This window comes from Xiphias gladius, chromosome 10 (assembly GCF_016859285.1).
Source record: "Xiphias gladius isolate SHS-SW01 ecotype Sanya breed wild chromosome 10, ASM1685928v1, whole genome shotgun sequence".
In the NCBI taxonomy this organism is placed as follows: Eukaryota; Metazoa; Chordata; class Actinopteri; order Istiophoriformes; family Xiphiidae; genus Xiphias; species Xiphias gladius.
The window spans coordinates 18,156,566-18,265,759 of NC_053409.1; the positions used below are offsets into that span (position 1 = coordinate 18,156,566).

Genomic DNA, 109,194 nt, shown 5'->3' on the forward strand with positions numbered 1-109,194 from the left:
TGAAACGGAATTTTATTTCAAAAAGAAGGCATTAGGGTTTTGTTTCAAAGTCAGTCCTGCAAGTGACTTTAAAGATAAATGACTGTAAATTCATTCTAATGGCTGGCTCTCTTCCAGGTATGGTGAGGTCAAAACACTGCAGTTTGATGAGGAGAACTTAATCCGGTTTATCAGTTTATTGCCGAGCTCTCTGGTGCAGAATGTGAAAGAAATAATAAAGGCGGGCAACAGGAATAGCCCAGAATTACAGTCTCCTTTACACGTTACAGTACACAATTCTTTGTGACAAGTAAGGCTTTTAAACAGGCTGGTGATTTTCTTTAATTACAGTGACTGAAACATGTCATAAAAATAAATGATCTTATGAATTTTTCTTGACAATCACCATTTCTCCATAGCACATCACTTCAGTAATACTTTCCTTCATGACAATTCTTTGATAATACATCCAACTGCACAGACTAATTCCAGCCCTCGAACCTCTTCCTGTTAGTAACTATTACCACTTATTGTATCAACGTCTCGCTTTTGGTAGCAGTGTTAAAGTTTAAAGGACGTATAGTAGAAAAACACATAGTCCTTTATGTGTTCCTATGAGGATAAAAACAGAAGCAGGGGAGACAGAGAAGGTTATAGAGAGCATGTTTTGGGAATTCGGGGTGAGGCAAAAGTGGTCACAGATGAGAAAATTATCAAAGCTTTTAAAAAAGACTCACTCAGGGGTCACTGGAAGCAACCCGAGCCCTAGTCCCCTTTCACCTAACTGCATAGTGTAACAATACACTGTGAGCTGGCCAAGTGCGGTCCACCATACCAGACGTGAGAAATCAGTGATCCAAAGTCGAAAGCTATACAAGCCATGGGAAAGCGGCAATCCTATCAACACACACACCAACACACATAAACGTACAGACACGTACACACACTTTCTCTCACTCACACACCAACAGTATAATATGCCAGGCAGCCATTAAGGTCAATAAGGGCTGTGGGAAACAGTATATACTCACACAAACACACACACACACACACACACACACACACACACACACACACACACACACACACACAGACACACACATAGACACACACACACACACACATACATACAGTGACTGATTCTTCTAAGTTAATAGCACCCTGTTGTTCAGTGCCAGAGACAGACCCTGTGAGAGGAGGGTGGGAGGTTGGTACTGAAGCTTAGACTTATGCAAAAAGGGGAGAAGAACACAATTTCCCCTCAAACGTACAGAGTAGGAACGGTCATCAGGATTTTTTTTTTTTCTTACATTTAATTCAATTTCGGCGACACTTTTCATGTTCATGGTGTGATCTTGCTAAAATCTTTATCAAAATCCTCGTTTTAAAACTGCTTTAAAAAGAGAAGAAGTCTGTCAATAACATAACAACTACAACAACTCATTAACCTGCACTTTCTTTTTTCTTTTCTGTTGTTTTCTAATTCTATCCTATTCTTTTCTTTTTCCTGTCCTCTCTTCCTAGTGTCCTTTTAATCATGCTCTATTTCGGGGATGTTTTCTGGAAGTTTATCTGAGCCGATTAGCCCCGCTTAGCGATGTCATAGCCTGCCAGTCAGCACATCAGAAGGCGTAGCAGGTTGAAGGAGGACGAGGATATAATAACGGATAATGGGTGGTGAAATGCAGGGAGAAAACAAACACAAAAAGCCGAGCACAAAAGAGGAGAGATAGAGGCGAGACAGAGCCTCTATCTTCCTGCAGATGGCAGGAAGGGAAAGCAAAACGGGAGGATGGAGACAGAGGGATAGGGTGGAAGTTGATGCACTGGATGTCTTCCTCCTGTTCCATCAGCAGAAGCCTGTTGAAGGGAAAATAATGCAATAATGAGAACAGCTGCAATGGACACACACACACACACACACACACACACACACACACACACACACACACACAAACACAGAGGAGAAACACTCCTCCAGCCACTTAGCTAACTGCTCTCCGTCAGCAGATCCACATAAACGCACACACACACACAGGCAAATAGACATGCACTTACCCTCACACTCGAAGGCTTGCAGCATGGTGGTGTAAGTGGGGCCCAGCCAAGACGTGTAGCTACCCAGAACCCTCTGCAGGTGGTGGGTAGCATCACCGAAGAGCAGATCGGATTCGCCATAGCCTGCCGAGCTGAACAAGCGGACACCCTCGGTGGCGTTGCCAAAGACATTCTGCAGGGGAGAGAAAGTGTGTGACAACACTTAATGCATGAGGGCATGCATGGATGTGCGTTGGCGTGCTCTGCGTACGTGTGTGGGTTTCTTTGGGACTGCGAGGATATGCGTGCCTGTGTGTTTGGTCATGTGTGGAGAGGGGATCAGCACGGGACGTATCAGTCATCCTGGTGTCTCCCGCACTCTCAGTAAGAAAGAAGGGTGACAGGACTCCACAGAGATATGAGATCGACATAAACACACATAACTGGGCTATAGTACACACACACACACACACACACACACACACACACACACACACACACACACACACACACACACACACACACAAAGACACACACACAGCTGAGGCAATTTATGTCTACACCCACCTGTAAACGTTCCAGGTACTTCCAGACGCGGCACTTGTCCTCCATACGCACCACCACAGCGTTAGCGGGGACGGCTGCCAGGTGGCATTGTTCATATTCGTCCAAGCCTGCCTCGGTCCCATCTGGGCACAGCAGCTTCAGGTCCTCCAGCTCCAGATCCAGGGCCCAGGACTCCTGGTTCTTACCTGGGCAGGGTTTAGTTTAATTAAAGGAGTTGGACATTTAGGAAATACGCATATTTGATTTTTAACTGAGAGTTACATGAGAAGATTGATTCCAGGCTGCAGCCAGCAGCAGTTCAGCATAAAGACTAGGAGCAGGTGAAAACAGTTAGCCTGGCTCTGTCCAAAGGTAACAAAATCCATCTACCAGCACCTTTAAAGCTCCTTAATTAGATGTTTTATCTTGTCTGTTCTATCTATACAAGAACTAAAGTGTAAAAATGACATTTTTTGGTTTCTTGGCCAGCCGCAGTGCAATCCTGGAGTCTTTGCTGGTTGCCTCGTAACCTCACGGTCACAGACTCCAGGAAGTCACTGCACCTAGCCAAGAAATAGCCCCGCACATGACCACCAATACAGTCACATCCTGGAAAGAGCCAGGCTAGCTGTTCCCCAAACTTTCCAGTCTCCGTGTTAAGCTATCTGTGTTGAATGGACAGACACGAGAGGGATATCAATCTTCTCATGGAACACAACTAACAACTGTATTCCTTTGAGCCAATTCAAAAGTTCCAGACAAGGGCGAAGCATTTTCACAGTCTTTGAATCTAAATCTAACTAAATACTTGGTAACATTATTCCCTGTAAGTATTCCTTATATGTAATTACATTTTGTGCTATTTATTGTTTATGCAGGATTGAAGTTGCCCAGCAGCTTGTAAGAACTGCTTTAGTTTGTTTTAATATTGTGCATCTATTCATTTGCTTATAATGACAAATTAATCAAACGGTGGATTTTCCATTTACTACTCAATCAGTAAATGTTAACTTCATATGCGGAATTTCACATTATGATTTGCTTGGCCACCTAAGACTTAAAAAAGCAAACAGAGCCCTATTTACCCAAATCAAATAATTAGAGGAAAAAATTTAGACCACTTTGAAGCCCCCCCCCCACCCACACACACACACACACACACACACACACACACACACACACACACACACACTCACCCCACCCACCCCCACCCAGACAACAGCACAGACCTTCTGTCTTTTCTTGACCTCCGTTAATTGGTCTGACTCCAGACATTTCTGGACCATATGAGAAAGCGCGCTTCGTTAAACAGCGACAGTGTTTGTGGAGCCGGCATTAAACTGCTCCTTCTCGGCTCGACCAGCAGAGTCTGTGTAGCGTGACCAGGATAATGATCACCATTAATTTGGGATGTTGCCCAAAGCGGAGGAGCAGATGCAGCAAAACAGAGAACTAGGGCATTTCATTTCTGGACAAAAATCTCTGTACCTCAGTCTGTCCCTTCCTGTCTTTCCCTTTATCAGTCATGTTTTCACTTAGGTTTTTCCTTCTTTTTTCTTATTATTTATCTCTTTCTCACTGTTTGTCTCTGTCTCACAAACACACACATCATATCATATATTATTTCAGCTTAATTTGTTCAACTTCATATGGATTCCACTGGATACCGTTACACTCATATGAGAAATATTGTGAAACACTGACATCCTGTGTCTTGACAGGGAGTAGCACTCTCTGCTGGCTCCAACTAACCCTCGTCATTAATCATTTAAATTATAAAATTATATCATTATACTGTACAGCCACTGGTGTATCCTCTAAAATGCATCATAATCTAAACACTGACCATCCAAATTGTCAAAGACTGTTGTGTGTTTGACAAAGGCCACGTCGCCGAGGTTTTCAGCCACACATCTGAAAATAAAAACATACAACACACGAATAATCAGACTCTTTTAATCTCTAAATAGACTTAAAAATATATAAACACGACTTACAGGGGAAATCAGCTTGCTTGGGAACGTGTTATTGTAACAGTATGACTCTGGAGAACATAAATAAACTCTCTCTGCCGCCCATTGTTGCACTTTAAGAAACTGTTTAATCAGCTCCTGTAGCTCTTTTATTCCGATCTCGGACACACTTACTATTATGCCAAAGGTAATTCTACTGAGCTCTACTGCACAGTAATAAATATGTGAACAAAGTCATGCCTTTGTCTTTAATTACAACATGAAGGCAATGATTGAGACTGACCCTTTCAAGTTGTTGGTGTTCTCTTATTTTGATCTGTGTGCAGTCTGTTTTAATGAATGGAGTTTTTGCCTGTTTCTACCAGTTAATGTAATATTGTATGCCTTCCACAGACCCTATAGGACTTATTATTCATGCTTATTCATCACTGTATTAATATCACTATCATAATTTTTCAGAGCAGGCAGCTCCAACTACTCACTATTTTTCCTTTATGGAGTCAGTAGGCTGAAAAGAACATAAAGTAAGGGAGACACACAGGCAGCGGTCGTAACAACAACACCTCCTTTAGGTGTCATTAGTGTATCATTTCCCATGTTAGTAATGCCAGTGTTGTACCTCAGCGCCCCTGCCTCTCCGTAGTGCCTCTCTCTGTGGTTGTTGGCACAGATGTGTCTGTCGTTCTCGTCTCCTATGCAGGCCTCGCACAGGTTCTTGGGGTTGTTGCCTCTGGGGTCGTGCTTGGGGTCCTTGACCCCCGGCACGCAGCTGTAACCAAAGAAGTTTCCGACTGCTGGTGAAAAAATAAGGAGAATGAGTGAGAGGATTGGAAGTGGGAGAGACTAAATGTCCAACGGGGCACTTAACTAACTTCTCTTGTACTCCCTTACATTATATTAACCTGTTACCAGACACCTCCATTTTTGTGTATAAGCCTGAAAATAACAGTTCTTCAACAGTCTCCTCTGAAAGCAAACTTACAACTTACAACTTACAACCAAAAAGTCAGAATGAGTGTAAGAGATACTGAATACTGATACTGACTCAGGGTTGTGTGAAGATTGAGCCAGGCACAAACCAAAACACACCTAAAGTAGCGCTACTAACACTTGAACGGACAATTGTGACAGACATTTTTCAACTTTTTCTGACAGTTTAATCTAACAATTAATCAATTAATAAAGAAAGTAACTGGCATATTGATTGATAATGAAAATAATCATTAGTTGCAGTCATGGTTAAGTGAAATGATCAGGGTCCAATTGTCAATAAAATCTGTACTTTTGCATCTTCAAGGGTAATTGCCAGTCTGATTTTTTAGATATTAATTGTTTATTCTGTTAGTAGTTACTTGAATTTTCTTCAGTTTCTACTGTTGTAGTATCTACATAGTGTTAACTGACATGTCGGTAATGTTTTTTTTTCAGCCTGTCTCCGTATAAAGACTGCACGTCCAAAACCTATTTGTTCCTACTGTAGATGGAAATCTTTTAAAACAGGTCACAAATACATAGTTTAATTTTTTAAGGCTCAGCTATTTCCTAGAACAGCTGGGCACCGTCATTTTTATCAAACATTACTCAAACAGGAGTAAATAATCCAATTATTGAGGACTATTTTCAGCTGCAGATTAACACAAATGTACGGCAGGAGAACCGTGTTTGGGGGATTGACTCAGAATAAATACTACAATGCCCATGTTCATCATATTAAAGGAACGTGTGTTTTGGATCGTTTTGGACAACAGTGAAGCTCTATGGTAAAGAAGATTAAGATATATTAGACTTTGGATACACAGACAATTAAAAACTTGTCAATTAGATCAGTTAATTGTTGGTTTTGGTCTATTTATGGGATTTTTTGATGTGTAGAAAAAATAAGACAAATATTACCAGCCTTATCCTTTAAAAGATATGCATCTTCACAATCCAGCTTCTTTCTATCTCTCATGAAGAAATAATGATCTACCAATGTATCCTACTGTTCATCATTACACCCCCACACTCACACATACTTCCATCAATCTCACATTTCCAGAGAAAGATGCTCTTTTCTGTAACTGACTCTTCTCCTCTTACCTCCAGCCTCCTCCATTCCTTCACCTCTTCGCTCCACATCACTGCTTCTCCCCTTCCCCCTCTGTACCACTCATGTACCATTCACACGAAGACTTGCAAACTTACATCCACACACCCTTTTTGCTCAATCTCCCTTCCCCTCTGTCCCGCTCCGTCTAACCTCTGGGGAAGTTGCACTGCTCCCCGACGCTGATCTGGGAGGTGTTGACCAGGTAGCCGATAGGGACGGTCCACCCCACCGTGGTACGAATGCCGGGGTGACAGGAGCTGCGCTCGTGCATCTCCAGCAGGGACAGGTCTGAGGAGGAGCGACGAGCCATCGCAACCACGTAGTACTTAATACCATCTGGAGGAAGGGTTTGGGAGAAAAAACAGATGAGGAGAAAGCAACTGGGGATCATTTAACAGATCAGGAGTAAGAAAATTAACATAACAACATAAAATACAATACATCCTGGGTATATGTGTGTACATGATATCTGTAAGTACTGCTGGATGGTTGGATGGATTAATTTTGACATGTGTGGGCGTCAACTAAGTAAAGTCCTTTTCTGGACTGACTCACATTAAGCAAGCTGACAAGGCTTCAGTGCCTTCCAGTATTTACTTACCTACTCTGTTGTGGGACTCTCCTGCAGCCAGCTCCAGGCCGTGGCAGAGGCCAGCAGCATAAATGTCATCTGCAGACATTGAGGCTGCGTCCGCAATCCCATTCTGAGGAAAACACATTCATTTTGTCAGTTTCAAATGGTTAAAGGATGCTGGGTTGTTCCAATCTGTGGTTTGGAATGGAAACAAAAATATACAAAAAAAAGGAGCTTGTTTCTTTTTCGACCTCTTCCATGGAGCTGAAAGTATTTCAAATGACATTTATCTGACAGTTCTTCTATCTCAAATACCATAGACAAACTACAGATATTTCTGGAAAAATTACCCAATGCTACCTACTAATGAAGATTGATTTTTACCTTGATTTTGTCCATACAGTCTCTGGTGTTCAGGCCACGGACACATTGCAACGTTCCTCTAATATTCCGAGCTGTGGCGTTCCCGGCCAAATGCAGACACTTTTGTTCTTCAGCGTCAGACAACACACACCAGGAAACTGATCGAAACAGTGGGGAGGAGTTGCAAATTAAGTCAAAATTAAATGCAAGAGCATATACCTGCAAAACTATAAATAGTTCCACCTCATACTCCATGAGAAAAGGGCATCCCCCACCTTGTAAAACATTTTAAACATTATTTTGAATATGCATATAGGTCATAGTTCCTCATAAGCCTATTTGACATAATCTACCTGTAGTTTTTTGATTGGAGACACAGCTGACAGACAGAAGAGGCAGAAGAAGGAGGAAAGCAATAGGCAGCCTTCTCTCTAGACGCTCCATGTCGGCTCTGGTAGGAAACCTGCTTGGGAAAATCTCTCTAATACAACTGAGATAAGGGGCCGGTGGATTTCATTGAAAAAAGTCACTCACCTGCCCCCTCCCTCTCTCAGAGAGACAGAAAGAGGCGGAGAGAGGGTAAAAAAGTGGGAGAATGAGGCAGGTATGCAAGAAGAAAACATCACATTATTCCTCTATCGCCGCCTCTTAAGTCAAAGTCCTCAGAAGGTAATCCTTCCTCCATCTCGTGATAGCAGTATAGCATTTCCCCTTCCAATTATCCAGTGAGACTTAACCCCAGTGGAGAGGGATAGTGGTAGGCACATGTAGGCTCGGAGCGGTTCGGGTCACCTGGCACAGAGCGTCAACCTGGGGACTTTAATTAAAAAAAGCGGCGGACAATGTATCTCTGTGCTGGAGCTGTGTTCGTGGAGAATAGATACGGGCTGGGGCTTGCTCCGACTCACTGGAGACTAAAGCCCAGGTAAGCAAGAACAAACAGCAATGGCTATTGTTCGCAGCCACGGGACCCAGTGGAGGGAAAACATATCAGCTACTTGATACACTTCTCCCTCTTCTCTCTCTTTGCTCAAACACACACACACACACACACACACACACACACACACACACACACACACACACACACACACACACACACACACACACACACACACACACACACACACACACACACACACACACACACACACTCTCAGTGACATTTTTCTCAACAGCTACTGGGCCAACCAGGAATTAAATATATCTTAACAGGTGAAAAATGAAATGAATTTGTCCCATTATCCACCTTTTAGTTGCGGTGTTATGCAATTTCAGATCTGCATGATTGCTCAGGAAATGAAGGGTCATATTGGTTTTCAGGCAGATTTTTAGAGAGAGGGAGACCTCTTTTTTGGGGGAGGGTGGGGTATGTGACCCTCAGCATGCATGGGTGGAGGGAGAGACAAGCACAGAGGGACTTTTAAATCAAGCACTCACTTGGTATTCTGAATGAAACATGTACTCTCCCGAGATTTCCAGGGAGTGTTTATCGGATTTCCCCCAGGGAAACAATTTAGCTGCAGTCGGTAAGCCTCCCAGAGCTTGATGCATCTCGTCTTGTAATCGGTTGTGTAGATGATGCTTTAACCAACAGCCGCACTCAATTAGAGCTGCAACAATTAGTCCAGTAATCAATTATTCGATCGACAGAAAATTAATCTCCAACTATTTTGATAGTTGAATGAGTGTTTTAGTTGCCTTCTAAGTAAAAATGCACAACATTTGCTGTTTCCAGCTTCTCAAATGTGAAGATATGATGCTTTCCTTTGTTCTACATGATAGTAGACTGAATATATTTGGGTTTTCGATCAAAAGGCATTTCTCACTATTTTCTGACATTGTATAAACAGAACGAATAATCGTTTAACCAAGAAAATAATCTCCACATTAATCAATATTGAAAATAATTTTATGTTGCTCAGCCCTATGTATGGCGTTTGCCGGGTGAAAAGCACCTCTCGTATTTTTCCTGCTCTTTTGTCTTTGATTTATTTTTTACAGGGACAATGCACATTGACCAGCATCACTGTAAACGTGCCAGTGTTAGCCAAAAGGCTACTTTTCAGCTGTAGTCCCGTGGCCAGATGTTAAATTGGCCATTGAAACAACATTAAAGCAAATGACGTGCAAAATCATAACAGAACAAAGCAGGCAAATATATCAAGGTACCGAACAGAACATAAAAAGCTAAAATGAGTGAGGCAAACAACATGTATATTCGGAAACTGTACAAATCAAGCAAATAATACAAAACGACAACATGAAAAGCAGACAACGGTAAATGGACTGCACTTACACACCGCTTTTCTATCTTCATGAATCAAGAGCATGACAACTTGCCTCTTATTCATCAGCTTCCCAGTCAGTGCAAGCACCTAAACTTTGACAACATAAAATCACATTACATAACAGAAGACAGAGGTAAAACCAGAAGGGACCCGATCTGTTAAACACTGACAATATGTTAATTCACAAACCTGGATCAATCTTTTATGATTTTATGTGTGTATATTATGTATACTCATGTAAGCCAGAATTTCATATATTTTATTTTACTTATTCACTGCTAAATATTGCTCCATACACAGAATATGGTTTGGGGTTACCATTTGTTCATACAGGACTGGAAGCATTTATCGGTCATGCAAAAAAAGTGTACCACAGCAAGAAATTGAAGCTGTCCCAAGTGTAGTCCGTCGCTCAGATTAAATAAGCAGTGGATCATATGACAAAACACTTTGATTCACAGAGAATTACCAAATAAAGTAATTAAGTAGGAATCAAGTCATGTGTCATGGCATTGCAACATCAAAAGCGCTCTCATGTTTAAGTAAGTAGGTGATGCAAAAAGACAAAAAACAAGACTGAAGATTACTGACTGAAGAGTGACCAGTATTATAAGTGTTATTACACTATCAGTCATCATTGGTTGTTCTTGGTTTATTGACTAACACTAAGAGGTTAAATATTTATTGAAATTTTTCCCCCCGCAAATGTCCTTGGATGCTCTGTGGAGCTGTATATGCGACATTAGATTACTAAGTAAATGTTCACCCACACACAGAGAACTCCAAGATAACTGCAAGATTTGTCAGAGTTAAAAATACAGGACACCCCATGACTTCCCTCTTGAACCTATTACAGGTGTATAAGTCATACAGTTTCTTTTTGGAGGGCATGTGCTCATACCCCACTCCCCCTCTATGTCTATATTTAGGCCACTCATTGAGAAACATATAAAGTCATTTAGTAATGCCCTTTTCCTGATAGTGGTATTTAAATCTTAGTAATGCAACAATGTAAAAATGTGTCAGTAATTATGCAAAATATGCCATGTGTAAATCCTAGACACTTAAAAAAAAAAGTCAGATATTCCAATTTATTTAAGTATAGAAGTATTATGCATGTGTACTCTTATGAAGAATGATCTCTTTTAACATTTTAAGTTACTGAGGCATTAATTCATAAGAGTTATTTAAATCTTGTAGTAGTCATACATCTTTGACGGTGTGAATATTATTTTATACCAGTTACGTATGGGTGATGAATATGCTCTTTTGGGAGGGTTTCATCTCCTTGCATAGTAATTTTCACTGCTATTCTTATCTGATTTTTAACTTAAACTTAACTCAAACTTAAGGATGTAAGTAACAACTTGCCAGACATCAGCAGCGGTGTAAAGATACTAAGTACATTAACTCAAGAGGTGTACTTAAATACAATTTTCAGGAACCTATACTTGTCTTGAATACTTTTTCAATACGTGTACTACGTGTTTAAGTGAAATATTGTACTTCTTTCTCCACTATATTTATTTGACAGCTATAGTTATTAGTTAGTGGTCTCATTGCAGAACAAGATTTTATATATAAAACATACAGCAGCGTTTTAATGTTGTATCTGGTTGAGGAGGAACAAATTTTACCTGCTTTATACACTTCTAGGCGGCTTGATTCCACAAATCTGCACCATATTTTATCAACTGAACACATGTTTTGTATTTAGAAATCTTGATCTGAAAAGTAACTACTTATTATATCTGTTAAATAAACGAAGTGTAGTAAAAAGTAAAAATATTTCCCCCTGAAATGTAGTGTAGGAGCAGTACAAGTAGCATAAAATGAAAATATTCAAGTAAAGTACCTCAGAATTGTAGTCACGAACTTGAGTAAATGTACATGGTTACTTACTTGAACTGTCGTGTACAGATTATTTAAGTTATTCCATTAATACCAGTGGTGTAATGGTTATTTTTGCCTACAGCCTACTGGCGGACTCTTCTGCCCCACAATGCATCTTGATGGTAATGTTTTGGTGACGTCATGTGTAGCTGGAGGGGAAAGCGGCCAGTGGGTGGGCTGGGCTGTGGTCCTGCGTTCGGCTTCTTACGCCGTAAATGACACTAATAACAATATTTAAACCTAAAACACGGATGCACAAACATCCCAGAATGAGTTAGAGGCTGCACTTCGTGTGTGCCAGGTAGGTGCTTTTTTTTTTTTTATTGCTTCTTTTTGTCAGCCCTCGCCCGGCTGCCCGGCTGCGCTTTGTTGCTGTAGCTTAGCTTGCAGGGCTAACGGGCAGCCGTATGTCTGACTGGCGCCTGCGAGGCGCCTGTGGCCGGTCAATAAATCCGCCTGTTGGTGGCCTGTTAGCCACAACAAACAATCAGGCCTGCACGCTGATAGCTGGGCTTGTTCGTAGACTTTACATCAAAACCAAAGGCTGTGACATTGACATTTATGCTGTTAACTTGCTAGCTGAATTTGTGTTATAAGTCGTTGTCAGTGCTACAGTAACTGTTAGCCTGCAGAGGAACAGTTACAGTAAAATAAATTTTACCTCTAAAGCTATTAGGAGTGATTAGCTTCTTAATCAATAACTTTACAACCGAAATGATTATATTAAGTCAAGTGAAAGACAGTCAACTCTTAAAACTGACAGTGTAAGTAGATTTCTGCTGGTTGTCTTTGAAATGTCTGCAGTTTATTCGATAATCAGTAATGTGTATCAAATGAGCCTTTGACTCAGAAAAACAGGACTCTGGATCCAGCAATTATAAGTTGTAGCTTCCTTTCTGTCTGAACCCTTGGCAGGGATCATTAGAAAACATAGAGGGGCTGAATGTAATTATCCTCTTTGCAAAAGTGTTCTCATTTGAACTCTCACTGGCTCCTCTTTCCTCCTTCCCTCCCTCTGTCAGTGCACTGAAACATGGGTCGGTGCAGTGTCCACGTCCTTCTGCTGCTCTTGCTGCAGGCCTGGCAGACATCAGCTGAGGGCTCAGGTACTGTGCTCCATTGTCGTTCCGCTCTATAGTTTAACGTTTGCAGACTACAATGCATTTTATCAGCTGTCAGTTGTTCACACCAGTAATGAGCAACATATGTGCAAAGGGGCAGCCGTTCATTTTTAGTGAGAACTGGCAAAAAAGATATAGTCATCCCCCATCTCAGTGGCAGCAGGGAGCATTTCCCTGCACAGCTTGTTGAAGTTGCACTGAGGTTTAAGGTGCATTCAGACGATCCAGTATCCGTCACCATCTACGTCACTGGCTCCTAACCTTTCAGGCTTGTGACCCCTTGAAATAAAACTGTCTACCTGTGACCTCAGTATAGGTCGTGTATGTCACTGAGCAGTGAGCAGTTAAACCAAAGAGACATTTTTCCCCCTCGGATTGGTTGATTTGAAAACTGTTTAGGGGCCTTAAGTTGTAAAATTATCCAGTATATGAGAAACAAAAGGCAAACAATAAAAAGAAAAAATCTACCTAACTTGAGTTGGTAAAGTGCATTTTTCATTGGCTGAATCCACAGTAACTGGCGCGTATTCCACAATTCAAGTTTTCTGAGTTATCTGGGTAACTTAACTGATTAAAAGCCAGTATAGATCAAATATATAGTGTACTATCAACAGGCAGAATCTATAGACAATGGAATGTTTAAACCACTATATAAGTGCCTTTATATTGTCAAACCCGACATATAGAATTTCCAAAAGCACAATGCCATTAGTAGTTGCAACAAAATATGCAATATTAATAAATTAAAATCTAGATAGTGTAAAACAACTTACCTGCAGTGCTCCATTCCCTTTTAAATAGTATGTTCTCTTTTGAGATGGTCAAATCAAGACGTATACTGCATTGCACTGTTTGGAAAAGCACTATCCAGTTTTCATATCTTGCTACAAACTCCATTTTGCAACATATTTTTGTTCCTTTTTGACAGTGGAGAAGAAAACGGATGTCTCTGTTTTACTGGAGCTTTATGATCAATTGTTCTTTTGCACTGCACACAAAAGCTAAAAGAAAAATACAGTTTATTAATGAGCGGCATTTGAATCATTAATGAAGTACATTTTGGCTGATTAATACAAAAATGGGGGGAAAGTGGAGGATTTGTTACTGTATAATGTTTGTTACCTCTTATGAGTACTACAGACTTAATTGCGGGCACAACGAGAGTCTCCCCCGTGGTGACAGCTGCTACAGGGTGAACGCCCATTGCCAGTTGAATGTCTTTTAGTGCAAGTGCACAGTTATGTTCTGCCAGATGGGCAGCTTGCTAGTTTGTGTGTGAGTGAGAAAGTTGGTGAGGCAGAAGTATTTCTGTTGGCTTGCTGCCTTATAAAAATCCACAGTGTGTGTGTGTTTGTGTGTACTGCAGAACAGCATGACTGTATGGTGAACTTGTATAATCTCCTCCACAGATGGACAGTTGATGTGTCTATGTGATAGCCCTACATGCCCCCAAGTCGCCCGCTGCCAAGGGACTCGGTGCTTCTCCTCTGTCAAGGTGGGCAGCAGCGGGGTGGTGTTTGAGCATGGCTGCCTGAATGGGCCGGAGAAAATTCTTTTACATTGCTCCACAGCTCCTTCCTTCCACCAGGCCATTTTGTGCTGTTCTGAGTACATGTGCAATGGCAACATCAGCAGGGACTCCCTGATGTCTCTGCTTCCAACAGGTAGGTGGATAGCAGCTCATAACATGTTTAGTTTCAGCACAGAAGTAAATTGTTAAATAGAATAATTGTGTTGTGTAGCTGTCCATAAGATATTCATACAAAAGACATGTCACTTTCTAATTTTTCCTTTTTCTCCACTCTGTCTACTTCCCCTCTTCCCTTTCCCTCAGAAGAAGAGCCAGCAGGAGAGCCCGTTCGGTATCGTGTTGAGACCTTAGCCCTCTTCGTACTGGGTCCGGTGGTGGTTCTGGCTCTGCTGTCTGTTGTGTCAGTGCTGGCCTGCAGGAGGCTCCACCGCGGCCGTCTGCAGAGGCTGCAGGAATTCGACACCGAGCAGGGAGCCATAGACGGCCTCATCTCCTCCAATGTGGGAGACAGCACTTTAGCGGTAAAATAAGAAGAGGTTCTTGTTAAACCCATGAAAAGAGATTCACAACAGAGGAAAGAGATTCCATTTCAATTGTTGTGTTCACTCCCTGTAAATCTGTATTAGCAAGGTATTTTTTGCCCTGAGAAAATATTGTCAGTCATATTGGTTTTGCCAACCTTAATTTACCTGCGTCATCCTTTAACTTTCAGTCAACATTTGTTAGGGTGTCTACAAGTTGTAGAGAAGATTTAAAATATCAAATTATATTCTCTAAATTCATTCCTCTTATTATGCTGAATACAGTTATTTATAGCTTTTTATATCTTAAATGCAGCTATAAAGTTTTCTGAACATTACATTTTGTCGGTGCACAGTTCTCCAATTAGAGAGTTAACAATCAATTTCAGAAAATTTCATTTTCTTTTATTTTCCAGTGTTAAAATCAATCACATTTTCCCATTCTAACTGATATTTACAACAAGCAGTAAACCTAAAATTTAACTGGTGTAATTTGCAAGCCGCTGATTTTCATTCCAAGATTTTAGTGTATCATTTACAGCCACTCACCAGTTTTATTTTCCACAGTTTTTGCATTTTTTTAGATCCCAAATTTCTGTAGTGCAGGAAAAGATTTTTGCATGAAAAGAGTAAAAAAATAGTACACGATGTTTTGATCCCAGTAGCCTTGCACTTTCATGTGATGTGTGTATAACTTTGTTCCTTGAACTGAAACCTGTCTCTGTCTCCAGGACCTGATGTCACACTCATGTACGTCAGGTAGTGGTTCAGGTCTTCCCTTCCTCGTCCAGAGAACTGTGGCCAGGCAGATCAGTCTGGTGGAGTGTGTAGGTAGGTAAAACAGGATTGGATTCAAGTCTCTCTGATTGAGAAACTGATTGACTTATTCATTGGGTGATTTAGTTAGAGCCCTGATGAGGAAACTTGTGTCGCAGGCAACAGAACATTTATACAACACACTAAACAAAATCATACAAACATAAATACAAAAGTAGCCTACAGCACAGAAAAACTTGGTTGCACAAAAATCAAATTGCCTTTGATAGTTTCCTAATAATCAGGAAAAAGGAAAGCACATTCAGAAATGTGTCTGCTTAACAGCAATGAGCACACCGTCAGTCAGTCTTGTGTCATTCACACGTGCAGGCTGTACTCCTTTAAGCTCCGATTCACTTTGCTGTTCATATCATTTTTTTTTTTTTTGAATGACTGTACTATTTTAGTTTATAACCCGTATTAAGATACAGATCTGACAGCAATGTCACACAGATGATGACGGCGTAACAAAAATATGGGGTCACATGACTTTAAGCAACTGTAGAACTAGTCATCTGATACTCTTACTTTCCATTATTGTGTGTTGTTGACCATGTTGTATTAAATTACAAAACTGTCTTAAGCTGGTGATACAAAGTTTACTCCCTATCATATGCAACTCGGTCAAATTTCAATTTGAGTGATCAAATAAAAGTAAGTAGGTCAGATGCCTTGGGATCCTGTTTTGTACGATGCAGTACAGTTTGTACCAGACTGGAATTGGAAAAATGTGGTTTCATGCTGCTTTGTGCCGTCGATGTGGAAACATCAGATCTGTGTTAGAAAAATAACACTCTGCTACTTCAACCGCAGCATGAACGTAGTCATAAAATAATATGAAAATACCCCAAAAGCACATCAAATGGTAAACTTTTAAAACACACACATCTGTATATTGTTTTTTCTGACTTTCTGTACTACCATGTCTCATTTTTCGTCATTCATCCCTCTTTCCCAGGCAAGGGAAGGTATGGAGAGGTGTGGCGGGGTCAGTGGCAGGGGGAGAACGTGGCTGTTAAAATCTTCTCCTCAAGAGATGAAAAGTCCTGGTTCAGAGAGACAGAGATCTACAACACAGTGCTGCTAAGACATGAAAACATACTGGGTAAGTCTGTTGCACACAAATGTGAGCTCTCGCTTCAGAGAAACTGTAATGATTTGGTTATGTGAGATTCATTAAACATGTGGTATGCTTGAATTACGTATTATGCTTGAATAAATATCTCTTTGAAAGCTAAATGCTTCTGTCAGGGTTGTTTTCCACTTAGTTTTCTTTTCAACCTCAGCCTCCTTTTAATGTCCTTGCAATCTTTCCACCTTTATGTTTCAAAGCATGGATACATAGAGGGTGAATGAAGTGAAAAAGCAACACGTGCAATGTATTATCATACAATTCAGAAAAACAATTAAATAATAATAATGATAATAATAATAATAATAATAATAATAAATGCTATCCATACAAGAGACACTCGACTGACACCGGTATAAATGATATAATTTGATGCTTCTTTTAAATTTTATTCTCATCTTTTCTCTTCTCTCTCCCAACTCTCCTCTCAGGCTTCATGGCATCTGACATGACATCTCGAAACTCCAGCACCCAGCTATGGCTCATCACCCATTACCATGAGAATGGTTCGCTTTATGACTACTTGCAGCGAGTTGCCGTGGAAACGTCAGAGGGCCTGGCAATGGCGGCATCGATAGCGTGTGGCCTCGTGCACCTGCACACAGAGATCTTTGGCACAGAGGGGAAACCAGCCATCGCACACCGGGACCTGAAGAGCAAAAACATCCTGGTCACAAAGGAGCTACGCTGCTGCATCGCAGACCTGGGTCAGTCATATTTCTACCGCTTTATGTCCTGTTTCTTCTCAGATTTTCAGAGGTTGAGGCCTTATTCCAATATTATATCCAGTGCTTCAATCAAACTTAGGTCATATGTTTTTATAAAGGTTTTTTTTTTTTTATTAATTACTAATCAAAAATAATATTTATTGTTTATGTTTAGTAATATAGATTTTTTTAATAGAGTGGGGTGTTTTTTTTCTAAATAAAATCACAAATGGATTGAATACTGTGTTTGTAAAGGTATCCTGCGGAGTTTTCATTGTAACAAACAATGTTCCTCACTAAAATGCATTGTGTGTATCCTTAAGGACTAACATTGTACTGAGGGCAAATACTACCCCAAAGCATATTTTTTAATGTGTTGAAACCTGCATTGTTTATATGGGATTGCAGTGTTGTATATGGGATTGATGCATGACAAAGTATCGTTGCATCTGTCAAACCTCTTTCACCTCGTGTGTATGTGCCACAATTTCTGTCTATTTCAGGACAGATCTTGTGGATGTCCTGCTACAGTACTGCGTATTTTTTGGTTGTTACAGGGCTGGCTGTGACCCACTTCCAGGCAGATAACCTGCTGGACGTGGGCAACAATCCAAAGGTTGGCACCAAGCGCTACATGGCACCTGAAGTGCTGGATGAGACCATTCAGACAGACTGCTTCGATGCTTACAAGAGAGTGGACATCTGGGCCTTTGGACTGGTGCTGTGGGAGATAGCGAGACGCACATACAGCAACGGTGAGCACATTTCAACTTGTAAAAGAGTCAGGATGACTATTGTATTTTTTGGAATCAACTTCAGGCCCTAACGTTAGATTGTGTTTGCTTAAATTCTGTCATCTCAATTTCTCTTTCCAGGTATTGTTGAGGAGTACAAGCCGCCGTTCTACGATCAGGTGCCAAACGACCCAAGCTTTGAGGATATGAGGAAGGTGGTGTGTGTGGAGCAGCAGAGGCCTTTCATTCCCAATCGTTGGTTTTCTGATCCTGTGAGTAGTAATCTCTTTTTACTACACTTTATTCACCCATGTTAATGAAATGATCATTCCTGTTCCTCCGTGATGTTATATCGTGGGTTCAGCTATAGAAAAAAAAACCACTTGTGGTTCAAAAATATCCTTAAAAATAAGTGATCAATAGGATTTCAGTGCCTTAAGATTAATGGCCAAATGTTTTTAGAAGTGTGAGCTCCTGTGTAACCCAGTGTTTACGAGCAGAGCGCTCTCTAAGACAGTGGTTTGCAACCTGGGGTTGCGTCCTTCCAAATGGGTGGGAAGACTAATCTGAGGCGTCACAGGATGATTAGAAGGACAGGCGAGAATCAGAAACATTTCTTCTACGCATTTTTTTTTTTTTTTTTAAACTTGAATAATTAATATTTTCTTATAAAATACCACATACAGTAGTTTTAAAAAGCATCTGAACAAAACAGGGGATGAGGAAAAAGAGAGGAAAATCATTTTTGGTTGAACGATTTGTCGTTTATTCAATTAGTTGATCCGGATAAAATTAATTGGCAACTATTTTGATAATTGATTGACCATTTCATTTTGACTTTTTTAAGGCAAAAATGTCAATCATTGGATTCCTCCAGATTCTCAAGTGTGAGAATATGCTGCTTTTCTTTGGACTGTTTGGACGAAACAAGACATTTGATTATGTCACCTTTTGCTATAGGATATTATGATTGACACTTAAAAGCTTAATAATCTGCAGATTAATTGGTAGAGAAAATAATTGTTAGTTGCAGCCCTACTCCTTACCTTCTCAAGCTTTTCAGGTTGTTCTAGAGGAAAGTTAAAACGTTAACAGGAAAGCCTCTTTCACTGAAGTATTTGGATGTTGTATTTTGTACTTTAATGAGCTTGTTATGACGTTAGCCTCGTGGATATGTAGAGCTGCGACTGCAAAATGATTAACGAGGCAAGAGATTGATACCAGTACTAGTGAGCTGGCTGTACCCTGCTAAGACCCAGAAAACCTTTTTACATCTAAAAGTACCTGCAGTCACACTATTACGGAGTTTCTGCTCACTGTGGGTAATCACTGCATGACTCCTTTTTATTTTCCATCCTCTTCACTGCCTGTTTCTTTTTCTTTTTCTGTCAGACTCTCTCTGCCCTGGTAAAACTGATGAAGGAGTGTTGGTACCAGAATCCCTCAGCCAGGCTTACGGCACTGCGCATCAAGAAGACCCTGGACAAGATTCACAGCTCTCTGGAGAAGGGTAAGGAGTCGTGAGAGGGAGCGGAGCTTCAGGGGCAGCTGTCTGATGTCAGGGATCGGCTTAGAGAAGAGCCATGTGTTTGTTAAAGGAGAAAGGGCGATAATGGGGACGGACAGAGGACCAGAGGAAAAGAGTTGTTCAAGTGTCATCCAGCCTCATCCTTCTCTTGCTCTCTCACTTTCTCTTCCTTTCTCTGTGGTTGCCTTCCCCCGACATCCCTCTCTCGACTTGAAGCCCACATAGACATTTGGCCTTGTCTGGTCTGAACAAGACAGCCTTTGCTACGGGACACAAACCTGTTGCCAATGTGTTCGCACTGACCTGAACTTTGGACTGTTCCTGAGTGTGAAGAACATGGATGGCATATTGTAGTACCCCATCCCAATGCTTTAACGGCCATCTATGACTGCCTTGGGTTTGGCCTACACTCTCTCTCACACACACACACACACACACACACACTCACACTCCCACTGAGTATCTTACAATTCAATCTCTGATCCTCAGTCAGTGGTTTTGATGTGGTTGTGGCATTCTGTTCAGAGACAATCGGAAATGTCCCTCATTTAGCTTTATCAGAACATGTTGACTATCGCCACAACCACGCACACAGTACAAACTACAAACCACACAAATACATTCACTTACAAAAGGAAAAGAGCCAATAGAAACAATTGTTTTTAAACTTTTTAAATATAGTATGATATTTATGTATTAAATCTCCACTGCTACCACACTGAGGATACATAGGACTGATATATGATGGCGTTTGAAACGGACTGTATACATATATAGGCATTGACTCTACTGGACTTTCTGTACCCTCATTGTCACTATCGGAGCTTGTAGGAAACGATGTGTTGAGAAATAGTGGAAAAGGTAGGAAAATGATTCCCGCTGAGTCTGTTTTGTCGTATGGAAAAGACAGGACAAAACACTACAGATATTACATGTTTATAATGGTGGTTCTTGGAGTACACACACGCAGAAAGCACCTGCCAATAGGAATTAGTCTGTATCGTATAATAAAAATACGAAATTAACTGATCCTCTCTGCCTGGCATACTTCACAAACTCACTGTGGATCTAAAAACATCTTCTGTGCAAGCAGAGAGGAGTCAAAGAAGACCAGTTTGTGGCAGAACTGACTTTTTGTCAGAATACTGGAGGTGAAGTCTTTTTCTGTGACAAGCTGGGCCTCCATTACTCCTCGTCTCCCATCATGCCACACTGTACAAGTTGCCTGAATAATGAAAAAACAAAAACACTTCATTTTCATTTGGAAACTGTTTTATTTAAGATTAATTTTAAAATCGATACAGTTGCCTAGTTGTGCGGTTACAAATCAGATTGTTCACAAATGCTGGGATTGTTTTGGGGGGGAAAAAAATGTTGCTTTGTCTTTTTTATATGTAATAAAACATTTATTGCATTCTTGCTTAACTATTAGCCGGCCTGTGTTGTAATTTTAGAAAACACATTTCCACAAGTAAAATGTTCAAGGATAGGTTCTTAAAACAATAGTCAGGTGACCTATTGAACAGTGAAAGAGCTTTTGCTTGCTGTAATCATTCCTGCTGTTGCTACTGGCCATTTAAAGATCCCTTCTAATATGCTTCCAATTTAAGTGATGGGGGACAAAATCCAGCCCCCCCCCCAATGCAAAAATGTATTCCAAAGTTCAAATTCTGAAGATAATGAGGCTTCAGCAGACTCTGCCTGCTGCGTCAGACAGCAGACAAGTCAAGTCATTTTAGTACATTATACACCGTTTTTCCCAAGACAGTCTTTCCTTGCTGAGCTGCAGTGGGGGGACAGTAGCTGAAAGTGAATTTTGTACTTAAAAGACTATAAACTTAAACTTCTGAAGGTATTTTAACTCATTACAGACAGATCTTTCGATGGCCTATATAGGAGGAGGAATGATTACAGCGAGCAAAACCTGTTTCAGTGTTGATGGGGGCACCTGACTAGACAGACTTGAAAAAATTGTGAACCATTCCTTTAAAGCTTCAACCAGCAGCTGCAGAGCAACACATTTCCTTGTGTAGTAAAGTCAGAATTGTTCATACTCTAATACCAGACACTACTACATGGGTTTCCATATAAATAGTAAAGTACCCTTAAATAATTACATGATTTTAAGATGCTCAAGACTTTACAATCACTCCAAACATAAATCATTCTATGTCTGCCCTCTAGCGGATACTAGTAGCCTCTAGTAGTCGTTCATCTATGATACAAAGTGTCCTAAATTTAACATCTAGAACCTGTTGCATATTCGGGGGCACAAGAACTGGATCAGACTAAGGCTACTCTAGCACAGAAGAGTGGCAGAGGTAGTGGATAATGTTTAGCATTAACTTCACCTCATAATTTAAGTCCAGAGACTACTACAAAGTCAGCGGCTTGATGACGTGGATGTCAATCTGATAGTAATGCTTCGTGCACATGAAAATCTAATTACTTTTGGAAGTTTTGGGAACATGTATAACAAACATCACGGGTTGCCTGGCAAATGCCGTTTCTTGTGCAAAACCTGCAGCTCTGCACTAAACGTGTGAAAAAGGTGTCACAGGAAAAAGCATGAGCCACGATAAAAACCATGTGGCAGTCAGGCTGTAGATGGAGCTCCTGCATGAGCTCTACATGCATTACCACCTACCCCACAGCAGTGAGACAGTTTGGGTCATTTCAGGTTGTCTGGCAAAGTCTTGTATGGGTTCAGAATGCCTTTGGGGTCCAGCATGGCCTTGATGCTACCCATCAGAGCTACAGCCTGGCTGGGTTTACTGTAGTAGATGTAGTTTCTTTTCTTCAGGCCCAGTCCGTGCTCAGCACTGATGCTGCCCTGATAGCTGGCCGTCCACTCGTAGACAAACGGCTCGATGGCGGCGAGGAGAGAGGGGTCTTTGGCAGGAGAGGTGATATTTAAGTGGAGGTTACCATCACCTGCAGGGGGAAGATTGTGAGAGATTGGGTGTGGGTATCGAAAGGATGCCAAGAAATCATTTATCATTCTTGCAGGCCACTATTCCCCTCCGGATATAGACTTAAAATCTCTTTCCATCTTCTGGTCTTACCTACGTGTCCATAACCCACCACACTCTTGGCCCGGTCCCCCAGGTGCTCCCTCATGTCTGTCACCAACTGGTAGATCTGCTCCACCGGAAGTGAGATGTCATATTTGTAGATGAAGCCATCGTGAGTCAGCGCCTCCGTGACACGTTCACGCATCGTCCACAGAGCCTAACCAGGTGGAAATGGAAAAGTTGACTGCATCATCATTATTCACTCCTGTTTTACACGTAGTTGAGGCTATAAATGAGTCCACACAGAACCATTAACAAAAAGCTTAAGTGAGTAAGGCTAGTGATATTACATATTTTTGCTATCGACAAAACAACAATGTGTTATTGTGTCTATTAATACTTTCCAACGTCCTTACTCTGTCTGAGCCCAAGAACTCATTTAAAGAAATGGTCAATTAGCAGTCATTTGCACCTTGCTGTCCTGAGTCTGCCTGTGCTGTGTACCTTCCCATCTTGCTATCACCAGTCTGTCTTCATGTGCCTGCATTTTATTGTGGCTTTGCTTTTATTGTCTCAGAGTGATTTATGCATTCCCTTTACTGTATGTGCTTTTTCTGTCCGTGCTTCTGCTTTGCATGTTTCAACCAGTGTCTAAAAATGCAGCACGTGCTGTATCAGGTCCATATTTCTATTACATCAATATTCCCCATTTTATTATGTGCCTCTTTCTTGCTTGTTTTAAAAATATACATGACAATGTAGTATGATGGTGTAGTGTATGATGATTTTTGACTAACATTAATATTCTCTTGATCTGATAATGAACCATATAGTTTTACATTTTGATTTTAGGGTGACTTTATAACATCTGTCAAGGCACTAAACCAAAGAAATAAAAAAAAAATTTGAGGACCATTTTCAGCTGTTTATTCAGTGCTGTAGTATGTTTTTACAGCAGCAGGGTGGTGTATGTGGGATTAAGTCAAAATATACAACAGTGCCCATGTTCATGGTGATGAAGGAACATATCCACCAGCTCAATAGTGTGGCTCATTGATGTGATTTAATCGTTTTTGGACAATAATTGAGCTGTATGGCAAAGAAAAATCTATTTTATCAGGCTTTGGCTACACAAACAATACTTGTTAGTAGGATGGATGGTTTACGTCTTCTCATGGGATTTGTTGATGATTATAAAAATATAGAATATCACCAGATTTATCCTTTAAAATAGAAGACACAATGAAGTCGAGTTACCTTTATTTTTGAGTCCTCAGTTGATACAGTTCCGTCAGTGACTAATGAAGATGTCATCGCCTCCTCTAGAAAGTTGTGGAGTTTCTCTCCGTCATGTTTCGGGTCAGATCCAGATGTTTCTATGACGACATAGAATGGGCATTCTGCGCGGGGGGGGGGGGGTGTTAGCATTTATAAGTAAAACGTGAGAAACTACACACTACAGTCAAGTTGTAAGCAAACATAAGGACATTTTTAGGTGTTTAACTATAACCCCTTTATGTGAAGCAACCGTAACTGATGTATAATGATTGACAATATATTGTAACACAGTTGTAATCAGACATGTTTTATATAAATACGACTTATTAAATTAACTGTCTTATATTATTACTTAATTATATTTATATAGTACATTGATTAATGAAGTACCTATTACCAGTATAACTGAAGCATTTATAAATAATTCTCAGGCTCTGTGAAGACTTAAGGTTTTAAACATTAGCTGACCCAAAAGATGTGGCTGACAGCTCTCGAAGAAATCTAGTAAGTTGACCTTGAGTGAAGACCTTTTTAATCACACTACTATTTTCAGGGTCAAGAATGCACCTTTAAACAAACTGATAAATAGTTTCAAACCTGCCACGAATGATCCAAACATGTGTATAAACAGTTAAATAAAAATGCTATATAATACATTGTCAGGATTTGTTAGTGTCTGTAAACATATCATTAAACATGATTACAGCCGAGTTGTCTCGTGTTATCAATCATTCATTATCTGTTTATACACCAGTTACAGATGCATCGTGGGAGGAGTTAAAGTTGTTAACATATACATAATGAATAATAAACACTTAAAGTCCTTATACTGTATGTGCCTACAGCTATATTAAAATTTGTTATAAACAAAATGCCGAGTGTTTATATACTGCTGTTAAATGCTAAATAATGGGTCTGTGTTTACATACCAGAAATGGGATTGGGTAGTTTGAGGTGCGTGTTCAGCAGCCTCATACATGCACTATCCAAGAACTCGAAGGCTGACAGGATCTCTCCCAGCATGCCTCTGCAGAGCTGAAATGTCTGCAGCAGCTGCTCGAAGGTCTCACAGCCTAACAACACAGACACAGAGGACTGAATGATCAACTAGCACAATTTAGCTGCTAATCTATAAGAACAAACTCATCTAGATCTTAAGGAGCTTCATTATGATGTTCAGTACACTGTTTATGCCCTCAGATCAGAGAAGCAAAGGGAAATAATCCTACCCAGGAAAACCACGTTGACAGATTTGGGCTTCCGTGGACAAAGGATAGACACTGCTGTAATGACCCCCAGTGTACCCTCCGACCCTATAAAGAGCTGTTTGAGGTCATATCCGGTATTATCTTTCCGCAGCGTCGCCAAGCAGTCCAGCACCCGCCCATCTGCCAACACCTGTACATGTCACATCCATAAACATACACATCTAATCAACGATTTATCATTAGAATCATGTCATCTCTTACTTTTCCTCCCTGATTTTAATACAATAATTGGTGTTGAAGATCATAGAAGTCCCTCAGTAATTTACTCTACTCACCACTTCCAGACCCAGGACAGTCCCGCGTAAGGAGCCGTATCGCAGCAGCCGCAGCCCACCTGCATTAGTTGCCACGTTGCCCCCAATTTGGCAACTGCCTTTTGCCCCAAGATCCAGTGGCATGATGTAGTCTCTCTCCTCCAGGTAGAGAGACAAGTTCTCCAGGACACAACCTGCCTGGCAGGTGAGAATACCTGAAAACACAGAAAGGGGATCCCTGACCGATTCAAATATGCTGTAATTAGTTTTTCAATATCCAAATAGCTCATTTTGGATTAAACTTCAGGATTTTTTGGACTTACCAGAGATGCTATCAAAGGTAAGGATGTTGTTCATAAGAGCAGTGGAGAGGATGATCTCATCATAGACTGGGACACTGCCCCCAACCAGCCCAGTGTTGCCTCCTTGAGGGTTCACTGCCAGGTTACGACTGTTACAATAACTACAGGAGAGGAAAGAAAACAAACACTTCATGAACAATGTGTGTTTCTATCTAGCCCTCATCCCATCATTTGTTCTTTACCTGAGAATTTGAGAAACTTCCTCTGTTGTCTGAGGTCTCAACAACACTTCACTGGAACCTGCAGAAGAAATCTGTAATATGTAAATTAATCAGTGTAATGAAATGAATCCCAATGTTGAATGAGCTGAATTCAATTCTCCTTATCACCTCTCACTGTTTTGAGCCAGTCCACGTTACTTGACTCCAGCAGGTCTGGGTCAGTGATGGTTCTGCCCGGTAGGATCTTCCTGAAGAAGGCCAAATCTTCCTGAGTTACTCTGGAGAAAGGGAGCCTCTCTGGGGCTGCAGCGGGAGACGGCTTGGGTCCATCTGCACCAGCACCAGCACCAGCACCAGCATGTAGCTTACGAGTGGAGGCCACAAACTTTGCTGAGCTGCAGGTGAGAAATGGACTGTGGAGGCCTACAGGTGACAGCCTGGTTGTGGCTGTAGATGGGAGGGTGCTATGATGTCGGAGATGTCTGAGAGCTGTCCTCAGCTTTGGTGTTCTTTGGAGAATCCCCGCCATGACTGAAGATATAGTTTGGTTGGAGGCTGCAGGAAAGAAGCGGGATGAAACAAAAGTCTGTTGCCAAGCTGGTTGACCTTTCAGTGCCCGAGATATTCTAACTCTTATTTTCATGTCTCTACTGATCTGTCAGCTTTGTATCTTATAATTGTTATTTAGCAAGCTACTGCTGTAACGAAGTAGTTTCCGAGTATTTTCCTGCTGTAACGTAAAATACTTATTTATTATCTGTGCGGATACTGAGATGTTCTGGTAAGACTTGGAAAATTACAGAGAAACCTAATGTTAATATATACATTGAGGATGTCACAAATTCCCATAGAAAATGTTCTTGGATAACATCACTTGATTCTTCATCTTTATTTTTGGTGTCTGAATTTCACCAATCCAAATTGTGCAACTAGATATTTTTTTTAACATATATTAGAGACTTTCAATTTCTTTGTAAAGCCTAAAACAATACTTAAAAATCAAGTTTTTTAGGGGAAAATTCAAAACACATAAAATCAGATCGTTGTTTTTCAAAGTATTTCAGTCCTGTAAATTCAGTGATACTGATTTGCGGCATTACATGTTCAGCAACATATCTAAAATGGCTATTCAGTTGCTTTTAAGATGCAAATCCGAATTGCCCTTTTTTGTTTTCATAAAGATGCCAATCTTGAGAATTTTTCTTACAGGTGTGGACAAAATAATCTCTGTAACCAAGTAAATAACTTCAAAAAACAAAAAAATGGATGTGGGATTTTACCTTTGTTACATTTTGGGATTGTTAGTTACAAACACAAACCTTCTTGTTTCATTTATCAACGTCAACTCTTATTTTTTAATTCATTATTATTATTCTTGTTGCAATAAACGGAGGAAAGACACGTTTGCAAGTTGCTTCCCCGAGGCATTGACCTTGCAAACTACTAGCAATGCAATACAATAAAATGTTAATTTGTAGAGAAACATGCCCTGCGCCAGATGAAGCAGTAAGTTCAGTTAGCTTAGCTCGATTAGCGCGCTGTTTGACGCGGAGTTGGCGAGTAAGATCCAGTTTTACTCACCATAAGCGTTCACTTAACAGCCTGCAGGTTTCTGTCCGTGTGTCTTCTTCGTGTCATATCTCAGCGCGAAATCGGTCTCAAAGTTCAAGGCCAGTTGGGTTACTTAAAGATTCAGTGTTGACAACTAGCACGACGGCAGGTCGCTGCCGAGGTTGACGGCGGTGAAAGGTCGCGGTAAGGAGAATGGGCCAATCAGAGAGCCTTCTTTCCCCTCACGCTGAACCAATAGGCGTGGACCTTTCGTGTCCACCGAACAGCCAATGACGACTGATCCAGCTAAAGAAAGTAGTTGTGACTCTGTTCATATCAGTCCCTTTTTACTTCACCGCCAGAGACAATCTCTCCAACCCTCACTGCCCCTGGCGTGAAAACCAGCTAATTTGTGCTTGTTTTTGCTTGGAACGGGTATAACTGAATTAGGACTTGGGTTTACAGGTGAACTGAAAATGCCTTTTGGTTGTTTTGTTTTTGAATAACTGTATTAATGAAAAAGATCTGGCAGACCTACTGTTTAATAAAAACATAATGACAGTGTTACCATCAGAACACAGTATACAATTTGTTGACTACAACAACTCCTTGACTGGAAAAAAAAAAAAGTCCAGAAAATTAAAACTTCTGACCTATTTTGAATCTTTTCTCACTTATACTTTTTAAGTTGGGGTTATTCATACTAAATGCACCGCTTGACATTTTTGGAATTTTGACAGACAACACACTGAATAACCTACTAAAAACTGATAGAACTTGAGATTAACCTTAACAGCCATATATATTTGACTTTTTAGGGTACCCACCCTTAATACAGCACTAGTTTATTTTCTAACTCTCCAAAGTTTTTATGAAGATAAAAATGAAGATTTGAGATTTTGGTGTAGACCACTGACTTACATCACCGATTAGACTGGATGCTAATGAGATTAACCCTCACAGACATGCTTGTAGCCTTTTTTTAGTGCACCTGCTCTAATATAGGGCACCAGTTACGAGTAGTTGTAACACTCGAAAACACTTTCAGTAGAAATCATATACCAAGTAAATATACAAGTTGTGCAATAGCACCCGAGCAGGCAGGTACTGTATATGATATACACCCCCCACCTATATAACACCTACTTACCTGTACATAATAGTTATAATATTTATGCTGGTTATCTCTGTTGTTGTTTTAGCGGTTTGTCTAATTTGTATCTTCCTGTATGTTTGTTCTTGGCATTGCATATAAGTACGCTGGGAGCTCCTGGACACTGGAAATCTGAGGGTCACCAACATGAATAAGAAATGAATTTATTTGAAAGTCAGTGAAAATCTGATTTACTCCTCATGCGTTCTGTAAAGTAAGCAGCATGCAACAAAAATCTTGTCATTTTTTATTTCTTTACTATCTCGGCTTAAAGTAGCAATAATGCCATAACTCTGCATACTCTAAATTAAAATTGGTTTTAATTATAATATTTACTGCAGCTCACACTGTAAATTCCCTGAATACAACTTCAAGTTCACATTATGTTCAACAGTCTTCTGTGTTCCAGGAAAATAACCGCCAGTGATAACACCAGTGGAATACTATGAATCTAGACCAGAATTAGTAACCATTAGAGGCACCAACAATATTTTCAGGAGTCATTACTGAGCAGATCAGGCCTGACCTGAGGAGAACTGATAACAACACTGATACATTTTCAAATCATCAAACTCAAAGAATACTTAAGGACAACTGTCTTCTCAGGATGTGCACATCCGCATCCCACCTACCATCTTTTCTCTGACACAGGGGAAAAAGAAACCTTCACCCGCCTTTCATATGAGCTGTCTAGGTATGTACAGTGTGCAGTTATCTCAGGCTTCCAGCATAAATGTGAACACTGACATGGCTAACAGAACACATAAGCAAATACCCAATTTGATGTTTACATTTCATTCACAAAAGAACTAAAATGTGTAATGTTTGTTTTTAGGCTTAGCACCTTCTCTCCACATGTAACTGTTTTCATTTTAAAGAGTAAGAGCTCAGTTTCAGCTTGGAGACCTTTAGTAAAACTATCGTTACTCCTCGTGTCCTCCAGTATCATGTCACTGTAATAGCAGCTCATCGGTCAAACCATTTTTCGATGAAGATTTCTCATCTTCTCAGAAAAGAACTCATATTAGAGGACTGCTCTCACCCAACGTCTACACAAATGACTCCCACCCTCACTGGCATCCTCAGCAATTCTCAAGATACTATATATAGCCGTGACCATCCAATCCAGCTCGAGGGCACTGGGCTCAGCAGCGTGAACCTCCCTTGCCTCAGGGTGTTTATTGTACTCTCTAAGTTCACTGGTGTCAGAGTCAGGCTCTTGAGTTGGGATGGGAATGGTCCAAAATGAGCTGCTTTTGGTCATACGCTGATATGAGCTTCTTGATGTGGGACAGTTTGTTGTGTAGATATTCACAGCGAATCTTGTCCTGGTTGTAGTTGGGGTTGGACTAAAGGGAAATTAAGAAAAAAAAATGCTTGATTGCATAATAGGGAAAGAGGGGAGTAAATGTCACATGCAGCAATCTTGGGATACATTTTGGCAAGTTTTCAGAAAGCTTTTACCTTTTTAATTTGGCGATACTCTTGAAGAATTTGATTATGAACCGTCTGCAAGAGAGAAATACAGAAATTACAATGAAGTAATACAGGTAGACCATGGCTGCATATATAATTTCAATCATGTTAGCTTGTTAGAGTACCATTATTTTTACAGTAAGGTTTTATGGCCAGTGAGCCACAATTTAAAATTTACATACAAAATAGTAACAATAATGATACTGCTACTGCTACTAATAAGATAAAACCACACCAGTCCGTGGCCCCAACTGACTGAACTATGCGGATCTCATGTACCATTATACCCAAACTCGGCATGTTCTAAACAGTCCCTATTTTGAAAAATATGGCTTAATGTGTTACCAGCTTCAGATGGGTAGGGTAATAGTGTGACACAGATGTCAGTGTATGTAGCCACACTTTAACAAAATGAATACAAATGTCATTACCTTGTATTTATGTGATTCCTGGTGAAGCTGTTTGAGCTGTGTGTCCAACTCCATGAACTGCCGGGTAACGCCATCGATGTGAGCATGTAAATCTCTGTACTCGTTGTACTCCTTGTTAAAGTCCTGTTTGTAACTCTGCCTCTGGTTATGGCTGCAAATCACTGTGTACATCCTGTGCAGAGACAGTAAAGAGACACTACTGTCAGATCACTAAAATACCCATCTGCATTATGCCGTATTACCAACCTGTAAGAGGTTTGTATTGAAAAAAAAAGGCTTGATTTGTTGAAATAAGGTCAAGGACAGAAATGCACATCCAAACCCAAATTTTTTTTTAGGAGGTTGTATTTTATCACTGTTACAGACAGTAGTCACTAAGAGACTTTTTGTGCAGACACTTTACATGCTTTTCCAACAAAAGTTCCAGGAACTCTAACTTCTCAAGAACTTTCCCGGGGGTAAGAGTTCCTCCAGTGCATTGTGATTTACATCTCAACAGCAGGGCCAAAGCCACTGGACGATTAAACAAATTTACATCCGCTGATGTATCAAAAGCGTGGTGGTCGCCTGCCACGTAATGTAATGTCATCCTCTTCAAAAATGGACAACAACGCAAAGGCCTTTGTCGTCAGTCCACCGGTTGTAAAATCTCTCAGGATGCTACATCTTGACTATTGTTGGCCACAAACTACAAGCAAAACAACGTAAAATAACTGCTGTCGAAAACAGCATCGTGCTTGACCGATCAGTGACGTTCAGCACTGCAAGCCCTGCCCCAAAAGTTCCTGAACCCTCAGAAAGTACTGCCCCCTGGGCAGGGGTGAAACTATCTCCCCGTAACTAAATTTAGACTGTTTCCTCCAGTGGAAATGCGGGTAGGGGAACTGAGTTCCTCAGAAGGTTCTTGTTCCCTGGGGAAAGTTCCTGCGCTTGAAGTGCACCTTTGGAAACATTTTGTTTCAAAGTACCAGTAAAAAGGTATACTTACGATAAATAATCTGCTGTGTCATTGTCCACTTGAAGCACATTAGAGTCGAACAAAATTTCACTTGGCTCTGAATGAAAGAAGGAAGCATGTTAAATAATTTAACAATACTGACACACTGATGCTTGAGGTCACATGATAACAGCTCACAGCACTCACCTGAGCAGCCCAGCAAGACTTTGCCTTTTGGATCCTCTGAACTGTGATCACTTCTCCTTGCTTTACCATCTCTCCGCCTATCCTTCTCCTTGACAAACAGAAGAAAAGAAAATTCCAATGACACACATTCTAACAACATTCTAAACGGCTAACTCTCAGTGGAAACCTCTCGGCCTGTTGTACCCACCTGGTCTCTGTGTTTGTGTTTGCTCTTCTTCCTTTTCGTTGTGTGTCTACTCAGCTCAGGCACTGTCAGAGGGGACGGACGGCGATCAGAGTCGGGCTGAGGATGGTCTTCTGGGCTTTCAGGCTCCTCATGAGCACAGGGAGTTGGCTCGAGCCGTTTAGCCACTTCTTCGCGCTGACAGACTGCTGACAGGGAGTCAAACAGCTTTCGAGGGTCAAGTGAGTTCCTTTGCCCGTCGTACGCTCTTGCTTCTGTGACATCTTTTTGAGCCGCTTGTTCAGATGGCCTCAATCTTGACTTGTCACTTGCCGTTTTGCTAGACAAGTGGGATATCCTGGGCTTCTTATTGGCAGTGTACTCCTCTGGCAGGGAATGTTTTGGACGGTGTGCTGGGGAGGAGTTGGGGGTGTCTCGCAGCGGGCTGACCTGGGCCTCTGGGACAGTCAGGAGGTTCTGTTGTGGCTGAAACAGTCTCCTGCACATAAAGGGATACTGCACATAAACCTCAACTGGAATTTCTCCAAAATGAATGTATTTCTGTATATACTGTACAGTATAGCTGCAATGGCAGTGCAGCCCTGCAGTTACATGACATGGTGAAAGGACAAGTTACAAGACATGCTGATGTACACAGTATGTAAGAAAGAAAAGTCACCTGCATTAGTGTCATAGGTGCAGTTAACAGGTGGTAAAAGTTACAAATGTAAAACTTCAAAAAATTCCACAAAGTGAGAAGCAGCAATAAACTCTGTCACTCTGAAAATGACCAGTATCGGTGCTATTGCAACAGTAACCCCATTACACATCTTCACGGACAAGACATCAGCTTTCTTGAGAAAGAAATCTAGCAATCTAGCCAGAGAAACTGGATTTCTTAAATCCTCTACACCAGTTACGAAAACCGGTTTCCTTGTTTACATGGTGTTTAAGAAACCAACTTACAGCAGACACCCATCTGTTACCTGGCTGCTGAAAAACATGCAAACACCCCCGGTGCCTGAAAAGCCCCTCTTTGTGAAGATTTAACAGTCCTATAAATGGAACTGAGTGTGTTAGAGGATGAATTTAATATACAAGCCAATTCCCACTAAAAGACCAGATATAAAGACTCAAATAAAAAGGCAAACCTTTGCCTATTAATCCAAATAATTTGCCTAATCTTTACATTTCTTGAGATGCTGTTGAAACACAAAGAAAACAAAGAATTTTAATACCCACATTACGTCCTGAATTTAACTCCCGTGGGCTCCATATTTCCTCAGACCATTTGGTCAGAAAAGCTCTTTTGATTGAATTCTATATTCTTCTCATCTACTGTAAGTGAATGGTAAACAGACATGTTCATGATATAAGCTGCCGGAGGGAGAGCACCAAGTTTGAAATGTTTGAAATGTTCTTCATAGTGTCTGCATTTGTGCACGTGTTTAGCATATACTGTTAATGTTTGAAAATGCACAAGAAACAGTGGGGGGAAAAAAAAGGTTTTCCAAAGTATGAACATGGTGGCACATCTATCCTCATCTGTATTACCTGACAAGGATTCTTTTTAGAAGCTGCTGGTCTCCTGAGGTATAGCCTGGCCAGTCCTTCTGCAGCTCCTTGTACAGACTGTCCTTCAGAACAAATGTGTTGTCTCTACTATTGAGCTGGCCAACCTGCAAACGGACACGTAGAAAAATTAACACAGGTGAGAAAAGACTTCTTTTCAGTGTTAAGAGTTACCTCAGTTTATACATCTAATCATTTTTGGGGTGACAGTGTTTCATCCTCACAATGTGTCTAAAATCCATGCATAATGAGTTTAGCATATAATGCTTTAGATTTGAGAATTATCTAAATGGGAAAAAAAATGCAAACTTAAACTGCAAAAATCTTAAGCCACCAACCGAGTATATGTGCAAAATGACCATTTTTACAGCTTCTGTGTTTCTCTCTTATGCCCCAAAATCTTTCTTCTTGTGTACTTTTAACGATACCTGTATTTATCTGGGTAAAACAGAGCTTAAAAAAATAAAAAAAACTTAAAAAATATAAATCACCTCCATCAGTACAGAGTCCAGCATATCTTTGTCTCCCGCTGACAGTCCATCTTTCTGCAGCCTCAGGATCAACTCAGGCCTCTTGTACGGCCTCAGAGCCAGCAGGTGTGTTAATCTCTCCGTGAGCGGCCTCTCCTGCACATCACCCACGCTGTTTGATGCACAAGCACCTTTCTTCAACTTGGACATTCCATCTCCCCTCTTAATTTTGCTGAGGAAGGATTGGGATGAGTGTTTGGGCTTGGTCAGGCTGGCCAGTGCAGGGGCCGGGGCTCGCACCGTTACCTTCTTGCCTGTGAGGGAGCAGGAAATCACACATCAAAAGACAGCAATCCCAGATAGAGCAAAAATATCTTCAAAAGAAATCTTGTGAAGTTCAAAGGGGCACGACTGAGGTTCCCATCATCAAAGGTGACCTTGTATTGTAGGCTTTGTTTTTTCTAGTACTACAAAAAGTTCAATAATTTAATTGTTTTTTGTCAAAATATTGCTTGAACCTGCCATTTGTGAATGTGTGGAACTACTGCTTTTTCAGGCTAGATGTTGCATGATCAGAGAAAAGGAGGAAGACAACTTGGCGGATCATCACATTTGTCCTGTGGCAGAACTGTGGATTCAAGACCTCTTTTCACCTCTTGAGAAACCAACATTCGGGTTAAAAAGATGCAAACACGTTTCAATAAGCAAAAGCTGCTGTCTAATTCAGGAAATAACCACAGAGTTGCACAAGCTTTTTTTTTTTCTTGAAGTACAGGCTTCCTCTGAACTGACAAAATCGTCAGAACTGGTGTGTATGTCTTTTTGCATTTGTGTTGTATGTGCTTTGATGTGAATCGCACTGCATACATAATCATACACATATTTCTTCTAAACATATCTTTGTAAAAGGAAGTGGTTTGTGGTGTGACACAAAAAAAAAAAAAAAAAAAAAAAAAAAAAAAAAAGCTAAATCACTGGTTTTATCGTGTGTATGTATATTTGGTGTTGTTTTGCAAGGATGTTTGTGGAGACTCAGTATCAGTAAAACCACTGTATTATATGCAGTAACAATATATGTAATACTGTATGTGAATGTGCATTTTTGTGCTGTATAGAAAGTTTACTTGTAGTAAAAAACAGACAAAAGGATAACACCCTGCAGAAGAAAAGACTGAAGACTGGCTGTTATTATGTCACTGCTTACCACGCATGTTGCTATGGTAACCAATGCAATATGGCTGACTGTGTTTTTTTGGATTTCACCAGCACAGTACAAATTTGTCTTCAGGCCAGTCTTATTCCTTAGCTGGAGTTAACTATTGTATAACCAGCTCTGTGCACATGCGGGTGTTTTTCTTTATTTCCTACCCTGGTAGCGCCCCCCATGTTTGATGACAATGGCCCCTCGGCTGCGTGTCTCCTCCTCAGCTTGGGCCATGCTCTGACGAGCCTTATCGTACGAGTCATCCGTAGCGTTGACTGTCATCTTCTTCTGAATCACCCCGAGACATGACAGCTCCTCGGCAGCACTGGGAGGAGGAGGAGGAGGGAGGACAATGAGGTAAGACAGTGATCTGACAGAGCTTTCAGGACTCCTTCTACACATTGTCTATTTCAAATAAAACAGTGTTTTTCAGTACATACTTGCTTGACCGATGTTTATGTTTTGATAGTGTTCAGTAACATGTAGCTCATATCAGATTTGATGAATTATTCCTACATTTTTCACAACCCCTGATATTTATCAAATTCACTTCTCTACATTTCCAGATTGCTAGACCTGTAAAGTCAGGAACCCTGTGTTTTCTCTAGCATTTAAAGAGACCTTACCAGCAGGGATTCACACAGAAGCAGGGGAGTGGAGACATTTTAAAAATATTGAAACTCATTCAGATGCCCAGTTAAATATATACATAGAATACAAAGTAAACATATATTCATGTAATCACTGCAGACAAAAAATGCCTACGGCCTTCATGAGTAGGTTTTGAATCCTACAAGTATCCCCATGTAACATAAAATGTTTAATTTCCCCTGGAATTTATCACGTGATTTCTTTGCTTGTTACTTCTAAATTGAATTTTGCAACTTTCCATCTACAAAGTCTTGAGTACCAAGTCTTCATAAGGGCGTGCATCTTATATTTTTCCTTAAAATCTAACCATCGCATCTTTAATCAGACAAATTTTACTTATATTCAAAGAGTGTTGGTTATTTGGATGTTTTATAGCATTTGTTTTTGGTTGTGTTTTACCCAGTGCTGAGCTGTTTGACGCAGTCAAAGCTTCCATGTGGATTGTCACGGGCGACGTTCGTCACACCAAAAGTGAATATCCTAACTTCATCTCTATTCTCAGAGCAAGGAATACTGATTCTCTGCAAGATGAAAAACAAAACAAAACAAAAAATAAATAATAATAATAATAATAATAATAATAAAAGATGCAGAGAATGATATCTAACAGCTTTAAAATGTATGAGATGAAATTAACGAATTACTGTGTATGTCAACAGGTAGACCAGTTGTTCTTACCCCTTGGTTTCCATTAAAGCAGATAGTGGGATGAGAGGACCAGCCCTGGAGAAAAAGAAACATCATTTGAATTTGACTGTCTCATAGCCACCCACAAGCAAACACACAAAACACACAACACACACACACACAGAGATCGAAGACACTTTTGGAGACATTAGATCATTTCCTGGAGACCTACCCTAACCATTACCACCTCTTGCCTCACCCTAACCCTAACGTTAACCTAACCCCAAAAAAAATCAGCTTTTGTCATCAATTGGACAAACTGTCCCCAATACAGTGGTCTTCAGTTTGAAATTTGTCACCAAAAGTAGCCTGACACACAGACACCTGATAACAGACTGGCAAAGATGTATGTAAAACCTACAACACAGAGGATGACTTGTGGTTTTTACCAGTTACAAGCACTCTGCTATTACTTACTCACCCGTTTGCTTTAATTTCTTTACGCTGTTCTTCAGGTTTGCGCATAGTGTATCGCAATGGTTTTCAACCTGTTATTGTGTGACAAACCCCCTCAGCCCACAGCTCAAGTGTCCCTTCACTGCTGCCACCGGTTGTATGTATTTTAAAGTGGTAATTGTTGATGTTCAGGGTTGGTCTCTCTTTTTCAGTAGTTTGTGTTTGTGCTACTAGCACTTGGAGTCAAGTGACAAATAGGGATGCATCGATTCAGCTGTATCTCTTCGAAACCTCCTGTGATACTTCAACTCAGGTTATAAGCTGAAACAGAGTACCGATAGCAGTGCTCTCTTTTTCCAAAAAATTTAAATCTGAATACGTCACTGATGGTCGGCCTTGACTGAATGAAAAGTAAAAGTGTGAACCTTAAAGGGGAACTCCAACGATTTTACACACTGAAGTCTGTTCACAGGTATTGGGGAGTACTACGGCATACGTGAAAATAGTCTTATTAATTGTTGTGATGTTGGCTGGGTCTGAAAACAGCAAGTTTAAAAATTGAAAAGTTGTCCGACAGAACTGGTCGTTGGTTGAGTTGCATTGCGGGTTATGTAGGCGCTAGGTATTTCACAAAGAGGAGTGCGTGGAAAAAAAAAGGCGATTTCTCTGGTTCTGCTGCATCGGCCTTTTATCCCTTTTTTAAAACTGTGTGCTCTTTTACAAACTGAGTCCTCTTTTAAAAAGGACAGATGTGTGGATATAAGTTTTTAACCAAATCAAAATGTATGTATATTATACCAAATTAAGTGAGCTACTCCAACAAAATTTCCTGGCATCCCCTGACAACTGCATGAGTACCCTCTAGAAAGACGCGTACCCCTGGCGTAACCAGTCACTTGCGCATGACAGGCCCTTTAAATAAATTCAATTTGATTTTTAAAAGGAGGGCACTGGCTAAGGTCATTGCGATCTGCTGTTCAAATACAGCAGCTTGTCACATGAGAATACGATGAAACGCGGTGAAATAGCAGCCTGTCATCAGGGGTGAATTAGCCTGTAGGAAACTGCAGAAACGACAGGCTAAAGTGACACGTTTTGCAGCGCGGACGGAAAGTATGTGATGACTAGAATCTAATTGACCTTTTCGTGGAGGGGATTTGTGAGTCCACCTGTTGATGAGTGCAGGGAGGGATGTGGCTGCCAGCACAGTCACATCCCAGAGTCTGGCCCGGCTACATTGTGGAGGTGGGTTTTATTTTTTTTATTTTTTTTTTGGTCTGTGTTCAGGCCAAGTGGGTTATGAATAGCCACACTTAAAGCTAAAAAAAGAAACTAGATGTGTAGAGCAATAGTATAGTGTGATAGTGTGTGTTTGACTCCGTTTTGTGTCAGGTGTTTTCCCCCCTTCCTGTCTCTCTCTTCATAGTCGTGTTTCACTAAAACCGGAGGACATGACAGGAGCAGTGCGGTTTTCACCTTTTATCAGAGGGTGAGGTGTCAGTGCATTTCTTCTCTGAGGAGTTTCCCATCTGTATTACTAGGAATTACTGAATTGAGGAAGTTTACGAGACTCTTCTCTTGCTCGGACTTCCTGCCGCGTCTGATTCATTTGTGATTAACTGGGTCAAATGTTGGGTTTTGAGTCTGTCCATCTGTCTCCCTCTAGCTATACTGTAGATAAAGAGTGGCCGCAACTCCGTATCCGTTTAGCAAAAAAAAAAAAAAAAATGACGAGTGCTCATCTCTCAAATGCAATCCAAATTAGCCTCCTACTACTTGACCACCCCCACCCCCCAGTCGTTCTTCCTGTCCTTTCCTTTTCTTCTCTCCTCGACTCCGACACCGAGTAGCATTCATAATACCTGCCAGCGGCTTGTACCGACTTGGCCAGCAGTTGTTGTTTTTTTTTTTTTTTGTTTTTTTTCTCTCTCTCCTTTTCTTTTTACAAGCATCATCACACAGGAAACCGTTTCCGCATTGTATTATGCAACAAGCATTTTCTATTCCATAGCTAAGAGGAGGATTGTATGAGACAACAAACCTGAAAACACACTGTTGAACTTCGTCTGAAATACAAAGCACAAACCCGCCTTCTTCGCCTTTTCGTTTCACTTCGGTTTGTCGAGCGAGGGTCCTCTCAACGAAATGGCGCGACACATTTACTTATTTGTGTATATGATGGCTACGGATTCGAGGATAAATTAGTTAAAAAAAAGAAAAAGAAGAAGAAAGAAAAAGACCTACCTTGCCGTTTTGAAAGGTGCCAATGGCTCTTGCCGCGCTGTCAGTGAGTTTGACATGAAAAACGGAGCTGTTGCCGCCGCGGCTCAGTTTACCGCTGGACAGTCCGTAGCACTGGTTCTCCCTCAGCGCCGACATCCCGCCGCAAATCCCCCGGCTTCCAGGCTTACTTCGTACCAAACGGAATCCGACATAAACAAACAGGCGGCGGCGAGGTGATCCCGGGGAAAGGGCTCAACGGCTCCGTGCGGCGGCTTCTGCTTCTGCTGCTGCTGCTGCTGCTGCTCCTCCGCCGCCGCCGCGCGCTATTCTGGAGTAGATCGCATTACGTCATGACGGCAGCACTCAGAGCGGATTTTATTGGCCCGCAGACATAAATAAACCATTGCGTAGGGCTTACGTAACCACTTCTGCTCTTCTCTCTCTGCGTCCCCTCTCGCTCGCTGTTAATTTCCCTTCTTTCACACGCAGGGAATTTCTCTCGTGAGTTGGCAGCTTATTCACACATTCCCTACGTTTTAGCGTTCGGTAAATTGCGGGGGTTAAGGAGCACCCATAACTTTTGTCGCGGAAACTTTAGATGTTTCGATTCTTATCCGTCACATAATACCATCGCGGAGGCATCTGATCAGTCCCGAATTCATTCTGCAGCGTCAGGCAATGGCCCGAAAGTTACGTGCAGAGTCGTAAAGACCTACCTTCAGGGACAAGAAGAACGAGGGGTCCTGCAACGGATGGTCGGGCCCCCTCAGAGCCCAGATCTCAACCTCATGGAGTCAGACAGAAGACAGTGTCTAAAGACAGTCTAAATCCTCAGGAGAACTAAACCAAATGTTGATTCTTCTGTTTACTACACTTTAAATGAAGTTCATTGTTGGATAAAAGGTTCATGGCATTATTTTTGAAAGCATCCCAATTGTACTTTTAGTGCCTGGAACGTTTGCACTGTACTATATATCCATGATTAAAGGACTTATGCAGTGGTGGAAGAAGTGAATGAATGAATACAACTACATGGGCTTACAAGACATTACTTACAGTATTTTCAGAGACAGGAGGTAGCAAAAACAAGCCAATACATGGTATTGAGACGTGTCAAACATATTATATTAGATATATAAACTTGGCAAATAAGACGTACAGCGCTCTCATATGCTGACAGTGGGCTTTTAACAAAAACAGAGCTATGTCAAATGTCTTGCATATAAACATGTAGTGCAAACTACATCCATCAGTCAGGAAAGGCTAAACTCGAAGATCAAGACAAACAGTGGAATTTAAAATGGATCTTACGCTCAACCTCATCCAAATCACACAGGTGATTCTTGGAATGGAAGCACCCAGTTTCCACAGCCAAAGGCGGAAGGGCAGATCTTAACTGAGCGCAAGTAAACCTCAGGTTAAGGGTGAAATATTGCTCAGGATGGCACATGTGGTTAATAACACAATACTGTGTTACAAGTAGAAGTCACGCACAAAGTAGAACGGTATAAACATCAAAGTATACTTGAAGCGCCAAAAGTAAACATTTGCAGAATGATGCAGAATGGAGCGTTTCAGAATAATATGCGAAAAAAGAAAAGAAAAGAAAAGAACCTGCATAGCTGCATTCGGAAATGTTGAATATATGTGATTTTTAGTAAATGGAGCTAAAATTTTTAAACACATTGGTATGGCCTTTAATGGTCACTGTAAAGTGGTATTTGGTGGGATCACGATTCCTCCGTTGTGCCCGGAACAAATTCTAATGCATTAAGTGTTCTGATAGCTTTCATTATATACCTTTTTAAAAATGTGGTCAATTTGAAATGGGGTTTGGGAAGTCCCTTTGGTAGCCTGTGAGTCTCTCTGGTTAGGTGCAGTTAGCCTCATTAAAGATTCATTTGATTCTGTTCTGCTTTAGGCTCTTTGGTTTGGAGACAGCCTTCAGAAGTAGATCTAACATTGCTCTAAAATTTCGGTGCCCGATTGTGGATGACTTATGAATGTATGTCTAATTCTGCCCCATACTTAGTTTGGTAGATGTTGTTATTTGGCTGCGGAAGATATTTCAGCTGAATTTGGCTTGAAAGGCTCAGATGGGGGTTTTTCTCATTTTAATGTTGTTATCTCTCAGCCTGTTTGTCAAATATTGATGTCATAAAAGCTCTTCAAAGTGTGACCCCTGGGTTAAACATTGTTCAAAATTCAGCAGAAGATGACTAGAATGTCATACACAAGAAAACAGAGTGCAACTTCCCTTATTTACGATGTATGAGTTTAAGTTACTGATTTTCTTTCCTGAAATATTTCCTTTAATTTGAAAAACTATATTTACAAAATAATTCACAACTGAGAGACCATAGTTCAAAAATGAAAAGGTCTCTGATGCTCATGGAGAGCTTATTCAAATACATACAGTAAAGTTGCCTATATCAGTAAACATATACTCTGCTGGAAAGTAAAATAACTGACTTTGAAAAATACCTACAAAAGTAAAAGTACTTCAGGAAGCTGCTTAGTTAAAAGGACTTGCATAACTTGAGGGGCCATTCTCATTGTTTCATGTCCATTCAGGACATGTTCACATGTAATGGATGTTGGAAAAATTTGATAAATATGCTTGATTGCTGCTTATACTGACTGCTTTTTATTTTTTTTTTAGCTCCAACTACTCATGTAATCAAGTGATTTTCTGATCCCAGACAGACACAGACTCGGAGCCAGTCTCCTTTTGTCTCCCTCCCTCTCTGCCATTTTGAAACCATTCAAGTCAAATTTATTTATTTAACAGAAGAGTGGCTCAGTGCTCTGCAGAGAACAAAAAACACAAAGACAGACAAATACAAAAGGGAGAACAAACGCACGGCACATTTTCAGATACAAATGAGCTGATGTGAGTTCATGTGTGTGTGTCTGTGTATTTGAGTTTCAGTGTGTGTGTGTGTGTGTGTGTGTGTGTGTCTCCTCTGTTCCTCTGCCAGCGATTGAACGCAGACGGTGGTCACAAGGCAGATGAGGTCTGTTCAAAGCTGACACATTTCAAAGGGCCTCTGGGTCTTTGTACTGCAGTGTCTGCAACAGGTGACATTTTGGGCTCAACACCGTTTATAACTTTGAACGTTCACTGCGGGCCCAACCTCCCCTCAGCCCCAGCAGGTGTGGAGGGGACAGATCAGGACAGAGAAGTTCCAGAGGGAAACCGAGCCGGAGGGAGCAGATAAAAAGTTGGTGTCCTCGCAGGCCAGCGACATGAGGATGCTTCACCTTATGGCCAAAGTAAACTTTTTCAAAGGGTGGAAGAAACAATGGAATAATTTCTCTTTGCAGCTCATCTGAATGACTCAAGATGGCTGCTTTCTTCTTGTTTGTAGAAGAGGAATAAGTCAGTAAACACTGCAAAAGGAGCGTCAAGGTGAGTTTTATGTTTACCTTGTGTTTTGTGGAGGTGTATCTATCCATATATTACCCTGTGGATACCCTATGTCATGTCTGTGTCAAATATTAAAGCATCTGTAAAAACATTAGCAGCCTTTAAATATTAATCTTTCACTTAAATTAAAATGATTCTAAACTGACACACAATAAATAATGTCTGTGTCCAGTTTTGTCTTATATTTTTGTTGTAGACAGACATAAACTTACAACTACTTAAACTTACTCTCTGTTGTTTTTGAGCAGATCGTGCTTTTATGTAATGTATTTTTGTGTTCTCAAGGAAAAATTTGTGAACAATAACCACAAAAGTGAAATCGCTTATTAAAAAGTATAAGCATAACCACTGAAAAAAGAATATTATTATGATGACATCATTATTATCTCAGCCCTTTAGACTAGATTTTCAGAAAGATAGCAGGCAAAAGATGTCCAGAGCAGGAAGTAAAGCTGTTTTGCCTTTGAAATTGGAATATAGTGAATGTTATGAAAGTGTAGTACGACTTTGCTTCACCCTCTCTTCAGGCAATGGGGGACCTCCTATCAGACTGCAGCCCCCTCATCAGCGCAGCAGCCTCAGGTAAGCTCCGTCTGGTCCGCCTGCTGGTGGAAGGCGGGGCTCAGGTCAATGGACGCAGCCCCAGAGGGGAGACGGCTCTGCTGGCTGCGTGTAAGGCCCCGAGGGGGGAGCCTGCTGGGCCTGATACGGTGAAGCTCCTCACATACCTGCTCCAGAACAAGGTCAGTCCGCAGTGACTAATATTTTCCCATTTCAACTCAGGATGCATGCGCTGCATACGAGTCTGAGTGCGAGCTCAACAGTGTATTGATTTAGGTGTATTTCTAATGCATAACAAATCTGTACCCGCAGTAAGAGAGGTATATTTCTAATGAATAGTCTACAGGTTCCTGATGTATCCAACTCTGCTTGTGTCCTCCGTCCACCCACCAAATTGTCCCTTATCATTTTGGCACTGCAGAACATAAGACAGTATACTCCGATGAATGATAATTAATGATCATATGGAGGACTGTGCATTAGAGACTAAATGTCTGAAAAAGTGTCCTCTCACTTGAGAGCCAGAACCAAAAAACCAACAATTCCAGATCAGATCTTGTGAAGATGGGAGATGAAAGTGTGATCTTTAGCAAAATGCATGTAATTCCAGTGTAGTCCTAATTCACACCGGGCCATCGCTAAGGCGTAGTAGGATACAAATATCTTGAGTCGTGATCTTACAACTATAAGATTAATGTTAATGTCATTATAAGAACCAGTTAATGGGGTTTTTTTTGTACCAATCAGGCGGATCCAAACGCACAGGACCATGCCGGCCGTACCGCTCTAATGTACGCCTGTATGGAGCGAGCAGGAGCTCAGGTGACATCCACCCTGCTGTCTGCAGGGGCAGATCCCAGCATGGAGGACTACTCTGGAGCCTCGGCTTTGGTGTACGCGATCAATGCACAGCACCAACCGACGCTGGAGGTCAGTCAAAATCCAAACTTTTACGGGACAAAAGAGGTGGGAGGGAAGAATTAAAGAAAGACTGGGCTGAGAGACTTGGAGTAAAGCACCTCAATATTTTTTTTTAATTATTGGTTATAATGATGTATAAAGATAGTGGAAGAAGTACTTGCATCTTTAAGATGCATCATGAAAACGGTCAAAATGTGAAGGTATTGAATATCACCCCCAAAAACTTCAGACCTTCACCTTCACCTTCAAAACCTCAGACTGGTTAAAGCCAATCAATACCTCGCCGGTGCTCATGTACTTCAGGTGCTGATGGATGCCTGTCGGGCCAGGGGTCGCGACATCATCATCATCGCCACGGAGAGGGGTGTGAATGGCGGCCCAGTGACCAGACGTTGCCTGAATGTTCCTCCGTCCCCTGACACCTCGCCGGTGTCCTGCATGTCCCCGTCTGACGTCGTCCTCATGACGGACTCTCCCAGAATCTTCAACTTCAGAGCAAGCGGTGACTCATGCTGATTGTGTTGAATGGCAGACTGAGGGAAATGCTATTGATTTGCATGGTTCACTTCCGTTACAGTTTACGTTACATCACCCTGCAGAGAAGTGAAACTTACCTGAGGTAGGTAATCCGTCAGTGAACATCATGTCATTGTTCCGTGGTAATTCTGTTGAAAGTGCACATCACCACACGTAACACCAGATAAATCTGAGAAAAAATAAAAGCAGATGTGATGCTCACTGCGGTTGATTACCTATTTCATGCAAGTTTCAAGACTATTCATTTGCTAATTGTCACACGTTACTTTATGAAATATAAAATAGTGGCTTGGCTGGTTAGAAAAAAAATCTTTAATGACTTACAACCCCCTGAAAATCTTGTTTTTGCTCAACTCGGGTGGCGCAACTCCCCACCTTGCTGCAGCGACGCATAGGTGTACTCCAGGACACAGTGACATCACTGTCGGGTGCGGTTACAGGTCCATCAAAGCCCACTTTTGACCACACCCAACCTCTGTGGTGAGAGATGACACATGCTTGAAACTTTCCTCCAGATAGGGCAGGGAACAGCAGTTTTCAGCCTTGTGTTAACTCCCTCTTCAAACTTTGAATGTTTAAAATGTTCGGTGGTGTGTGTAATTTGTAGTAACTGCGTGAAAACATGCAAGACAACAGAATAGTTGACAAAACAAAATAGTCCCACCACAAGGTCCATTTTATTAATTACTTCTTCAGGTCAGGGATGAACTTTCAATCTCAACTTTTTAGCAACCACGACACAGAAGTCCTCAAAGTGCTCAGAAAAATGGGCATCCACGTTTCCATGACGGGTGGGCAAAATTCATCTTCTGAGGAAAAGTGTGTGATACGGTCGAAAGGTCCTCAACAGCTACCGAGTGGACCTTGTTCTGACATGTCAACTACTGCTTCCAAGGTGAATAATGAACTGTCTTAAATGAAAGGTTCTTTAGAAGCACAGTAACCAAGGTACATGTGCGAGTAGTCAGAATTCAGCACTCCCTTGTGCAATCTCATCATTTTTATGTCACGTTAAAAGCTTTTTTTTTCTTTCTTTTTTTTTTTAATAAATATCCTCTGTCTTAACATCAGGTGTGCTGTGTTATATTACATATGGGCAGACAGATTCTCCATCTTGATGTTGGGATCAGTACCATCAACAGTAGTGTCTGTATGCAGACACCGGGCCCCTCCTGGATATCGCAATGCGGTGTTTAATAAAGGCAAGTCTAGGCAGACGAGAACAAATGCCTGCTGGCTGAAGTCACCGGGTGAGCTCTCGTTCCTCAGGACACAAGAGGAAGATGTGGTGCCAGGGTGAGGTGAAGCCCACCCTTGTGGTGCAGTACAGTAAAAGAGGCTACGTTTCTTGCACAGGAACTGACGCTCAATTCATACCATGGAAACTAAGAGTTGAACTAAGGAGAGTGCCAGTACATAAAGTAGTTAGGGTGCAATAAGCAGTAAGAGACATACAGTTTTTCTCAACCACTTCCATATGTGTGATAAACTGGGTCCTTTTCCTTTTCATCACGCACAGGGGGAAGCAGCAGCAGCAGCAGCAGCAGCAGCAGCAGCAGACATCCCTCCTGTGAGCTGAGTCCACTGAGCCAGTGTCACACTCCACCTCCTCGACAGAGGATGTTATCTGAACCATGGCTGGCCGTTCACAACCTGGCCTGTCTGGGCAGAGCTTACGAGGGCGGCATAAGGGAGAGGAGCCTGCAGGAGGAGGGAGACGGGGAGGATTTAAGAAGTGAGGGAGGAGGGAGTGAAGGTGAGAAAGGCGAGGGTGAGGAGTCACATTTCCACCGGTCCAGGATGGAGGAGAGGAGGGTTCAGAGGGGGGTTTCCAGATATGGAGGAGAGAATAACAGCTGCCATGACGAGTTCCTTCCGAGGGTGTCTCAGTCAGTCCTCTCCCTCAAAGAGATGAGTTCGTCTCAGGGAGCTTGGAGCAGACTGGTCCCCAACAGGTGTCTGACGCCTCGAGCGCCAACGTTGGACAACATGACCCAAGAGAGCTCTGTCGATAAGCTTCCTGCCTGCCCGTCAACGTGTTCCCGACTCCGCAGGAATACCCTGCCCTCCGTCATGGTAGTCCCGCCTCTGCTTCACCTCCCTCCCTTGGTCAACCAATCAGACTCTCGCCTACAGGTGCCAACCCAGGTTTCCCTCTCCAAAAGCAGGAGCATGGTGTCTCTGCCTCATCAGCCCCGTTCCTCTACACCCTCCTCTTCATCCAGATCACCTCTGAGACCAGCACTGCTCCCTCCGCTCCCCCCTGCCTTCTCTGCCACCTCGCTGGTTGCTCCTCCTGCCTCCTGCTGCAGCAAGAGGAGCAGGTCGTCACCACGTCGTCACTCAGTGCAGCTTGAACAGATCAGAGTTGGAGTGCAGATGAAGCACTTGGGCATCTGAGACTGAGATTTATTTCTGTTGGAAGCAACGTCATCCCTCGCTCATAAAAATCTTGGACATGAGAACCCATAAAGTTTAACCTCAAATTACACAGCAGCCAGAATACAAGGGCAGAGTGGCATCTTGTTGAATCCTCACTCTGTCTTAAACTATACATTGTTTGAAAGCACAAAGCCTCATGAATCTGTCTAAATCCAACAAATGGAATGTTTTGTAGGAGGAGTGCATGTGAAACATAGTAAATCTTAAAAAATAAAATAAGAAACAAATTTAAAATAAAAAAGATCAATGCAGAATAAGTCTACATTTTTGATGATCAAAAAATATGAAGGAAAAGAAAATCATTTGGCAAAAATGTCATAAACTCAGTTTGAGTATTTGCTGGTTTTCTATGATGGTAAACTGTCAATTGTTGGGATTGTTCGTAATTTAAATATATTAATTTGGCATCTCTGAACTTGTGATGGCTGTTTTTTTAGACCAAATCAATTAAACGATTTATCAAGAAAATAACCAGTGAACTTATTTACGAATTAAAATAATTGGCTACAGCCTTTATTATGCTTGTACAAAAGGCTGTGCTTGCCAAGGAGTTCACTTGCTTTAATATTGTTGAATGTTATAGAATTAGTTTTGTACAATAAATTTAATACAAATGTCATTTTAATACAGCAGATTTGTATGTAGAAGAGTTTTTTTTCTCATAATGTGACTAATGTAACACCTTTTAGGGTGTCTGAAATGGTAAAACTCTCCAGTATGTCACAAGAAATAAATATTCAGAAAAAAAATCATCAAAATAATGTTTTCCTCTTCCCCACCTTGTTATCTTTTGACCCCTCACATTTGTGTTGTGACCACCAGGTTGGGAACCACTGGGTTAATCTATTTTTCTGGGATACATAGAAATAAAGTTCATGGAATTTGTATTCTAAAATCTATACACTTCCGGCACTAGGATGTTAACTCCAGGAGAAGCCAAGACACACAACAGAGGAACTGGATGTAACATTTTGTGGAGAATAAACCTATAAATCTATGGGGAAAAAAAAGCTCATGTTCATGGCAAAAGGAGTGAAGTCATTTTATTTGTTTTTAATATGTATCTACAACAAGGGGGACACAGGCAAAAACGACTGACAACTTGATGAAAATTAAAACAAAACCAAAAAAAAAAAAAAAAAAAAACCAAAAAAAACCCAAACATTTATTATCAATGCAGTTTTCCCACCTTTTTTTCCAAATAAGCAACATTTTTTATCTAAAGAAACTTTACAATATAAAGAAACATACGAAGAAGGAACCTCTTATTTTACTACACGAGACATTTAGGATCTGAAACTACCCTAACATGAGATACAAAGCAACTCCCAAAGGACAGACTGCCTCATATTCAATACTGCTTTGTCATCAAGAGGAAAAATGAGGAACTGAACAGAAAAATCTTTACTCCCTCCCCCAAAAATTCCTCTCTTAACCCTCCCTACCCCTGAATGTTACAGTATTATACATCAGCACAATAGAAATACAGAAATGCTCAACGTTGTGACGGCTTTACTTACAGGACAGAAAGATAGAGAGAAGTTTGACTGCATTTTATACAACAGTATTTCAAAGTACAGGGGAGGAAACGCCTGTTCCCCCACTCTCTCTACCTCTTCTTAGCAACAAATCTGTCCATTATGGTTTTTTTTCGCTCTTAACTTTCACAAACATTTCTCCCACCCCATTTTAAATAGATAAAAAAAAAATCCTTCATAGTAAAGTCTGTACTCTGGTCCCTGGTGTGTTGGATTGAGAGCCAGTGTCCTGTGTGCCCTGCTTTCGTTTTCAGTTGTGTCAAGGGGGGTAAAAGCTGAAATGCAGTGCGTTGGAGGCAGACAAAGAAAGGACAAGTTTTATTATGAAAAATTGACCTCTCACGCTGTTCTTGCAAATTCCCTGTTAAAAATGGCAAAAAAAAAAAAAAAAAAAAACCCATAAAAACAAAAATTGTTTTGTGGCTTTTCTTTGCCACCTCAAACAAACAGTTTCCAAGAACAGAGGCAGAGGACAGAGCATTTTAGACAGGAATCATATTCAATTTTAAGAGTTTACAAGGAAATGTGTGTGACAGTGAGTTTGCTAAAGGCGTTCACACACACACACACACACACACTCAACTACAAAATCTTCCTCTCTAGTTCTCTTAGACCCCTTGACGCTACAGCTCTGATGCACAGTAAAACCCCAAGTTTTGTCTATGATGAGGTGAGATAGCATAATAGTCTATAGCAGCTCCAGTTTCTGTTTCTCATCATTCATATTATTTCTGAGTAAAAGACAAACCATCTCTGATCAAATACACACAGTTGTCCGATTCAGCATGTTTCTGATCAACTGCTAAGTTGTGATCTGAAATATCAAAACATGTCAATGATATCAAAATGCATTTTACAGTATTTACAAAAAAAAAAAAAAAAAAAAAAAAAATCAAATGATGGAGAGTTGTACAAAAAAAAAAAAAATCAGAGAGGATTGATGTGTGACTGGGTGTACTGATGCTAGCCCGTTGGAAAGGTGAGAAAAGGGAAAAGGACGGAGGTTTTTTCCTTCAAGATGAGCAAAGGGAGGGAGGCCACTCGTTACAGTCAACGGAGCAACATCTTGCCGCTTTCTGAAATGCTTTTCTCCGACATAAAAACACCAAGGATCTGTTCAGCAGAGAGCCAGAAGTCCTTTTACCAGAAGCGACCGTAAAGAGGGAGAAATGCATGTATGAGAACAAAGTGTCTGCAAGCTAGACTGACTGGTGTTTTAAAGCAAGTTTCCATAAAGCACCGACATACATCACAGTGTGTTGAGAACTTATCAGCAAACAAAAAACAATTCGAGTGTTCACTACAGGTCAGCAGAGAGACGATAAATGCAACCTACGTACACGCTGGAGTGATCAGTGACCTAAGTGAAGCAGCATGAGGGGGTCAACATGGTCGAGACTTTTGATAACTTCAGCACCTTTAGGGCTCGGGTAGGGGGGGGTCGAATGATGTCAGACGGAGATGCTGCTGGGTGGATCTGCATATTTACACAGTTGCTACTAGTTCTGCAGTTAACAAGAAACCAAGGATAACACTTAAAAAAAAAAACAAACAAAAAAAAAAACAATGATTCATAGACAAATTAGAAGTACATAAATAAATAGAGCTGTGCATTTCACTGCATTGAAGCTACTAAAATGGGCGCCACTTTTTTTTCTGTTGTGGGTTATTGAAAAAGAGAAATTTAGATCTTTTAAAGAGAGTTGCTAAACTTCTGCGACAGATTAAAAAAAAAAAAAAAAAAAAAGGGCCAATCAGTACCATGATGGATAAAATCTTACCTGCAGGGGGCAGTGTGCTCACATAGAGCCATGTGTTGCACAGCAAATAATTTCTGATTTGTGTGCACATATACTGTCTTCATCACAATCATGTGCCCTTAGAAACAACACAAATTAGAACCTAATCTTAAGATGATCATACCAATATCATTAATAACAATAATACAATAATAAAAATAGCAATGATACAATACATACACAAAAAAAAAAAAAATCAGAGAGGATTGATGTGTGACTGGGTGTACTGATGCTAGCCCGTTGGAAAGTTGAGAAAAGGGAAAAGGACGGAGGTTTTTTCCTTCAAGATGAAAAAAAGGGAGGGAGGCCACTCGTTACAGTCAACGGAGCAACGTCTTGCCGCTTTCTGAAATGCTTTTCTCCGACATAAAAACACCAAGGATCTGTTCAGCAGAGAGCCAGAAGTCCTTTTACCAGAAGCGACCGTAAAGAGGGAGAAATGCATGTATGAGAACAAAGTGTCTGCAAGCTAGACTGACTGGTGTTTTAAAGCAAGTTTCCATAAAGCACCGACATACATCACAGTGTGTTGAGAACTTATCAGCAAACAAAAAACAATTCGAGTGTTCACTACAGGTCAGCAGAGAGACGATAAATGCAACCTACGTACACGCTGGAGTGATCAGTGACCTAAGTGAAGCAGCATGAGGGGGGTCAACATGGTCGAGACTTTTGATAACTTCAGCACCTTTAGGGCTCGGGTAGGGGGGGGTCGAATGATGTCAGACGGAGATGCTGCTGGGTGGATCTGCATATTTACACAGTTGCTACTAGTTCTGCAGTTAACAAGAAACCAAGGATAACACTTAAAAAAAAAACAAAAAAAACAATGATTCATAGACAAATTAGAAGTACATAAATAAATAGAGCTGTGCATTTCACTGCATTGAAGCTACTAAAATGGGCGCCACTTTTTTTTCTGTTGTGGGTTATTGAAAAAGAGAAATTTAGATCTTTTAAAGAGAGTTGCTAAACTTCTGCGACAGATTTAAAAAAAAAAAAAAAAAAAAAGGGCCAATCAGTACCATGATGGATAAAATCTTACCTGCAGGGGGCAGTGTGCTCACATAGAGCCATGTGTTGCACAGCAAATAATTTCTGATTTGTGTGCACATATACTGTCTTCATCACAATCATGTGCCCTTAGAAACAACACAAATTAGAACCTAATCTTAAGATGATCATACCAATATCATTAATAACAATAATACAATAATAAAAATAGCAATGATACAATACATACACAAAAAAAAAAAAAAAAAATGGAGAAAAAAAGTTCACTGATCATCACAACACCTCTGTTAAAAATGTACACACAGAGAGAACAATGTGTGGGGCAAAGGGGTGTTTTGTCCGACCTTCCACTGAATCCGTCTGGAACAGCAACAAAAAAATGACGATAAAAATTTTAAAAAAAGTCCAAAGTCGTGGTTGAGAAGCTTCCAGGCAGCTGCTAAGAGACCTAACACTGTGTCCTCAGGGGAGGGCTGTGTTATCCAGTCTCCTCTCTCCCTCTTTCTCTCTGTTTTCTCCTCCTTCCCTCGCTCATTGTCTAGAACCTGACAGGAAGCCAGGGAGGCCGGGGCCGGAGTCAGAGAGAAGGCCCTTCCTGTGGCTCTGTGACTGCTTCCTATTCAGACCACCGGCCATCTTGCATGCTCCAGGAGGGCCCGTCTTAATTAGAGTCCCAGCATGCTCAAGGGCTGTCCCGGAAGGCTGCATGGCCGTAGAGTTCCCGAGTGAGAAGGGGGAAAAGGGGGGAAGATAGGAGATCCCATATTGGGGGGAGGGGGCAGAGGGTGTGTGTGTGAGGAGGGGAGGTGGTCCAGTCCGAGGTTAAGTAAGGATTGAATTGAAGAAAAAAAAAAAAAAAATTCAGGTGCAGGGGTACAAAAATGGGGGGTTGGGGGGGGGTAAACGAAAATACAAAAAAAAGGAAAAAATAAAATCACACACTCATCGTCATGTTGGGTGAATACTGAAAAGAGAGAGAGGGAAGGGGGAGGAGGGCACAGATGAGTGGATATGTCACTGACAAAATTTAAACACCAGAGGGCGCTCTAACCGAGCCCTGCAAAGCTATGGGGAAGCACAGACTTAGGTTCCAGCCGTCCTCTAATACACCGGACTCAAGTGATCAATACAGCCATAATTCAGTCCTTTTTCTGATGATTAAGGGCTGGGTATCGAACCTCTGTACTTTTCTGGTGCAAACCAGAGTTTATCAGTCTGTCAAAAAAGTACTAAAACTTGGCACTGCAAAGTTGGATTCATAGTGTTGTTTACTTTTATTAACCCAATATTTACTGACTTAAATCACAATTTTTTTCCAAATGTATACTGTGTTTTACTTCAGCAAAGAGCCTTTGTGGAAGACACAATACTTCTTTAGTTTCTCACTTTGAGGAATAACGTGTATTACACACACACACACACACACACACACACACACACACACACACACACACACACACAAAAACATGACATTCATGACATTCCTTAAAGTAAGAAACTGAAGAAGTATTGCTTTGTTATTGCTACAAAGACTCACTGACATTAGCTCTAATTAGCAGTAATATCGAATATTTTCAAGAGATGCCCAGCCCTACTGATTTCTGGTTGAATCGGGGTATCAGTGCTCGGCTATAATTTCAATCTGCGCACCCCATGGCTCTCCAGGCTGAGGGTAAGAGACGGTCACGAGTTTACACAATGCAAGGGAACAGTACCCCCCTCCACCTGTTGTGTTTCTGACAGAAAACTAGACTGATATCATCACATTAGTTTTTACTTTGGTGTATTTAAAATAAAAGAAATCCACAAGTGCCTTCTTATTTACCCTTACATATAACGAGTAAATGAAATAGACAAGGCCTTTATACTAAAAAGTATATCAACTATAACCACATCACTGTTACAGAGGGTATTGAATGATTTCTAAGTGATTAGTAAGCGGCTACAATGCAAGCAGAACATCAGATATTCTTTACAAGCCCTGTTTTTATTACTATTGAACGGGCTGTTACGTGCATTATAAAATTTACAGTGCTGTGTCCCAAGTAATAGAGTATAAAGACTGTGTTTAAGAAAGAGTGCTGCACTTAAAACTAGAGGTCTTCACAGGTCTGCCTTGTGCCTTTTAACAGAGACCCGACGCTGAAATTGAGTTGGGTTGGGTCGAAAAGATATCCGTCTTAACTGGGTCCTACTGGGTCCCGTTGTGTTGCCATGGGTTTCCTGTTCTGTGTGCCAGTATATTTAATATCGAAGTGAATCTGAGTAGACTTGCAATCAGCTCTGATCATGTGGTGTGTCATAATCTTCACAGTAAAAAAATGTCTTTTTGGATGCATGACGGAGAGTGTGAACTGTGAGTTGCTTGTTGATTGCTGGTGTATCATGCTGCTGCTGATGTTGGTGTACTGTCTCTATTTGGGCCTGCGGGGACCATATTTGGGATTGGGGTCTTCTTATTCACGGGTCTATTTGTGTCTGGTTGTCCTCGGATTAGGTCTTAAAGTCGCCTTGTTGGGTAGGTTTTTTCATGAGTCAGTGACAATTCCTGTGCGAAATTTCGGTGAAAACCTCCACTTCAAACAGTTTTCTGACTGTTGCACTTCTTTTAAGCAGTGTTAGATGATTATCGGGTCTACGACAAAGATGTGTCAATTGAGAAGAAACACTACTACCTCTCTGCTCAAACAATATGATGTGTGACACTAACCAGTGCAAAAGAGGGACAAGACACAAACTTTACCAGAAAATGATCAATACTGTAAAAAAAAAAAAAAAAAAAACTAAACCCTCTGCTTGCATTCTTCCACTGGTTTATGTCAGGACGTCAAGGATAATTGTTAAGGGTCGTGAGATGCCATTCACTCGCTCTACTTACACTTTCGCTTTGGAATGGGTTCAAGAAGTTGCCGCCCATTTCGCCGTCATCTCTCGGCGTTCCGGGAGGGTTGTTCATGCCCCCCATGTTATTAGGAGAGCTCTGGAGGGAGAGAAGGTAAAATACTTTAATGTACACATTAAAGGGTAGAAAAGACAAAGGTTCTAAATAAATGGTTTAATTTACAAGAACACTCAAACCAGAAAAGCTTAGAAAAAGTCTGATTTTTACTCACCTTTGGCAACCCATCCATATCCCCAGACCCTAAGGAAGTGAATGGGAGAAATTGTTCAATTGTTTTTGTTTTTTTTAAAGTAACCTTGATCCAAAATAAAGTACCGTTTCATTTATACACCTATCAACCAAATTGTATCAGTGATTATTAGAGCCGTGCTGTGTTTATAAACCCACCTAGTGATCCGTTCATGTGGTGTGGCTCCATGGCTCCCATAGCTCCCATTGGCCCATCAGGCCCAGGTCCCATAGGGAACTGCCCAACGGATGTAAAACAATATGTAAATGATTGTGATCTTTTCAGCTCAGGATGAAGCAGAGATTATTTAATTTATTCTTCTTGGTTCATTTCCAGTCGATTCTTACTGAGCTCAGTGTGGCAGCATTATGTTTCTCTAATGCTGAATTGTATTGGTGCCCAGTGATTTGATTACAAGCCCTATCTGAGCTGGATTAATTTTTGTGGGCAAGGTTGTGTAATTTTTATCATTACATTAATATCCATTATTTTAACCCAGAATCAATCTGCAGTGTCTGAAACTGTTACAAGCCTTGAAAGTTGAAACCATTAAATAACATTAAAGAGCTTATTGTGGAATAACTAATTGAACTTCAATCATGTGGGAGACTCACATTGGGTCTGTTGCCTCCCGGTCCGATAGGATTCATCATTGTATAGATGTTTTCACTGGAGTTGGTTGAATCTACAAAAAAAAAAAAAAAAAAAAAAAAAAAACAGAGCAAAAACTTACATGACATTGGAGAGATGACATCAAATAGACGTGAAAAATGAAAAGTGAAAACTGCTGATAGTGACTTGCTGGAGAGGGGACACATTCATGCTTGTTTAGTGAGGGGAAAAATGGGAGAGACATCTGTTTTTTAAGACAAGTGTTAGTGCTGGGGAAATAGTTAGGTGACGCACCACCTGGGCTGGGCATGATGGGAGTTCCAGGTGGACCACCTCCGCCGGGAGGACCCTGGGGGGCAACGCATGATAGAGGTTAAAATGACACTCAGGACATTTTCATCAGTACAACAAAATCATAATTTCATCCTGGAAAGCTGCAGTGGTTTTGATAAGATTCTAACTCACCACATAGTTTCCTGGAGATGAGGAGGAGTACGCTATCTGCAGGGACAAAGAGGAAACAGATAATCAGATCTGAGGGTCAGAGGATACAAAACATGGAAAAAAATAATAATAAAAATAAGAGAATCATTTTATAATCTAATAAAATCCAACACAACAGTCTTGCAATACATATTACTTTTGTGAAGTTTATAAATGTCCTGTAAGGAAACTGCCCTGGAAAATATAAACAATTGGCACAATGACCCCTCGCCAAAACTGACCCTTTTTCCAATATATCTGTAACAACCCAACAATTAATCTTCAAAATCAAAAACCTCTCTGACTTGGTTTCGACCAAAGCTGTGAATTTTTAACATGAAATTTGATTTTCACTGGTCTATTGTACAGGATTGCATGACACTGAAGGTTGTTGCCTCTTTATTTGCCCATCATCTATAGCCTATGTGGTCATGTGTAAAGGTCAAGAGTCGAGGGTTTCTGACTCACAGAGTTAGCATTAGGTCCTGGCCAAGGCCCTCTTCCTCCGGGACCCCTGAGAGAAAAAAAAACAAAAAAACAAGAAGGAAGAGAAGAATGAATGAAAGAGAGAAAATGACAAACAGGGAAAGATGAAAATAGTGTGAAGATAAATTAAATTTAAAATGACTCCTTAACTTGTAGTCTTAACTTGCTTTAAGACTACACTGGGTGTAAGAGGTGTTTTAACTTACATGTTCATCCCTGGCATGGGACCGCCCATGGAGTTGGGAGGAGGCCTCATGCCTCCATAATTCTGTAAAACAAGCCATTAAAGACACTGTAAGAACAAACCAGAGGAAGTTTTTATTTTATTTTATTTTCTCAAAAAGATTCCTTGTTTTCCTTGATTTTGGTGATTTCTTTGGTTTAATAACCAAAGAAATGTAGAAGCTGTAGCTTCTACTGTAGAAGCTACAGCTCAAGAAAAACACAGTTGTAACTGTGTAAGAGCCAACACATCTACTCAAACAGTAATTTATAATCCATAAGAATATATCAATGTGGTTAATGTCGTGAGAGTTTAGTTACATTAATAGGACTTATGTAGTAGAATCACCAGATTAAACAGTAACAGCAATTTGTTTAATAATCACCAGATTTTAATGGACATTCAATTATAAATTCAAGTGGGTGTGTGTGCGCGCGCACGTGTGTGTGTGTGTGCGCACGTGTGTGTGTGTGTGTGTGTGTGTGTGTGTGTGTACACGCTAGGTTTCGGGTTCGTCATACCTGTGGGCCCATGGCCATTCCCCGAGGAGGGTTCATTCTGATCGGCCCACCCATGTTAGGATGTCCTAAAATAACATATGTAAAGAAGAGTCACACACTGACTACGACACACAACACATTCATGTGCTCATGTTAATCCACATATGGCTCGTCTCTTAAAATCAGGAATTAAGACATGCCACAGACAATACTCCATCCTAATCCCATTAGTTGTAACCCTCGGGCCCCCGAAGGTGTAATCTGCAGCTAAAATCACAACAGACCCCTCCGTGAGCCAGACACACTCCCCAGTATTCAGCCCACACAGGAAAAGAGAAATAACCACTGAAATTTAAAAAAAATCTAACAGAACAGTCTAGTGCTTAAGTTACTTGTTTATTAATTGATTAGTCAGACGGGAAACACATTTTAAAAATTAGTAACTGAATATTTACTCAAAGTAGTTTGTCAAACTAAAATTCCAAATATTTGTAGGCCTAGAAATATTTGCCAAGTGCATGAATTTAATCTGTATTTAAAATTCCTTTTTTTGGTCAGTACTTCCCAACTGACAATAACTATTAATAATATCATTAATTTATCATAAAACACAATCTGGACCTGGATTAACAGCAGAAAATGAATGGATGAACGTATTACTCAATTAAAAAATAACGTAATTTACTTAAGGTCCACACATGATTTTTACGTACGGTCAGATTGCTGGAACAACAGCACTATAGCTTTTTCAGCCAGTTTTTGCTAAAATCACAAACAAAAACATTTTATAGGTAACGTTACTACTACTACTACTGCCTTTTTCCGACAACTGTTTAGTTGAAAATTACACAATAGAATAATCAATAATGAAAATAATTACTAGTTACAGCCCTAATATAGTCATCATCTATTACCAACATTTTATGTGCTATGCAAAATAAACATATGTCATTATTAGGCGCCCAAACTCAGGCCTGTGACTACAACATCTCTCCCAGCCGTACCTTGCGGTCTTGTCGGGTCCAAACTGTTTGGCAGAAGAGGCTGAGATCCAGGGATTCCCCCAGGAGGCTGAGAAAAGACCAGAAATGGAAACTGATTAACGCACAGATACTCTGAGTTGTCAAAAACAGCATAAAAGTGAGTAAACAATGTCAAAATCCAGTACCTGATTTGGCATTCGGAGTGAGGGGCGTGGCCCACCTGGATACCGCGGTGACATGAAAGGCTGCAAAGAGAAACGAAGGAAGGAGAACAGAAAGGGTGGTTGAGGGTGGGAAATGTGGGGAAAAGAGGGACACAGAGAAAATGATATTTCCATTATTGATAAATCCAAGAGCACTCAAACAGGGGTAGCACCGAGGACACACAGATGGACACAGTGTGGTTGGAGAATGGAGGATGACACTGAAAGATCGCAAAAGCCTGAAAATGTAAAAAGCAAAAGCCTGCGTTTTATACTTTTTAACACTGTCTTCTTATACACACAATAAGCACCCAAAGTGTGGATTTGTGCGTGTAGAGACAGCGCTCACACAGGTCCCTGCCTGCTGACACTGTAGTGTAAGCTGATTCGGCTTGTGGTCTGCCCGGCATGGTTAGAGACACCTCAGGCCAACAACTCCATTCAAAACCCTTAGAGGAAGCATGTCCACACTCTCTCGCACACAAGACGGAAACCAGAAACCACAAGACTGGGGAGCCGGGCTACCGCAGTTAATGAGCAAAGGCTAGCTTTACCTCTGCAGTGGCTGTAGTATCTGTAGTTACTGTTCTGAATGAGTGTTGAAACAGATGCTGACTGAGGATGAAAGTTTTTTTAAGGATGAATACACTGAATATGCTTCTTTCTAGTTGGCAGCTAGAGAAACTCTGAATACTTTGTCCTATATATGTTTTATTTGTGTTTACATACGTGTGCCCATGTGTTTTTGTACGTATACGTGACGTGTCCATAGTGCCTGTCCCCTGTTTTATTTATAAGGTGCTGGAACAAGTAAGCAGAGGGGAGGGGAGTGTGCTTTGTGCGTTTGTGTGTGCGTTAAGAGTCGAGGAGCAGATAAGTGTGCAACCCCCCACAAGCTGCTCCGGGGGAGGGGCAAGGAGTGAATTATTCATCCCACCAAGGGACAGCCAATTCTGGGCCTTGAAGAGGAGCAGGCCCTGCTGCCTCTGGATGCTCCGCTTTTATAACGGAGCTGGCAACTGGAGGGGCCGACATCTACGGGGAATTAGCCAGAACAAAACTAGATCTAACGAGGCTCGAGGGCAGCAGAAGAAGAAGAACAAGAGTGGTGAATGGAAAGAAAAAGAGCCTGTGTGCGGGCGAGGGGAGGGGGGAAAAGAAAGAGATAGGGGTGTTTGAGAGAAAGTGTTTGCGTCTTACCTGGCCATGGGGTCCCATCATGGGGTTGCTGGGGTTGTGTGGGGGGGGCTGTGCGTGGGGGGACTGCTGAGAGCCGGGTGGTCCCTTTAAGAAAGAAGAGCGATATCAGAGAGGGGAGGGGCCAAAAGGGGGATTTACACCTGAAGGAATTACCCAATCAAAATTAAAAGAAAAAGGAGGACCGGGCGGAGTATTTAGACTGAGGAGGAAGAGGAGGAGCAGGAGGGCGGAAAAAGTTGAACATTTTGGGCAAATTCTTTAAAATCTGTAGTTAAATAATGCATTCCTTCACAAAAAAAAAAAAACACACCAAAAAACAGATTTAAAAGCCGTAGCCCAACAGGAGAAGTCCAAACAAGCTGCAGAACAAAAATCAGTGTTAAGCATAATTACTTTGCTGGATGGCCTTAACAAATGTGTCTACACCGGAAGGGATGATCCTTGCGACCCTCAGGTCAGAGGTTTAAATATAATTTTCCTCTTGGCCACATGGGGGCAGTGTTGCCAAAGGCTCACTGCAACAGGAAAGGCAGAAGCTGGACAGGCACTAGTGGCAACTTCAAACCAGAACGATGATACTGACAAAAAAAAAGTAAAAGTTGGAACTTTTTCCTGCTTATTGTAAGCCTACTTCAGTATGACATTGTATCCCTTTCCACAAAGAGAGCAACCCCCAGCCTCTCCACACGCTGCTGTGTTATTGCCGACATTTCACCCCAAAACAAGAGGTTAACGACCCCTAATAAATAACTCATTATGCCACAGTCTCTCTTCCGCACTATCACAGTCAGTGTCTTCATCTGTCCAATTTTTACTCCCTTTTCCAGTAGTCTGAAGAAAACAAAAGCTGGCCGATTTACAAACAGCAAGTGGAATTTTCGATGTATCCCTCCCCGGTCTCGCAAACGCACGAACACACACATAAACACAACACATATGGATTACCTCAGTTAGTCTGGGGGGTATAGTTAGCCAGTGAAAACATGTCTTTAGGTCCTTGGGTACAAACTATAGCGAGAATTGTCCTTTTACCTCGACAGGCTTCAATAAATAACACCTGTGTGGTGCCATTACGGGCGTAAAGTCCAAGCACCTGTATCTTGTCAGAATTCTGAAATGGGAAAAGTCAGAAATGTATAAACACTAACAATGTAAGTGGGGGTGGGTATTGAAATCATGTGCTTCTGTAGCATTGACTATTGAAACTTTCCTCTACTGACACTTAGAATTGAATTTCTAGTCAGACTTGTAACTTTTTTTCATTATTGATTAATCTGCCGATTATTTTCTCCATTAATCGTTTTGTTTATAAAATGTCTTAAAATAGTGAAAAACAGTCTAAGGTGATATCTTTTAGATAGCTTGTTTTATCCAACCAACAGCTCAAAACCTAAAGATGTTCGGTTTACTATCATATATGACAAAGAATAGCTTCAAATCCAGATATTTGAGAAACTGGAACTAGCAAAATTTTGCTAGTTTCAGACTTGTTTATTCTGTGTCTTTTAATTTATTTAAGTGTCTTTTACAGCAGCTTGTGTTTGTGACAACATTTGAGCACATGGGCTTCTTTTATTAAATCAAAGAGTTTTGCATATTTCTGAAAGTAGAATATTGTAAAAAGGCATTGTTCAGATGTCAGGACTGAAACTCAATATCATAACACCACTATCACAAGAATTTCTAACGTTACTCAGCCCTAACTATGAGCAGGAACCCTATCTGCAGAAAACAACCAAACATTTCCATTACAATAAGGCACCTTGAACACAACATGTACACAAACACTCATGCGCGCTTACACACAAACACTCGCCCAGTCTCACTCCCCCACCAATGTTATAAATAGCACTTCCATGCGTCTCTCCTCACCCTTTCTCCCCTCACCCATCCCCTTGCTTATTCACAGTCGTATTCTCACTAGTACCCTGACCACCCCCCCCAGCACACTGCCTCACTCCCATCAAGCAAACAATGGAGTGGTAGGTAGCCACAGAAACAAACACACAGGGCCACAATCCTTGTGGTACTGATCTTTCACATTTTCCCTCTCTTCTTCTCCTCCCTCCTCTCACCCTTCTTCACCTCTCTCCAGCCTTCCCTCTCTCTATCGTGTCACTTGCTTTTTCTCTGCTAGTCTTCTCTACCACCTTATCGTGCCTCCTGCCAAATGCCAGTGCTGTCCATCACACCACTGCCTCACGGAGAATGTGTGTGTGTTTTTGTTAGTGATCGTGTGCATGTGTATGTATGTATGCCTGCATGTTTTTTGTGTATGTATTTGTGTGCGCCTGTGTGTCTGCGTTTCATTCTCTTCACTCTTCAGACAGCCATTTCCCACACTAAAACCTTTCCTTCACAGAGCCGGGACAGGTCAGAGACAGAGACAGGGATGGAGATGGAGGAGTGGAGAGAGGATGAATACAGGATGGTTGAATCACGAATCGGTTGAACGGCAGCCCAGAGGGAGCACAGCCACAGATGATGTGAACGATGTGAGCTTCAGACGCTGTGGTGGGTGTAAATATCAAGAGTGGAATAAACGGTGAAAATGCGGGAAAAACGAGCGGGAGAGTTGGAGACCCAAACTGTAACTTTGGTGTCATCTAATCAAACTCCCTTATTGATTTTAGACTGAAGGACTTAATTAGTAGAGCCCGACTAACACTGGATTTTTGAGACTAATTTTTATATTTGAGAATAATTAAAGTCCAGTAACATAAACATATATTTTAGTTAGTGAGAAAAATCTATCATAAAATGTTTTACAGTTGAAAAATAAACTTGTTTTATCAGGATTATAATTTATATCTGTTATATAATATAGTGATGTTCTCCTGTCAAAACCAAGCATCTCCAAATTTGGTGATTTGAATTTTCAGATAAACTTATAGGTTTATTCATTGAACCAGATGAAACCCACTAGATAAGCTAAAACATGCATCATCACAGACCTGTAAAGGAGGCGATTTTTCATGAAAGGCTGACATTTTGGAGATGCGTGGTTTTCACCGGACCGTGGCAACAGGATAAAGGTAATATTAGATAACAGTAAAGCTTGGTAATAATAGTAATAACGAGATATACGAACTAAAACACAAACAAAACTCTTACAAACTTGAACTGAGAATCCTTACAGTCAAATGAACATAAATATGCTGCCAATAATACATTTAGTGTTGCCGTTTATTGCTAAGCATATATTTTGTGTATCTGCCAACTTACAGAATGATACCGACATATGCATACCTGGTATGGGTCAGTCATATTGGCCTGCTCATATGAGCCCAGATCTATTTATTAGTCTGAAATGCTCCGCCTGGGCTTTTCATACAACATCAAAGGGATGTAACATGTCTGACATGTGTTAACCTGTAAAAGATGTGGATATACTGTAGATGTTAGCCATACAGTCAAGTGGAGCTGAATTTGCAGTTATGGCACCAAGAACAAAAGAGCCGTTTCTGCAGGTAAAAGAAAAAGATTAATCTAATTTAGGTGATTTCTGTGTTTCAGTTGAAGAATTAAGTGGTTATCAGTGGGTGGGCAAATTCTAAATGCCTTGGTCTTCTCTAAAATTGCGTTTAAAACATGAACCCCCCCCCCCCAAAAAAAAACAACAGTATTTTGAGATGCAAGATACCATTTTCCTAGAGCTGGAGATGAAAATCAAAGAATACGCAAATGTTGGCCGAAATACAGATCATCTGTTCTTTCGAGTCAAGGATGGGTGAATGGTATGGAGACAGAAATAAGACACAAAAAAAGGAGAGATGGAGGAGTGAACAGGACAATGACAGAGGGGATGGGTCATACCTGGAAGAAGCCTGGGGGCATGGGACCACCTGGCATGGCGTCGTTGGGGGGCATGTTGCCCATCACTGGGCTGGGCGCTGCTGCTGCGCTCTGAAACACACAAACACAGTCATTAAGCGTGGTGTTTATTGTTTTTTGTGCCTGTCACTGCTCGACACTAATATTTACATAAATGATGCACTGGCCACCAAATTACTAGAGGGGGCAGTGTCTGCACCTGCAATCACAGCTAACTCCCACCCCCTCCCATCTAAAGTTTAATGGTTAATTCACAAAAGTTTCTTCGATTACAACCTTTAAACAGTTCCCTCGTCTCTCTGGTACAGAGAGAGAGGAGACGAGAATGGCATTAACCACCACATCTCTTTCTGTGGACAAGCATAGAAGTGGAGAAATGCCTCCAAAATTTTATTCCTATGTTCGTTTCTCTCAAAGCTGCAAAGAGAGCAGACTGCACCCATCCTGTGATGTGTGCTCTCACACAGATGAATGTGTATCAAGGAGTAGTGTTTTACCCTCCTATACCGAGCTGTTCCTTTTAGGTAACAGCTAGTTAGTCCACACTGGGCAAGGTATGGTATGATATAATTATTATCTGTATGCATTTTTCCAATTTGGTTTACTTCACAAAGACCACAGTGTGGTGCTCTGTTTGATTATTTGATAACATCTGACAGGGAAAAAAAGCTTAACCGTTTAGATATCTATATTCCCAATGTCACCCCCATATACATATCAATGTAGCAGTGACACCTTGCATTGACCGTGGCAGTATGGTAACATATAACTCAATCATTGGCTGATTGGGAAGATACCATAAATACTGGAGTTGCCAGTATATTAGGTACAGCTGTGTACATCCAAAGACAACAGATATGCAAATATGAAGCTTCTAATTTTTTGTTCACAGTGTCAGAAGCGTTTTATGTTTGTTTTTTTCCACTCTATAGTAAGTCTGGACGTGATGTTGGATTGAACTGCAATATATTTAAAGGTGCCTAGGAGAAACTGGCTACTCACTGAAGTAAAAAAAAACAAGTTACAGTGAAAGCTTAGCATATTTGTGCAGTAATTTTACACAGATAACATTTTTGTAAGATATTTCCCCATTTTTTTAAAGGCATGTTTTAAAAAGGTATATTTTTATGAAAGCTTTTTGGCTATATTTGAATGAAATTTGCTGTATTAAAAGAAGTTAGCATTCAACATTGATATAACATATACTTTACTGATAGAATCTCATCCATTACAATTAAGTGTCTTTAAGTATTTAATAAATATTTACAGTATATATAAATAGTAATAAGTCATCAGCGAATAAGTTGAGTTTCACTGTTTCTTAATCATTGGGCGCTGTTTTAAGAAAGCTAGGGAGCAAATATTTGACACATAACTCTTAATCTTTTTGACTGTAACAAGGCCTGTTCAGAGCTGATGCTTATTTCTTCACTTTCGCTCAACTATAACTAACCAATTACTGTCTAATTCATTTAACTGTCAAAGTAAACAGAACAAAATGTTGTATATGTCTTAAAAAGAACATCCTAAATCCTGTGAGAAAAATATCTTGCTATGAATTCATAATACACAACAGTACCATTATTAGATCATAAAATACTATATTTACAAAAAGTATTTGCAATTTCTGAAAATTAGGGAGTATTAGATTTTTGTTAAAGTCTGGAGAGCTAAAGATGTTTAAAAGCAACAAAAAAAATTAGAGTAACACTTAAATTCAATGAGAGCGGCTGCCTAACTACACTAATCATATTACCAGTTGCAACAACAACATGACCATTTCCAATCTCCTTTACGTCAGTCAAACAATATAAAAGAACAAAACTAGAATCTAGGATAGAAGAGGGGAGAGAATGATTCAGCCCGGGAGTTAAATATGATATAACTGTATTCTTGTCAACACACATAGACGGAGACACATGTTCAGAGTGCTTACATAAGCACGCCGGAACAAACACACACATGCACACAAGCACATGAACGCGCAAACACACACACACACACACACACACACACACACACACACACACACACATGCAGACACACAGACACACAGACACACACACCCCACAAAGAGTTGCATCACAGGCTCATAAAGTGCAGCCCTTCAGTACAGAGAGGCAGACAGGGGAGAACCACAGCCTACAGGACCAGAACAAGGAGGGGTTTAAGACCCAGGGGAGGGAGTAGCTCTCACAAACACACACACTCACACACACACAAACACACACACACACACACACACACACACAGGATCCATGTGACACATACTGTATGCTTGGAAAACAACGCATTCTACCAATTACATGCATGTACACAAATACATTCGGTGCTCTTCTTCTCCTGACTATCTTAAACCCACACACATAAAAACTAAAAAAAAAATTTAAAAAAAAAAAAAAAAATCACGCTTACGCGATGACACACACACACCTCCCCCCATCTTTATGCTAATTCTGCTAGTGAACATGAGCAGGCCACTAAGTCCCTGGGGAAGAAGCAGGGTCGGCTGCCTCTTTCTCTCCTTCTCCATCCTCCCTCCCTCTCATCATCTCCCTCACTCTCTTCTTCTGCACACACTTTTCTCTCCATCTTTCTCCTCTCTGTGACCCCCCTCACTTATTTTCCCAGCACCGGTGCACACACAAACACATATACATATCTATACAAACACACACACGCAAACACACACACACACACACACACACACACACACACACCTTCCCTGTGCCCCAACCCCTGTACTATTCCTCCCCATCGCCACCTCTCCTCCCTTCAGCCTCCCCCCAGTAGGGTGTCAGCAGCTTGCAGAAGCTGTTGCTATGGAGACAGGTCCTATCTGCACTCTGTCCCCCTGGCATCCCCCGCTCCAGGAGCGCAGAGAGAGAGAGTTGAGAGAGAGAGAGAGAGAGAGAGAAAAAGAGTGTTTTGAGAGAGAAAAAGAGAGAGAGCGAGAGAGAGAGAATATAAGAAGATGCAGGAGAGAGAGAAGGAAGGCACAAGAGCGAGAGACAGAGGAGAGAGTGAGTTAGAAGACACAAGAGTGAGGCAGAAGAAGAAAAAAAGATGATAGGAGAGAAAAAACAAAGAAGATTATGTTACAAGGAGAGAGATTCTGTTCATAATCAATCACTTGGTCACATTATTGTTCGAGACTATTAATGACCAACAATATGCTTGTGAATTCTCCGGTCTGCTGATTGAAACTGAATGCAAACTAAAAGCACACAGAGAGTGCAGTTGCCACCAGCAAAGCATAAGGTAGATTTAGTATGCAGTCGGTCTTTATTAAAACCATCTGGCCTGGGGAAATACAAAAGGATCCAACAGTGCTTTTTTAGGTTTTTGTAGTGGCACCCACAGTACTGCCTATATCCACCTTTCAATTTCAACCCCAGGCTCAGAAATAGGAGACTGTCACAAAACCTTGTGACAAGACTGCCTCCTTGAATCAGAATAACTTGATTCACCAAGGGACTAAATCTACAGGAATTTGTTTTGTTGACATTGGTGCACGTAAAGAATGACTGCTAATGCAGGCAAAACATACGGGCAGCGGAACAACAGGAGTGTACCTCTATACAAAGAAAGACATTCGAGAAGACAGCACAATCCAGAGACATTAATACTGCACTAATTAGTTGATATGATGAACATGGAGTTTTGAGGTTGAGTTGAATTATTCATTTTAAGGCTGAAGGTATGGAAAAGCCTGTAAATGAAGGCGTTTGAAAAGGAAGCGCTGGGTGGCGGCACAACTTGAAAGGGTTTTAATGCCTGACATGCAGCAGAAAGGAGAAGAATAAGTTTCTTTCATTGAGGCTGGCTGAAAGTTCAACAAAACCCACGGGACACATTTTCAAATGACTGGGAATATTTACCCTCTTTAAACTGTAAACTATATTTTAATGGCCTTCCTCGGCAGCAGTGCACAAACACGGCGTCAAAGCATCCCAGAGGCACGTCTGCACAAAAATAATATCAAGTAAGTTTTTATGTTACCTGGCTATCAATAATACATTATCTGAACTACAGGCCTGAGCTGTAGCTCATCGCTGTGGCTTTGGTAGTTCTGGAATGAGAACTGTTAACCTTAGCCTTTTTTACAGCGTAATATTGTCAGTCTCCCATATTCAAGGATCTAGACACTGTGTCACTATATTAACAAAAACTCAAACTGCTGAAAAAAAAAAACAACAACAACAACAAAAAACAAATCAATACCAACAACCAAAGTGTGTCTCTGGGAAGCAGGTTTAGATCTCACTTCAGGCTGAAAAGCAGCAGAGATGCAACATAAAGCTACAACCTTTGATTCCTATGGTAAACATTCACTCAGCCTCAATCGCGACAACCCCAGGTACCATGTAATAAACCTTATCCATCCCTCTGTGGCATCTTTGAGGCAAAATATTTTAAACTTGCTGACGTCTTTAATCCACAGTTGTGAGGACACCCTGTTGGACTTGCTTTTCCTCAGTACAAGCCCTCAATGTTGATGAATAATCTATCAGAGAACAAAAGACTAATGATCTGATTGGCTGGTACAGTACAGTATGTATATGGGCTATACAGAAAAACATTGATCCCTCCCTCTCCGTTACCCTCTTCCTCCCTCTCGCCCATAGGACCTACCGGACAGATCAATAGCGCTCAACACATTATTGACCTCTGCCTGATACCTTTCACAGGGATAAAGACAGAGACATAAACCCTGGATGGAGAGAGGGGAGAGGTATGAAGATCTGTATGTGTGTCCGGATGTATGTGTGTCCCTGCCTGGAGAGGGTACTAATCTACATTCTGGTTCACACTGATATGTACCTCATCACTGTCTCCTTGACCTGCTGTCCTTAGCGCAGAGAGAGAGGGAGGGGAAAGAGGGAGAAAAGGGGGGGGGTGAAGGAGTGAGGATGGAAAAGAGTGAGAGTGTGGAGACGAAAGGAAAAATAGCTGACTGTGGTGATCTGGCTAATTTATCAGCCCAGTCAAAACAGCGTGTTTCGCTCTGAAGCAACAGGATACGGCTGCTACTCTCACCGTCACGTCTGACAAACAAATGCATGCACACAAACATATAGACAAACACATAAACACAAACACACACACACACACACACACACACAAACACACACACACTTACTTGCAAAATCTCTGAAAGCCCAGCTGGTCCTCAAAACTGGCACGACAAGCACACCAAACACACACACATGCTCCCCCAAAAGCTGCTGCCAAGGTAGCGCTACTGAACCAGACAGGCGGACTCGTGCGCACACACACACCGGATGACAGCACTAATACATGCTGCAGACACAACATCCACTTAGCCAACACTCCAGAGAGAAGGCAGAGAGGCCGAAAGACAAGAATATTACTGGAACGAGAACTTTGAACCTGAATATAGCTTCGACTCAAGAAGGTAAACGTTTCATGTATTCTCCTTATCATAAATGACAATATAATCATTTATTGTCCACACATATAAAATTCGCTCTGTTTTAAATGTTTAATGAATATTTAAGGCAACAAGAAAAACACCATTGCCATCCTCCAGGGCATCAGGAAGTACTGAAAACCCCCAAAAATGTACACTAACAAATAGTGTTTCCAGGGTCTTATACTACTGCTTGTACTTGGAAAATGTGAATTTAGAAAAGCAGATGATGTTTAAATACACAAAAAGACAACATGTTGTATATGACATTTGCCTCAATCTAACAAAACTAACCTAGGATAATTTTAGAAGAAATATGAAGTTTGAATAAATGCAAGAACCATTATTTTACTTAAATAATAGTTCCTAAAAAAATTGTTTCCTAAAATAACCAGCCGATTTTAATTTCACATAAAGCTGTCTTAAGTGGTATGGCTTTACACACACATAGATCTCCTACAGTCACTTGATTTAAAATAAAAAAAAGCACTAGGCTTATCTTCCGTCTCCCTGTCCCTCTCTGTTTTGACATTTGCCCACTCAGCTCCATTTTCATACCTCAACTGTCCCTTGGCTGTGTCTTCTTGTTGTCTAAACTGCCCTCTCCTCCTCAGCACTACTAAGCATTGTGGGTAAACAGCTAGATTAGCCAATCAATCTTCTCTCAGGAATAGAGGTAGTAGTGGTGGTGAGGGAGGGAGGGAGGAGGGTGTCAGGGAAGAGATAGGGAAAGAGAGTGAGAGGAAAAGAGGAGGAGAGTTGGAGAGAGGGAGCGAGCGATAAGGTGAGTGAGTCGAGAGGGTTTGGGGGGCGGACTTGTGTGTCGGATGAAGGAGAGAGTAAACGATATAGTAAAGCAAGGTGGGAGGGAAAAAGGTGGTGAATGGAGGAGAAGGAACAGACAGAAAGAGGGGGAGGGAGGAAAGATGCAGATTAGGGTTGTCGCAGAGAAACCACAAGCTGCATGAACATGAAAACATGATGTGAACCGGCTGGAGTTGCACAAAATGCAGCAGAGAGAGAGAAAGAAAGAAGAGTGGGGTAGGAGTGTAAGAGAAACGTAGGCAGACGTGTAAAGAACGACTGAACAGCAAGGTAAAAGGTAAAAGACAGAGGACGAGTGTGATGAATGAATCAAGAGGAGCCTACACAATAAAACTCCAGGTTAACGGCGCTGTTGGCAGCAGATTTAACACCGCACATGCATACACACAATTTATATGTTTATGTATTTATTGGTTGCACCATTTTTGGCTTGAGTCTTCAGAGCCAAGCAATGCATATCCATGACCCTCACCTGAGTGGAAAAGACAGAAAATCTACAAGAAGCTGAAACGTGGCAAAAAAGTTTTTATGCTCGGCCAAGGTGGAAAAGTTGGTTTATTGATACAATCAAAACACGACAAAGTGCAATGGAAACAGACAAAGTAAATGTCATTGTGACGTAACATGATGCATGTGACTTAAATGTCACCTGTCACACAAGAGACAAATAACAGCAGCAGACGAAAACATCAGCTCTGTGTGCACCAATGAGCAGCCTGGAACGTTCTTCAAATCAATACATGAAATAAACACAAAGCACGATATTTTCAACAATTTTCTCCACACGGTTTTCCGTTGTTTGAGATGTGATTGGAATCCTCATCTTATTAAATGCTTTAATTTGCCTTTTGCTATGCCAATTTTCTAAATTTTTAATTTTGGATGGAAACTGGATGGGAAAAAAAAAAAACCAACAACATAAATTTGTGTAGCTGAAATGTTTATTCTTCTTTTTTCCCAGTCTTTTAACGATCTTGTGAACCTTCAGATTTGTCTCATCGACCCTTGGACAGTCCCGATCTCCAAGTTGGAAACCACTGTATTAAAGCTTCTGAACTGAACCTTGCATGAAGTGTGTAATGCAAATCGGTCAGAGCAATGCAGAAGAGCCTTTTCCCAAAACCTTTATGGTGTTTTAACACTTCTAATCAAACCAGCAAATTAATTGTTGTCTGACATGATTTTTGAATAATGTTTGGAATGTTGTATTATTCTCTATTACTGCGGGAGATAACATGCATGCCAGTTAAAATTAACTGGAAGACATGCAAGCTCTGTAACACAACACGAGAAAACAAAATTAACTCCTGGTCGTAATTACATCTGTTAAATGAAAGTATCTAAGTCATGAAATATGCCTCATCTTTTGTTTTCCCTCCTTTCTAACTTCACGTCAACTATATATATATATCATCAAATATCTGTCAATGTCAATAATTTTATAGAATGGCGTCTTAAAATGGCCTCTATCTGAAGTCTGTAAGCCTGCCTTTTTGGTGCATCAGATGCTTAAAGCAACTATATACTTATAAACAAACATAAACCCAAAACTTAACATCAACTAACTACCAGATCAGGCTAAAGGTAACAGTCTAACAACCCCTGCATAACCATTGTCAGGACTTGATGAAAAAGTAGCCTTAACACCAGCCATGAACCTTTGCTGCGTCTCCGTACCCAGCAGAGAGAACTGTTATAATTCCTCTTAAATGCTGGCTTGCAATCTAGCCATCCTCAAAAGACTAAGAAACTCTTTTGAGGTAGGGTGAAATATTTTTATTCTTCCGATGCCTCTAACCGGCTCATTCTTTTGAAACCAGTAGAAAAGGACCTGTGCTCAGAGACTAGCCTGGGGGGGTAGCAGGAGCCAAAATTAAACCTTCCCGTCTACTTCGCTTTATCACTGTTAGGAGCAGACTGCAAGCAACCATGTAGCACGCCCATCTACATTTACACACACACACACGCACACACAAACGCACACACACGCACACACAAACATAGGGTTAACTGGCATGCTGGCTGGCACTGAGGGTGCGAGCCCCTCCACCCTCCTTTTATGGGCCGGCTGCCAAAGATGCCCCCTGTCCAAAAATACACACATACACACACACACACACACACACACACACACACACACACACACACACACACACACAAATCCCTGGCTTAGCCTCAGCCCAGTGCTGGGATTACTGGATTAGAACTCTATTCCATTATCTCCCCACACTATACAGCACACATGCACACATGGACACACGCACACACACACACACACACACACACAGTCTTGGCCAGACGCACAGTGTCAATCACAACACATGACATTTACACACAAGAGGATACAGTTACAGTTTCTCCTCACAGTGTTGAAAAAAAGCACTTCTTTACATTATTATTAGGAAGGATGGTGGAGTTGTTATTGGGACTCAATCTGAAAATGACCTGAGCCTTGAGCATCTGTGACAGCGAGCAACAGACATGCCGAAGCGTCCTTGGTCAAGACACTGAATCCCTACGAACTTCAAAAAAAGCTGTTCCATAGCCAACCCTGACCTCTGACCTCAGTGAGCAGTAAGATACACACACACACACACACACACACAAAAAAAAGCAGAATTTCTCCTTCAAGCGCTCAAAGGCTTCGAATAATCCCTCAAGGACGCACAAATACAAAAAGACACAAAACTGTGAAAATTATGATTTTTTCGTTTAAGTACAGTCGCTTTTATTTATACAGCCCACAATCACAAATCCATACATGTATACACACAGCACCTTCTGGCAGTAGATCCTCAGGTTCAGAATATGGATCGGGATTTTCCCTAATTATTCAAATAGAAATTATGAAGGTGCAAAGTGGGAGGAGCAATTTTGGGCATCCCTGGTTCATGTTCTCCATCGACAATTTGAGAAACGGCAGTTACAGATAGAGCTGCAACGACTATTTGATTAACTGATGCATCATTTAAGTTATTTTTCAAGCCAAATTGTCAACAAAACAAAAAAACAAACAAAAAACTGCTGTTTTCAGCTTCTAAAAATATGAAGATTTTCTGCTTTTCTGTTTTATATCAAAGTTAACAGAGTCTCTTTGGGTTCTGGACAGTTGGACTTTTTTCCGTTTTTGGAATTTTCATAGATTGAATAATTAATCAAAAAATATTTGGCATATTAAATCGATAATGAAAATAACTGCTAGTTGCAGTCCTAGTTTCAAGGCTTGGATGGACATTCTCTCAGTTGAATATTCAGTACAACAGATGAACAACTGTGTTAGAAAGTATCTGGCTCTTGTATAATAACTTGAAGGTACAGGTCTGGGTGCACACAAACTTCAAGGGGGAAGTGAAGTACAACTTCCAAGGTGTAGTTCCAGTCAGTAAGAAACAATCACCGAGTCTCAAGTCTTAAACTGTTTTCTTCCCTGCCAACACAAATATGAGAGAATAGCACTAATATGTGGTATGAATTGAAATTTTTCTTTTAATGTGATTATCAGTGCAGTGTCCGAATCCGGACCGGGCCCTTTGCTGCATGTCATCCCCTCTCTCTCCCCCCTGCCTTTTCTGTCTCTCTCTCCATTTTCACTGTCAATAAACGCGAGATGGGCAAAAATAAATCTAAAAAACCATTCCAAAGTTTGATCCACGAACCATAGGACCATATTTCTTGCCCAAATGTCCTTGAGGTGCTCATAATCCTCTACCTGCACTTGTAGATGCCACTTCTAGATTCTCCTACACGCTTGACGTCTTTATAAAACAGGTACAGTGTTTACATGTTTGTCTAAGGCAGACGTACGAAGGAATAAAAGATCTGATAGCACAGTGTGTAAAGACAGTGATTGTTTGTAAAAAGAAAGAAGTGGCAGCATGCAGAGCCCATCAGTCACTTACATAGTCATGGAAGGCCTTGGCCTCACTGGAGTGCTCGCACGTCTCCCTTCGGTCTGGAGCCGCACAATACAAATCCCAGAATACACTGAAATGGAGGGGGGGAAAGAGGTCAAAGGTTACCAAACAGAGCAATACAAGCAAATATGTAACAGCTATTCATAACCCATTCACACACTCTCACTATCTCCACAGTGCTCTTAAACTGCCTCTTCCACACTTGAGCATCATTGTAAGAGGGACACAATGCCAGTGTCGCCCCTCAATCAACCTCTCACTCACTCAGAACACAAACACACACATACTCACACACGTTTGTACTTCTATCTTTGTGAGGACACTCACTGACATAATGCATTCCCCAGCCCCTAACCCTAAAAAGAAAGTTTAACTCTCAAACAGCCCTTTGAAGGTGTGTCAGAAAGTGAGGACCAGCCAAGATGTCCAGACTCCAATGGTCTAAAACTCAAACTGGTCCTCGCAATTTGCACACACACACACAAACACACACACACACAAACACAAACACAAACACAAACACAAACACAAACACACCTTTCATGGAGCTTTCATTGATTGCATCTATTTTTTCACCCTAAACTTTAACTGTTACTGCCTCAATCCCTAAAATATCCTCCTGTACAAGTGTTGACTGGTAAATGGCTTCATTGAAAAGGAATTTGCTCATCATTTGATCCATACAAGAACAGACAACTAGAGCTGACACACACACACATTCTGTACTGTATATAGTAGATAAACTTTTCCATACAGGGTTTTGTTTCATGCTATTTGGCGGTCCTAAGTGGAAAATCACAAACACAAACACACTGAAAAGCAATGCTTACTGCCTGTCTGCTACCTGTCTAAGAGGTCTTAATTGAATCAGTCTTTGTGCATTGAATTAGTGGAAGTGGTATAAACTGAGCGAAACAGCAACTTGGCTAACGAGAGGACTAATCAGGCAGCCACTTCACGTGTTTTGGCAATCTGCGATGCACACAGGCATGTTGAATCCCAAACATCTGGAAGTTTTCATACACCTCCGTACTTCAAAAGACACAGTCATATTTGGTAGGTGTAGGACAGTTCAACAGTCCAACTCTTCTTGAGTTCCAGTCTTGAGTTATTTGAGCGCATGCAGTGGACCTTATGGGATATTTTGACCTCGAAACTTAACTTATACTCTCACTTAACCTTCCTCCATGAGAAGGTCGGAGTGCATGGTTAAGCTACAGAGACGCACACATGATGAGTGTGGCAGTGTGTCACTCAAGGGCAAATCAGCTGGGGGAAACGTTTAACACCTAAAACCTAAACCTTTCAGTCAAAAAATTATCTCTTGTTTCACTTCAAGCTTAAACAAAGAGAATAGAAGGACAAGAAAACATATTTTTTCTAAAATCATAACTAGTTTTCCCACAATTAAAAAGGTGATTATGTATTGAGAGGGGGAAAAAAAAAAAAAAAAAAAAAATCACTTTGCTTTTAAGATGTACTCCTTAAGTGTAAGCCTATACAAGACAACATTACTTTATGCTCGTATTTTTTCTACAATATTTCTCTTTTGTGCAAAGAAAAGAACCTCGATATTTAAGTCCTGAATTGAACGAGAACATTAAACTTATTATTTAGATTTATCCAGGCTCGTGTGCTTTCAAATAATTATTCTATTCGTTCATTTTCTTTTCATAAAAACATGTCCTTGGTTTCCTATTGCCGATGGTGATCTATAGGCCTGACATTCATTCCTCTGACTCAGCAGAGCCACCCCCTGAGGTGAAAGTTATACTGTACTTTTTAGGACCACGTAAGGGTATATTTACAATAGTTTTTACATCCACAGGTTTTTAAACATTTGTTCGTTTGTACAGTACTAATTTCAGTGCAGTGTCTTTCAGCAACGTAGTGAATCTATTCTAAATCCACTGCCACAGTTTTTGTAGCTGACGTTGCGCTCTGATCTTCCTGAGGAGGGGGCACGTGAAAAGAGACTTTTTTCTTAAAAGGAACAATAATTGATCACATCAAAGACAGTTACTATTAATATTTTCCAAGATAAAGTTTTATACATGTATTAAAACACAATTTATTCAAAGTCAGATTATCGTGGTCATGATTACTCAGGAACTCTTAATATTTGGCACAAATGTTGACTTGGACTCAAGGATGAACTGATCAGGTTTAGGAGGTCAAAGGTCAAGGCCCACATCCGTCCCATTCTCGTGAATGCGATATATCAGGAGCGCCTGGAGGGAACTTCATTACGTCTAGCACCAACATCCACTTGCACTCAAGGATGAACTGATTAGAAATTGGTGGTCAAAGGTCAAAGGTCAAGGTCACTGTTACCTAACAAAACCCGTTTCTGGCCATACCTCAAGAATTCATACGCTAATTATGACAATTTCCCACAAATGCCTAATAGAATAAAATGATGAAGTGATGACATTTTATATACAAAAGGTCAAAGGTCGACTTCAGTGTGTCATCATAATGTTCTGCAAAAGCGCTTGTGTGGCCATTACTCAACGCCGTAACTCAGAAACGGAAGGGCAGATTGTGACCATATTTCTCGCAACTTGACTGGTTGGCAGAGGCATACCACCGCGAGGTGGTAATTCTAGTTTTTTTTTAAACATTTAAAAGGTTGAGGCTGGTAATATACTATATCCTCTTATTGTCAACAAATCCTCTAAAAAGTCCACAACCAACAATTATCGGTCCTAATTAATAAATATTGCAGAAAAGCTGCTAAGAAGTACTAGAAAGGAACTAAAAACCGGATGTAGCCGATTCCTCTGTCCCATCCACCTCCATTGTTTTCAAAAAATTATTAAAAACACATAGATGAGCCACATTGTTGCAGGGGGCAACATTTTTTTTCGGAATGACGGATAGACTCAAAATAAATTACAGTGCCCATGTCCCACATACATCTTCCTGCTGCTGTAAATACTCAGTGGTAGACCAAATCTGCGACTGAAAATATACACACCATTCACTCCTTTTTGGGCACAATTTGCTAAAAACAAAATGTGACCAGCTGTTCAAGGAAACTATTTAACCTTTTTTAAAAATGAAAGTATAATTTAGCAATCTCCTAAAGGTAAAAGGATTTATAATCATTACATTGGAACCATGAGTTTTTCTTCAGTGATAAAAAGTGCATTTATATCAATTTGTTCCTCAGGAAGCATCATCATACAGTATACGATTAGTCACTTTTAAACAGCCTTTTCAAGGGAGGATTGTTGCACCTTTATTCCGCCCTGCCAGTCTGTAGGTACAAACACGGAATGGGGGGAAGCCATTGTTGTTCTGGCAATAAGCCGGCAACAGAGGTAGCCATGGAGCTGGATCGATGTCTGTGTAAAAGGAAGAGCCTGCATGGTGGGACAGACGCCGACGCTGTTACATGCCACGCGTCTGACTCCAGAACCCCCGCATGCTATCTAAAAATCACACACTGGGGCGGCAATAGGCCGGCTTTGTTAATTCAGTGTAAACAAGCAAAGGTGGCATAATATGGGGTCTTCTTAACGGCAATGTAGCAAGATCTTTTCTTAAAAGAGGCTACTTTTGCTTCTTTTAATGTGGTAGTTGGCTGATTACTGACTGACCACATGTAAATGTTGTTTTAAAGTAAATCATTTATAGTGGATGTAAATGCATCCTTTTCCTGATATCTCCCAATAACCAGGCTTCTTGTGTGCATGTAACCAGAGTAAAAAAAACAAGTGAAACTGCTGATCAGTGCTTAAGGTGTTGACCCTAAAGGGCAAATCCTAGCCAAGGGCAGAAATGGGGGGGTGTCAGCGGAGGAAGAGGTGACACAAAGGAAGCTGGAATGCGATGGGTTAATCTGCTAAGAAACCCTCTCCCACGTGAACAAAAGGAGAAAAGTGGGAGGTGGGGGGAAACACAAAGGGTGACGAGAGGGTGAGGAGGGGGAGGGGAGCGTAGAGGGGGAAGTCCATTCCCTAACCATCTGGATCTATTGTTTCAGAAACGGGGTGAAGGATGGAGAGCTGGAGGAGGGGAGAAAGTAGAAGACAGGGAGGGAGGGGTCAAGCCCTGGATGAGTCTGGTCGACCCCAAGGCTGAGACTCCGCCAGACCCCCCACTTATGGAAGTCATTTTTAATCATGGATGAGGACGAGCACCATCAGTTAAATTAAAATTTTGGATTTCTCCAGGTACCTGAATATTTGAATGTATATATATATTTTGAGTTTCATATATTCAAAATTGAATTATGGCTCTTTCATGAGCCACCACACCATGAAAGCTCTGATGAAGCTACTTTGTGCGTATGACAGTAATGAATTATGTAGGGCCAGGATGGACACTGATGCCCTATTAATGAGCGTGCATGTGGTGGGAGGGGGAATAAACAATCCAAGACGTGTACTGTTAAATCTGTTTACACACCCTATAAATAAAGTGGATAGGATTACCAAAATAAATGAGGAAAAACAGAAAAGTAGCAAAACTTACCACCACCACGAATGGAGGAATCCGGGGGGCTCCCCTAATGTAATATTCTTCTCCCATCGAATCTGCAGAGAAAAGCAGAGAAGAGAGAAAAGTCACTTGCAGCCACTAGAGAGAGGATTATGTCTGCAGGTCCAGGGGTTAAGAACATATAATCAGTCAGTCTCAAACTGTCAATGGCCTCGGACGTGAAGATAGGCATCTTTCTGGCTCTGTCGATTTCCATCTCCGAGTCTCTCTTCACTCCGTCATGTCTCTGTCCTGTTCCTCTTTTTACATGTGGAGCACATTCATGAATCCAGGGAGTAACTTGCTCATTCACTGTTAGCCTGTATCCACTCAAAAGGGGGAGTCGGGAGGCTTGGAAATGTATACAAACAAAACAATGCATACATAAGTCTACAATGTCCACCAACAACTACATCGGTTGTTTTTACACCCAGGACTCACCATGACCAACAGTGAGCACGATCTGGTGTAACTTTATAGAGTTTCCTTATGAAAAATTGATGCAACACCTTGCACTCTAATCATGTTTAGCATGTTTACACTCACAGTGTATGTGTAACAGGGCTCAAAGCAAGTATAGCTATTAGAACGGGGTTTTATAAAATGCATCCTTAGTAATGAAGATGTTTTTTTTTTTTTTACATTCAACTAACTTATTCAAACTAAATGATCACATAGGCCTTTGTCCATACCCTTTGATACGGCCCATAGGTGTGGTTCCTGAAGTAGCGCCTCTATCAGCGGAAGGAGATATGCCACAGATAAACTGATAAAAAAAACATTGTTGAAAAATAAATAACTAACTCAAAAACAAAAACAACTTGGTTAGGTTTAAAAGGTGCTATATGTAAGTATTTTAGTTTTTAAAATTCAAAAATTAACTAAAATTATAAACAGAATGTGAAGAAATAACATTTCTGATGTTATGTTAAAGACGCCTACGTATTGTGTTGCAGAGATATCTACAGATGTTAGCATGCTAACCAGCTAACCTCATCCAGTTTTGTCTTGTAATACCACTTTGTACCTCAAAAGGCGATAATGAGTTACTTTAGTGTCCAGTCTGCCCTCAGTCTGACATGGGCGGATGAAGAAGTAGCGCTGCCCAGAGGGCAAGAAAATAGGTTTGGTGGTAAAGAAAAGAAGCGACAGAAATAGAATCAAAAGAAGAGTTAAGATTGGCGTTGCTTTCCACTCTCCTGGCGAGTAAAGGAATAAAGTTTGATTCTGAACTCACAACATTTCTTCTAGACTGGTAGGTAAACAGCTGTTAATGCTAACATTGGCTATGTAGCAATAGCAAAAACTTATATGTAGCAACTTTAAGGAAAACTCCTGGTTTGACCTATAATAAGTATTTTGTTAAGGTTAAAGGACGTCCGTTGTCATGGTTCCAATAATAAACACATGGTTAAAGTTGTAGAACGATCGTGGCCATGGTTGAAAGAAAAATGCTGACTGTTGGTTTGAAACAGGAAACACACAGCGGTCTTCCATGTTAAAGTCCAATGTTTTGTTGACCCATCAATCCACCCGACCCCCTCCCTCCTAGAGGGCTTTGTCACCTGAATGTAAAACATGTCATTTTGGGGCATTTGGTGAAACACTGATACAGTCTCGTACAACAACTAGATGTCGCTTAACAACAAAACCTATTATGGGCTATAATAAGCTGCTTACCCCAACAACCTATGGGGTCTTTTTTTTTTTTTTTTTTTTTTTAAGTGGGAGGATAGTCTCCTACACAGAAGTATCAAGGCCCATGTTTTTGATCAGGACTTGGTTTAAGCAAGAAATGAACAAGTTATAGCTAGAAATGCCATCTTACCTCAGACAGGAAAGTCTGTGCGGACTTCTGTGCTCCCACATGTAGCAGGTACTCGTACACATATAACGCTAACCTGCAATGAAGAGGGAAAAAGTGTTAGCGACCACATTCAGTTTGCTTACTTCTCAAAAATCACTGTGATGCCAGACTTTTCCTATTTGCACAATTATATTTTTTGTGGTTGTCCAACTTCCTGGAAACACACCGCATTTGGGCACCCAAAAGCTGACCTACAATAATAATATTTAATCAAATAGCCCCAGGAATTATAGCCCCCTTGAGCTAACAATCAAGACCTATTTCAGGGTTAACAGTTTGTTTAGAGCATTTGTGTCTGCATATTTGCCACATTTGGAAAACTGTGAAAATTAGATATTAACAGACCAATAAGATTTTTTTTTTTTTTTTTTTTTTTTTTTAAATCACTTTGTGGTTTTGCTTGAAATAACAACAGAGTCACTTGTTTTACATGTATTGTTGTGTGTCTATGATGTCTGAAGGCATGCTGGAAAATAGACATGCAGAGGTGGCAAGAGTGACTGAAAATGACAGAGCAGGCAATATGCCAATCACTCAAGAGGAGTGAATGTTTTTTCTTTGGTTCTTCAGTACATAACCTATTGAAGCGATTAGCAAATAAAGGGAGGTTATGTTTTGTTTTTCCTGCTTCTTGACTCTCAAGAAGTTGGCTGTATAAATGGCATTTAAACATAAGGGATATTAAAGAAATTCCAAACCCTACTACTGATGTTGATGCTAGCAACAACTGCCGCTTGCTTGAAGTCTGAATGAATGCTGTGTACATGTTGCAGTCTCAAGGCTTGTGTCTGACCAGTCAGCAACGTTCGGTATTGTTACCTTCACTTTGATAGTTTCTGGTTGACTATAAAGTACTACATCGGGGTCAAAGACTTTTTGTGGGGCTGAAACCACGAAACAGAAACTAAAACTGGCTCTTGGTAATTGCGGTTGAAATGTAGGTAGAGCTTAGGGATGGGAATTGAGACCCAGTTCCAAACTGTCCAAACCATCAGAATCGATGTTGGTATTTTTTCTGACAGTTGCACATTGCAAAACAATGATGTCAAAGTCATACGTCTAGAAGAAATGGTCCAAAGTGTTGCTTCATTTCACGAAAAAAGATGAAGACAGTGCTAGTTGTAATGTCTGTAAAATGGTAATTTCAAGTAAAGGTGGAAACACCAGCAATACGCTCAAATGTCTCTCTACACAACACAAGCTTAAATTCCAGGAATGCCACGTATTTGACACCCTACGCATGAGTGCCACCGCTTCCCATCCATTACCGGGGGTATATATCCTATGTTATAACAACATTAGTGCCACGCAGGCAGATTTTTTTATTTGACTAAGAAAACCTAAATCAGCGCTTCCCATACATGAGCACCACTTGAACGGCCAGCTCAGGTAGATTAAGACCTGCCCAGGTAGATAAAATCACTTGGTTTCAACTTAGATAAATCTTACATTAGAACGTCTTATTTCACTCTTTTCAAACGAACTTGCCACACACCTGTCTTAGTTGCATGCACTACAGTAACTGAGTGGGGACTAAAAGCCTCTCTGTGCACAACCGCCTAGCTAGTGTCTACCGATAGCCTGCATGTGAGGCATTTAGGGGACATCTGTAAATTGTAGCTACATAAAACAATCTGGGTTACACTCTCTCCCTCTTAACCGCATGAGTCTCCACATGCACATTGGTCACACACCATGCCACCCACCACCACAAGTAAGTTCTCAACCTGTGGGAAACACTTTAAATGAAAACAGCGGTTAAACAGTGGAGCTTTTGTACACCTAAGTCACATGCATGCTTATTTCCTACTCTGTTTCGACACTGTGTTCAGACTTAGATATAATAAAACAGTTGTGTTGATGCTGAAAATCTGTGTGGGCCTACTTTATTTTCCGCACAAAAAATGATCAGGAATCATTAAGAGAATCGATAGAGAATTAAACCGATAACGGCAAAAATCGATAATGGCGTTGGTATAAATAAAATCTTATCAGTTCCCATCTCTAGTAAAGTTTCTGAGTACCTCTAAAAGGTTCATGGGCTGCTGGAAATTTCCTGTGATCGGAAAGGACCATATCATCTCAACAGAAACTCTGCAGCCTGTACAGTTTTTCCGACACTGTCTTTGTGCATCCTACAAAGCCAAAGTTTTGAAAGTCCTCAAATGATAACAAAACCTAAAAAAACACTCATCAGCTTGACTGAAGAACGTTCTGACTGAATGCACTGGATACTGACAGAAATAGCTGTACGTGACAGGCATTCCCACTAATTCCAAGAACATTTTAAAGCTCTCGCCAGACTTTTTTTTTTAGTGCTATTATAACAGGACAGCCAGACTCGAAAACGGCAATCCACCAGGGTCTATTAACAGACACAAGAACCATGCTGTGGAGTGGGAAACCCCCATTGGCCCAACATTGTACTCCTAACTCCTTCACTTAGCAGTGTTTAATAGGCTGTTAATGGACCATCAATCGACCGGCAGCGTGGATATGACAGTGCCCTGTGTGCCCAGAGCAGACAGTCCTCTGACAGGCCAATAAGGTCCTAATGAGAAGGACAGTAGCTCAGTGTCATAGTCCCCATCATTAGTCAATGAACTGATCAATGAAACATGGTTTTGAGATAATCAGGCTGTTGTGCAGTTTGTTTTTAACCACTGACAGGCTTTTTGCCTTTCCAGTGTTGTCTTTCCTTGTACTGTTGTGTAATGGCAGGAGGAAGGTAATGTCTATTTAAGCGCATTAAGTGCACGTGAGCTTCCTAAGATGATATATGGTTGTATAGTAAAAAGTTTGGATAGGACGCTGATAAGCACTTACTATCACTATGTTTAAAAAGAAATTACATTGGATAAGTTTTAATAAATGCACTCAATTTGCCAATCATGAATCTAAATATACATTTCCGCATCATCTGCTCCTACGATGCTCAGGGACAGGGTGAAACATCAGGGTGCGTCTATGGAGAGCAGGCCACTTGTGAGTGAACATGGACAACTCCTTACAAGACAGAACTCCAACTGGAATCCAGTGATCAGTCGATTAATCAATCGGAAGAACATTAACCTGCAACCATTTTGATCTGTTGTTAATCGTTTGGCATATTTGCTTCAAAAATGACAAACATTTTATAATTCCAGCTTCTCGCATGTGAGAATTCACTGCTTTTCTTGGTCTTACAGAATAGCAAAAAGAATATTTTGGGGTTTGGACTGTTGTTGGGACAAAACAAGCCATTTGATGGTGTCACCTTGTGTTCTAGGATAATGAGATTGCTAGTTTCCACTGTTTTCTGTTTTTTTTTTTATTGACCAAAAGATTAATCACAAAAAAATTAGTAATCGATAATGAAGATTATTGTTAGTTGCCGCCTCTATCAAAACAAAGATAATTTTAAATACAGGTCTCTAAAGAGTGATTCTTCTTCCTGAGCATTTTCTCTATTTTTTGGTTCTTCTATTGTAGTATGTTCTATTTATTTTTAGTGTTTTGTTCGATTGCATACGTATTATTATTGCACTGTGTGTGTGTGTGTGTGTGTTTTTTATGAATGCCCATTTTGGAACAAGTGTTGCAAATTAGCTGCAGCTATGAATGCTGTGATTTATGGCATTAATCTGTTTAGTTAATAGTCTATACTTATGTGTGTGTCCCCATAAAAATAACCATAAATAAATAAATAACTGCACGATATAAATGTCCACATGGGGGATAGTAAAGCACTGCACACATTTCTGTGAGGGTTAAGGCTACAATGCACATGGAAGCAAGAGGAATGCCAACAACTGCCGTAGTGTCTTATGATGGAGATGTGATCTGTGCCTGACCTGCTCTTACTAGTAATGGTATGCGAAGGTTTAATATATGCACTGTTGGTAAGCAAATTTAGTCTGTAAAAGATATGAATAGGCAAACAGACAATAACTGCAGTCGGGAGCCGATGGTCACCACATGATCACACCTTGTCTTTCAAAAACAAGTTATGGGAGATTTTCTTAACAGCAGGAGGTGTGGTTTCTTAAGGAGTTTATGATTGCATTTGTTTTTAAACACAGAAGAAAAAATCTAAATCAGAAAACAGCAAAGTTCTCATTGAGTGTTACTCGTGATATCGTCACCAAACTCATCTATATTCATCTGCAAACTTTCAAGGCTGTTCACAAAAATCCCAAACAGCATGGGCACTGAAATAGCCATACCAGGCTACAAACTCTCGGCCATCATGAGTGCTCTTCAGATGCCAATACACAATATATCCAGACCAACACAGTGGTTGAATAGGTCAGAGCACAGCATTTGGCCTGTCATCATGACTATCCCGCCAACCTGGGCTGAGCACAGGTTAGACACTACTTTGTTGAACATGTTTTTGTGTTATGTTAAGGATGGAAATTTCCTCTAAAGTTATTAACATCTAAAGATCACTAAAGTGACTCCCCCACACAGGGAAAAGGTTAGAGTGAAAGAGAGACTGAGCATCCAGAGAAAACAGAAACTGAAACTTTTTTTAGTACTTGTGCAATCTAATTCTTTGTAATTTTAAAGTTTATTTGTAACATGTATTGAACCACCGTTGCAGACATGAATCTCTGTGTACGATAAGGACCACAGAATAACGTCAGACAGAAGTCTTGTGCTATGAATAGGTCATTTGCCGGTTGTACATGCGTTTGGTAAACAGCGGGCCATCCTGCTCAGAAAGTAATAAATAGCTGAGGGTGTGCCCCTCTTGGAGATAGTCACCAAGATAAGAAAACATACACGATTAAGCAGACATCCAGACATACACATGAACAAACAAACAAAGCCGACGTGGCCTTGAATGCTAAGCTTCCTGGAGTGATTTACACTGGTTAATAAGATTCAGCTGTAAGTAAATCTATCACACTGCACAAGAAAAACATATGCAACAGCAAGAATACATCCTGGCTGCATCGACCTGCTTAATTCAACACAGACAGTAGGACAGATTGGTTGTTTTACAAATGGCCGATGCTCTTAAGAGGCTAAAGACTGCAGTTCTGCTAAGACACACACACACACACACACACACACACACACACACACACACACACACACACACACACACACACACACTTGACCAATTTAGCAAGGGGAATCTGACCACTTTCTGCGGCTCCCAGCAATTTGTAGGTCACAAAGCTCTCTGTGACCGCTGGTACATAGTGTAAGTCACTGCTACTTGCAGGTCAGTCTACTACTGGACCACAGGCACAACTGCACAGCACACACACACATACAGACAGACGGGTAATAAATTAAAGGAAAAAAGCAACATAAAGTGTATTAGTAAGGTGTTGGGACACCACGTGCCGCCAGAATAGCTTCAGTGCACCTTGGCATAGATTCTACAAGTCTCTGGAGCTCTGTCAGAGGGATGAACACCATTCTTCCAAAAGATATTCCCTCATTTGCTAACAGGTCAGTCCAAAATCTCCCATAGGTCTTCAACTGGGCTAAGATCTGGTCACTGCAAAGGCCTTAGCATACGATTCACATCATTTTTATGCTCATCAAACCATTCAGTGACCCCTCGTGCCCTATGAATGGGGGCCCTGGCATCCTGTTTCTCCACTCCTTTTTCAGGTTTTACCTTTAATTTGTCACCCGTCTGTATATACAAACATCCTGGAGCATTTTACCCCTGCACTTTGCTGGTTACTAATCACACCTGAACAGCTACAGTCCAATTCCTTGCATCTGTACTGATTTTAAGAGTTTCGAAATGCCTGGTACAGGCTCACAGGGAGCTTTGGGATTCAGCAAGTGCTTGAAATATTGATACTATTTGCATCTCTCTGTACACTGCAGGTTTACCGGTTTGCTTACATGTACAACTCTCTATAGGAGTCTGACTAGGAAGGAATAGTTAAAAACTTTGTCCTCTGTCTGGGGATATGAGGATCACACCGCTGCACCCCCCCAAGAGGCCTTCAATGAAAATTTTATGTGTGGTGTGTGTATGTGTTTTTTTTGTGTGGGTTGCAAAAGGGGCTGCGTGTACGTGCACCTGGCCTACTGCATTATTAACGCTCAGAAGCTAGCTCACAGAAAAGGAAGAGAAGTTTGAGGAGAAGAAGAAGGGGGAGAAGCTATAGCATAGTGGAGTACAGAGAGAAGAGAAAAAATAGTTTTGACTGGAACATAAGAGGGGGCATGCCCCATTTTTATAGAGGAAGTAACAGTAGGTGGTACAGGGGCTCAGAGGAGCAGTCAAGTTGTGATGGATAGGCAAAAAAAGGACAGTGACAGCCAGAATGTGAACTTATAATCATAAGGAACGGTAAAATTAAAAAAAAAAAAAAAAATTCTGAAAAATTGCTCCAGCATCCCCTACTCTCTAGTTTTTAAGGTTATATTGCCTGGTGGAACCAAAGTTTTGCATCACATAGCTGGAAGTACACTCCACTCGCTTTTGATTTTCTGCACTTTCCCATCATTTATCATGCTGAAACTACATTTTCTCCCTCCATCATACCATGCGAGGTGACCTCCTGACCTCCTTCCCCGCCATTCCCTCTTATGTTCTAAGATGGGACATCAGCGCGTGCATACGCTTAATCCCATAGTGAGAAATCTCCCAAACGTACGCCAATGGCACACCTGACATCCTGCCTGAGGCTCCCAACAAAACCCCCTCTTTAAACATGGATGAGTCTGCCCACCATATCTCTCTCTCTTCTGTCTCTTCCTTTCTCTTCTGTCTCTCTCAACTCTGACGCAAAGCTGAGAGCAGCTGCTTCAGTCTGTCTCAATAATTCAAGACTGAAGCGAGGGATGAGGACTTTGAGGAGCAGCAAAGGATGAGAAGTGAGAGTCAGGAGGCAGATGAAGACAGACACTAGAGGAGAGAATCAAAAATACGGGTTCACAACGGAGCAATGGTAGGCGTGAGCTTAAGGTAACGAGGTGCCTGCTGATCTTCACGCAAACACACACACTCACGCAGGAGTCTGACAATCCTGTCCCACTTCAGTTCCCCAACCTGCTGACTGGTCCAGCGAGTCAGAGAGTGAGCATTTGCTGGCGTTTCCACCCATCCGCTGTGAGGAATAAAGCCACAAGCATTCACCTGTGTGGAGGCTCTTGCCTCTTATTTACATGGGGGTCATTCAACTGTAATGTTACAGGGCCCATCATAAAACAATCAAATCTAACAAAGTTTAATGGAAGCATGTACAGGTCTTAGGTGGCTTTGTTACCAGTGTCTATCAGAAAAGGAAGTTCGCTGCAGATACCGGCTTCTATTTCAGAACTAATGCGTAGAGGTTTGTGGAATTAATATTTCAGATTAATCGGAAAGCTCTGCAGATTGCTAAAAGTGTCGGTAACCGTGCGGCATGTATCTCCCGAGCGAACAACAGGCATCGAGACAGAGGCACGCAGACAAAGGGATTGGGGGGCTGCGGCTCTCTTAGCTAACACCACCTAAGTTTTCTGACAAAAAAACAGCCACTTAGACGCCCGTCTTTGGGTTTACTATAGCAAGCGGTGGCGGCGGTCTCGAGCGGTTCATCCCTCCAGCACAGGTTCGTACAACTCGGGGTGACTGGAGAGAAAAAAAAAAAAAAAAAAAAATCTGTGCGGGCCACAAAAGTTATGAGGCGCAGCTCCTCTTTGCACGGGGAGCGTAGCCGTGGCTCTCCGCTGACCGAACACACACACACACACACATGGATACAATGTCGCCAGCGCGTTCGGGGGGACGGGAGTACCGTTGTGGAACGTGGGGGCAATTCTAGAACGCGTTCCCGTGCCGTTTTCCAGCAAAGCCCCCAAACAGCTGTATTCTATTTTTACCCACAGCTTCAGCGGGGCGAAACAAAAGCCAGCTAGCTACAATGCACAGCGTCACTCCAAACGCATTGTTCCTCACACTGGGGCGAGGGGGAGAGATGGAACTAAAGTGGGATCTCCATCAGTTCTCCTCACAGACAAATCAGCCCCCCGAGTGCACACTTATGCATTATTACTGGAAACACGTGCAGCAGCCCTCCCGCTTGTAGAAGTGGCACAACTTTAGTCGCTATACCTGCCGCTCTCGGTTTTGCACGAGAAAGAAACAAGAAAAACAAGAGTGAAACTGGCAGTGCAGCTAGCCGCTTGGGCTAACTTTAGCAGCTATGCCCGTGTAGTTGGAGGATGCGAGAGGCAGCGGTACACGCGAAGTGACAAACACAACGAAAAAACTATCACAGCATCACTTTTGTGGCTTGCACGTTAACAAAAAGAGCTGGCAGGACATGCGCACCTCCGCCGAAGTGACTGAGCTGCTCCACATCAGTTAGCAAGTTTAGCTACCTAGCACACTCTTCTTGGCTAGATCTCTGTTGTGACAGTGCAATAATTTACTTACTTTTCTCTTGCTTGGCTATCGGAGGGGACCACAGCTCCTTTACCCTTGCCGTACATCTTGGAGGCTGTTCTGACACTTTATTTTATCCCACTCGACACCTGTCAAAGAAAGCTACCAGGAAAACCTACTATCTCCATAGCTACCCAGTTAGTGTTGTCTCCCTATCTCTCCCTTGCGCTCTCTTTGCTCCGGTTTCCTTTTTTTTTTTTTTTTTTTTCTACATCCCCAACATTGCCCACAAATCAGGCAGGGTTTCAGCCGGGGGGAACTTGAAACAGTCCACTGGTGGAGCTTTTTTTTTTTTTTTTTTTTTTTTTTTTTTTTCAATCGCTGTTCCTGGATTCAGCTCACGCCCCCCCTGTTGTGAGACGGTGGGGGCTTCTTAAAGCCGCAGCGTCTCAGTTTTTGTCGACTTCGCTCAAGTTCAAGTTCTCTTCTGAAGGCCTTCAAGTTCAAGCCTTTCACTACAGTCGTGTTAACGGTGCGGCACCACATTGCTGATAGTAATTGCTCTCGCTGTTTTGACCCCTCAGTTCAGCCGCGGAATGTATAGCTGCGTCCTAATGGTGCGTTTGGATGTTTTGTTTTTGTCCTAATGTCACACCAGAAGGGCACTGGATTGGCCCAAATGCTCGCCTTGGATGGTTTATGTGCCCCCTTAAGTGCCACTATGTGCAGCCCGAGTACCTATCTGGTTTGGCCTTAGGGCATCCATTAACCCCGACCAAAAGTGCCTCATTATTTTTCACCCCCAACCTTCAGACAATCCGCACACGCCATTGATTAACTTACCTGATTACATAACTGTAAATAGGACACCATGAGTCATTTATTTGTTTTTCATGCAATACTAGGTCATTAGTTCCCAAACTGGGGTCCAAGGACTACCAAGGGTCCTAACAGAGGTGGAGGCAGTCCCCAGCTAATTGAGGAAAAGTTAAGATTTTTTTTTTTTTTTTTTAATTTAAGAGTTCTATTTTGTTCTGTTACTTTATTTATAAGGGCAGCTGTTTAAAGCACAGCTTCCACTTCTGCCTGTATCTAGATTCGGTCTGAGGTCAAAACATGTCTATTTTAGATGCTCTTGGAGAAAGGAGAGGCTTTAAGAAGTCTAAAGGACCTGTAGCAAACACCTACAGACAAACGGAACAACATGGACAAAAAGTTTACTCTGTTTGTCCATTCTGTTCCATTTTTTTTCATCCGTATTCACTTGTAATCATCTACAAACGTTTGCTAAGGCAGCCGCATCCATTTTGGTACGGTTTCTTTTGCGGCTCCGGAGGTTTTCTGTTTTTACTGAAAAGCAGATATAGAACAGCATAGAGTGTTTGCAATTTGGCCTTACCATTTTGAATAATTTAAATGTAAACATTTTATTCAGGTATGGCACTTTACACCACAGCACAGTTGCTGGTCAACTACCTGACAGTACCTTTGTGATCTGTGTACCACTTTCGACATTTAGTAATTGCATACTCATTCCACCCAAACTGTAAACATGCAAACCGACCACAAATGATGTACTGGATGACGAGGGAAAAAAATCATGCGCGAACTGTGGCCATTTGTTTACAGTTTCCTGTAATAAAATCTATGAATTACACAAGCACATTCACAAGCCCACTGTAGGTTCCTGTTTTGTTGCTTCAGCTACTTCAATGATTTAATTCTCACGATGGTATCCGGTCTACTCTTTAAAGACTTTTGCTAGCGTAACAGTCACAGTCAAACAACATTTTAATCACGATTATAACAATAAAGGATGACACAGCTACTGCACGTGTACTTATTGGATATCCAGGTATGGTGCTGGCACTCGGTAGCGGTGCACAAGTCTGTGTCATGTCCCTTTAAGAGTGTGTAGAGGGCAGTTGCAGAGTTCGTGTGTGTGTGTGTGTGTGTGTGTGTGTGTGTGTGTGTGTGTGTGTGTGTGTGTGTGTGTGTGTGTGTGTGTGTGTGTGTGTGAGGCAGGGACAGGCAGTGTGTTCTCTTTTTTCGTGCTACTTGCTGTGGGAAGGGCACAGCTGACTGTCTGTGCGTGTGTGTTTGTGCGCACACCGGCGTACGCGTGTGTGGAGTGTGTGTGTGTGCGTGTGTGTGAGAGAGAGAGAGAGTGAGAGAGAGAGGAGGGAAGATGAAGAGGAAATACATTTCTTTATGTATGGTGAGGCTTTTTTTTTTTTTCATGAGAATACAAACACCTCATGATGTGAAGACATAGTATGAAAGCACAGATGAATAATAGACCGAGGAAAGAGAGAAAGGACAGAAGTGAGGAGCATCTTCTTTATAAAGGGCAAGAATTTTTCCCTGGTGAACTAGTGTACGTTACGCATAGCAACACACGTGCGCTGAAAGATGCAATAGACGCAGAGTAATGTGATTTTTCAAGTGACATACTGTAAATGATGACAGCGTCTTTGCAATATGTATAAATTGAATTGTATTCAAACGCACACAAAAATGGCCAAAAAAATAGAAAGAAAAGAGTAAGAAAAATGCCTCAGACTTTCCTTTTCTTTCCACAATTTCTTTGTTCCACTTATGTGATTTTTTTTTTTTTTTTTGTAGAACTACAGATAGAGAGAGAGAGAGAGAGAGAGAATAATCGCTAGCAATTGTTCTGGTCGTGCATTATCTTTTTTTTTCATCTTTAATCTTTATCTTTTAATATTTGCATGTATTTGAGACTACATCCACACTAAACCGGCTAAAATTGAAAACGCTGTTTACACGTGAAAAGGACATGCATCCACGCCAGCATTTTCAGGTTGTTTTGGTACTGCTCTCCAGCCATAACTGAAATACCAAAACAATAAATGAAAGTGGATAAATTTCCTCTTCTTTGTCCGAATAAAATAGTCTCAGCAGGTTAAATCTCTGCTGTTTCCTCCTGTTTTCCATCATCGTATACTGTGTTTTTAATACGTCCAAACTCACAATTTAGTCGTTCACATTTAAACATTTTTTGTCTGACAACGGAATGAGCATAAAATAGTCATGATTGCAAAGTCGGCTGACAAATTATGAACATTTAAACGCGTGAGTACAAAGGGGGTTAGAACAGGTTTGTGTGATCATTTTTCAAAAGTTTTGTTTCCCCTATCCACATGGATTTACCCACTATGGATACGTCTTTCAAAAAAAAACCGACAACAAAAAAAAAAAAAAAAAACCCCGGCATAGTGTGAACGGAGGACTGGAACAGTGAAAACAAGATGTATTTTTAAATTGAGCAGGCTAAGTACGAGAGCGAACGAGAACGAGCAAGAAGCGAAGTGATGGTGTAGGTATCTTTTAAGCTCTGGACCACAAACTCTATCACTGTCTCATCATAGCACCAGTATTGATCCAAGAACCCAATGATCCCCGGGAACGCTGGCTCTTCCTGCTTTGCACAGAATAAACACAAGCAGTGTCACTGTGCACTTTCCCTCCGCGTTCCCTCTGTTTCAGAAAATGCAGATGAGCAGAGAGGGTTGTTAGTGTTTTTGTCCACACTCTTCATTCCTGCCCTACCATCTAACCGCACCACCCCCCCAATCGTGTTTTCATAGATGTACGCGCTTGTGATATTTGAATGGTAACGCGCACCTTAAATGTACAATAATACAATAGCTCTGACGTCATAATTTCAGTTTCTTTTTCCGTAATAGTGAAATCATATGGAGCTGATTTGGAACTGGACTGGTTACACATCTTACCTTCACTATGTCAGTAATATATTACAGAAAACTGACCCGTGATCTGCCATGATAGATCCAATCACGTCTCTGATGAGGTCTCACGAGACAGCCACTGTCACCTCTCTTGTAAATCCAAACTGTATTTCACAGCTTATATCTGGTATGATGTAAGTGTCAAATAGTTTCATTTTGTACACTCATCCTCAAGTTTTCTTTGGTATGGCTCTTTTAAAAAAAAAAAAAATGTATACTGTACATGTAACCAAGTGTATGGTTGTAAACTGAGTTCTGGGTGCGCCACCATCGGGATTTGAAGGTATGTTAGTTTGAAATACAACAAACCTGGAGTCTTATTTGGTTCATTATTTGGTTTTCAGCACCTGGCAATGTTGCCCTCCAAACTTCCATTATCATCCCTCTCTCCATGCCAGCCTATCTCCATCCCACTCTTGCTTCTCCCACTGGTATCTTTCTCTCCATCTCTTGTCTCATCACTCACTTCTTTCCATCTCTTCCACATCGTCGTCCTCTCCTCTGACCCACTTTCCTGCCTTCTTGCCACTATCTCCCTCTGTTCTTGTTTGTGCACCCGCATCCTTCATTTTCTATCGCTCTCTCTCTTTCTCCTTCCCCCTTCCCCCTTCTTCCTCCATTTCAGTCTGTCCTCTTCTTGTTTCCTGTTCATGCTTCTCCACCCTCACACTCCTTCTCCTGTTCCTTCTTCTGCTTCTTCTGACTCTGCACCACTCTCCCATTTCTCCCTCTCCTTCTACCTCCTTCAGCACCTTCACGCTTCGTCTTTTTTCCTCCCCAGTAAATCTCCTTCCCTCCTTTCTTACACAGCCTCACTGAACATTCTCACTCTCTCAGCCTTTCTCTCCATCTTCCATTATCATTCTCCGTTACTTTTACTTTTTTCTCTTCCCACTCACCCTCTACCTTCTCCCCTTTCCCTCTTCCTTGCGCCCTTCTCCCTTGTCTTTCCACCTTGCCCCCCCCTCCCCGCACCCCCCACCTCTTACTCCTCCTCCTCCCTTCTCCTCCTTACTGCTTCCACCATGAGTCATTTTGTGCTCTCTCTGCTCCCCTCACTACGCCACGGAGCCACTCAGGACAGACATTCATCAGTGGCCTGAGATGATAGATGCTGCTCACCACAGTTCCAGCAGCCAGTTAGCCTGGGGTGATGCCTTATGCATACAGATATCACCTGGCTAGCTGTGGTCTACCGCTTCAACCAGGATTGCATACACTTGCATGCTCTCAAGTTTGAAACACATGCACAGCGCTGTTTGGCGTCTAAGGCTGGTTCTGTTTGGAAGGAAAAGTTTGTTGCACGTAAGAATTTATTGATAAGTATATTTGCGCTAAAAGTGTGCAGGGAGTGGTGTTAGATTGGATTGTGTGAGTGTGTGTGTGTGTGTGTGTGTGTGTGTTTGTGTGTGTGTACATACGTGTGTGTGCATTGGAGATTGTTAGGTATGTAAATTTCAGGGGAGTTAGGTTAATTGGGTCTGAAAAAGAGGTGGGTGTGTCTTTCTCCTCTATGACAGGCTTATTTACATAGCAAAGCTATAATTACCCTAACGAAGCCACTATCCTATCAGTGAGAGTGCACATACACACACACACACACACACACACACACACGGACGTATACACACAAACAAGCGTGTGCAATCCCCAAACAGGTTTGAGCTCAATCATGCCAAACCTGTATTTTTCATCACTCCAAATCCCCCTCAGAAGCATCCCATTCACATGTTCATTTTTAACTGAATGGCATCCTTTGCGGTGCCAATCAGTCGGTTTGTTGGGATTTCTGTATCAGAGCTCATTGGCTTCTGAGAGAGATGTGCGACCCGTTCAGCACTTAGCAATCACTTCCTTCCTTCTCCCCTTTAGGTCTTCTTTTGTAAAAACAGGCTTTCCCTTTGTGGGTTATGTTTAATATAGCAAAAAAAAAAAAAAAATTTGCTTTGTGTCATATCAATTAAAATCAAAATTGGAAATCATTGTTACAGAAAATGAGAAGATGTAAGAACAGTCCTGACATTTAGGGGAATCATTATCCACCAAACCAGCTGAAAGTAGATTAAAACTCATATCCCCCTTGTAATGAGACGTGTGAAATCGGAAGTTTCTGTTACCAGGGTTTTTTTTTTAGGCAAGGTATCAATAGAGAGGGTCTTTCATTGGGTCCCAACCTGGAGGTTAGGACCCCACAAACGGGTCACAGGATATTTCTTTATGGGTTGCAAGATGATAAGCACGAGGAAGCACGAAAGACCCTTATTTTTGCGATACAAGTTTATGCTTATTTTTTCTGACTTTATACTCTGCTTTTTTTTTTTTTCTTGCAAATTATTGGGTAAGTCGTACCTCTTCAGGTCTCTAACGTTTATAATAATGTGCATGCACCTACCGAATTAAGTGCATCTGAAGAGAACAGTAATAGAACAAAAGAATTCCTGCATGAATGTTGAATATTGTTGCAAAACGTTGATCATATGACAGAATCTGTTGCTTTTTGATTAGCGGGCGATATTAATGCCAAAACCTGATGTTTACCGTTAATAATTTAGGTAGTTAAAGAGTTGGCTCACCTAATTAACAAAAAAATCATGTTCTCACTTTCCTCTAGTGGTATCTAGCCCTGCAGACAGTTTCGATTTTTTTTGCTGAGGTTTTGAGATAATCCATCTCTGTAGGTGTATTCAGACTAAACACAGTTGAATTTAGAGGTGACCTGATTGCAAATAGATTTGGCAATAAAAAGACATCAGTGTTTTAACTTGGGCAAAAAAAAAAATTGCGCTTATCCCAGAGCTGTGGCTATGGCGGCACCTCACGGACGTAGAAAGACAAGAAGAAAAAGGAGAGAGACTGGAATAAAATAACAGAGAGCCTGAGTTCCTGAGTCTAGTAGGTTACTGCCTAGTTACAGCTAACATCTGTACAGTCGGCATATTGACCGATTGAGGAGAATAAACATGGACTTCAGAAACAATCCAGTGGTCAAAACTGCGTGAATCTAGCAAGGCAACAATTCACTACACGCTCAGTCTGAACACACCCAAGGACCTCTGCCGCCTACCTAATAAAACTGAGGTGAATGCAGTTCCATTCGTAGTTCCCATATCATTGCAAAATTACATTTGAAAACAGCAAATACAATGTCAGACCTCACCGTTAGCAGTTAAATTGAGCTACTTTCTATCAAAGAAATGGTCCCTGTGAAAACTGTTAACACCGAGGTCTGTAGATAATCCAGAGAAACTTGTTTTAAAATGACGTTTTTAAGAGCTTCGAGCCATTCAACTCCGTTGAATTGATGGTGGTACAACTTTTATATGCATATATCTCAAAATTTTGAGTCGTATCTACCGGCACGGCTACAAGCTGTAAGTGAAGAAACATGGGTGGTTTTTTTCTTTTCTTTTTTTTTTTCGTAATTTGGGTGAATTGACCCTTTAAACGTCTTCCTGCCATAGCAGCTGTACTGGGAATGTCTCATCTTGTCTTCACATCAAGACATCTATTTGCCGAGTTGTCCAACTGACACCCAGGCAACCATTGTCCACCACCCATCACCAGCTGTTCTTTTTGACAGTATTTAAGAATTTTAGTGTGGATTTTTCCTTTAAAAACAAGATGCACTAAAACCCAAAACCCGGCACCTTTACCCAGGCACCACCCAGTACTCCCATCGCCTCACTCAGTCTCTGCCCTTCCCTCTCTCTGCACTTCCTATTCCAACAGGAATTTAATCTTTCAAGCCATCGTTGTTTTTCCTCTCCCCTATTTTTACTGCTGCTGCTGCTGCTTGGAAGACCACAGACTGCCTCTGTATGCTGATGCCCCCCCCCCCCCCACCCCCTCACCCCCTCCTTCTCTGAGCCTGTCTCTCTCTCATTCTGTATCTCTATTTGTCTAACTCTCATGCTCCCCGTCTCTCTGCATGTCTCTCTTCCTCTGCTTTCTGTCCTCATCTCTCCCTCCTCCTTCTCCTCCTCACTTGTTCTCTTCTCTACTTCTTCACTCCTTCTCTCCCCCTCTGCCCCCCCCCCACACACACACACACACACCACCACCACATACACACATACACTTTTCTTTTTTTCTCCCTCCTGCCTCCCTCCAGTCTGTCTATCTGCTGTTTCGTAGCTCTGCTGTACGTGCCACAGATTCAGATGGCAGTCAAATGGTAGACGGAGACAAACATGAAGACACATGCGTGCAATTACATGCTCACAAACACACACACACACACACACACACACACACACACACACATGCAAATGCATATGCAGACCGGCACACATATTTTTGCAAAGGCACACACACACCTGCACACACAGATGTGTACATTTACATGTACAAATACACACCCTAATGTCATATACGTTCAAGTATTTTAGTCACCTCCCCCAGTCAGTTTAGTAGGGAGGATATTACTCTTGGAGCACAAAGCTATCAGAAAACAGAATGAAGGAAATATTAATGAGAACAGAGACTTTTCTGAGAGATTAAAAATGAAGAAAGGGAGTTGTGGAAGAAGTTGGAATGTGGTGCAGTGAAGCAAAAACAGTATGAAAAGGAGACTTTTCAGGTGTCAGTATGTGTGTTGTGATGAAAGCATATGATACTATTGGTGTACTGACTGTTTGGGGTGAGAGGGAGACAGCAACACCAGGAAAAATAAAGAGGGATGGAGGGTGGGGGGGTGGCAGAGAGGGAGAAACAGAGAGGAAAGAGGTCAGCCTAAGCTTATGAAACATTTTCTAACCTAACCCGGCCTATTTCTGACAGGGTAGGACTGTGGACTTACAATCAAACACACAAGTTCCCAGGGTTGACGGCTACATGCCTGTAGGGACTGACACATATAAGCACACAGCAGAAGATTCACACGGACACACATACACACACACAAACGCATTACTGTAAGTATCTGAGATACTGAAGTAACATGTGAGTTTACAGCCACATATAAGCACTATACTATACTGTACTATACTCAGCTATAGGGGCCTTTTTCAAACTGAAATCTCATCTGAACTTGGAAAACCAAGGAGAAGCTCCAAAAGTTAAAGAGTTAAAGCCCATTTACTTCGGTTGTGGTAACTTTCTCTAGAATTGAGCAACGCATGCTACATCAATCAATCAATCGATCAATCTTATGTAAAGTGCAGAATCACCATGCGGAATTGGTCCCACTACACTTTACAATTAAAGAGAATACATGGGTAAAAACATAAAGCAAACAAATAAAATAATAACAGTGAAAATAATACAACCACATTAAAAACATCAACGTTAAAGGGATGTTTGTAAGGGTGATTGACCACGACTACTTTCTAAATTCTCAGGAAGGCTGTAATGAAGTGAATAAAGGCAGGTTTTCAGCCTTGATTTAAAGATGTATACTGAGCTACCTTGTTTAACACAGAGTAATGGAAAGCCATTCCAGAGAGGGGCATGGTAGGCAAATGCTCTGAAGCCAGCTGATTTTTTGTTAACTGAAGGAATGACCAGGAGACCAGCATCGAGAGAGCGAAGAGGGCGTGCCGATGTATATGGTGCGATCAGCTCAGATAACTACGTTGTTGCAAGTCCTTGCAAGGCTTTATAAATTAAAAGAAATACCTTAAAACCAGCTCAAGTTTGTGTTGGTAACCAGCGAAGAGAGGCCAGAATGGGTGTTATGAAATCGAATGTTTTAGTGTTTGTCAAGATTCTTGCTGCAGCATTCTGAGCAGGCTGAATACCTCTAGTAGCACAGCTAGGACAAACAGAGAAAAGGGCATTACAGTGATCAAGCCTGGAAGATACAAATGGATGGATTACAGTTTCAGCATTAGGCAATGACAGAATAGGTCGGATTTTAGCAGTATTACTAAGATGAAAAAATGTTGTCTTGGTAAAAGCCTTGATATGAGGCTGGAATGTCAGACGAGAATTAAAAATCACTCCAAGGTTTTAGAAGGTTGAGCTTTCAGAAATAATTCAGCCATCAATGTTAACGCTCAGATTCTCAAATAAATGCCCGTATTTGGATGGTCTAACAACTGCTAAATCGGTTTTATCAGCACTTAACAAAGGAAAGTTCTTACCCATTAATTTGTTATTTCTTAGAAACATGCCTCTACATTTACATATCATAAACACTTGTAGCTCACATACTTTTTTTTTTGTGTGTGTTTAAAGGAATAGGTCAACATCTTGGAAAATACAGGAATTCACTTTCTTCCTTAGAGTTAAATGAGAAGATTATGACCCCTCTTTTATCTGTGGATAACATATAGAGCCGGAGCCAGGGGGCAAGTAGCTTAGCTTAGCATATGGACTGGAAACAAAGGGAAAAAGTTAAGCCTGGCCCTGTCAAAAGTTGAGAATTACACCTACCAGCACCTCTAAAGCTTGCTAATTAACAAATATCTTGTTTCTTTTATCAGTGTCCAAACAGGAATGAAAAAAGACTATTTCAGATTTCAGGGGAAGTTACGTGCCTTAACCATTTCTTGACCTCCTTGCGACAGCAAGACGCCAGGAAGTCACTGTTCCTGGTTGTTGTTTACCAGTAAATAGTTACAGCACGCATAGCTTCCCCCGAATGCAAAAATAGTTTCCTTTACTTTTAAATTTCATTATTTAAATTGTCATTGTAGGCATTAAACAAATCAAATACAACATGCTAATCAGTGAGGTTTTCAGGTTCAGGTAGGCAGTTGTTTAAAACATTTTGTCTTTATGCTAAGCTAGGCCAGTTGTATCCCAGCTCCATATTTAACGCACAGAAGTAAGAGTGATATTGACCCTCTCATCTAACTCTTGAAACAAAAGCAAATAAAACATATTTCCAAAAATGTTAAATTATTCATTTAGTTGTCTTTTAAAATACAATTTTCCACTGCTTTTATTTTTTTTTAACAAAGATTCAGAGACTTGTCTATGAAAATTAAGTTGGCATAGTGACATGTTTTTCAGGACTAGTTTCCATCTCCATCTGTGGCTGTCAGATTAAATGACAATATATGCAGAATGGAACATAATCACAAATATTACCAGGAATTGGTGAGAGGCTTCTCATGCCATATCTTCATGCTGTGTGATCATAGATTTTGATATTGTGTTTTAATGTTGAGACCCGCTCAAACCTTGGGCAATTTTCAAATATATAATAATATATTTGTTTCATCTACAACAAAATGAGGGAATGGCTCCTTCCGAAGGACAGAATCATTTCTTCATATCATCAACTGCAGTAAATGTGTGCTGAGACACCACCAGGAAAATGAAGCCTTGATCATATGCCCATACCTCATAAAAGTGGAGTTAAGTTGCTAACATGCACGTTATGCTGTATGCCCCGCTGATCTGAATAAACAACAGTTATAACGCTTGGTGAAAGTTCAACAAGACTTTGTTTGCTTTTCACATGTTTAGTCTCTCTTATTTATGCCTTTTCTTGTCCCTGCCTCTCTTATTTCCTGTGGGTTATCCCCTGTTCACTTCAACCATTCTGGTTTTGCCACAACCTCTGCTCAAATCATCTTGTTGCTGTCAGAATTGGAAAACTGCTCTTTTCTGTTCTGTCAGCTTCCTTTCAGTGTCCGACCGATGCAAGAGCGAAAACCAAAAATGAGTGGACTGGAATATTTACATGCCAAAATAAAGTGCTTTCCGAAATCGGATAATGTGGTGATTTTTATAGATTATATTTAGCTACTATATGCCAATAAATGACTGGAATTTCTCAGGTAACTGTGTTAGGGAAAAAGTTCTTAATGCTGGCAAACGTTGCTACTATCTTTGCATCACTCATGAACATTCACATGAAAATTTAGCTGAAAACTAAAGCTAGTGTTTTCCCTGACAGTACTTGAATTCAGTTCCTAAACAGTGAATCAGTCAACCAATAAATCAGGAAGTATAAAAGTGTATTCAGTTAAAATATAACATAGAAAAATAAGTTTTTCACCTTCACATGGGGCACACATTTTATTCGATACAACCAAAAATGCATAAGTTTACATTTGGTATAGATTCAGCAAGGTGGGAAATTTCTTTTTTGTTTTGCCTTTGTGTGAAGAATTCATAGCATAAAGTGCTCACAGACTTTTATTTACATTTGACCTGAAAGCTCGCGACAGAAGCATATGTTGACTTGGATGTCAAACTGGATCCAGATTGCACGTCGTCTCGAAAACGTTTGAACAGTTACAAGACCTTTTTTTTTTTTCTTTTATCAGAGACACAGACGTGAGTGTGCGGTGGTACAAGTGGCTGCACAGACAGTCTACAGATGTTATTTTCTTTCAACTAGCAGAGTAATTTCAGATGCTGTTTTTCTGTCACCTACTGAGATTTAGAATGGTACGGTCTGCACTCCTGACCATGACGAGTTTTCAATTCATAGTCCTGTAACAGCTCTTAATATATTAATAACTGCCACTGTAAAAGTATGTTGATCAATTTTCAACCCTTTTGCAAATGTCCTGTGTGTAATAGCTTTGGAATATTTATTCACCTAATGAACAAAAACAAATAAGTCAAAAAGTTTTCTTTTTATGATATCCTTGGATGTTTGAAATACAGGAATCTCCTAAATAATCTACAGTAGGTTTATGTCATGACCATCAGCTCCAATGATCTCAGCTCTAATTCTGAAAATTCATGTTTATTCCATTAGTTTGGTATGGTGGATAGTCCTAAATACTACGATACCCATGAGCCTCAGCTGCTGTTCCTATGGAGAAGAAGCCAGTCAAAGGCACAAATCAGAGCTGTAGCAAAATAAAAATGCTTCATCACATGGGTTTGAGAACAAACACCACACCTATTCGCCAAATTTATTCAATTTGATCCAGAATCTGAAAATGAACAAGTTTAAGCTGCTAAATATTTTATTAGCTTTCTACAAAGTGTAATCTTTAGATTCTGCTCATTGTTGGAGGTACACGCTGACCACATTTTAAGGTTGGTGATTGGATGTTTCTACAGGTGAACTGAAATCTCTCTCTGTTTATTTTTATTTACACAGGCTTGCTCATTTCATCAGTGGATCAGATACTTTTTTTTAAAGGCAATTGCTCATCTGTCGTACTGATGATTCAACCTGGAGAGTTTTATGCCCATCCAAGTCTTGGAAGTGCTCCAACATAGACAATGTTACTGTCAATGCAGAAATTGAATAGAATACCCAAAATAATCCACTTTGCAAGTCTATAAATTTACAGCCCCACCAATCAATATTTTTATATAACTGCTGCCTCAAATGACTGTGTATTGTAAAATAGGTAGCTTATTACCTGGGTCCGCAGTTCCCTCAGCTTTACAGAAGACAGTAGTGTCTCTCACCCTGTTGTTTTAGTTTTACAGGTAGGCAACTTTACTGTTTTGTTTCAGTCTCACTGCTCTCATCTCCATTTTTCCAGCTGTGGCAAGCAGCTGTTTTTATTTAAAATGCTCAGATAAACCTGAACTGCCTGGAACCAAACAACTGACAGACAAAGTTAGTGACTAGCTGGTGAACACAGTGGAGCATTTAATGACTAAAGAGACAGTTCTATTTCTCAGCTGGTGGAGACCGAAACAGAGCTATAAGGAAAGTGAATATTGTACTTACATTGGTCAGTGGCCAGAAACATGACTCCAGATTAATGCTATGCGCTAATGCTAATAATTTTGCTCCATGTCTGCTAAATGTGTAAATAGGCAACTGTTTGCTAACATGCAAGCCAGTATATCAACTTTATGTCCATAATATGTCAAAGAGGTGTGTGCTGTTAAGCTTGTTGTGGAGAAAAACGGATTAGTGCTCATCTAAATCTAAACTTTAAGAGTGGACTGACCAGTTTAACACATCATAGTCTGAGGTTTCTTCCATTTGAGTCTTGCACCTAGGGGCGACATTAGCTGCTACTAGTGTAACACACCCAAACCTCTGCCTGAACTGCTGAGTTGTATTGTGGTTAATGTAGGCACTAGGTGTTGACAAGTAAGAATAATGTGTATAATAAAAAACACACCGGGTCTGATTCTGATGCATCAATTTTGATCTTTTTCGTTTTAAACTGTCCATCGTGAATCTGACAATGTTACAGGAGTGCAAGGTTAAGTAGTCTTTTAATTCTATAAACGTAAACCTGAAACTAAGATCCAAACGGTAAAATGACCAGATTATTGATTTTTTTTTAAAACTTTGAATTTTTTTCTGAAGCAGGCAGCTCACCAAGCTGATAATGTACATGTAGTTAAAAATGTAAAGCTAACCAAGAAAAAGAGGCTTATTGATTACCAAAAGCTGTGTTTGCAGTTCAATGTTCAGACCTGCTTGATCATTACTTAGAAATCATTCTCCTCTCTATTTGCACTGTTTTGAACATTGATTTTATTTGGACCACAATTGTTTTCTTGCTTCAGAAAGTGTGCAAGTCATTGAACAAACCCCTCATCACTCACAGTGTATTCAGATCCCCATCAGTGTACGCAAGGGCAACACTGATTCTCCTGGGGGTCAACAGAAAAGGTTCACAACTTTAGAAATGGACAGAAATGTCAAAGGATAAAGCTGTGTGCAGAGCAGGTTTATGAGCTGCACTGTTCTGGCTCTCTGCTATTGTCCTGGATGAAGAGTTTTGTCTAAAGGTTTGGATACATGTGTTGTTGACTGTCTCGCCCCTCGGCCAAAACTAGAGGGCCTCCTCTCCCCCCCTGCGCAGGGCCCCTCAACCTCTCTCTCTTTCTCTCTTTCTCTTATTCTCAGCCATTCACTCTATCCTCCCTGTCGATCTTCTGCTTTCTCTCCCTCTCTACTTGCTTTCCTTCTCTTTCGCTGCTCGTCTACACACGCACTAACACACCCGTTCTATCCTTTTGCCCGTGCTCACTGCCCATATCTTTCTCCTTTCTCTCTCTTCACCCCCCCTTCCTCTCATTCCCTCCCCTCCCCCTTCGTCTTCCAGCCTCCACCAACCCTACCCCCCCCCACCAACCCCCAATCCTTCTAACACAGAGTGTGTTTTCAGCCACGCACACGCACGCACGCGCGCACACACACACACAAACTGGTGCTTTACCTCCCCTAGGAGTTGTTCTTAACTCGCTGACTGAGGCATGCTCTGTATGTGTATTTGTGTGCATCCGTGTGTCTGTGTGTGTGTACGTGTGTGTACGTGCGTGTGCGTGCACATGCGTGTCGACGCGGACTGTGCATGGGGGGTGGGGGTTAGCATGTTATTGTGTGTCTGCGCTGCTGACTCCACACATGATCCCCATTAGAGGCTGGCGGGAGTAGAGACACACACACACACACACACACACACACACACACACACACACACACAGTTTCATGCACACTGCATATGCACTTTCATCCACACCCACACACACTAATTCATGCTCACACACATATACATACACACACATGTAAGCACACATGTACATGCAGGTATACATGCACCTAACACACACACATGCACAGTGGGGTTCTGTGGGGCCTGATCCCAGTTCACCCCTGGGGCTTTTCCACCGACAAGGGGGCCGAGGTTGGAATCGGTGTCTGTACAAAATTTTGAGCCTTTTTCATTGCAAAAAAGCAGGTTCTCAGACATTAAAACTGAACGTGTACCGGCCACTTAAACCTGCTTTTCAAGAGCCACAGTAACCCTCAGGAATCGGGGGTGGGATGATGTCATCATCGTGTAAAACCTAACATCATTCCAAGGCAACCACAAGTGTCCTAAGAAACCAGATGCATTGTGAGCAGTGCTCAGAGGCGCAGTTTGGTAAAAGTGACAGAGTTAAGAGTAAAAGCGTCATCCATCGGTCGCTGAAGAGGCCAGCGCCTCACTGGCAACATAATTCGCGAGAAATCGGGAAGATTAAAAAGTTTGAAAAGACAAGCTGCTAGCGCCGAAACGAGTGCAGAGATGGACAAATCCAGGTTTCTCCTGAATAATGGAAAAAAATCATTCACAAAGAACCACAACAAAGTCAACAAGCAGCCTCAAAAATAACAGTGGAGTGAATTTGTATTTGCTCAGTTCTCTGGTCAGACAGACTCTGGTTCTCTCTGGTCAGATAAAGTGACTGAGGAACTGAACGTAGCAACATTTGACACAATGTTGCTACGTTGCACCACAGATGAATGTTACAGATTGTTGGAAAATGTTCTTCATGATACAGTATAATGACTGTGTAATGTGGGTTTTTTCTTCCGGCCGCAGAAAATCATATGGGTCTAACAAGTCTTGCCCTTGGTTGCACTTGGATGGTTGACATGTGACAATAGCTGGGAGAGTAATGAATGTTCACGGTTGGGGTGAGGGTGAGGGGTCAGGATTAGGGTCTGTCCAATCAGGTTTCTCTTGGGTGTAACAGTGTGGCAACTCTGCTGAGGGGAAAAAAAAAAGATGCCTTATCAGACTCTGACACCTCTTCCTAACGTACAGTGACCGAGCGAATTCTAGCGGATGGGGCGCGAAAAATTGTCCAGATACACCAGCGCGATGAAGGGGTGCGAGATGAGGCGATGAGATCATTTGTTTTTTGCCGCTTGTGATTTCTCCCTCGTGGAAATTTGTCCACGTTTATATTTTATATAGGCTCATTATATAGGCTGTAATAAAGAGTGATGTTGATTAACGGTCAGTTACTGTCAGTTAGGCTACAGTCAGAATACCGGTGTTATCTTACAATCTAGCTAACAGTAGTCAGGTTTAAATTCACAGATTTAAATGTAAAACGTAATATGAGAATATGTTGGAGGCGGAGCAAGAGATCGCAGACCCCGACGTTAACTTGTCCAACATTTCAGTCGTCACAGTTGGTGCTGAAGGTGCTTTCTTTCTGTACGAGTGGCTGCAGCTAGCAGCTAACCCACTAACTGGAAATTTGGCAGCGAAAAAAGAAAACATTATCAAGATCGAAGCAGATTTATGATTAGATTCATTAGAGACACTTCGCACTTATTATTCTCAAATCTAAAATATTTTTGTCTACAGCCTTGAGGGTAAAGCAACATAATGTAAAATGCTATAAATATATTTATTTGCAGTATTTCAGCACATTTGCTTATTATTTAATTTGAAGTAATCACATTATGGTACTTGTTACAAATAAAATCAACAAAATATTCCTACCACACAACTACATCATGTGTCAATATATATCAAGGAAATTTACTCAGTCTCGGCTCATTGCTCATTTTTACTCACAGAAATACTCTCATACTTTTCAACGTATGTCATGTAAAGATAAGAACAGCACTGCAAAATGTAAGTTTCTGCCAAGGTCACAATAAACTGTCCGCAGCAGCAAACCCAACATGTAATCTGTTGGATCACCTTATCAGAAAACATGCCCATGCTAAACTGGCGGCAAAAGAGCGGGAACAATGGTGACAACACCTCTTCGCCTGCTAAGCTAACATCAATTTTTGATCAAATGTGCAGCAAGTAACACGGGTAGACATTAAGAGACTTCTGGCAAACTGCATAATAGAGGAAAACTGCCTATGTAGTAGAATCACTTTCTTAATATTATTCTCTTGTGCCATCCTGACCATGTTTCTGTTCAAAGCCAGTAATAACGTAACAGTAACTTACACTACAAGATAGCACTTGCTTTCCTTGTAGAGTAAAAATACATAATTTCATCAAATGTTTTTTTTTATACCGTCTATGGGAAGCATTTTTTGCAGTGATTGCCATTCAGTATTTCGATTCTGTAAATTCTCTCTATATAGCATATTTCACCAGAGTCCACCACTCGCTCACAGAATTCAAATTCTTTTCAGGATTAACGGGTGACAATGCAGCATGTAACCCTGTGTTACTGTTTGTAGTTTAACTTACTTATATCTGCCTCGCTGTTTACTGTCCAGTCACCTAACGCTTCACCAGAGCTGTGTGAGGTTACTACAGTGCAACTGACATCACTTGCTGCTGCTGCTGCTTCACAATAAGAGCGTTTGGCTTGTTGGAAAGTTACATTTCCAGTCTTCATGCTTGACTGTCTTATTTTTCTTATTTCGACTTTTGTTACGTTTCCTTGAAACAACGAACGGTAAGCAAAGATATAACCTAACCAACTTGCTTGAATATTAGCTGGTTGCTGGGTAAGTAAGTGGAAGCTTAAATCGAAGACACACATAACCGGGCAAACTGGCATTTACCTGCCGATATTTAATATGTTTTATTTTGTAATAAGCGCAACAACATTTTAACCCAGTTAGAACATACTGTTAAACCTACAGGGCTGAAACCTCATCCTAAATTGTTACACTGTGATATTAATTCACTATGGTGGATGGTATAGAGTGCAGATTTAGGCTTTTTAAGATACAAAGAAACAAATTCAAAATAATGTATCAGTGTATAAAGCAAATTCAGTGGTAAAACAAAGTTTACAGTCTTGGCAGCTAAGCGGAGCATATCGCTTACTATATGCCAAAGACATTGTTATCTTGTTGGCCGGGAGCACTGCCGTTTGACTGTCATTACTTCCTTACACATTAATTTTATAGCATCTCTGCATCATTGGGTTGCATACAGCGGACAGTAACAGGGAAGGATGGAGGGAGGGACAGGGACCGAGCAGATAATGTGATTTCAGAAGCCAGATCCACACCCAAAGCATTACGACTACAGAGTATGTAACTTCATTTATCAGTTGTTATTGTCGTTACTTTTAAAAAACCCAGCGATGCTCACTTAATAAAACAAAAGCTATTCCTCTGTCCTGACATGTGTGGAAGTGAAAAAAAAAAAAAAAGCCGGATCATTTCATTTGTTTCACTGGGTCCAAGCCTCATAAATCCTAAAAAATGATATAGGTTATGAAGATATGTGAGGTCATAAAAAGGGAAACAACCACTGAATTCACTACAATATATTTTGCTTAACACAAACATAAAATATGTCTCATAATGTGATATATCACATTAAGAAAGGTGACACTTAAACCTAAAAATGAAAATAAATCAGGGTTCTTTCTAACTTATATATAAGAGACATTGAATAATGAAATCCATGTATTTATCTTTTGGCTTAAATGAGAAAAATAATTAGTACAACATGTAGTTAATATGCAGTTTGGTACCCAAAGGTTTTTGCAGTATAAGACATGAGAATCTGAACTGGAAAGGATCAGAATCAGAGTTGCAACAACTGGAGCACAGAAATATTGACCTGGTTAATTGGTGCTGACACATTGCAAGAAGTATGGGAGTGTCACACTGGGTCCCAGGGAAACCATAACAGGAGCTCACATATTATAGCGTAGATAAGACAGGCTGCATGACGGCAGACTAAACATAAACACTCTGCAGGTATACATTCAGAGCAGAGGAATCTTTCCACTGCGGCAGCACGGCAAAGTTGGTAACAGCTGATGTTCAAAGTGGAGCTGGGCTGATACTCAGCAGAAGATTCAACACAGATGGAAAAACTACAACCACACTGATGTCTGAATAGCTGATACCTGACTCACTGCTAATATGCACAGCATACACATTTCCATATACTGTACAGTTTGCCCATATACGCGACAGTAGCAGCAAAAACAAAGGCAGCATGAGAGATAATCAGTCTTAAGTCCTCATCTAAACTATACCCAGTCTGTCTAATGCCTGCTGGCCCTGGGGATTGTGCTGGAGTTTTAATCCACTTAAAAGCAGAGGACCTCTGCTGCTGTTTCCAAGGGGCCTGACCCATGCTGCATGTGCACACACACATGCACAAAAACAATCAGCGGTACACGTAAGCAGCACTATGCACAAATTAAGTCACTCTTCATAAACACACACGGTGGTTTTTTGTTTTTTTTTTGGTTTTTTATGTATCACCCATACAGCATTAAGATGAATGGACAAATGGATGCATGCATTCCACACAATAAAGTATGCACAAATTTAAAAGGTATTCTGGCGGCCTGGGACATATCGATCAGGAAATTTATAAAAACTATGTTGAGTAGCCAAGTCCAGTAGGTCCGCTCTATAGCAGGGCCAGAATGAAAATTCTAATCTAAACCTCTATAGAAGGCTGATGGATTGCCAAGGCACAACCTAACGTTGACTGGATTTATTGAAGAGGGGTCAACAGTCACTCCACCATTGTTCAACTCCACTTTCTGCTGTAGGTCTGTTACAGTGTGTGTGTGTGTGTGTGTGTGTGTGTGTGTGTGTGTGTGTGTGTGTGTGCGCACACGCGTGTGTCTTTGTGTGAGAGATATCTAAGTTCTCAACCCCTAATATCGCAAGAATTTTAAAACAAATCTGCTCTACTTATTCACTCCGCTGCACTAACACAACTGCAAAAAATATTTTTAAAAAAAACCCCACACAAACATTGTTCATATTAATGTGTTGAAAATAAGCTTTGATTAAAATTTTTTTTTTTTTTTTTTTTAATTATTAATCAAAAACAAAAATATTTTTGCTCATGTTTCAATGGTTAATTTTGTGCAGCGGACACATTGTAATACTTTTTCTCTTCTTGCACCAACGTTTGTCGTTATCTAATTTGAAATGTACTAATTCCTTATTCTTGCGGAGGGAGGGCGAACCACTGACTTGAACAGCTGCTTCATGACCCAAAAAACTGTCAGTCTTTCCCTGGAATAAATTGTGGAATATACCATCTTTGGGTACAGGGGGGAGCTGGAAACGTGCATTTCCGGGAGAGCGGGCGTCACCGGCAAGCGCGTGCACTTTAGTGGCGCGACAAATTGTATCAAGAGCGATGTAAACTTGAATTCGTAAAACGTGGCCCGTCGGCAGGGCGGAAAAGGGTAGAAATAAGGAATAGTTTGAAGTCCGCCCCCCCCGTGTTTCAGCGCCGTGTTTCTAGAGGACCCATAGTAGAATCAATTCAGCGAGAGGGGAGCTTGAAACCGTCCACTCATGCTTTCCTCCGAGTCTGAGAGGAACACAGTTGAGGCGAACACACAGACCAGTCGGCCGCGCTACATGCTCACAACAGGCAGGCTTCCCATCTCCAACTCGGAACGACGGCAGCCCCTCTACACATAATTACAATAATGCGCCTCTAAACACTACGCAGGGATCTCAGGAAAAAAAAAAAAAAACAACAACTATATGTCACCGTGGGAATGACAGAGAAAATCCACAGTGATGGTAGATCATCTTCACGAGTGTAAGGTCACCGTATGAACTCCTCATAGAGAGCCACATGAGCACCATAAACCCCATAAGGAATACTGTCCCTGTTAGAATCTGGTTTTAAAACCAGTTTGTGCGTTTTTGTTCTGTCAACAACCCCCCCCCCCAATGTGAAATTACAAGTGATACATGCTGCACGCGATGAATTATTTAAGTTTTCAGGAGGTGTTGGCGGCGGGCTCCCCGTACCATTTCGCCTCTTGGGGATATGAT

At 41.1% G+C, this 109,194-nt stretch overlaps 6 protein-coding genes across 12 annotated transcripts; 2 read left to right on the forward strand and 4 right to left on the reverse strand.

Annotated features, from left to right (window-relative positions):
* Positions 1 to 888: 888 nt before the first annotated feature.
* LOC120795961 (otolith matrix protein) lies at positions 889 to 11,828 on the reverse strand. 4 transcript variants are annotated; one of them, XM_040138283.1, is made up of 10 exons: positions 11,755 to 11,828; positions 9,002 to 9,944; positions 7,583 to 7,719; positions 7,226 to 7,328; positions 6,775 to 6,960; positions 5,155 to 5,329; positions 4,409 to 4,476; positions 2,584 to 2,768; positions 2,038 to 2,209; positions 889 to 1,839 (listed from the first exon to the last, which is right to left on the reverse strand). In XM_040138283.1, exons 3-10 carry the CDS (start codon positions 7,595 to 7,597, stop codon positions 1,829 to 1,831), a joined length of 915 nt encoding a protein of 304 aa, XP_039994217.1. In that variant the 5' UTR covers positions 7,598 to 7,719; positions 9,002 to 9,944; positions 11,755 to 11,828; the 3' UTR covers positions 889 to 1,828. The 4 variants fall into 4 exon arrangements, with proteins under 4 accessions (XP_039994217.1, XP_039994216.1, XP_039994215.1 ...); XM_040138282.1 differs by lacking the exon at positions 11,755 to 11,828 and having other exon boundaries at positions 9,002 to 9,174; positions 9,861 to 11,451; XM_040138281.1 differs by lacking the exon at positions 11,755 to 11,828 and having other exon boundaries at positions 9,002 to 11,451.
* Positions 11,829 to 11,888: 60 nt separating this feature from the next.
* acvr1l (activin A receptor, type 1 like) lies at positions 11,889 to 20,998 on the forward strand. Of its 3 annotated transcripts, none has more exons than XM_040137892.1 (10): positions 11,889 to 12,046; positions 12,768 to 12,851; positions 14,276 to 14,530; positions 14,701 to 14,918; positions 15,650 to 15,749; positions 16,693 to 16,839; positions 17,298 to 17,573; positions 18,131 to 18,328; positions 18,449 to 18,579; positions 19,700 to 20,998. In XM_040137892.1, exons 2-10 carry the CDS (start codon positions 12,779 to 12,781, stop codon positions 19,829 to 19,831), a joined length of 1,530 nt encoding a protein of 509 aa, XP_039993826.1. In that variant the 5' UTR covers positions 11,889 to 12,046; positions 12,768 to 12,778; the 3' UTR covers positions 19,832 to 20,998. The 3 variants fall into 3 exon arrangements, with proteins under 3 accessions (XP_039993826.1, XP_039993827.1, XP_039993828.1); XM_040137893.1 differs by having other exon boundaries at positions 14,704 to 14,918; XM_040137894.1 differs by lacking the exon at positions 12,768 to 12,851.
* A 91-nt stretch (positions 20,999 to 21,089) lies between these two features.
* Positions 21,090 to 28,093, reverse strand: d2hgdh (D-2-hydroxyglutarate dehydrogenase). Of its 2 annotated transcripts, XM_040137889.1 has the most exons (10): positions 27,754 to 28,093; positions 26,341 to 26,727; positions 26,194 to 26,251; positions 25,973 to 26,112; positions 25,671 to 25,864; positions 25,357 to 25,525; positions 25,057 to 25,200; positions 24,107 to 24,249; positions 22,901 to 23,066; positions 21,090 to 22,769 (listed from the first exon to the last, which is right to left on the reverse strand). In XM_040137889.1, exons 2-10 carry the CDS (start codon positions 26,699 to 26,701, stop codon positions 22,507 to 22,509), a joined length of 1,638 nt encoding a protein of 545 aa, XP_039993823.1. In that variant the 5' UTR covers positions 26,702 to 26,727; positions 27,754 to 28,093; the 3' UTR covers positions 21,090 to 22,506. The 2 variants fall into 2 exon arrangements, with proteins under 2 accessions (XP_039993823.1, XP_039993824.1); XM_040137890.1 differs by lacking the exon at positions 27,754 to 28,093 and having other exon boundaries at positions 26,194 to 26,264; positions 26,341 to 26,445.
* A 1,014-nt stretch (positions 28,094 to 29,107) lies between these two features.
* Positions 29,108 to 39,624, reverse strand: LOC120795753 (RNA polymerase II elongation factor ELL-like). The gene is made up of 12 exons (XM_040137888.1): positions 39,315 to 39,624; positions 36,666 to 36,710; positions 36,387 to 36,508; positions 35,501 to 35,661; positions 34,154 to 34,446; positions 33,645 to 33,769; positions 32,115 to 32,589; positions 31,928 to 32,015; positions 31,772 to 31,838; positions 30,784 to 30,955; positions 30,341 to 30,385; positions 29,108 to 30,225 (listed from the first exon to the last, which is right to left on the reverse strand). The coding sequence occupies exons 1-12, from the start codon at positions 39,447 to 39,449 to the stop codon at positions 30,088 to 30,090; spliced, it is 1,866 nt and encodes a 621-aa protein (XP_039993822.1). The 5' UTR covers positions 39,450 to 39,624; the 3' UTR covers positions 29,108 to 30,087.
* A 969-nt stretch (positions 39,625 to 40,593) lies between these two features.
* LOC120795469 (ankyrin repeat domain-containing protein 34A-like) lies at positions 40,594 to 47,142 on the forward strand. The gene is made up of 7 exons (XM_040137412.1): positions 40,594 to 40,629; positions 42,441 to 42,569; positions 43,251 to 43,466; positions 44,032 to 44,214; positions 44,509 to 44,707; positions 46,012 to 46,071; positions 46,262 to 47,142. Exons 1-7 carry the CDS (start codon positions 40,594 to 40,596, stop codon positions 47,140 to 47,142), a joined length of 1,704 nt encoding a protein of 567 aa, XP_039993346.1.
* Positions 47,143 to 52,469: 5,327 nt separating this feature from the next.
* zgc:110158 (uncharacterized protein LOC553590 homolog) lies at positions 52,470 to 88,267 on the reverse strand. Its single transcript, XM_040137331.1, has 18 exons — positions 88,102 to 88,267; positions 79,680 to 79,752; positions 77,846 to 77,907; positions 73,349 to 73,433; positions 63,173 to 63,262; positions 59,357 to 59,440; positions 58,139 to 58,198; positions 57,975 to 58,041; positions 56,992 to 57,056; positions 56,454 to 56,515; positions 56,230 to 56,275; positions 55,744 to 55,779; positions 55,573 to 55,627; positions 55,281 to 55,351; positions 54,825 to 54,903; positions 54,649 to 54,677; positions 54,414 to 54,515; positions 52,470 to 52,499 (listed from the first exon to the last, which is right to left on the reverse strand). The coding sequence occupies exons 1-18, from the start codon at positions 88,155 to 88,157 to the stop codon at positions 52,470 to 52,472; spliced, it is 1,152 nt and encodes a 383-aa protein (XP_039993265.1). The 5' UTR covers positions 88,158 to 88,267.
* Between the last annotated feature and the right edge of the window lie 20,927 nt (positions 88,268 to 109,194).

Bases quoted from the DNA above. Each gene is read 5' to 3' on its own strand.
- acvr1l (XM_040137892.1), top strand. From the start codon at position 12,779: ATGGGTCGGTGCAGTGTCCACGTCCTTCTGCTGCTCTTGCTGCAGGCC. The intron at 14,919-15,649 runs GTAAAATAAGAA...CTCTGTCTCCAG, and splicing joins TGGGAGACAGCACTTTAGCG to GACCTGATGTCACACTCATG. The intron at 18,329-18,448 runs GTGAGCACATTT...TTCTCTTTCCAG, and splicing joins GAGACGCACATACAGCAACG to GTATTGTTGAGGAGTACAAG.
- LOC120795469 (XM_040137412.1), top strand. From the start codon at position 40,594: ATGGATCTTACGCTCAACCTCATCCAAATCACACAG. The intron at 43,467-44,031 runs GTCAGTCCGCAG...TGTACCAATCAG, and splicing joins CATACCTGCTCCAGAACAAG to GCGGATCCAAACGCACAGGA. The intron at 44,215-44,508 runs GTCAGTCAAAAT...CATGTACTTCAG, and splicing joins AGCACCAACCGACGCTGGAG to GTGCTGATGGATGCCTGTCG.
- d2hgdh (XM_040137889.1), bottom strand. From the start codon at position 26,701: ATGGCGGGGATTCTCCAAAGAACACCAAAGCTGAGGACAGCTCTCAGA. The intron at 25,865-25,972 runs GTAAGTCCAAAA...CTGTGTTTTCAG, and splicing joins TACCTTTGATAGCATCTCTG to GTATTCTCACCTGCCAGGCA. The intron at 25,526-25,670 runs GTGAGTAGAGTA...TGACATGTACAG, and splicing joins CTGTCCTGGGTCTGGAAGTG to GTGTTGGCAGATGGGCGGGT.
- zgc:110158 (XM_040137331.1), bottom strand. From the start codon at position 88,157: ATGTACGGCAAGGGTAAAGGAGCTGTGGTCCCCTCCGATAGCCAAGCA. The intron at 58,042-58,138 runs GTACTGGATTTT...GTCTTTTCTCAG, and splicing joins CACTCCGAATGCCAAATCAG to CCTCCTGGGGGAATCCCTGG. The intron at 55,780-56,229 runs GTGAGTCAGAAA...TTGTCCCTGCAG, and splicing joins CAGGACCTAATGCTAACTCT to ATAGCGTACTCCTCCTCATC.
- LOC120795961 (XM_040138279.1), bottom strand. From the start codon at position 8,005: ATGGAGCGTCTAGAGAGAAGGCTGCCTATTGCTTTCCTCCTTCTTCTG. The intron at 7,720-7,914 runs GTAGATTATGTC...TGTTTCGATCAG, and splicing joins CTCCAATCAAAAAACTACAG to TTTCCTGGTGTGTGTTGTCT. The intron at 2,769-4,408 runs GTCAGTGTTTAG...AACCCTGCCCAG, and splicing joins AGTCTTTGACAATTTGGATG to GTAAGAACCAGGAGTCCTGG.
- LOC120795753 (XM_040137888.1), bottom strand. From the start codon at position 39,449: ATGTCGGCGCTGAGGGAGAACCAGTGCTACGGACTGTCCAGCGGTAAA. The intron at 32,016-32,114 runs GTGGGTACAACA...CTGTTTGTCAAG, and splicing joins AACACAAACACAGAGACCAG to GAGAAGGATAGGCGGAGAGA. The intron at 30,386-30,783 runs GTAATGACATTT...TCTCTCTTGCAG, and splicing joins AGGAATCACATAAATACAAG to ACGGTTCATAATCAAATTCT.